This window comes from Peromyscus maniculatus, chromosome 10, assembly GCF_049852395.1.
Source record: "Peromyscus maniculatus bairdii isolate BWxNUB_F1_BW_parent chromosome 10, HU_Pman_BW_mat_3.1, whole genome shotgun sequence".
In the NCBI taxonomy this organism is placed as follows: Eukaryota; Metazoa; Chordata; class Mammalia; order Rodentia; family Cricetidae; genus Peromyscus; species Peromyscus maniculatus.
The window spans coordinates 78,325,592-78,469,770 of NC_134861.1; the positions used below are offsets into that span (position 1 = coordinate 78,325,592).

Here is a 144,179-nt window from a genome sequence, read left to right on the forward strand (position 1 = left end):
TCTGTGTCCTCATCCCAATGGTGCTCAGCTGAACTGCTGCTAGAAGCCTGAAAGCTTAACCAGCCAAATGCTTAACCAGCCAAAGCTTCTAGTTCCTGGTCCTCATGCCTTATATATCTTTCTGTCTTCTACCATCACTCCCTGGGATTAAAGGCTCACTCCCTGGGATTAAAGGCCTGAGTCACCATGCCTGGCTCTTTCCAATGTGGCCTTGAACTCACAGAGATCCCAGATGGATTTCTCTCTCTGGAATGCAAGGATTAAAGGCGTGAGTGCTACTATTTTCTGGCCTTTGTATCTAGTGCCTGTCTGTTCTCTGACCCCAGATAAATTTATTAGGGTGCACAAAGTTTTGGAGAATACAATACCACCACAGAGAATGAGGATTGGAGAACACAATATGGTTTCTACCTACAAGTACCATACTTATGAGAACTCAAGGTTTCAAATGTTCTTCATTTCAGTGTTTCCTATAGGCAATGTGGGATCTAACAATGACAGCATGATACCGGCTTCAACTCTATAACAATGTAATTCATAATGATTATTATTAACACTTTAAAATATCCCATTATACAGCTTCAGCTAGCTATACATTTTCTGTAGCTAGCTCTGGCTCATCCTTCCTAGAGATAGGATTAAAAGTACATACTACTATACATAACCAGATAAATATATTTTTCTAACAACTACTGCTTTAACATATTTAAAATAGAATGATCTTTTAATAGGAACTTGGTGACATGATCCATTCCACCTGCCTGAATTCCATTCATACAAGAAACTCAATATGGACACAGACATTGAGAAAATGTTGAGAGAAGCAAATGGTTTTGTGTCCTAAAGTCTGTGAAAATATATCATGAGAGAAATGTTAGAATGTTAGAACTGATCATCACATTTTTTATTTGTGAATAAAGCCTCACATTTTTTATTTGTAAATAAGGCCTCACAGTTTCAGATGTTATCAGTACAACTTTATGCAGTCCATCAGTTTCATATTGGGTTCAATAACATTAGCTGGAATGCATTTAGTAGAAGTGTGATAATTCTGAAAATCAGAGACCATGAGGAAGCCAAAATTTCTCTTTTCTAGCATCCTAGTCTCACAAAAATTGACTCCAAGTAACCAGTATTTCCCAATCACTTAATTACTTCACACCAGGACTTTCATCTTTAGTTTCTATCTCTTCTTAATCCTATCATAAAGAGGACGAAACTGGCCAGTTTTGTACAGTCCTCGGACATCAGGACATCAATATGGCCGAAGCAGCAGCCTGGATGTTCCATGGCCTTTAGAGGTGACATGGGCCACAGACATTGACCCAGACCCCTGGTGTTGTAGGACCATAGACCCAGACATGGCCCTTTACATCAGCATGGGCCAGGACATCTCCATGGCCTCAGGTGACTGCTAAGATATTCACATTAGGCTGTTCCTCACTACCTTCACATCTCTAGTTCCATTCAGCTTCTCTTTCTGTCAACTCTCCACCACGTTTGCTCATTCTAGTGTCCATGACCCCTCTCATGCTGTGTGGCTGCAAGTGGGGGCCTCTTTGGTGTCTCTCATCCATGAGCCACCTCTACACTGACCATAGCAGGGGCCAAGCACATCTCCTCAGTGTCTTAGTTCTTGTGCAGATGGTGCTGCATCTTGAGACCCATTGTAGGTATTCTTAAACACTGAACAAAGAGAAGTAAAACAAGTTTTCAACTTATTTAGGTTTTTTTTTTATTTCATTCACCAGAATTTAAAATTTTCCTTATAAAGTTCTCTATGTTTTAGATTTTTTAATTAGTATTTCATTTCTTAGAATGCTCATCTAAGTTGTATATCTAGTTTAAAATTATACATGCTAAGTTGATTGGCAAAAGAGAAGTTGACTTTTGTAACTTTAACCTTATCATAACTGTTTATTAATTTCAGTGCAGATACTATCTTATATCATCTTCACAATTGTAGGTGGTCCTCAATTTAGGGTTGAACACTGAACTACAGGGCAAAGCATCTATAAAAGTTCAACAATAATGTTTTTTAAATACATATTGTCGGACTTATTTCATGAAAGAAAGTGGGAATTTCATATTAAATGAGTATTTTGAAGACAAAATTCTCTTCCTTTGGTTTTTCCCCACATAATTATATGCAATGCTTAGTCATTTAGTAAAACTATGTGATTATAATCAATATTTTGTCATAGTTTTCTATCAGAAGACGTCTAAAATTAGACATATAAAATGCTTTCCAAGGAGATTAAAATAGTTTTCAATTCACTAGAAGGGCAATAAAGAAAAATACATGTCAGAATGGTAATTCAAGCAATCACCAATTGACAACTGCTCACAAAAAAATAAAGTTTCCTCCCACGGAGTCTTTAGCTGGGTATAGACAGCAACTCGCTTAAGGGCAGGCCCCCTAGAGGCCACCTAAAAACAAGCTCAATGGTATTTTTGGAGATTATTTTTGTATATCTGATAAAGCTTTGTCTGGCTGTTTTTACCTTCCTTGTCTTTTCCATATATATTATGGTTTTTAAGTTTGTGCTTTTATTGGTTTTCTCCGTGGGTACGTGTCTCTTTGTGTGTATGCTCATCTCTTGCTTCTTCTTTTACTTTTCTTCCTCTTTTCATTAATTTTGTTCTATTCTGGCTTGATGTTTGTTTGACTGTTTCTAAAGAGTGAGAAAGAAGGCATGGAACTGGGCTGTGAGGAGGTGGAGATGGTCTGAGAGGAGATAAGGAGGGGAAACCATGGTCAGAATATATTGTATATAAAAATATCTATTTTCAAAAACACCCAATAAATAAATATAAAAGTAAGAAAATGTAAAGAAAAAGTACTGAATTTTTTCCTTCCTGCACTTTTGTAAAGGGTTGTCAGACAATTAGAGTGTTTTCACATAGATTTCACTCTTCCCTTTTCCCTTATTTTACATTAATTCTTTTCCCACTGTATTTAAATCATATTTAATTATAAATTAACTTAGTATACTTTTTCATATCCATTAGTTTTTCCAGAATAACTAAACCATAATGCCCATAAGACTTAATTAAATTGTCCCCTGAATTATATATTAAATATTTGGTTACTAATTGATGGATTTTTGGAAAGTGACTGTATGATGCAGGTCTGACCTAAGACATGTGTCACAACATTGATGGATTCCTATTTGGAATATTGTAGTTGGCAGAATCCTAGGAAGTTGTTGGGTGATATTTTATTTGTGTTCTGACAAATAAAGTTAACCTGAAAGATCAGAGAAACAGAGCAACCACCATTGACCTCCTAATTTTCCAGATACTCTGACCAAAAGCACCAAGATCCTGTCTCTACCCTTGTCTCCATCTCCTGAATGGTGGGATTAAAGGCATAAGCTACCACTGCCCAGCTTCTATGGTTAACTAGTGGCTAGCTCCACCCTCTGCTCTCCAGGCAAGCTTTATTTGTCAGAACAAAAATACAGTATCACAGAACAGGAGGTACTTGAGAGCATGGAGCTGGAGATACATCTGGTTCCCAGCCTCCCAAATCCTTGATAATTCAGAGATATTTCTTGTTCTCAAGCAAATAAACCAAAGGTGCTTGTACATTCAGTTTGTAAATAATCCCAAGCATGGTAGCATTGTTTATCTCACAGTTTTTAAGCACCACCTGCAAACTGTAGCTTAAAATGAACATTCCCTGTTTTTGAGAATTGCTGTCCTTGGAAATGTTTCTGCACCTTTCTACACCAAAGCTCCTTGAAAGGAAGGCTAATTATAGGCTTTGATACACATCTGAGCAAAAATTAGCTTTACGCAGGCTTTAAAAAGCTTGATTTTTAATTATTATCATTATGAACAGATGGCATAAATAACTTTAATTGAACTTATAAAGCACCATTTGCTATAATCACTTTGAATATCTTGAAACAACCAAAGGACTTTCCTTCCTTTTTTGCTTTAACAAAAAAATATGAAGAGAAGAGATTATTATTATTAATTCAATGAATTTTTTTAATTTTAGGGTGAAAATGCTATAATTGACATAAACCAATAGCTGACTTTGACCTGCATTGAGACCAGTAAATTTAATTTGAGCTGAAACTAAATGTCATTATGCAAACAAATTCAGGAATTTTATCCATTGGTTTATGTGTTAGATACATCATTTAAATAAAGATATAAGCTTTAACTAACTGAAGGAAACCCCTATCCTGAAGACTCAGGGATGTAGGCTGATGAGAAGGTGGAGAGATTGTAATAGCTAAAAGTGACAGAAAACTCCAGAGAAGCAGGGTCTTTAAAACTCATCAGGGCTGATAACATCTGAACTCACAGACTGTGGCAGCACACTCAAGACCAATAGATCCAAGTCAGATAGGATCACAGCACTGACGGAGAGAAGAGGGAAAGAAGAGGCATGTAGTTGTGGGTATAAAGAGATGGGGAGGAGGGGAGTTCTGAGAGAAGTTTGGAGAGGAAAATCATGATTAGAATATGTTATATAAAACTGTTTATCAATAAAAGAGAATCCAGCAAACAAAACTAAATATGCCACACGTGTAGTAATTTGTGTATTAAATGATGTTGGGTGAGGTTGAGAATCACTCTACTCTGGCAATGAGGGTAGGTATGGTTGTTGATGTTTTTGTGTCTACAGCTCTAGCTACTTTTTAAAAATTATATTTGACATAAATTGTGATATGTTAAAATGGAAGAAATTGAAGAGATTCACAGCCAAACAACAGGCAGAGCTCCAGGAGTTCAGTCCAGTCGAAGAGAGAGAAGAGGGATTCTATGAGCAAGGGGCATCAAGATCATGATGGGGAAACCTACAGAGACAACCAAACCAAACTAGTAGGCGCTCATGAAATTTAGACCAACACCTGTGGAGCCTCCACGAGACTGGACTAGGCTATGGGATGTCTTTTTTTTTTTTTTCACATTCATTTTTTTTAATTTTACAATACTATTCAGTTCTACATAACTGCCACAGATTCCCTTGTTCTCCCCCTTCCTGTCCCCCTCCCCTTCCCCCCAGCCCACCCCCCCATTCCCACCACCTCCAGATCAAGGCCACCCCTGAGGACTGAGATCGACCTGATAGACTCGTCCAGGCAGGTCCAATCCCCTCCTCCCAGATTGAGCCAAGCGTCGGTGCGTAAGTCCCAGGTTTCAAACAGCTATCTCATGCAGCGAGCCCAGGACCTGGTACCACTGCCTAGATGCCTCCCAAACAGATCAAGCCAATCAACTGTCTCACTTTTTCAGAGGGCCCACAAAAGACTGCTGGCAATGGCCAAGAGACAGCTGGGGCTGACCTACTCTGGCGATGGGATGGCCAAACACCCTAATAGTTGTGCCAGAAACCCCATCCAAGTACTGAGGTATCTGGATGCAGACATCCACGGCTAGGCCCCGGGTGGAGCGCTGGGACTCTAATTAGTGAGAAAGAGAAGGGTTTATATGAGCGAGGATTGTTGAAACCAAGGTTGGATAAAGCACAGGGACAAATAGCCAAACGAATGGAAACACATGAACTATGAACCAAAGGCTGAGGGATGTCTTTATGTACATTGTGAATATGTGTTGCTCTGATTGGTTGATAAAGCTGCATTGGCCTATGACAGGGCAGGATGGAGCCAGACAGGAAGATCCAAAAGAGATAGTGAAAAGAGAAAGGAGAGGTAGGAGAGACACCAGCCACTACCAGAAGCAAGATGTAAAGGTACCGGTAAGCCACAGCCACATGACAACTTATAGATTAATAAAAATGGGTTAAGTTATAAGAGCTAGCTAGCAAGGTCATGCAATTAGTAATTAACATTAAGCCTCTGAATGATTATTTTATAAACAGCAACAGGACTACAGAGGCTAGGTGGACTGGAGAAACCTGACCACACTGGACCCTGTGCATAAGTGAGACAGTTTGTGTAGCTTGATTTGCTTAAGGGGCCCCTGGCAGTAGAATCAGGATCCATACCAGGTGCATGCAATAGCTTTTTGGAGCCCACTGACTATGGTGGGACACCTCGAACACCCTTGAGTCAGGGGGAGTTGCTTGGACCTGCCTCTACTGAATGTACCAGGCTCTGCTGACTTTCCATGGGAGGCCTTACCTTGTTGTAGGAGGGAATGAGGGGGTGGAGAGTGTCTGGAGAGGCGGGAGGAGGAAAAGGGGGATCTGTGATTGGTATTTATAAAAAATGAATAAATAAATTCTTAATTAAAAAATAATAAAAATTAATTTTTTTGGAAATTGTTATGGGATAAAGTCTTATTCTGAGCAAATATGCGTAAAAACCACTAGTTAGATTAGATGAACTATGCTGTTCTTTCTAAATGTAATTTTTTAGTATTAGAAATTGTTTTCTATTTTGTAAAACCCAACAACTTTAACTGTCAAAAATTTTAGTATATAATCCATAAAGTATCTAATTCAAAAAATGAAAAAATCCATTTGCAACAAACTTCAAACAGTACATGAAACCTACTGGTTGACTAAAGTCATACTAACCATTGCTTTAAACGGTATAAATATGGAATCTGAGGCATGTGCAATTTTATTTTCCTCTCCTGCTTAAGAATATGACTGATTGTTTTCTTTGAATGGATTAGGTGGAGTTTCCCTTTCCTGACTGCATGTTTCCAAATAACCAGCAACCACTTCCCAAATATATGATTCGGAGACTTATTATAAATTATAAATGATCAGTTGATAGCTCAGGCTTGTTACTAGCTAACTCTTACATTTAAATTAACCCACATTTCTTATCTACCCTCTGCCACATGGCTCATGGCTTGTTGCATCATTGTCTACATGTCCTGCTTCCTCTGAGTGTGAAGAACTCTGACCATCCTCATTCCAGCATTCTCTCTATCTCAGGCTGTCTCTACCAATCTCTTCCTGCCAGCTATTGGCCAATCAGCTTTTTATTAACAATAAAAGCAATACATATTTACAGTGTACATATCTTGATAAAATGAAGCAATAGTAAGTTTTGCCATGATAGAAGGGACCAACCTGTTCCAATCTCAAAGAGTATTTTTTTTTCCTTCCGGAAGACATATTAAACTCACACTTCTTTGAACATATGGAATACAACTACAGAGCAACAAATTAATGAAAAACATGATCTGTGAAAGTGCCATGGGACATAAATAACTACACATTTCTCCAACTAGTCATGATATGCTTTAAATTTTTGAATTTTTAATACTTCAAATAAAGAACACTGTTGTAAAATGCTAGAGATGAAGAGGAAATGCCTTCTTGAAACTTATAACAGAGAGATGGCTCCAGGGAAGATCCATTGTAGTAGTCAGATTCAACATACTTTTAAATATTTACTTGTGTGTTGGGCACTATATATTTGTCCCATTATGTTCCATATAGCCAAAGGAGTAAAACCATGGTGAATGGGGTAAAGTTAGTTTTGTTTGCACTGCATGCATTTAATTGGCTTTCATTAGTAACCTTAAATTCTTTGTGTTTTTGTGACCCGTACTATTTTTTTCATTATTAAAACCAAGATGTATTTATCAAGTTTTAGTATACCTTTTGAAAAAATAAATAAATTTGGATGTAGGAACACAAACTGTTAATTTTATTGCAGTCTGGGGTCTGCAGTTTCCTTCAGGGAAGTGATGTTATTTACATTGCTCTTTTGAGTGTCACACAATATTCACCTAATTTAAAGATGACATTTCTCAAGTAACAATTATAATCACCTATTAAAATGTTTAATTGTATATCAACGTAAAATCAGAAAAATACCAACCCCCCCCCCCAAAAAAAATGCCACAAAGTCCAAGGGAATAATAAAGGAGATTCCTAAGGCTTAAATACAATGTGGAAAGTTCTCAGAAGAAAGAAAAAAAGCTCTTAAGCACTGAGCCAGCTCACCAGACCAGAAATCAGATAATTCAATTACCTTATGAAATAGTGCTATGAAATATTCATGCAATATGACTATTTATTTTAGGATCAAGCTCTTGCAAATAATTCAATGCTATTTTTAATCTTTATATTGATAACTTCAGCTTTTCATCCTCTCATTTTTAAGTGTAAGATGGGCTCTCCATCATAATCTAGTATGATTTCACACTCGTGGCAGACCTCCTGGTTCAAGTTTAAGTGTGCTTTTATTCAGCATGACTCATCATGCCTAGTTTAATTCCTCCTGTTGATTACCCCAGTTCAAAATGTAAATTTAGCTAAATTCCATCATTATTTTCTTTCATTAAAAATATTGTTGCAATCAATGGTTGTATCATAATAGCTGGTCATCTTTTTCTAAACCTTTATTATTGAATTCCTGTGTTGCCTTTCTTGCTCAGATGAGAATAGCTATATTTTCTTATAATATGAATGGAATTATTGCTGATTTCCTATGCACATATGAGTTGAATTTCTTCTGATATATCTTATGCTTCTTTCGTGCCCACATAGACATCTGGATGCTCATTAAAATTGTAAAAATACCAACTGAAAGAAAAAAATCACATTGTTATATTCCTGTAATGGAAACAATGAGTTACACTTAAAAACAATAAAAATAATTAATAATAGAAAATATTTCCTGTGGTGATACCGTGTTGCCCAAAATAGTGTACACCCTAATAAACTTATCTGAGGTCAGAGAAGAGAACAGCCACAGAACAGAGGCCAGAAAATGGTGGCATGCACACCTTTAATCCTAGCATTCCAAAGGCAGAGATCCATTCGGATCTCTGTGAGTTCAAGGCCACACTGGAAACAGCCAGGCATGGTGACACATGCCTTTAATACCAGAAAGTGATGGTAGAAAGCAGAAAGATATGTAAGGCATAAAAACCAGGAAATAGGCCTGGTTAAGCTTTTAGGCTTTTGAGCAGCAGTTCAGCTGAGATTCATTCTGGATGAGGACTCAGAGGCTGCCAGTCTGAGGAAACAGGACCAGCTGAGGAATTAATTGGCAAGGTGATGTGGCTGTGGCTTGTTCTGCTTCTATGATCTTCAAGCATTCACCCTGATACCTGGCTCCAGGTTTGTTTTTATTAATAAGACCTTTTAAGATTCATGCTACAATTTTCCAAATGCTGTATCATTTCCTATTCTTAAGTTCCTTCTGCATGTTGCTTAGAATAATACATGCAATAAAATTATTTGAAAGATAAATAAACCAAAACAATCTATTAAAACTCCTTATATATTTTCTTCTCAAAAAGTTTCCAAAAGAAATCTTGTTTTCAATAAACACACACACACACACACACACACACACACACACACACACACATATATATATAAACTATTTACATACATTGTATTTATGTATCTATACTAAGTTAATGATAATTCATAACTGATAAATGCAACAATCAATGACATTGGTGTTACATATATTTGTTTAAATATAACACTAGGGTGATCCAATTTTCCTCTTTACTTTAAAATATCAAGTTTTTAAAATTTTGTAATCATCATACCCCAGCCTACCTTTAACAGATGTACATACACACAAGAGGTAGCTTTAAGTGAAGTACATACTCCGTAATATACTTCCATTGTATTTATTACCTTGAATTAAATTTCAGTTATATAGGTACAAATAGGAGATAATGTTTCAGTACTTTAATACTAAAATAATCACTACCAAAATAAAAATGTATATGTAATATAGCATGCAAATACTTCTACATTAGTAAGAGTAATTCATTCTCAGAAGTAATTTCTCCTACAGATGTTCTCATGTTGATTAATTGTCAATAAATAAAAAAAATTACCTGGAAGCGTTTGTGTCATGACTGTGAAACTAATCCAGGATCCAATCTGTTAATATAAAATCCCAAAGTTAACATACACCTGTGGTTCATCTAGATATTTAATCACTTATAGTCTTAAATAAGTTATTTGAAAGCTCAAAACATAAAAGTTATGACTACAAAGAAATTTAACATAACTTTTACCTGTGAAAGCCACAAAGGGTCACAAATAATCATGACATTCATAACATAAAAGAGCATTGTTTTAAAATCTTTGCTATACTCAAAATTCTAATATATCTCATACTATGTTATATAAATCTTAAAAAAATTCTTAAGTGTGCATATATTTATGTAAAATATTAATATACCTGTCAATATCTTTAGAAACATCTATCTGCAGATTCTGCATAATATATTTAAAGCATGTAGTTGTGGGTTCAGTATATATAGAATGCAGTTCAGTCATTTGCTTATGTAAACACCATACCTCATAGGTGTAGTTGGGACAGGAAACCAGGAAAAATAACCATGTAAAGGGGTTATAATTTGCACTTGGAAAACAGGCATTGCTCCCTTTTAAGAAAGGGAGAAAAAATGTCAATTACAATACAAGTTGCTGCAAATGATACAGTACACTTTTAAGTACTATCAAATTCAAATATCAAATGAGTACAATCATATAACACACGAAATGTCATCTATTCATAGCAATTTATTTCATAAATATCCCAAAAGAGTCATAGTTTCAAATGTTGTGACATTTTGACTCAGACGGAACAGCTCTCATTTTTTAACATTTCTACATCTATGTTGTTTTAAAATTGTGGGGTGCAAAGTATTAACAATTATTTAAAGAATTAAATGATGCATAGTAATTACTCTGTATAACATAATACCTGCAGCAGAGTTCTATTTCTATATCTATATATAAATTTGCTAATATATATATAAATATATATATATATAAACTTCTATATATATATATATAAACTTGCTAATTCCATGGATTTTTACATTCTCTCTTAGTGTCAAAAAATAATTGTTTGAGATTATAAATACCTCAAAACTCACTACTGAATTAGTGAAAATGCAAAGGAAATTGTATAAGGATGTCACTTATATGAAATGAGTCTGAAAATTTATTGAGAGTTATCTTGAATCAGTATAGTCAATATTCAGAAATACCACACAAGCTATTTTGGTGAATCAATCAAAAATGTTATTTACAGCTTCCATCATATTTAGGACACCATTACTTGATTTTCATTAATTTTCTCCCAGTAAATTTTTTTTTCAGGGAACATTTTGGCAAATAAATTTATAATGATTTCAATTTAAACTTTGAGCTGTGACACTTGTAAAAGAAAATATGAATACAAAATTACAATTTTATTCCCCATAGCAAAATTTAATTAGGTAACAAATCAACTAATCACATTTAGCTACAATTATAAAGTCATAATGGAATGTCAATGTGCTGTGTTCAAAAATATAACTGTGGTTGAAATATCAAGTTAAAATATATGAATAACGTGCAGATATCATTATTGCTCACTTTATGACAAAGATGAGCACATGTTGCTAGTTCTCTTAGAATAGCAGTTCTCAACCAGTGGGTGATGCTCCCTTAGGTAGCTGAATGATCCTTTCACAGGAGTAACCTAAGACCATCAGAAAACCCATGTTTATACATTATGATTCATAACAGTGGCAAAATTACAGTTTTGAAGTAGCAACAAAAATAATTTTATGGTTGGGGTTCACCACAAATGAGGAACTGTATTAAAGGGCCCCAGCATCATGAAAGTTGAGAATCTCTGTCTTAGAACATTTATGTAAACATGTCATGTAAGGCCCATAGAGTAGTCAAACGAAAGTTTTTTGGAAGCTAATTCAGTCAGAGAAGCTAGAGATACACATGAGATCATCTGAGACAAGCCTCTAGATAGTGAATGTTTAGCTCCTAGGCATTGAATATTAATCAAGTGTTCACAAACCCACATTTGTTTTTACTATTTGAAGATTAAATGATGATTATGTCTTATAAACAAAACATAAGTATATTGGCAATGGTGTTTAAATGTATATACAGTTGCTGTTGATTATAATATGCAAGTGTGGGTAGTACTAATTTGATACAGTCTCCATAATTGGTTTCTTAAGTTACACTTCTTATCATTTCTATTAAAAGAACAGAGGGTGTGTGTGTGTGTGTGTGTGTGTGTGTGTAATTCTAAATTTCTTTTTCTCTCACTCTCAGTCATATTTCTTGAGATGAGTTCTCTCCCTGAACTTGGAGCTTGATAGTTTGAAAAGAGTCCATGGGCAGAGAATACCAGGAATCCTCCTGTCCCAGTCTCCTCAGGACTGAGTTTACAGGCATGCATCACCACATCTGACTTTTAATGTGGGTGCCATTAACTAAAACTCATTCCTCATGCTTATTCAGTAAACACCTTACTGACTGAGCCTTCCTAGAGTCCCTGAATATTAAAATGCTTTTCATGGGAAATGGTGCACTGTGTAGACTGGTCTTAGGACTGCAAGACTTCACTTACTATTAACCCAGTCAGAAGAGTCAACTCTTTTTTTTAATTTTTTATTTTATTTTATAGTTTAATTTAATTTTACATATCAGACACAGATTCCCCTGTCCTCCCTCCCCCTGTCCCACCCCCCATTCCCATCTCCTCCAGGGCAACTCTTAACATGTCCATTGAGGTTTTCTTGATTCAAAAAAGAGACCAAGAACAAGGATATGTCTAGTTTTTTTAGTCTCAACATAGTCTTTGATTAAGATTTTAAATTCATAATTTTTCAGGACTACATTTATTGTTCATCCCAGATTTAGAATGACACAGATGATCATTGGAGACATTTATTAATATGTTTATTAAACTCTGAATTTGAGTGTCACTTTTTTCTCTGTATGAATAAAATCACCTCCTGAAAAAATATATGACAATCATCTCCTTCTCAGTATCTGCAACTCAGGAAATATACCACAAATGATTTTTCATCAGGATTTTCTAACAAATCAGATATTAGAATGGCCTTTTAATGTTGAGGAACTTTCTGAAGAGCATGCAGTAAGCACTGTATTGTATGTAGATAATGCAGAATAAATTGTTGCTGGTATAAGGAAGCAATATAAATGTGTAACTATTCACTACTGATATGCTGGTGTTCAATAGTGATGGACAGGGTACCTTGGCATATTCAAAATAAGAAAAAGAATTAAGTGGAATTTTAGTAAATACACTCAATATCATTTAAACTTAGCTAAAACTGCAAGTGATAAATTCAAATTAAAGATAAAATATAAAGGCTACTAAGGCATCCTTGTTAGCATGTGTAGCTATTTCCTTTGTATTGAAATTGTCCTTGTTAGAGAGAAGGATGTTCATAAGACTTAAGAAGTATTCAATCTCCTGAGGCCCCTCCAGAAAAATAACAGAAACAGTGAACAATTTCTGATGAGAGAAGACTCTTCAAATTTTGTAAGGATATCTAGACTTGCAGGTTTTGTGAGTTCATACATGCTGGAGTGGGCTTTTCATCGATTTGTCTGCTTTGAGTCACACATGGTCCTTTAAGAACCCCTTGTTCAGGTGCCTGCTTGTTGCTCCAATAAATTCATTGCTTTCCCAAGACAGACTTGGGTGAAATGATTTATTGGGTTTATCTGGAATAAACAAATGTCTAACATGGCTTCTAGGAAATGTCACATGAGGACATGTAAAGATTCCTTATCATATGCCATGATAAGACAGCTAAAGTCCAAACTTGGGCCAGCATTACATATGAAGAGCAAAAAGGCACTAAGACCACACAGGTCCATTGTAAACAGGGATAGCCAAGCCAAGGCAATATCTAAACATTTTCCACTATCTACATTTCCTTGAAATCCTTGAGACTGCAGAAGTAGCCCAGTCATCCTTACTACTTCAACCTCTTCTTTCTATACTGCAATCTATAGGACACTACCCTAGAAGAAATAAACAGAGTAAAATTTGTAAAAGGAAGACGTGAAGTTGGGAAAGAGATAGGAGGTGAAGTCCTGGGAGTAGTCAGAAGGTAGGAATGCAGGAAGATATGAAAAAGTTACATGGTATTCAAATATAAGAAAATTCAAAAGATAAAATTGATTTTTGAAAGATCATCCTCATCTTCCCACCTAACCTTGGTCAGTAGCAAGGATTACATCAGTTTGCAGCCTATCTGACATGTTTCTAGGTCTGCAGTGTGTGTAGATGTATTAAGTATGAAAAAAATTGGAAGCGCTGGATGAATAGAATATAACTAACCTGTGTGATTGGGATGAGCCAACACTGTATTGATGAAATGATTTCCAGCTTCACAAATCTGCAAAATATATTACAGCTTTTCAATTAACAAGAGGGAATTTTGCAACAACATTAGAAGTTTATATTGTGGGCTTATATCTAGCCACCAATGTTTAGTTACAGCTAGATAGAAATTCTAAAGATAGTCTTCACTATGTTAATAACCAGGTTCGAATGTCTGTATTAATTTGTTGGTGCTATTTGCTTTTCATCATGTTTTCTGGGTAGATTTTTTTTTTAACCATGAAGTTATTGTACATGTTGTTAAAGAAAGACTTCATAACAGTATGCACTCTCAGTTCATTAATACAAGAGCAACGCTTTTAGTGCAAGAATCACAGTTTGATACTCTGTTCCAGCTCAGTTTGTGAGCTAATTACAATACAGCACAGTATCCAGGCTGTGGCATGTTAATTCCTCATTTTTATTAGTCGGGTTTACAGTGATTTAAAACACAGCAAATGAAACAGAACCAAGAAAATGATGAGTAGTTTGGCTAGGTAAGTAGCAGATAATGTAGCTAAAGATGAAGGGTAAAAGCAAACATAAAAGATGTAACTGGTAAAGAGAGTGGCATCATCAAAGGCAAACGAGTTCGATCCACAATGTAATAGCAGTGACAGTGTCTTGAAGACCATCACTAGGTGTGATTTTACATTATTAGGATTTAAATTGTCTTGGGTAATAAAATGGTATACTCTACAAATGAAGTCAGTGTGACTATTATGGAAAATAGGTGGAAATTTTAATGGAGTTTACATTTGAATTAATTTTAAAGAAAATTTAATTATTATTTTGTGAGTTGATAAAATCCTCATTAGGTAGTTCAGCCATTTGTAACTTAATGCTAGGTTCGTCATTCAACTTAATAATATGAGAATATTAATTATTTAATAATATATTGTTACTATATTCGTTACTATATGGATGAATATGAAATAGGAAAGAAATATCATATAATACAGAAATGCTGTAGTGGAGACACTCTTTAATTGCTGCTCAGTATTATGCCTAGACTCCAAATAAATGAAAATGAGAATGACTAGAAATAACTTATTTTTATATTATATAATGAATGCTCTTTCTTATACACAAGTCATGTTAAGTAATTTCTTTATTTTCTGAAGATAATTTTATTTGTAAAAACAAAAATCCAAAATCTCTTAAGATAAGACTTGGAGGCAATGAAGAGTCAATTCTTTCAATCTTTTTAGTAATATTAATTCCATCTTTCACGTAAAACACTCACCTTTCCAGTGTAATCTCTGCAGACTTTATAGCAATCACAATATTCTGTCTTGGCATTTGAACTGCCCTCACATTTTGATTACTATTGCTTAATATGATTAATAATTAATGACCATATAAATTATATTATGTCTAATATTGAAACTGGGAAATAGGAAAGACAGCCATTGTACTAATTAAACTGAAATATAAAATCTACTAATGACTTTCAAAGGTTAACTGAGTTTTTTCAGATTCAGATGTATTTTCTTCATAAAAAAAATAAGGAAAGCAAAAATAACTGCAGTTTTATCTATTTTTACTATAGTATTCAAATTACTGGAACATTTTCTGCTATATATGATTATAGAATATTTTAAGTTTGAAATTTGTTAATTATACTGATTTGGAGGATTTAGCTCCAACTTTAGTTGTTATTGCCTATATGTTCCTTTGAAATAAATTGCTGTTTGATAGAAAAGGGCAATGCAATACTATTTCAATATTCACAAATGATTTTTATGATAACTTAGATTGATATACTCCTAAAATTATATGCTTAAAATTCCTGGTTTTTCTACATTTTTTATTTTTATTTTTTAACAGTTTTTTATTTTTATTTTTATTTTTGAAAACTGTTAGTACATATTTCAGTTTCTAGATAATCCATTAACATGCATTGTTTTAATAAAAATTTATTTTAAAAGTGATTTTTTAAATAATTGTCCAGTGACTTTTTTTACTTTTGAAAAAAGTAAATATTTCACAATAATTTTAAATAAATTTCATATAGTTTTTAATTTGCATGATATAAATTAAACCTTTTTTATTTATTTATTTTTTTATTTCAAGACAGAGTTTCTCTGTGTAGTTTTGGTGCCTGTCCTGGATCTTGCTCTGTAGACCAGGCTGGCCTCGAATTCAGAGATTCCCCTAGCTCTGCCTTCTGAATGCTGGGATTAAAGACATGCGTCACCACCATCTGGCTTAAAATTAAACCTTATTAAATTGTTTGTATAAATTTGTTTTATTTGCTTTGATTACTGCAGATAAAACTTTGTTCAAAAAATTATAAGATCCCTGAATTTTGGAACTTTTTGAATGATTTAAAATTTTCACTTTTACTTCGGTAATCTACCTCATTACCACAGTTTTTACAATATATCAACTTGTTTGTTAAATCCATGGAGTTTTCACAAATTATTTTGTGCACTCTGAAGATCACACATTGAGTTTTGAGAAAGCAGATGAGAGATAACGTGCTCTGACTGTGGAATAAGTGATGGCCCACACTTACTTGTAGACTTTTTCTTCATGGGCTTTGATATTGTGTAGCTTAAAAAGAAATACAAGTTTTATGTTCACATAATAGTTACTGATTTTAATTTAAATCAGTTGTTCTCAGTCCCTGGGCCATACTCCCTTTTGGTGTTGCATGGCAGAGACCTTGAGCATCAGATATTGACATTATGATAGATAGCAGGGTTGTACTTCCCTCCCCATCCCTTTTACTTCAGGATCAACACACACTAGGCCAAGTTTATATTCCTTTCCAAGCTACATCTTTCTTCTTACTTCTCTATTTCTGTGAGACAAGTATTACATGTATCTACTTGAAAAAAAATTGTTAAACTGCAATATGGTCTGAATATTGTTTTACCAGGTAAAGGTCAATTCTACTAGAGAACAGAAGCAAAGATCAACTTTAATGAATGTCATCATTTTTAGATTCAACAGTGCCTAAAATAACAAAAAATAAAGGTTTGCAAATAAAATTTTATGAGGAAAATTTAGCCCCTGCAATTGAGGTATATATTTATGATGGAAATATACATTACTGAATACTTATTATTTCCCTATTGATTGCTGTGTTTAATAACTGACTGCACTAAGTTCTGTTAGTTTAGTGAAAGAAAATTTACAATAATGTGAACTTAAAAAGAGTTGTAATTTCTTCACAAATGAAATACACATATAGCATTCATACTAAAATGAATTAATCTTACACTTGTTTATTCATTTATAAATGACTAAGTCATCTTTAAATTATCTCATTATGTTTGTAATATATGTATATCTTCTGGATTTACATGATATATTCAAGCCTGAACAAATCTTTAAAAGTTATATTCTGTAATATTATCTATTACCTAAATTGTATCTGAATAACAAATGTTTGCCAAATTTAAATCCATATGGCAAGCATGGATAATTATTAAGAATCCCTTAGGCCATTAATTATGGTTTTTTTTTCTGTTCCCCATAGCTATTGCTTGCAAGAGGTTCAATGAAGACTTATGTCTTATTTGCAAACTTTGACTTCCTGCTGAGTAAACTTACATTCATTGTTTTCACTTTTAAAAAAGATTATAAAATGTCTCCAATATTATCTCTGCTTAAAATCAAAGGTATTCTTTTCTGCTGGAAATCCATCTTAACACATGTCTTTAATTCTAATGATCTGAGTAATCACAAATTCATTAAACCTTTATAAATTGAAATAAAAATTAATTGACACATGCTCAAAATGTGAAATTATGGTTACCATGCTTCTCTCTACCACATTTGTAGTGGATTCTATTACTGCTGCAAATATTGCATGAATGTGCATCAGCTTTCTGGACTTTCCTAATTTTTCCCAGGATTGTATGGTAAATAGCATTGATAAGTTTATATGAAAACATGAATCACTGGCGTATGAATGAACAGAACAACAAAGCAGTCGCATGTTTCAAGTTGTTAGAATTTTGCTTGTGTCTTATTATGTATTGACTCTAAGATTGTTGCGATATAAATTTTTGGAAAATCTCTAACTTTTTTTTTTTGCATGTGCCTTTCATATGTGATGGAGGAGGGGAAATCCGGGAGTGTCTACAGCACATTGGAGAAAACAGTAAATCAACAGCAGCATGTGAAGGGAGGAGTGTGAATCACACCAAAATGAGATTGTAAACATGTTATAAACAGCAATGGAATGCAGTGCAAGGAAAGAGAAAAAACAGAGCCACAAGAGGCACACAACAAAGACAACAACAGAGCCCAAAGTTAAGTAACAATTGAAATAGATTGATGTGTGTGTGTGTGTGTGTGTGTGTGTGTGTGTGTGCCAAATACTCCCTCTGTCAAAATTTTCTGAGTAGTTCACAGTCATAAAATCATTACAAATAAAATGAAGCTAAAAAGTTATTCTGCCTCAACAGTGGATAAGAATAAAGGTAAATGTTTAATGTACTTCACCATTTTAATTAATATTAAAAATAAACAATATGTAATATTTATAGAATAGAGATATCTTACTATGTGTAAATGTAGTCACTTATAAGATGCAACCTAATATAATTTGTCACAACAGTCAAGCTAATATAAGCCTAAAAATACTTTGTTTACTGGACTGATTTATTAAAAGAAGAAAGAATTTTACATGCTCATATCACCTTGTATATAATTCAGTGAATAAGCATGTTTGCTTACATGGGAAGATGACGAAGAAAAGATGGTGAAAACAATTTAGAAAGGACCCATCCCTAGTTTAATGCTCAGTAGCACTAATTAAATCAAACAGATGTAAAATTTTTCTTTATACTGAATCAATGAATAGATTGCTTAATGAATATTTTAACATTTATGTGTTAGAATTATGAAGATGTTTGCTCTTAGAAGTTTTTTAATTCATAAATATGTAGATCCTAATTTTTTACTATTCACTATATTTCAAAAAATTCTGGTTATCTGACTGCAGAATTTTTATAGGAAGGAATATTTAACAACTAATGAGTAAATTATATAAAGTTGTTTGTTTTGTTCTACTTTATATGTATATATGCAATATATATCTATATTATGAAATAGACACTTTCTATATAGTTACACGTATTTTCTACATACAAATTCTTGTCAGTATGATGCATTTTCATATTCATATTTCATACAAAATTTAGATTATCAAGAACAAACACTCTATAATACATACCAGAAAGCTGATAGCCGATATTGTTATTTGTCTGTTTCCAAATGCTATAAAGGAAAAGCAGATGCAATGTTAGCAAGGCCTCCTATCAGATCATTATCCTGAAGACATTAATCAGACATCATTTCATCTGTAAAATATTTAAATTATTTTTGTTTACTCATGTACTTTTCTTCTTGTATTCTAATAGTATTTAGAAAATGAATGGAATAACATAAAATTAATAGGTATTACTAAGCTCTTTTAAACAGATTACCTCTTGCTTAGTTCTCATTTTCAATACCTGTATAACATGGCCCAGCAAACAGCAAAAACTTGCAATTTCATTTTTCTTACTAACAATGTAATGAAAACAATCATATTTCTTTTATCTTGTACTTCCATATATATTTTTTAATTGTATAAATTTTGAGTGTGCTTTGTAGTCGGTACTGTTGTAAATGCTTCATATTTATCATAAGAACAAGTGGAAAAGACATGGCTTTTACAATTTTCATTATATTTCAAATATATTTATTTGTAGAGGGGTGTGTACTCATCCTATTTTGTGCATGTGGAGGTCATATACATGTATTTATATGAATATATATATATATAATATATATATGTATGTATGTATACACACACATACACACCAACACACACATGCACACACACACGCACAAGCACATATATATGGTGGTTTGAAAGAAAATGGCCCTCAAAGGGAGTGGCACTAGTGCCATTATTGGGAGCTGTGGAGTTGTTGGAGGAAGTGTGTCACTGTGGAGGTGTGTTCTGAGGTCTCACGTATGTTCAAGCCACACCCAGCGTCTCAGAACACATCCTGTTGCCTGTGCAAGATGTAGAACTCTCAGCTACCTCTCCAGCACCATGTCTGCCTGAGTGCTGCCATGTCCCACCATGATGCTAGTGGACTGAACCTCTGAACTGTAAGCCAACCAATTAAATATCGTCCTTTATAAGATTTTCCATGGTCATGGTGTCTTTTCACAGCAATAGAAACCCCGAATAAGACAGAAGTTGGTACTTGGAACATGAGTATTGCTGTAACAGGCCTGATCATGTTTTCATTTGGAGGAATATGGAATTTGGTCCTTGGTTTAGCAAAGCAATGGAATGCTTTAAGCACTACTGAATGGACTGCACTAGTAGGGCCGTGGAAGACAATGGTACTGAGAATGATTTGAACTGTTGGGGACTGGCTCAAGAGGTTTCAGAAGAGAAGAATTTTAGTATGTTGCCTAAAGATCATTCTTGTGATACTTTGGTAAAGAAAGTAGCTGCCTTTTGCTATTGTCTGAAGAATCTGCCTAAAACTAAAGTGAAGTGTTTTGGATTAATTAAGTTGGCAGAGGAAATTTCAAAACAGTCTAGTATAGACTCTGTAGTGTTATTATTAGTGGTAAGTCTATTGAAGATTTATAAAGAAAAGGAGCAAGCTGAGCAGGGTAAATTACAAAGTATAAAATCTGAGGAGAAAAAAAGTCTTTGGGGTCCAGGGCGTAAAATGTAGTGGTTTAAAAGAAAATGGTCTCCAAAGGGAGTGGCACTATTAGGAAGCGTGGCTTTATTAGAGTAAATGTGGCCTTGTTAGAGAAAGTATGTCACTGTGGAGGTGTGCTTTGGGGTCTCATATATGCTCAAACTACACCTAGTGTCTCAGACCACTTCCTGTTGCCTATGCAAGACTTAGACCTGTCAGCTACTTCTCCAGCACCATGTCTGCATGCATGGTGCCATGTCTCATCATGATGGTAATGAACAGAGCCTCTGAATTGTAAGCCATCCAACTAAATGTTGTCCTTTATTAAGAGTTGTTGTGGTCACGGTGTCTCTTCACTGCAATAGAGACCCTAACTAAGACAATATACACACACACTCACACACACACACACACACACACACACACACACACACACACACACATATACCACGATATATATTTACACATTAAATAACAATAAATATGTTATACTAATATATGTGTGTGTATGTATATAATGTTTACATATACATATAGCCTAGAGTTCATTTGGTTCTACTTGTGTGCACATTTGTATAAGGCTGACCATTTGGAGACTATTAGGGGATTCATTCTTGAGGAATACTGATTCTTCCTTTCTTAGCATACATAATAACTCAGTGGTTATATTTTCCTTTTAACTTTTGCTTTTATCACTTCACTATGTCTATTTTTGATGCAATTAAAGAGTTCTTAGAGAGAGAGAGAGAGAATATCCATGTGAGCCAAATTTAGTCTTTCAAGCCTACATGGAAATTTAATGAATTATGATATGAAATAAATTGAAAATTCATATTTTTATTAATTTTTCTGTTAAGTATAAGACATTCAATTTTTATGGATTTAAAAGCTGAACACAGATCTTGATAATTTAGCATGGGGTTAGTAAAGAAGAAATTGTACGTACAAGGTGGTGTATATCTTGGGTGATTAATATAATATGCAATCCAAGAAGTGAATCCCCAATAAAATGCACATCCCTACAAATAAAACAAGACAAAATAAAAGTTATAGAAATGATACAATATACAGTACATTATTTTAACATACCCTTACATTTACATGCACACTTTAGCCTTTTAAAATGTCTTTCATTGTCTTAGTTCCTTGAAAATTTCCTACCTATATAAAGTATGTTTGCTTACTTTAACCCATCATCCTCTTAATCTCTCACCACAAGCCTTTACATACTATTTTGCATACAAGTCCCCTTCCCTTCCCATATCTACATCTGATTTTTTGTTTGTTTGTATCTTTTTGGAGAGTCACTGAGATTAATCAGGATCATCAGTGTCACAATGATGGTCTCCTCTGTGGGTACAAAACTGAAGAAAATGACTGCCTTTCCACAGACTCAATCAACAGTCATAGGAATTCATGCCTGGTACTGTATACCTGGTCCACAATTGGCATCTGAGGAAGTCTTAAGCTCTCTGGGCGAATTTAATGTACTTTTTGGCTAGATTGTCACGGAGCAATGCTGATTTTTAAAAATTTATGTTTCTATCCTCAGACAAATGCTATGCCCTTACTTAGGGAAACTTCTCTTGGGACAAATGCTACGGAATAAAAAGTCATGATTGGCTTATCTCTGAACAAGATATTTACAGTATGCCCTCTAAGTCTGAGATACTATCACTGAATTGGGGGTATTGTGAATGTAAGAACTGAAAGGTAGGAAGTCTGTGTGATGCTGTTTTCTGCTGATAATACAGGGAATGCAGGAATGTCCTCACAGATCATGGACTGCCTACAATGGGCTTAAAACACTACAGAGCCTTTCATTAGAGCACCACAGATCAGGGAGAGGCTCACAGGATCTTGTCTCTCCCACAGAACTGCTGGCTATTACAGCATATTTTTATAAAGTGTCTAAACTTAATACATGGAATACTTCTTCCCATCATAAGGAACTGTGTAAAGTTATATTTTAGTATCACTGAGTAAGCATATAATTTAGATCCATGTTTTTGGGTTTATATTAATGAATATTTGAGAAAAAGTTCAAAGATTTATATTGTATAATTATTTATTAAGAATGATTGATTTTCATCAAGATATTAATGAACTAAGAGAAATGATCTATAGCAAAGTAATAATACTAAATAAAGCAATGATCAGCCTAATTTTAGCACTATTGTATGTTGATTGATTGTAAAAGAAAGTGTCAGACTTGGTTCAAAGAGGAGGCTGTCTAAGCATCCTAAAAATCACTGTCATGAAAGGAGAATCTTGGGTAAGAACATAATAAAATTTCAGTAGAAAGATATGTTATATTTAAATTTGAATTGAAAGTGTAAAGTAAATGTTTCCTAATGTCTTGTTTTCAATGCAGTGTTTGAAAACTTTCCCATTTTCTTGATAGTTTCTTGACCTTGGACATCTATCAATTTTCACCGTTTTCACATGGCAGATTTTAGCCTCACTCTGGCAGCTATAATATCTATAAATTACTATGTGGGTTTCTTCCTTTTCAAATGTATTTAAGGAATCTGATTTAATTCTCACAATGAAGACATTTCCATGCATGATAGACCTATGCTCCTAGAAAGTCTTTCTCTGTAGATTAACTAAGATTAAGGCTCAAATGGGATGGCAGACTAGAACATAAGGGAAAGGGATGGTTGAGCTGGAACAGGGACAGAGTGGCAGAGTAACTAGGGAAATGCATGAACTGTGAACCAATAGCTGAGGAGCCCCCATGGAACTGGATCAGGCCCTCTGGATAAGAGAGACAGTTGATGAGCTTGAAGGAGGCGTCCAGGCAGTGGGACCGGGACCAGTTCTTGGTGCATGAGCTGGCTTTTTGGAATCTAGGGCCTATGCTGAGACACTTTGCTCATCCTTGGTGCAGGGAGGAGGGGACTGGACCTGCCTCAACTGAATCTACCAGGCTGGGCTGAATCCCCAAGGGATTGGAGGCTGTGGGAATGGGGGGTGGTTTGGGAGTGAAGGCTGGAGGGTAGGAGAAGGGAGGACAGGGGAATCTGTGGCTGATATGTAAAATTAAATTAATTATAAAATAAAATATTTATTTAAAAAAAGAGATATCTTGATAGAGGGTGACATCATGGGGATAGGGAAAAACCTGGTGCTGGGGAAGTTCCCAGGAATTCACAAGGATGACCTCAGCTTAGACTACTAGTAATAGTGGAGAGGGTGCCTGAGATGGGTTACCCTGGTAACCAGATTGGTGAATACCCTATCTGTCAACATGGAGCCTTCATCCAGTAATTGACAGAAGCAGATGCAGAGATCCATAGTCAAGTACCAGGCCACAGTCCAGGAGTCCAGGCGAAGAGTGGGAAGAGGGATTCTATGAGCAAGGGGCAGGGGTGGTCAAGATCACAATGGGGAAACACATAGAGAAAGCTGATCAGAGCTAGTGGGAACTCATGAACTTTAGACCAACAGCTGTAGAGCCTGCATAGATTGAACTAAGACCTCTGAATATGGGTGAAAGTCGTGTGGCCTGGTTTGTTTGTGGGGCCCCTGGCAGTGGGACCAGGATTCATCCCTGGTGCATGAGCTGGCTTTATGGAGCCCAGTTCCTATGGGAGGGACACTTCACACAGCCTTGATGTAGGACGAAGGCCTTGGACCTACCTCAACTGAATGTAGCAGGCTTTGCTGCCTTCCCATAGGAGCCTTTACCCTTTCGGAGGAGGGAATGGGGTGGGATGGGCTGGAGGTAGAGGCTGAATAGGGGGAGCAGGAGGAAGGAAGAGAGGGGGATCTGTGGTTGGTATGTAAAATGAATAAAATTTTTCTTAATAAAGAAAAAAGAAAGGCAAACACCTCTCAGAAAATGTCTGAGGTATTCTGACACAAGTAAAGAAGAGAAACCTAGTTTTAAGGAAAAGGTGATTTTCCTATAGAAGATGGTCCTGTTTTTTGATAATTGTTTTCAACTGGACAAAAGCCAGAGTTTCTGCATAGAGGGAATGTAAACTGATAAAATGCCTCTATAAGATTTGAGTGAATGTCTGAATGACAGTTCCTTAATGAGTGATTGATGTAGGGGCACCCATGCCATTATGGATGGTGACTTTCCTGTGCAGGTGGTCTTTGATGCATAACCAAGAAGGCTGCACAAAAGAAAAACATTGAGACAGTGAGCAGCACTCCTCCATGGCTTCCATGTTCCAGTTCCTGTCACCAGGGCTCCCCTCAGTGATAGGCTTATTAATACAATGTGAAATAAACTCTTTTCTCCCTGAGATGCTTTTTGTCATAGTGCCCCGCCCCCAACAGGGATTGAAAACCTAACTAATAAAATGATGCAATGTATTATTATCTATTATTTTCCAAGTTTTTATTAAATGGCATATCTTAATTCTCACCTTTATCAAGTTTTTCGTAGGACTGTGTCCTGAAGAAACTTTATGGACAAATAAAGTTTCCAGAAGGTGTCGGATGTAGTGGATGCAATGGCAGAAGCAAGCCAAGCTGGAAAATGAAGAAATTAATAAACAACTAAATTCCTTTTCAAAAGCCTCCTCACTATATTGCAGGGAACCATAGAGTTGGCTTGGCCTAGCTGCCGTGAGAAGCATGAGTCTCAGTCTTTTCAGGTTAGAGTCTGTGACCCCTGGGACACAATGTACCTTCCAGTTCCTGAGAGACCAATGCCTTCCTCTAGGCAGTGAAGCATTCAGGCCACTTTGTTTCTCTGTATGTTCCCTTAGTAGTCAAGGAAGCATAGAAGCTTGACAGGACAGTTGGTCTTAGACATTAATCTTCTGTACCCTGTATGACTTTCAGACTTCACTGTATCCTGGCAACTGCAACTGTATTGATCCTGGAAATTCCCATTATATTCTGTTTCAGACAAAGGTGTAAAAGGTCTGATTGCTCTCAATAAAATTACCACACCCTCAGTTGTGTTGTGACCCCTCCAAGGGGCTGGATTTAATTCCTTTTGGCCATATCAGGTGACCTTGGCCCCATGAATAACAGTAGGCACTTAAACCATATTATAAGACTATTTAAAGGTTAGTTATTTTTTTAAGTTTCCTGACAAGTATATATTATATGCTTAGCAAATGGCTTACCACACCCACTCCCTTCTTTTTTCTTGCCCTTCTCCACCACAGTAAATACTTGTGCCTGCAGTATTACTTCTGCTTTCATGTCTTATACATATATATCTATAATTGTATAGATACACATAGATTCTAGCAAATATTTTAATTTTTAAAGCATATTACAGTGTCTCATTTAACAAGAAATCTTATTCAATGCTAATTACCCATAGCTGTTTCCTTATTTGTCTAAACAATTTCAATTTTTATTTAATAATGAAACTAATACAAATATCAAAATTCCCTTCTGATGATACTAGAAATACTCCATAATATCAACCATAGTTTGTTTTTTTTTTCACCCATATTCCCTAGGAGGAGGAACAAAACTCATAATTCACAATGAGCTCCTAAGAAACTGGCTGGAGACTGAAGCAGATAACAAACAAGTTTAAAAATAACCAGTGCCTGTGCTGAGTGCAGCTGACATTTTGAAATATTCAAAATTACTTTTTAATTGTTTGGTTGTCCTTTAGCAATTACTGTAAGATTGAGAAGGTTGGAATGTCATTTTCTGTGCTACCATAAAGCATTCTTTATTTATTGGTTTTGTCTATCTGACACATTGCCACATTTATATCTTTATATACCTGTTTCTCTTGTAGTTTAAGACTCCTTCTTTGCCATTTTTATATAAATAATGTTTTGAAAGTAAATATCAATTGTCTTTTAGTGTGGCCAGTTTCCCTGGACAAAATTAAAATGATTTATCCTCTACTAGTGTATTTAACTATTTTATTGTAAGTAAAAGTTAAAATGTTTAAAAATTGATTGTTCTTAAAAAATCTTAAAAATTAGCATGGATCAGTGATAATATACTTTAAGCAATTGAGTGGAGTAAACATGTTAAGATATCATTTATTCTATTTAATATGACACTTGGTTTATTTATCAGAGCAAGAGATGTTTTTAAGAAATAAATATACTGGGTGTAGTAGTAGTAGTAGTAAGGATAAAAATAAAACATGAAATAATTACCATATATTGCTAAGCATAAGATTACAATACCAGGCAAAATTACAATACCCTCCTATTGACTGGTCCTTTAGTCCAATTAGAGGGCTCTTGGTAATCCTCAAGATATAAGTGCCAATAATACACCCCTGAGTATATTTTTCTAAGCTGATCATTGAAGTGGTTTGTAAGTTTTACGGCTGGATATGACTATTGATTGGTCTTCTCCCTGGGAATCTTACACCCTTCCTTGAACTACTATGATAACTGATGCTGAGGGAGTAGTTTTCCAGGTCAGTTTCACCTGGATTCCTCCAAGCTGTATGTTCAAAGTCTGTAGTGTATTCAGCAATATGTCCTGGAACTGAAGTTGTTTGAGGCATTCAAGGACGACTGTATCAACCTATATTATATTTTTAGTTTCCTCTGATTAACACTTCATCATAAACATGGTCTTAATCTTAAATGATGTCATTTTGAGATCACATGCCTTTGAATCATGCAAAATGTTTCATAAATCTCTGATAACTGTTCAAACCTGTGTAACTAAATCAAATTATTTGTGGAATGCTATGGATATCGTTCTGTATAAATAAAACACTGATTGACCAGTGGCCAGGCAGGAAGTAGGTGGGGCAAGGAGAGGAGAATTCTGGGAAGTGGAAGGCTGAGTGAGGGAGACACTGCCAGCCACCGCCATGGCAAGCAGCATGTGAATATGCCGGTAGGCCACGAGCCATGTGGCAAGGTATAGATTTATAGAAATGGGTTAGTTTAAGATATAAGAACAGTTAGCAAGAAGCCTGCCATGGTCATAGAGTTTGTAAGTAATATAAACGTCGGTGTGTTTATTTTATAAATGGACTGTCGGACTGCCAGGGCTCAGCGGGACCCGGAGAGAAGCTCTCCAGCTACAGTTGAAGCTTAACATTTTTGTGCTTTGGAAAATAATAAGTGGTACAGATGTATTTGTTACCAGGATATTATCAAACGTGTGTGTTTAAGAGTAGTAATCACTGTCAGTCAGTTCACTTGGGACTGAAATTGCTCATCTTCCAAGCTGTGCCATATACTCAATATATGCTAGAGTCCAGTCATAAAACACAAGGGTCATTACTTTCTCCTTCCAAGGTCTTCAACTCACTCTCTAAATTAAATAGCCATTCTATGTAATTTAAGGAAAATGAAGAAGTTAATATTTCAAAGCTTGCCTGACAAGCCTCTCATTACCAAGAATCAATTTCTTGTTCTCCTGTGAATGGCTACATCAGCCATTCTTCTGTTTCTACAGTGTACTAACTACTTTGTATCACAGATCGCTTTCATATGAATAGTTGTCAGATTCACTAGTTGAAATCTGACCGATTAATTACCCAAGGTGAAATAAGTATGTATGCATTGGGTTCATCTTTCAAATCATTCAAATTATTTCAATTGAGCCATTTATATGCAGTGAGCCTTATAAGCCATGCCATGTCAACAATTCACTGCATCTATTGGGGAAGTTAAATTCAGTTAAGGGAAAAAATATCAAAATGATCACAGTAACAGTTTAAAACAATACATTGTCTAAAAGCAAGTCAAACTAGCAAGATTTATGGAAGTCATTGGAATGATTACTCTGAGTGAGAAATTTTGACATCATGATAAGATAGTGGGAATGAGAATTGGAAATGACATGGTAGAACAGAACAAGTTGTGTGAAGAAGTGCAGCAGGGAATCAGGACAAGAAGTCCTCAGTATGGCTGCAGCTCAGCATCTGTGATGAGATGAAAAAGTAAGGGTCAAATTTGTTATTTTTACTAGTGTCCACAGGACCTCAATGCTCTTTCTTAATTTACTTGGGATATTTTTAATTCATGGAATTTGAAGTTTTGTTCTCTTTTTTTCCTTTTAACATATTTTAAGGTGGTATTTTGAATAACTGCACCCCCTTTTAGTATGCATGTCTTCTGAGAGGCATGGAGATAGACCTGGAGGGGGAATAAAGGATGCATTGTTTTCACAACAGGCTAACAACCACAGTTACATAGCATATTTTGATAACTGTCCTACTACTAACAAAAAGTCAATCACATCCAAGTACTACTTCATTTAGGGTTTTAACTTACTAAAAGTATCCAGTAAACTGTTTTTTCCATAGTTATGTCTTTCTTCTCTATGTAATATTGCTAATTGTTTAAGTCACTCTCCACTTCATAGTTCTACATGTATTTTCCTGTTTCTGAATTGCCTGACACACATTGTCTGTTGTTTGCTATTGCTTGCTACTCTAACTGAACTACTCTTAACAATTTGGGACTTTAAAAGTGCAAACTGTTTTGTCTTTTATCATTAGCTAAACTTCATTGTTCTACAATTAAATCTTCTTTAGTGGGGATTTCAGCCAATATTTAGTAGGATCGTACTTACTTACTGAGGAATGTTCTGGTTTTAAGAAAATATGATTTAAGATTATTCAAGTTTATTATGTTTTTAACAGACTTAATTCAATTTATTTTTTTCTCTACAAAAGCCCTCTATGGTAGTCACAGATGGTACATGGGTCCGAACAGAGGCTCTGGTGTTGGTTTTCCACAGATGGTCAGTGAATTCCCGGTAAGGAGATTTGGTGAATTTGGTCTCTTTCCAGAGATCTGTGGTCAAATAACTATAGGTCTTGGAGATAGCATCAAAAGTGGCCTTGGCTAATGTGTAGTAGTCATTGATACTGGTCATCAGCAGCAGCTTCTTGGGCACAGGAGCAGGGATGATGGCAGTGCCCCTGTGGGCAGGGACAGGCTCAGAGAAACAGTGGCTTGTCATCCTGCAAGGAATAGGGTAGGATTTTCCATTCTTGTTCCCTCAGTAGCCTCTGGGGAATGGTTAACAGGGAAAGCTTCAACAAGATAGTGGCCCCTCAGATGTCAGGAGCCACCTTCTTGGAGAACTTAGCACTAAGACCAGCAAGACCATTATAGTTCCCAATAGTGGGAAAAGCTTTGAATCTGGTCTGCTTGTCATCTGGAGTATGCTTCTGCACTGGCAATCTCTCTCTCTCTCTCTCTCTCTCTATATATATATATATATATATATATATTAAATTTAGAATTTAAAAAATTCTAATTCTTAAATATAGAAATTAATTTTTTTATATTTTCTCCAACATAATCTTTTCATTAATTATTTAGGAATTTCATACAATGCACCCCTATTACACTCCCTTCCCTTCCTCTCAGATCCAACCTCTCACCCTTGTGCTCCATCCCAGGTAAAAAATACACCATGTCCAATTTTTGTTGCCCATATACTCATTGGAGCATGGTCAAATTCCCAGCGGCCAGGCCTTTAACAATAATTGGGTCTTCCCCCACCTCTGGCCCTGTGCTGCCACCACAAACCATCAACTGTGAAGAGCTACACTTCAGCATCTTTATCAAAGTCATGTCTGGACTGTTGCTTTTTCTTTGTGGGGAGGGTTGTCACAGAAGCCTCCAGTGTCTCTCACTCTCAGTTATGAATCCACAGTCATTGATAACATTTCAAAGGCAGCTTCTTTGTCCATACCAGCCAGAGGCAACATGGATCATGAACTTCCACATGGTTTCAGATGGCAACATTGACCACAGACAATAGCATGGTTTCCAGCTCTAGCATGGACCATCAATATCACCATGGCCTCCAGCAGCAGCCCTGATCTATAGAATCTCATCTTTTAGGGATTCTTCCAGGAAAATGTCAATAATCTTGGATTCCTTAATGGACAGGGAAAACAGGTAGATCCCTTTCAGAGACTTGAATTTTCATATCCTTGACCACGCAGCCCAGCTTGGTCACAAGAATGAAATCCTTGTCTTCAGAGTTACCTCCAAGAGCCTGGCAGTCTAGACCTTGGCCCCTAAGACAGCTGCAGAATCACCCAAGGAAGGCACAGAGGCCTAAAGCTGGACTCTTGGTCCACGGAGCCCTACCACTGCACCAGTATCAGCCAAATTGCCTACTTTACCAAACTAGATTGTTCTGTGATTGAGAGAGGGTCTTTCTGCACAGCCCTGGCTATGCTGATACTCATTATACAGACCAGGTTGTCCCCAAACTCACAGAAATCATCCTTCCTCTGCCTCACTGCATGCTGGGATTAGAGGTGTGCTCTATTAGGTTTTTCAGCTTCATTATATAAAAGCTATATAAATTAGTTATAATTATAATATGAACCTTGGACTTTTTATATTGTTTTCTCTGCTAAGCTTATATAGTCCAACATTCTTTCCTGATGCTGGGGCAGCTGTGACTAAGCCATGAATAGAAGGTGAATAGTTGGTCCTTTATACTGTACTAAGTGCTGAGAACTACTGGTCCAGAAGTTAGATTAACTTTAACTCTGGTGATTTATTTGACAATGTAATTATCAAGAAGTGGTCCCATCATAATTAGGGGTGCATCTGTCACCCTTTGTGTCCCCATGTGTCACTTACTGTACCACAGGGTGACGAGGCCGCCGAGAGCTCTCCTTCACATCATATATGTATGAGCTCCTCAAGTAGAAAAGAAGGTATATTAGCAGAGGTCCCGAGAACTCGGCCAAAAAGACCTAAAAATAGAAAGTAGATTTTGGTTAAAAAAGTGGTTTTACAAATATTCTAGGAGTTACCTACATTAATAACCATTCATCAAATACATGAGCTGATGAAATATGTTATTAGATACTGACTTAAAAACAAACTAGATACTGCCAGAAATTAATTATGCTCAGAAGAATCCACTTAAGAAAATAGATAATGTAGAGATAACTTTAAACATAATTTTGAACTTTTATTGTAGTAAATTTGTAAATGAAAGCATCCATAGTTATATTAATGTAGCTACTCACACAAACATTTGCCCAGTACCAAACTTTATACATCTCAATGAATTTCTATATCATTATAATGGTCATTCTGAGGCAGTGTATTTCACTTACAGTTTCACATTTTCACTCTTCATTAGACTTTAAGGTACATATCCACCACAAACACACACAAAAAAGTGACAGATTTGAAACTAGAAAAATGATTAGCTTTGTAACCTCTGATTTTGAACTAAGTATCAGACTTTAATGGAAATAGTACAAAATCATTTTATCTGATAAGTAAATCATTTTAAATATACTTTCAATTTTGTCCCACCCATTCCATGTTCTATATGAAGTATCCCACTCACTGTAAAGAACATCAGTGAAAGTAGCTATTTTTTCCATTATTCATTCTTGTCTTTTGCCAAATATTTCCTTCATTAACTCAATTAACTTGACTACCATTAAAATAAAAAATTGGAAATGTTATACCTTATGATACTTAGCTGTAAGTGTCAACTAGACATATTCTGCAATTACTTGGGAACAGAATCTTAATGACAGATTTTCTACATTATGTTGCTCTGTGGGCATGCCTGTAGAGGATTGTCTTATTTAAATAAATTGATCTAGAAAGGCTCAGCTTACTGTGCAATACTGAATCTGAGTCAAGAGGATCATGTGTTTAAAGCCAGCCTAGGTTATAGAAAAGAATAAGTACCTTACATGAACATATACTTATATATTTGTGGAATTATGTATTATATTTAAATATATAGCTAGGTTTATATAGTGGAATATGTAATATTATTATATATTTACATTTATATTCTTGTGTTTCCTTAGTTATAATTCTGACCATTAGGAATGTATTTATCATAGGCCCAAAGAGACCAGAGATAAAAAACTGTAAAACATGTGATAATATGCTATGGGATCTTTTTCTCTGTGCTGTGAATGTGTGTTGTTCCTATTGGTTAATAAATGGACTGATTTAGCCTATGGCAAGTCAGCTAATGGGCAGGTGGAAAATCCAGGAGAGACACAAGAAAGGGAGAGACAGGCAGAGAGGAGACACCACTAGCCACCACCAGGAGAAGCAAGATATAAAAGTACTTACTGGTAAGCCACCTGCCATGTGGCAAAGTATAGATTTACAGAAATGGGTTAAAATGTAAGAGCTAGTTAGCAAGAATCTTGAGCCATTAGGCCATATAGTTTGAAAATAATACAAGCCTTTGTGAGTTTATTTGGGTCAGATGGAACACAGGAAAACTTCTGACTACAATAATATAAATTTCATATAAAAATTTATATTAAATTAGGGCCTATGATATGTCTCATTATTGAAATGCAAAGATATTATTTTGCTGAACATGCTGGCTCACATCTATAAACCAACATTTGGGAGGATGGGGCAGTAACATTGCAGTGAGTTTAAAGCCAGATGGGGTACAATATGAGAGCCTATCTCAGCAAGAAAGAGAGACAAAGAGACAGAAAGGAAGAAAGAAAGAAAGAAAGAAAGAAAGAAAGAAAGAAAGAAAGAAAGAAAGAAAGAAAGAAAGAAAGAAAGAAAGAAAGAAAGAAACAACAAGTAGAGAGAAAGAGACAGTAGGATTATTAACCATTATCAATATCCCATAACCAGTTTCAGTTATTATTTTGTAATAATGAGAAGGCTGTATTCTTTATATGAAAATTTCTTAAATATTTATTTCAAGGCCATCTGATTTAACAAAGTCAAATTTTAACAAATTCTGTATGATATATCCAATATGAAAAATGTTGTGAATAAAAGTGAAATTTGATGAAAAGCCACTATAATTTAAGCTAATAAAATTTTATCAGATATTATGTATGGAGTTCTTCAGAGTCAGAGGAAATTAAACTATGTTCTTCTTTCTGTCATCTCTTAAATAAAATTCAGGATGGGATGCTCACAGGCATGAATTCAATTTAACAGCCAATATTTTATCACAAATATTGTGCATTCTGAAACATGGCAGTTCAAAAGAGAACTAGATATGAATTATAAATCTTGAATACACTAAAGAATGACACAAACTTTTGGACAATATCTCTTTCAAAGCATTCATTTGAGTGCAAATAAAAGAAAAGATGAGAGATACTTTATTAAACTGAAAAGGTTATCAAAAATTGTTTTATGATGAAAAACAAGGACTGCATAGATATATTACTGTGGTAGCTTACTGTTCCAATGAAAAAATAAAATAGAGCCCAATAGATGCTTGTGCACAGACAAGCAAGGCAAGTGATAAGGACCCACAAAGTCTGGAAACTCCACTATAAACACTAAGGCCTTGTTTCTATTTTGAATTCATGAAGTACACTTAAGTTCTAATTTATTTATTTTATACTATGCTAATAAGCTTTTCCCTTCAATTTTCTCCACATTCCACTAATGTAATGTTTTTCTTGAAAAAAAAAAAAGAATTACTTTAACTATGCAGTGAAGGTCCTTGTGAGCCTTTTGAGTTATTTACCATTGGTATCTGTAGGAAGTTATTCTAGGGTCCCATGGTACCAAAACTCACATGTCAAGTTCCTTAAATTAAATGGAATAGTATTTGCATAAATTTGCATACATCGGTACACTGTAAATAACATCTGAGATATTTATGTTGGGTGATACAATCTATATGGTGTAGGAATCCATGGGTCTTATATATTTTGGAAAACAAAGAAAGTCAGATTTGTATGTGTCCAAGATGTATGTGTTCAGCCATAGCAAGTCTTACTATAGAGAACAAGGCTGGTGCATGATTGAATGTGCAGGTCAAGTGCCAGCAGGTATGCAAGACAACCAGAATTACAATGATTAGACCAAAATAATGTTTCAATAAGAACATAAAAACTGTAGTGATAAGTTGAGTAGCTTTTCTACACTTAATCTTTTCTCAATGAATTTAGGATGACTTGGAAATTGTCTTTAGTTTTACCATATTACGGTGTTGAGAGTTTGCATTCTTAATCTATACTTGTGTTTCACTCCTGAAAACAAATTAAATATTTCAGAAATATTGAAAATCAACAATAGAAACAAAGTGATTTTAAACAACTGCAAAACAAAGGAGAGTTGTGGATTAAGATAAATAAGTATTCTCTTAAATACTTAAAACTAATATTACATTGCTTTAGGGAATATCACTGATAATAGTATCATGTTAGACAAATATTGTTTTCCTTTATTTTTATGTGAACAATATAGACTATGTAATCTTTCAAAGGTTCAAATAATAGGGTTAACACACTTGTGCTTAAACATATCCATCAATTTGCTCAAGGACATAAAAGGAAAGAATGACAATTTAGATATTGGAAAACAGTGAGAAAAAGAATATGAAAAAATAGAAACCTAGAAGGATGATAAAGAAGCCATACATGAAGAAATAAAAAATATATCTATATCTATATAAAATTGCAAAAAACATGTTCAACTAATGCTATAAAGCAAAAACATAATATGCAGAAACATTATCAAAATTGTGATATTAAATTAAAACTCATGATGTCAAAATAAAACCAAATTTTAAGATGACCCAAAGATCAGACTGATTACTATTAACATAAAAAAGCTGATATTTTATAGAAATAATCAAGTCAGAAATGAAGATGTGAAATTTTATGGAGAAAAAAATTATATTTATTTTCTATGACATACTCTTTAATACATTTTAATAGCTTACAAATATGTATGTGTTATATGTGGGAAAATATTTCTATTGTACAATTAAGTGGATACAAAAAGGGTGTGATTAAAATGTACATCTTTAGCATTTAATAAAACTGATCCATTTAGAGCAAAAGAATATTTGAACCATGGGAGAGATTAAAAAACGTCCATGCTATTTCCAGAGCTTGGTTTGTCACTTAGATGACTTTCCTCTCAAATAAGGTATCATTTTCTAGTACAGTTATCAAAGTATTCCACTGTCCTGCTTCTTCTTGTTGTTGCTTATCCCCTTCATGCAGCTGGAAGTTTCTAATGAACTCATGGCTAATGCCTCTCACCTTGACACAATCCCTATAAACAAAATTTTCTTTTCATCGTGTTTGCTCAAAGGATATTAGGATATTTGAATCCTGGTAGATCACATCTACCAATCTGAAATATTTTTAGCTAAGTACACTGAAGTTTCATATTAAATATTACATGCTTTTTTACAAAATGCATGCATCAATAGTTTTACCTAAACATTCCTATGTTTCACAAGAATTAATATTATTTTAAATTTAATTTTAGTCTAACAATTTTTTACCCAAAGGCTCCACAATCTCAATAAACTAAAACAATTTTTAATACCAAAAACAACCCCACTGTAGAAGAACTCATTACTAAATACAGAAGGGAAATATATATTAAAATTAAGTTGGCAAGGTGACAAATATGGCAGCATTTTATTAGTAAACATAAACATGAATTTTTGTCTCAGAAATTTTTAATATATAACTGAGCATGCATATTTATTATTTTTAAAACATCTATCTGTTTATTTAATGTGTACATGTCTTTGTCTATGTGCATGTCTGTGCAATGTGGGCAGCAAGTGCCTGTGGAGGTCAGGAGGGGTCATTGGATTAAGAATCATGAGAAGTGAGGTAGGGCTGGGAATAGAAACTGAGACCTCTGCATAAGTGCTGAGCAATCTCTCCACCCCCATATTTAATAATTTTAAATTGATTATATAAAGAAAGTACTCCAAACTTTACAAATGATAAAATTCATTTTAGTGCCAGCAAAACAAAATCCATTCAAATGAAAAACATTGATACAAACACATTACAAATATAGATCATGTTGTAATTCAAAACACAAATATTCACGTTTGAAACGTATACACAAAAGATGCCTATTGAGAAAAGAAAATAAAGACAGAAAAGGCCCCATTCTCTGTAGATCATTGCAAGAATTACTTATCATGCTAGATGTTTCTTTGAACTAAAAGTCCTATAGAGTTTACTCTTGTCAGCTTTTCTATTACTTGATTGCATCAATCATGAATAGTTCAATCTCTTGAAGTGGTTTCAAGAATTTTTCCCTTCATGTCCTTTGGGTAGCCCTCCTGTTTCTATATCATTAAACACAGATGAAGTAATTTTGAGAAATATAATTCTTCTCAAAGAAGTGGGGAGGGAGAAGCCTAAAGAATGTACCCATAAGCCAAGGAAGTCTTACTTCTTTCTTGGTAATTCTCTATAAGAACCTCATCACAAAGATTATTGTATCTACACCTACTCATTCCAGTGTGAAGAATATCCTTGAAATATCTAGGCTTCTGGAAAAAGAAAAGCTAAAGCAATATCACTCAACAGACAAGGCAAAAAGAAAACACATGGACATGACATGAATTGACATGAAAGAAAACATATTTGCTTCCTCTCTTTCTACACATATCTAGAGCTTCACTAGAACTTTGGCCACTGATTTCATTACAACTCTAGTAGATTTTCTATCATTGCAAAAAAAAAAAAAAAGGCCTTAAATACAAACAAGAAGTTTATAAAACGGGGCATATATACTAAACTCCGATTGACACTTACTGTGGTCCAACTGACTTGTCGACCTAGGTCTGTAAAATAGAGTGTGATAATTGACGAAGCTGCAACACTTTGAACAGTGATGTAGTCTTTCAAAAAAGGGCCACCTAAAATAAAGCAATGAGAAATGAGTATTTAAATATAATTTTATAGCAGAGTGACAAAGAACTTCTTAATATGAAACTGGTGACTAATTAGGATTAGAATTATGCAGTCATTCTATACCAAATGTGAATGAACCATTCCATTTAAGTAATGTATGAATCAATTTTTTCAAACATAAAGTTTACAAAAAACTTTTGGTGAAAAATAGAGACTGTCCTTAGCTTTTATGAAAAGAAGGAAGGGAGATGACTCGAGAAATTTTCCATGAAAATTCAACTCAACCATCACTTTGCTCCAGCTTTCATGTGTCCTAAACAGATAATATAGGCAATGTGTGTGTGTGTGTGTGTGTGTGTGTGTGTGTGTGTGTGTGTGACTGTGAATGGGTAAATGGAGGTTGGTCTTGACTGCCATTTTTCTATATAACAATAGAAAGTGAATATGACATGGAAAACAATTTGCAATCAGCATGGTCAATACTACTGTGACAGTAATGTATAAGATCATAGAATGTTTTTTTCCAAGTTTATATTTATTATTTTTTGTCGTCCAAGTCATTTGGATAAAAATAGTATAACTTTTGTAATTATATTAAGATATTTATCATTCACAAATTTCACACAATAAGATATTTTTTAATTTTATTATTTAATTTAATTTTACATATCAGCCATGGATTCCCTTGTTCTCTCCCCTCCCATCCCCCCCCACCCCTAACAACACCTCACCCCCCATCCCCGCCTTCATGCCAGCCCACACCCCACTCCCATCTCCTCCAGGGCAAAGACTCCCCTGACTCTCCTGAGGATTGAGTTCAACCTCGTATATTCAGTCCAGGCAGGTCCAGTCCCCTCCTCCCAGGCTGAGCCAAGCGTACCTGCATAAGCCCCTGATTTCAAACAGCCAGCTCATGCACTGAGTACAGGACCCAGTCCCACTGCCTGGATGCCTCCCAAACAGATCAAGCTAATCAACTGTCTCACTTATCCAGAGGGCCGGATCCATTTGGGGGCTCCTCAGCTATTGGTTCATAGTTCATGTGTTTCCATTCATTTGGCTATTTTTCCCTGTGCTTTATCCAACCTTGGTCTCAACAATTCTCGCTCATACAAACCCTCCTCTTCTCGCCAATTGGACTCCTGGAGCTCCACCTGGGGCCTGGCCGTGGATCTTTGCATCCGGTTCCCTCAGTCATTGGATGGGATTTCTAGCATGACAATTAGGGTGTTTGGCCATCCTATCACCAAAGTAGGTCAGTTCGGGCTGTCTCTTGACCATTGCCAATAATCTATTGTGGGGGTACCTTTGTGGATTTCTGTGGGCCTCTCTAGCACTTTGCTTCTTCCTATTCTCATGTGGTCTTCATTTATCATGGTCTTTTAGTCATAGAATGTTTGTATGATAAAAATTTTGAATTCTTTTTTGTACCTTTGCAAATATGCTGAAAACTATCCTGACAGATGACTATTGGGTTCTTTAATAGGGCAATCAATTTATGCTCTGCTATTATCTTTGAAAACTTTAAATAATAAAACACTCAAATTTTTTGTTTTTTAATGTAGTCCCACCATTACAAATTTTGAAAAGAATAAACCACATACATCATAAATCATACCAATCTCTTGTGTGTGTGTGTGTGTGTGTGTGTGTGTGTGTAGAAAAGATGATATCCTTGTGCATCCTTCTTGCATGTGTGGGTTGAAGGCAGAAGTTGGCCTCAGTATCTTTCTTTCCTTTTCCATCTCTCTTCTTGATGCCTGCTTGCTCTCAAGCCCCCAGGATCCTTCTGACATTAGCACACTCAGCCAGTCCCTGGGTTACAGGCACATGCCCCCCAGTCTGTCTCTTACAGGAGTGCTGAGGATACAAATTTACATAGAAAACTCGTTCTCATTGACCCATTTTCCTAGTCCTAATCACTCATTCCACTCTCAAACTTAGGAATCTGGAGCTCCATCCTTTGCCTTCCAAGAAAATGTCTTTATGTCAAGGAGAAAAAAAATAGAAAAGTATACAGAGAGAGTGAACATGCTGAGACAAAGCACCTACCATTCCTGTAGATCACAGTTTTGTCCTATTCAGAACTCATAATTTCCTGCCCCAACAAGCTCAAAAAATTCCAGTGCACCTACCAGTACACTCTGAAGCATAGTAATACAGATAAGGATACAAGAAACATGTATTTTTTAATGTTTTAAGTGCCAAATTTATTATAATAATGGTTTTAGTACATGACCATTCTTATTTCTGTGTCATTTTAATTATGACTGTAGCTCTCCTCTATGATAACTGATAATCTCCATTCTGGCTTTGGGAAGATAGAATGGTCTCCTCGTTGCTTTAGCTAAAAGATTATCTGAAGAAAGCTTTGTGGCTCTAAGCCTGGGCCTCAAAAAATTCTTGAATGCCTCCCTGCTCATCGTTCACATGCCCACTTCCACCTTCTGAGGGAGCCTGTTTCTTCTGCTAAAGGCCAGCAGATTACTTAGCTCAGAATAGAAATGCTGCTTTCCTGTGCATGTTAGATCAATGGGTGATTGCCATTGAATGTGTGAGTCTATCCAAGCTCAGCAAACTACAACCAGTTCAGAAAAAACCACTGGAGTAAATAAATACTTGTCATTTAATACATTAAAAAATGGTTTTGTTTTACCATTATCTGTAGCATAAGGAAATTCAGATTCTGATTTTATAAGGTGATTGCTCATTAGTGCCAAATGTGTTCTAGGAGCATCTCTCTGTAGTGATTGTGGTGCTGATTGATGATAGACTCGACTCACCTTTTCTCCTCCTGTGGGAATAGCTGTTACTGCTATAGATGCATATGTAAAATGTTGAAATTCAGTAACATAATCTAACTTAACATTGTAAAACATTGATACTACAGAGAAAGTCCTGCAATTACAAAAGCTGGATGCTTTTCCAGAGGACCCAAGTTTGGTTCTAGCACCAATGATGATTAGACCAAAACCCATCTGTGATTCTAGCTCCATGGGGGTCCTATTCTCCATTTAGGCTTGTATAGATTTCTGCAGAAACATCACACATGCACACACACACACACACACACACACACACACGGAAAGAAAGAGAGGGAGAGAGACAGAGACAGAGACAGACAGACAGATATTTAAAGACTTTGTTGACTTTAGTTATTGAAAGTGCATGAAAATAAATGTCACATAGATAGGTAATTAGAAAAGTCAACTTAAAATTGAGTTAACTAGAAGAAACTTCACTTTGCACAATACACTGCTTACTTCAATGAATTAATTCACTCTCTAAAACAAACAAAACATCAATTTCTGTCCAGACATTTAGTAAGCAGTTTTATTTTACTCAAACCACTTTCAAGTCCCAACAACCCAGGAAGAGCATAGGAAAATGCCTTGACCACAAGATTTGTGCTAACCAATCCTTTAGGCCTTTGGAGTGTGACCTAAATGGATACTGATGCCTGTTGCACTCTTGACAGACTTTGTGCTAGGGATTGTTAAAATAATACAATCATTTCTTTTTATACAAAGTATAGATGCTAGAGGTCCACAGAAATAACACAATGCTTTTGCTCCTTTAAAATCAGTAAGACACAGATTTGCTTTAAAAATATGATTACGATACATGTCAGACTAAAATAACATGAATTCTAAAAATGTGACAGATCCCTATATTTTCAATATACAGGTTCCAGAGAAACGGAGAATAGTAAGGAAACAGCATATCTTTCAAACATTTAGAGAAATAGGAATTTGACTTAGATTCTAGTGATATTTGAGAATTGTGAACATGACTATTATCAAAGGAATAAGAAAATCCACTTAATTTTTAATTAATATATTTTAAGTAGTAACTCCTTAATAAGTACTTCCTATAAATGCCCTAGTAAGTTTTTAAATATGAATTTAAAACCTCTTTCAAACTCTAAATATTCATTCTAGCTACAAGTCTCCTATAAAAAGAGAGAATTAAATGTGAGGTCCAGTAGATGCAATGTCAATAATATTGGTTCTCAACTAGAACTCATTTATAGATTTATATTTTTTAATTCTGGTAATGTTGCATCTATTAGTAGATGTATTTTCTTCAGTTTTCATCATTTTTGCCTGTCTTTATCATAGTATTCTATTTATGAAATCAAAAGAGCAATTAAAACAATTTTTAAAGACAAAATGGAGATGGATTAGCGTGTTAGACTCAAGTGAGATAGTGTTTACATGCATAGAGTAAGTAATAAATGTGAGTTACTGAGCTCAGAAGACAGATTCTAAGTTAAATAAATTGATTAGTTGAAATTGGTCTTACCATATTCTAGTTGTAGGCCAACTCTGGAAGGGTACCACTTTGGACCTATACATTAAAAGAGAACATTTAATCATTAGCAAGATTAGAAATTCAGCTTTAAGATATAGAGGTTCTTATGGGAAGACAAGATCCCTATTGGAAAGGGAGTACAACATTCATTCGTATCAAACACAGACACAGTAGTTTCCATTGGCAGGGAGCTGACTAGCAGTGGTGTGGGTGGTCAGTGGATGAAATTGTGATTTGACTATGCAGTTATGCTCATGTTATGCGCATGTACCAATCCTTATGGTCCAAGACAGGCAACATATGTCATATAATTAATTCTTCAATAAAAATCTGCATATTGGTGAAAATTATGACTTTGGCTTTCATTGAAAATTCCTCTAAGTTTGGCACCAGATATTATACCATTTCTTTAGGAGCAATGTGCTTTATCAGAATAATTCCTACTGTCTTAGGCACTCCATCAGAATGATATCTACAGAAGTGAAGTGCTCCTTCAAAATGATATGTATGATTGACTTTGATTATTGTCAATGTATTAATTAAAGCACAAATATTAGTTTATATGTTCTTTTTGGACAACATATATGAATGGACAGAATAATATTTTCTTTACAAGAAATCCTGAACATTTTTATAACATATTGCAGTATCAAAAAAATTATTTCCAGAATTCAAAGATAATCACATTCAATTATCTTAAATATCTCTTGGAGAAAATGCAAACAATTCTATCCAACATCAAATAGTAAATTAATAAGTGTATTTACAAGAACATTCTACAATCATCATTTTCCCAAATAAATAAATTTTAATTATTACTAACAACAACTGAGGCAAATGTAGCTGGACTTTCTTTTCAGTCACAAGCCTCAAATAATGATATGGAGACTTAATATTAATTATGAAAAATTGGCCTTTAGCTTAGGCTTGTTTCCAACTAGCTCTTATAACATTTTGCCGCATGGCTTTTATTTCTCTTTCATTTTGTACATTCAATTTTTGTACATCCCCATTTCCATGAGGGAAAAATCCTAAGAAAGAATTTACATTCATGCATTAAGGTTATTGAGACTTATTCATAAACAAAATTTAGAGATAACAATTACAAAGATAACACATAAATACTGTGACATTTACCTCTTTTAGATAGTCTGAAGGTTAAAAGCATCATTTTATTTCAGCTTGTATATTAACTAACATGCTTACTATTTTTATATCGATTTATAGTTTTGAATCGTATGCTAGTATTGTTTATTGAAAAATACTTAAAGATAGTTTTGCTACCATGTAACCTACAGACAAAAAAATACAAAAAAAATTCAATTAAGTGCTACAGAAGATGCAACAGTTTTAATTGAGCTTGTGAGGACACTTGATATTGAACCAAAATACAAGCCATCCACTTATATTTTGAAATCCATTTATATTTGACAGATAGCAACTGACCCCTGTGGTAGTTGTATATATAAGCAGTCAGGTTCTATCAATTTAAATAACATCCTCTGAAGACATCACTTTCCATAGCAAATTATGAGGCCATCTTGGGTGGAAATGCCAAAGAAAAAATAACTGTTATAACTATTATGCCTTACATGTAGACTTTCCTTATGAACTAGATGACGTGTATTGGCCTGCAAAACAGCAGAATATATATATATATATATATATAATTATTGTTATTTATTAATATGATTTTTATTTATTAATATAATCAATATATTAAATTATAAGGAGCTTGAGATGTATAAGGGTGCTTAGCTTATTTTAACAGCTTGAAGGTATTGACAATGCAGAAGACAGACCATGGTGTCACAGTTAAATGGTTAGTGTAGGAGTGTTTAGGAGTATAAGATGACAGCGTCTTATCAGAAGCGACAATAAACTTGACTTATGCAATAACTATTGTACTCTAACCACAACTTAGAATTTTTTCTAACACTATCTAATAACACTTTGAATACAATAAATTTTGCCACGAGTAAAATATATTTTACTAAATTATTTATCATCAAAGATTCACTTGAAGTGTAAGGACATAATTTTGTCAATGTACCTACAATATCATAACATTTTTTTAAAAAAGGTAATGCATGTGGGAAATCAAAATTGAGAGACAAAGTGTAATATAAAGTGTAGATGTAACCAACCGTCTTATTAAATAAGAAACACAGAACCAATGTAAAAGAGAAAGCCAAGAGGTCAGAGCTCAGAGCTAAAATCTCACTCTTCCTTCTGTGGTGGTCCTAGCTTCCTGAAAGAGACCTATTTCCTGTGTGTATGTCTTTTCATAGTGTTTTGTTCTGCCTTTTCATTGGTTGTAAACCCAAACACGTGACTGCCTCGTCACTGTCTGTATGTACAGCCCCCCAGGTCTTAAAGGCATATGTCTCCAATGCTGACTGTATCCCTGAACACACAGAGATCTATGGGATTAAAGGTGTGTGCCACCACTGCCACACTCTTGCTATGGCTCTAATAGCTCTGACCCCCAGGCAACTTTATTTATTAACATACAATCAAAATCACATTTCAGTACAATTAGAATACCACCACAATAAAGTATCCAATTTATTTTGGAATTGTATCAGAAATAACACAGCCTAATGCAGCATATGTGCAATGACACAGAGTATTTCAGAATTCCATACCAGAAAAGGAGCAAAGGCAGGAGAATGCCAGCAGTTCTTAAGTGCAGTCTGATGGAAACATTAGAGCAAAACCGTGGATCAAAACTATAATGTGTCTTTTATACTTCATAGAGATTAAAATTAATAATATAAATGTTAAAAATAAATAAGACTAGGGTATTATTCAAACCCAATAGAAATATTTATTATGAATCTTTTCAACTCATGAAATAAACTTGACTTAATGTACAGTAACGTTCTATATTAAATCAAAATCATTGGAAACGTGATTGAAAACCCATCCTGAGCTCGACAGTTTCCAGATGTGTTTCAAATGACATCCTATTCAAAACAATCTTTCTAAGACAGCTAAGTAAACTGAGAGCATAAAGCAAGCATGTGAGCAGAACTTCAGCAGGCTAAAGGAGAGAAAACTTCCTAAACACATGCTAGAATAGACATATTGTACTCATATTAAATGAAAGTGTACATGAGCTCTGCACCTGCTTTTAGATTTCAGAATTTTCAGAAAGATAAAAATGAGACCATTCATAGAAAATGTGAAACATGTTAATTAGAGATGGTTTTGTAGACTATTTCTGAAATGGAGCATGTGTTCATCTGAAAGAGAAATGTTTACAAATTAAAGCTATGCCTAACCCACTCTTCAAAACTTTAAATAAACCTCACAGGTTTATTTAAGAGAATATTTAGTAGATCAAATGATAGAAAGTTTTTTTTTTTAACGTGGTAAGCATGTCTTTAAATTGAAATTAGTACCAATTAAGTTTTTTGATGTGTGTCATACACACATATATGTATATATATGACACACACACATATATGTGTGTGTTACATATCTTTGTGTGTTTTAATGTACTTTCTTGATTAGATCAAAATAATTGTTTTCCCTATAACAGTTGCCATTATCATGTTGTCTATTCACAGAAATAAAAACCCTAACTAAGACAGAGGGTGAGAGTGTTTGCTTTAATTTCAAAGACCCGAGTTCAGTTCCCAGCACCCATATCAAGTGGCTGACAAACACCTGTAACTTCAGCTTGAGGGAATCTAATACCACACCCTCTTCCCACATCTGTCAGTACACAGTTACACACATGCAAACACACATAGAGACACAAACACACACACACACACACACACACACACACACATACTCATATACACATAACAATAAAAATAAACTTTAAAAGAATTCAAATATGTAAAACAGACTAAAACAAGTAGGATGATGTAAGTCGATATGTGGTATCCAGACATACATAAATATATTCCTGACTGCAAAGATAGGCTACCTGTTCTGGTCCATCCCTTCTGAGAACAAATATAAAAGCTTAAAGTCATCAATACTTCAGAAATTCTCTAGACAGAGATTAAGTAAAGGATAAATGGCAAAGACAAGGTTTAGGTTAAGGACATCCGAGAAGCTTAGCCTAACAGGAAGAGCCTTAGGTAACCTCTTCACATGGGGGTGAGATTGCTGTGCTTGTAGCACATAAATATAAAGCTTTATTACTAGTCATGTTGAAGATCTGAATGAAGTCCAGTGCTTCAGCCAGAACATGAAAACAGTGTCAATTAGAAACAGACAGCTCTTACAAGAAAAAGCAAACTCTCAACCATCCTAATTCTAGTTTAATCCTTGTTTAACGAAAGTGAACTATGTTCTCAAAATTCAGCATATTTTCTTGGATACACGAACATAGACCTTAGGAGAAAAGGATGCCTTTATCCATGCTGTACAATGCCAGTAAAATAAGCATGATATTGAATGAATGTAGAAACTGTCAAAAGAAACTGTATTTTCACTGCAGTTAACTATTAGTTTTAGTTGATATACTGTCTTTTTTTGATTCTGAATTGTTTACTTTCTCAGCTTTAAAATTTTAAAGTATTGTTTCTAATATATATATAATGAATGTGTGTGTGTGTGTGTGTGTGTGTGTGTGTGTGTGTGTATTCACAAAGTGCTTCTTTAATTACTACCTTGGCATATATTTCAAGATTTTAAAACCTTTGAAAAATATGTCAACAAAACTGTGTGCTTCCTTTTACTTTTTGGATTTTGGTTCTGGGATTTCAGAACTTTATATTTCCCCAGTATATTACATACATAACTGAGTCTTCTCTATTATTTATATTTTCCTGATTGGTTTTATCTGCACATATTGTTCCAATTTATAGCTCACTACTGTGTAAAATCTTTAAATGACCTTTATCTCATCTTTGATTTTAAAAATGAATTTCTTTCTTCTCAGCAAATGAACTAAGAAACCAAAGAAAAGAATAACATCAACAAAACAATTCAAGCAAATGAAGTACATGGGTCATTCCATAAAATTTCAGAATAGCTATGTAATTTGATTATGGAAGATGATATTGATATTAGCTATTATCATTGTAAAGAATAAATAAATTTTTAACAATAGTACGCAATGTGGGAATTATTCTTCTCCATTTAACTATTAATTTTGTGACTTATTTATGAAGAACATTGGACTATTGATTGAGCTTATATTTTAAAATGTAGAACTGTTTTAATAGAAAGCAACATACTTTTACCAAGCTATCATTTTTTGTCTTAACAAATGTTCCCTCAATAACTTTCTTTGTTTTCTCGTTCTGGTACTTATGGGGGCATACAGACGTGCTTTCCTGCAGCCAAAAGCCCCATTCCAATGCAAAGTTTTATTTTCACAAAATAAACTTGCTACACAGTGACAAAAAAGCTATAAAGAGAGCACAGTGGTGAGAACGTCTTTTGTATATTGCATTAATGCAGTTACTATAGTATTTTATGAGCTAGCACCAAAAGAACAGCAATTTTGGCACTTTTTCATCGAAACTATTATAAAATGTTACCTGAAATTCCTTCTCGATGTGCTACAAACCCGGGCTTCTATGCTCATTTTGGTGAATTAATTGTTTCATTTGTTTTGAAATTATTCGTTCATTACACTCTTTGAGGAAAACTGAACACACCATGTACACATGGCAAACCACTTCCTTGCCGTCTAGTAAATACCACAGACATAATGAAATAGTCAAATCAAAATGGAATCCAGGATTCCAGGAAGATGTTCAGAGTTTTAGTAAGAGATGTGGTACAATGTTTCTGAGAAATTTGTGAGAAAGAAAATTTGCTCTACCACCAACAACTACTAAAATTATTTCATGCAAATCAGAATCAATAAAACAGGAATAATTTTGCTGACCAAGATAAAAAAAAGTAATGGTTGGTAAGTAAGATATTACAGTGCTCAAGTTAGAAAGAGGATAGCATAGCATTGCATAACCAATGTTACAAAGCAAGGTTCCTGCAGGAAAATGGGGACATGGCTTAAGTAAGAAAAAAATTAAAACCTTATAGCTGTATAAACAAAAGCTCTGAGTTATAAAGCAGTATGTCGTTAGAAAAAGAAAAAATAAAACAACTCAAAATCTCAAATGTTTTTCATTTCTATGAGGATTTCCAGAAATTGTCCTCCTATCTTTACTATAATAGATCCCTCTTTCTAAAATCTTATACTACATTAAATTTTATCTGACATCATATTTTCATAAATAAGCCTTTTCCCATCATTTCTCTTCTATTTTATATCATCATGCTAATTAAAAATCATGATCCATGTTTCTCAAGTCATCCTTTCCTAGGTTACAAGATAATTCTGTAACAGGTTGATTGACTTTGGTGCTGTAAGAAAGCAGGCTGGGCAAGCCATAAGGAGCCATAAGGAACAATTAAGCAAGTAACACTCTTCAGTGTCCTCTAAATCAGTTCTTACACCCAGGTTCTTCCCTTGATTTCCTGCTGTATCTCCCTTGGACAATAGACTATCAGCTGAAGAAATAAACCTTTCCTATCATACTCAAGTCCTTTTTTTTTTTTTTCTTTTTTTTTTTTTTACAGCACTAGAAACCCTAAATCAGACTCCTACACAGAGAACTAGCTAGCTACATAGCCTAGTTTGGGTTCAAACTCACAGACATCCATCTGCCCCTGTCTTTCAAAGACTGCAATTAAAGGATTTTGGCATCAAGCCCAGCAACAAATTTGTGTATATGGTGTTGAAGAATAAAGACAGAGCCTCCAGAATGCAGTAATTTTTACCTTTACTCTGTTTTATTTTCCTGTGTTAAACTACTTTACATGAATATGAAGATGCTTAATGTCCATTTCTCTTTACCACTGTAATATATCCAATCTCTAGAAGAAGTTATAATTATCATTTGATCCTGATTATATGTACAGTGATTACAAGTTCACACACACACACACACACACACACACACACACACACACACACACACACACAAACACTTCAATTAAGTTTTCAGGAAATCAAATGTTTAACAACAAAAATATTTTATGTGATTTTAAATGTCACTGGAAATACAATTCCTTGTCACAAACTACTCAGTCATTATGGTTCTAGTTCCAACACTTCTTTGTTTACAGAATTTCCTTTGGTGATTGTTGCTAAAGAATGTTGTCAAGAGATTAGCAGTAACTCTAATTTTTAGAAATGAATAGAAAAAAGGAAAGTGAACAGACTGCCATGCCTGAAGAGACGGTTTTATATTTGATTTTAAAGTGTTTCGGAGATTTCTTTCTCAAATTTAGGGATACAAACTTAGAAAATAGTTTGTGTCATTCTTTGACACTCATCTGAGAGATGAAATTCCCCTATATCTGCACCCAGTGTGCTATAAATATGCATTTGTCCTTTGTATAGATAAATGAAATGCAAATTAACTAGGTGATACACTTTGTCAATAGCTATGACTCTCATCCATTGGCAATGAGATGAAACCAACAGTCAAAATAACAGAAAATTTTTATACAAAGAGAAACATATTAGAGTCAACAATTTACCTATACACAGTCCTATACGTCTGTACATAATTTATATTTATATGTCAGAAGTACAGTTTATATGTATATGTAGTACGGATATACAAGTCAGTATAATTTTGCAGATGATGTTTTCTTCTAATTTTGACATAAGAATTTGAAATCTGAAATGGCTTGATTTGTTCAATGTAAGAAACTGTGCTCATAAATTAATTCAATGTATAGAGTTTTGTATCCATTAGAGCCCCACCACCCCCACGAAATTTAGTCATGGTGAGCTATGTGCATAATCTTATCACTTGAGACGTACAGTCAGGAGGATCAGGAGTTCAGTGTCACCCTCAGCTACATACATAGTTGAAAGTCCAACCTGGTATGAAGAAAACCCATCTAAACCAAACAAATACACGCGTGCGTGCACACACACACACACACACACACACACACACACACACACACACGGACGGACAGATGGATGCAAGAGCAGAAAAAAAGCAAGAACAAGCTTCTGATTGGTTAAAAGCCTAAGGTAAAAGACTGCATGCTTCTTTGCCAGTGGAACATGGTGAAAAAAACACAGTTTCAAGTTTCTTTTCATCATATCTGTTACTTTAAACCTAATGACTTTGAGGCTTGAATAAAGATATAAAACACTAATACAAACAGCTCTGAGCAAAGTGCAATTATTCTGAGAGGCATAAGAAACCAAAGGAAAGGAACTTTGAAACTGCAAAATGCCCACAAAGGAATTCAATTTCATTTTTTGTTGTTGTTGTCTTGAAATTAGCAGTTGATATTTCCTACATGAAATCGATGAGCAGCAAGCAATTTTTAATTGGGTGAGATGAAGGTTGGCTGCACCCAGCAAACATTAAGTGACACTAATAAAGCCTACAGTGTCTCTCTACGTAACCAGTAAGTCCCAGATGAGAGCTTTGCAAGTTGAAAAAGGAAACTAGCTCTCAGATCTGTGTAGGTTGGCACAGTTCACACTGCAGAGGGCCCACATGGAAACGAAGGACAGAGGAGAGGCAACTGTACTCTGTTCAAGCTTGCACAACATTCTTGGTTCTCCAGCTATGCACTTTTGTCTTGCAAAGTGAAGGATACATGGAGGTATACAGCCATGGACACTGATGTTCTCAGTCCTTTGGCTTTTCTCTTTCCTATCTAATTCTTGCAGGTAGAAGGTGACAGATGCTGAAAATTTTCTAATTACATAATCACCTGAGCAAATCCCACTAGATCAATCTCTTTCCTTGTCAATCTCTCTCTCTTTCTCTTTCTTAACACTTATATATATGTAGATACCTATATGTACCACTGGTTATATGGAAAAGCAAGACTAATCTGCATATAACCTGACCCTCTAAGCTGGCGGGCACTAGTATCAGGAAAATCCATGCAAGTCGTGGAAATATTGTCAAAGCTTGTGAAATGGTCTGATGAAGTTGATATTAATTGGAAATATTGCTAAGGTAGATAAACTTCAACTTCCATTCACTTTCTTCTTCTAAATGCAATATTGTTCTGTAAGATGAACCGTTGCACAGACTCAGAAGACAACACATTGCTACTCCACAAATTCTGGCCCCATATGAAATGACCAGTGCTCTAGCTATTTAGAGAAGAGGAGGAATTGCCTCCCATGCTGCCTGCACTCATAGCACTTCAGTGTGGATGCCCTGGGTTGGTACAGTTGAGCACATGCAGCTGATTTTCTACTTTCATTGCAGTTTCAATGGTTTTCTCCATGGAAAGGATCTTTACACATGGCTGCTTCTCAAGGGTTTTTCATATACTAAATGTCCCTGTATAACAGCACTTGCTTCTTTTAACTGATCAGTCTCCAGACAGAATAACAGCCAATTAACCACAATATCCACAAATTATTCTCCCACTATGTTCCTTTTGAGAGCTCTCTTTACTCAGCAGATTCTCATGCTTGGGAAACTTAACTGGGTTTAAATACTCTTCTGTCTACTCATTCCTGCTCAGTCTGCCTGGAGCGTATTCCTTGATTATCAGTAAGGTGCAAAATATCTTTAAAGTTCACGGCAAGAAAAGGCCTGTAGGTTCATGCATAAGTCTTGACAATCGTGGTTTGTGAAAGCCTTAGAAAGTGCATCTTGTTCAGAAAGATGTTATCTCCCTTCTTCTGTTCCTTCCAATAGAGAGGCTACACAGCAGCATTCTCCAGTGTCCTGACATAGAGCAGGAATCTGTGATTCAGATCAAGTAACTCACACTTCTGCAAATAGCACTTGACCCTATCCTCGAAGGCCACTCAGCCTTTCCTAGAGTCTATAAGCTTCAGAAAGTGTCCACATACTTATAAACTTATATAACTTTTATATGCAATTCAGGAGCATTAGAAAACAATGTCAAACTGAGTCCATAAAATTTGCTTTCTTTTGTTTTATCTACCTTCATTCTCTTGATATGTAGAAAAATAAAGTTAGAATGCTTTTGTTTGTTTGTTTGTTTCATTTCACACTTAACTGCAATAGGGATTTTTTGGATCTTTGTCACATTGCTATGCCATGAATCTGGTCATATATCTTCCCTTTAGGGTTAAAATCCTTTGGTTTAACACACATTATGGTATCATTCTGTCTATCCAAGCAGGTTTAGCACTGCCTTCCTACTTCAAAATAATTTTGCATCAGTCATCTATGAGAACACATATCTATGTTTTATTTGTAAACACTACCCTGTAATAAAACTAACCAAGGAGGTAAAATACACACACACACACACACACACACACACACACACACACACAGAGAGAGAGAGAGAGAGAGAGAGAGAGAGAGAGAGAGAGAGAGAAACAGACAGATAAGAGAGAACCATGTGTATGCAAACAATTGTGAGCAGAAAGAAATAGCCAGAGACATCATATTAACTAAATTGAAACTACACTACGTAGTCATAGTGATCAGGGTATCATGATACTGACACAAAACAGATTTATTACCAATGGAATAAAATGGAAGGCTCAGAGATGAATCCTTCTATGGTGATATTTTATTTGTGCTGAAATGTAATTTTATTTATATGTTAATAAATAAAAGTGCCTGGAGGTCACTAGTAAGCCATAGCAGAAGTCTGGCAGTGGTAGCACACGCCCTTAATCCCGATCATATGACATGCAGATCTCTGTGTGTTCAAGGACATCGCCAGCATGGAGACACGCACCTTTAATCTCAATACCAACTATAGAAGACCTGGAGGTCTGTATAAACAGGCAGTGACGAGGAAGTCATGTGATTGGGCTTACAAACAGTGAGAAGGCAGAACAGACAGAACAGAAAGTCAATAAAAAGACAGATACACAGGAAGTAGGTCTCTTTCTCAGGGGAAGGATGGCAGCCCAATGAAGGGTAAGAAAGGGTTTTTAGTATCAGCTCTTAGCTACTGCTCTGACCTCTTGGGCTTTTAACTCTGCATTTGGCTGTGTTTTTTATTTAATAAGACTGTTACATCTTCATCCTTCAGAGATGAATTCAGTTATAGAAAGCTAAGCTTTGACAAGTTTTCAAAGTATGCACTTAAAAACATAGAATCTTTTCAGGTGGTGGTGCTGGCAACAAAGTATATACATATTAAAAAGGTTGAAATTAGATCCATTCTTTCATTGTACACAAAATATCAGTTCAAACTGGACTTAATCTACAACCATAAGCAGTATAATTGCTAAAAAAGAAGAAATATTTTGAGACCTAGTTATACTCAAAAACAAGTATGAATATGATCACAATAACATATGATATGTACTCAAAAATTGGCAAAATAAAATACATGAAATAAAATCTTCTTTATGGAAAAGAAACCATCAACAGCATATGCAACAACCCATAGAATAGGCAAAAATCAAGACCTTCAGACAAAGAGGAAATATCTATATTGTTTGAAGAATTGAGACTATTAATCACCAGAGAAACAAAGCTGCCAACAAATAGACTGTTAGAAAAGAACTACAAATAATAATTCACAAAAAAATATATAATAGCACACTCATGAATGGTTTTTATACAGTATTCAGGAGGTAGAGACAGATAGATGTCTGTGAGTTAAAGGCTACTCTGATCTTTATAGTGAATTCCAGGCCAGCCAGGGTTACATAATAAGAATTTTGCTAAAAGTAAATTTAAAATAAAATGTTAAACAAAACTAGCAACCAGAAAAATGTGAAGTATAGTAAATTAAAATTACTTTGAGATTTCATCTCATTTCAGTGAGAATAGTCACTATCAGGAAAACAACACTGAAAAACAAAAGAAAATATGAGGAGAGAAAAACCCTCATATACATGTAGGGAGATTAAACTACAGCTTCTTAGGAAATTAGCAGGAAGACTTCTAAAATAATGAAAAGATAATTACCTTACTGTCCATTTCTACCAATCTGGGACATGCAGTCAAAAATAACACACCCTACTACAAAGATAAGTACATACATATATTTATCAAGCTGTTCAATTCACAATAGTATGGAAAGAAACTTAGCCTAGATGTCCATCAACAGAATGGATAATGCAAGTGTGACTCAGACATTCAATGAGATATTTTGAGCTGTAAAAAAAATAAAATCTTATAATTTGCAGGAAAATGTATGCAACTGTAAAACATGATTTTAAGCAAAGTAATTGTTTCAGTTATTTTTCTGTTGCTCTTATAAAACACCAAAACCAAAAACAACATATGGTAGAAAGAGTTTGTAATGGCTTGTTTCCAAAAGAGTAGGAATTCTTCATGGAGGGGAGGAATGAAAAGCCGAGACATCACATCCTTAACCTTAATCTTGAAACAGAGAAGTTAATTGAAAGTAAGATGAGGTAAGAACTTTGAAATTCAATCTCCATTGATATGCTTCCTCTGGTTAGGCCAAATATTCTGAAGCTCACCAAACAGTACCACCAAGGTAAGACCAAATGACCCTATGTGCTTTCATAAGGAGTCCATTTCTCCCTTAAACCATTACAGTAACAGTTGTGGGGGGAAAAACAGGTCTGTGTAACAGGCCTGTGTCAGTAGGGAGGTGAGAAAGTCCACATGGCAATACGGAATGGAGAATACTGGATGAGAAAGTTTCACTGGTGAAAAAGAGCTGGGAATGATGTGTAAGGACATGTATAACAAAACACTAGCCTTCCATGAAACATATATGAAAACCCCACATTTAGAGATAATTTAAATAGTAACAAAATCCATTACAAAACTATTAAATTTGACTTAAAGATCATAACAGTGAACACAGCAGTAGATGTTATTTATTCTATGTTATAAATTAAGTGCATAGTGAGTTACAGACAACTCAAAGGAAAAACAATGACCCCCTGTCATGTTATTTTCCAATCTAAAAAAATGACACGAACACCTAGAGATATAGTAATGGAGTTAATTGAATAATTGATCGTTTAAATGATTCAAGATATTGGGGAAACAAAATAATAGACATTTAGGTATCTATTTTCTAAATTATGTATATATAGCACAGTGCAGAGTAAAATTGACTGGAAGATGTAATAAAAGCATATTTCTGGATAATCTAGTCACATTCAGCTTTAACTAGTGAGTATCAGAAGAGATGTTTAACTCAATCTATGGAAAAGACCGGATGCCAATGTGAGATGTGACTGTGATGCCCAGAAACACAGACAATTGCTGAGCATAGATCCTGAGTCATGGAGCAGGGCTTAAGATGATTATCTCTTACAGCCCTCAGGAAAAAAATGCACCAGCTTATTTCAATTTTCTTTTTGAGTTAGAGACAAAGAAGCAAAGAAAGGTCTCTAAGACATGAGATCAAAGGGATTCTGAAGCTACATTACTCTTTTGTATGGAAATGATATAATACAAGAGCCATAGACACTAAGGCTACAAAGGATAAAATGAATAAATCTTTAAAAATATTCTCAATGATATGAAAATAAAATTCAAAATTTAGCCAGTTATAAAGGTAACGATTCTTTTTTTTTCCTACTATATTTCTTTACTGATGCATTCTACTTTCCCAGCAATAGTCATATCAACATCGACAGGATGTCTGTCTGTCACAGGCAGCTTTCTCTGAGCATGCACATTGTAATCGCCAACTGTCAGATCTCTCCATATTTCTGAGCACATCCTGTTTCCAGTCATCCAAATTTCTCAACTATAATAGTTACAGCAAATACATATATAGCACAATTAAATGCCCTAAAAACAATAAATCAATTACAATTCACAAGGTCTTATAGGAAAAATATATTTAAACAATGCTATGTCAAAAGGTTTTTTTTAATCAACATTATACATATTTACATTTTAAATGCTAATTTTATTTTAAATAAAACTACTTTCACTTTAGAATATTGGAATCATATGGAATTTGGTCACTTATTATCTTTAAAAATTGAATTTTACAGGACTAAGGAATCTGGATGCAGAGATCCACGGCTAGGCCCCAGGTGGAGCTCTGTGAGTCTAATTAGCGAGAAAGAGGAGGGTTTATATGAGTGAGAATTGTTGAAACCAAGGTTGGATAAAGCACAGGGACAAATAGCCAAACAAATGGAAACACATGAACTATGAACCAAAGGCTGAGGGGCCCCCAACTGGAGCAGGCCCTCTGAATAAGTGAGACAGTTGATTGGCTTGATCTGTTTGGGAGGAGGCATCTAGGCTGATCTGTTTGGGAGGCATCTAGGCAGTGGTACCAGGTCCTGTGCTTATTGCATGAGTTGGCTGTTTGAAACCTGGGACTTATGCAGGGACATTTGACTCAACCTGGGAGAAGGGGACTGGACCTGCCTGGACTGAGTCTACCAGGTTGACCTCAGTCCTCCGGGGAGACCTTGATCTGGAGGAGGTGGGAATAGGGGGTGGGCTGGGGGGAAGGGAAGGGGGGCAGGAAGGGGGAGAACAAGGGAATCCATGGCTGATATGTAGAACTGAATGGTATTGTAAAATAAAATAAAAGGAAAAAAATATATTTTTAAAAATTGAATTTTACATTCTTCTAGTTAGGACCAAATATCCAGAGGTATTTCTTCTGTAAAAATAGGATATTATTTTTTACGAATTTTTAAAGTTCTTACTAACTATACCTTGAATGAAATTACATCAAAGAAAATTTTGTACAGCAAAAATGTTTAAAAGTCAATGCTTTGTAGAAATAAGTGTTTAGTACCAGTTTTTTAAAATATTTTATAAGTTCTTTAATTTGGGAGAGTATCACTGTTTTCAAATTATTTCTTGAAATTTATCTACAGTGGATGAATTAGTAGGGATTGCTTTTCCTCCCATGTTTTTTCTTTTTGAGATTGTCTACTGAATTACAGAAACAAATGCAAATAAAACAGGAATTTGGGGGAGAATTACTTCTGAGTAGACTTCAATTTTAAGAGGTGTACTGCTATTACTAATGATACAGTGTTCCATTAATCTTCCTCCCTTATTCTGTGTAGATCAGGAACTTTATGGTAGCTGCTCCAGATCACAGCATAAAATCTGCTTTTTCTCCCTATTCTCAATTGGTAACTCAGAAAGAGTAATATGAATAAGAATATTTGATGGTTTTTTAATGTTCTTTTTCAGTTAATATAAAAAAGAATGCTAAAAGGAAATCAACCATTTGAATTACATTTGGTGCAGGAAAATTTTGTTCTTGAGAAAGGAATAGTGAAACATCCTTTTTTTTTAATCTAGTAAAAGAAAAATATTCTAACATTTCTTACTTTCAAATCACACGTGTTTATTTTCACATCACCCATTATCAAAATTGTTCTCATATGTAAATAAGAATCAACCTCAAAAGCAAAACTAAGTCATTCAGCATATTATGATTCTGCAATAAGAACTCGGCCCCTTATGTAGAAGAATATGTAAATATCCCAAAGTTTAGATATTAATGTATGAAGTATTCATTCAGTGACCAGCATGAAGGCTCAGCAGGTCAAGGCACTTGCAGCTTGCAGCTAAGCCTGATGGCAAGCTGAGTTCAATCCCCAGGATTCATATACTGTAAAAAGAAATCCAACTTGCAAAACTTTTCCTATGACCTCCACTGTCATACCATGTCACACATGTGCAAATACACATATACATACACAGACAGACAAAATAAATACAAAAATTTAATTTAAAAATCCATTCAGAGCAATTATATACTAGATCTGTTCTGTACATGAGCATCATAAATTGTCTAAAGATAGCCAGGCAGAGCTGGTGCACACCTAAATTCCAGCACTAGGGAGGCAGAGGCAGGCGAATCTCTGCATTGAAAGCCAGCCTAATCTACAGAGGAAGTTCCAGGACACCCAAGGCTATACAAGGAAACCCTGTCTTGAAAAAAGAAAATCAAACAAACAAACAAAAAACATCCCCCAAAAAGGTGTAATCAAGAATTTAGAGAAAGATTAGGAAATGTATTCCTAAACATTTAGCACATTAGATATATCAGAATTTTATTTCTGGAAATGGAAAGGTTTTCTTAAAATAGATTTCTGTCTACAATTAGACAGTTCATAAGCAAAAAACAAATAGCTGGATGCAGAAAAACGTTATTATTATACGGTGATGGAATGACATACACTGCTGAGAAACATAAGGCCAGCATCTGAGTATCTCTGCTTTAGAAAAGCAAATGTCTAGTTGATGAAGAGAAACACAAATGTTTCAGTGTTTTGCCTCTTAATTTTAGACAGACATCTCCACACCATAAATGTTAATGTGTATAATGTTACCATTTTTATCTTTGAGCATTCAGAAGACATACAGACTTTCAGAGTGAAAATCTAAAGCGATTGACTATATGAAAAGCATTCATGAATTACATTGACATAGTGTGTATTTCATTATCTTAGATGAGCTCACGCATGTCAGTACTCTCCCATGCACAAAGCCCTCATCGAGCCCGCCTATGTGTTTATGCACAGATGTAAGTATCAGGGCAAAAAGCAGCTTCTGTTTTCTGGGTTGCTTATGTCAAGGACAAATGACAGCATGATCTCCAGGAGCCATATACTTTGTTTCAGTAATTTGTTTGTAAAGCACGAGTCTTTATATATTGAACTTGTGTTTTTGAATACACATGGTCTAAGCATGTGAAAAGTAAGGGTGAATAATGGATGATTTTTTTCTTTTCAGAAACTGAAATATATGTGTGAGGAATGTGGATAGAGACATTTGTTGATAGTCAAATAATGTAAAGAGCATTTGCAAAGCATTGATTGCTACATGTTACTGTAAAAGTTAGGGAAAGTAAAATAACACAGATTATGAGAACAGCATTGGGCCATTTGTAGCACACACACACACACACACACACACACACACACACACACACACACACCATAAAGATGGTGCTGGAATGAAAAGGGAATGAACAGTATATAAGAATAGACAAGGAAGTGAGAAAAATACATGTATCCCTTTTAAAGTTTGGAACTGTACTTGCCACATGTGAAGCAATGAACAAAATCTTGGCAAGCAAAAGGTTCAAAATTCATAAATACCCTGTAAATTTGACATAGAATATGACAGATAATTATTCCTTATGATCCACAGTATCAAGTGACTAGTTGAATTTAATTCCTAATTAAGTAAGTAGGGATTAAGTGAAAGATTATCAATAAGCTTAAAATTGAGCATGCTAAACAGAGCTTGCCACAATATACCAAGATTGCATATAAAATGCCGAGATGCTAGCTTAGCAGAATATGTAGAGAGCAGGATAGATTTTGTTTTTAATTATTTTGAGTCATGATAAATGTTATACCTTGAAACTGGAGAACCCATAGAGACAAAAAAAGAAAATTCTCCAAAACCAGAAAGAAAGTACAAAATCTTAAAATTAGGCAGGTAGAGTTAATCAATTACCTAAACATCATCAATCACCATCAAGGAAATGCAAATCAAAAATTATACTGATGTTCATTCTCATCCTGACCAAAATTAAGTTCACCAAGAAAACAAAATGCAGCCGGGCTGTGGTGGTGCACACCTTTAATCCCAGCACTTGGGAGGCAGAGCCAGGAGGATCTTTGTGAATTCGAGGCCAGCCTGGTCTACAGAGTGAGATCCAGGAAATGTACAAAACTACACAGAGAAACTCTGTCTCAAAAAATTAAAAAAAAAAAGAAAAGTAAAAAGAAAAAAATGCTGCCATTGTATAAGAAAGAAAAAAAAAACTATGTCCTATTTATGTTCTATTTGTTGCATTATAACATGGTACAGGCACTGTGAAAATCAGTTTGAGAGAGAGAGAAAGCAACATTTACAACATCCAGCTATACCATTTATGTGTACTTCCTCCAAAGAGTCAAGAGATAACCTGTATACTCACATTTATTGTGACATTGTTCACAATAACCAGGTAATGAAATTACTCTGGGTTCCCATTGACAATAACAGCAATGAAGAAAATGTGGTATGTACACAGTGAAAATTTACTTGACAAAGATAATATGACATTTATAGAAAAACAAATGGAATTAAGGATCAGTATATTCATGAAATAAGTCAACCCCACAAACACAAATGTCCTGTGTGCTGTCTAGTATGTGCTCGTGTGTCTCATAAGGTATGTGTTTGTTTGTGGTGGGGGAGAGGAAACTAGAAGAGTACCTGTAGTCTGACTTTCTTTGGTACACCAGCTTCCAAATAATGACATGGAGACTTATTACAAATTATGAAAGTTGGCCTTTAACTTAGGCTTGTTCCCAACTAGCTCTTATAACTTAAATTAACACATTTCTATTAATCTATGTTCTGCCACATGGATATTTACCTATTTTCCATTCTATATGTCCAACTCTCTATATCTCGCTGGCATCTCTCATGCATCTCGATTCTTACCTTTGAGTTCTCTTTTTCTCCAGGAGTCCCCAATACCTGCCCTGCCTAGCTATTGGCCATTCAGCTTCTAATTAAACTAGTCAGAGTGTCACATCTTCACACAGGATAAACAAATATCCAACAAGAGACTCTATCGGATGGGAAAAGAAGGAGTGAAATAAATACTAATAGAGAAGTGATTATTGTTAAGGTACACTATATGAGTGTATAAAGGTATCATAATAAAAAGCTGTTGAACAGTAAACATGGAAATGGATTAAGTTAAATAAGAATTTTTCTAGTAAGAAACAATCTCTTGTGAGGAACAGTTTATTTATTCATTTACTTATTTATGACATTAATAATTTGAATTTTATACTTCAAAGCCTGAAGACATGATAAGAAGTTAATTTAGTATCAGAAAATAAAGTTTGTAAGCCCTAAAGCTATAGTACAAAATAAAAAAATGCTAGAATATACATTCTATCTTTAAAAGAAAGAAGCATCATTTAAATAAAGGTATTTTTATTTTTTAATAAGCCTAATAAATATTAGAAATAGGACTGTGAAGAATTAATTAACTAGCTAATAAGTCTCAAGTCTTATTATAGCTGTTAAAACTGATCACACTTTTGCCAGTGGAGTACTTCTCAAATTTTGTACAAATTGTCCTTAATTTTTAAGTCACTTTCAAATGTCTTCTCCCTTAATTGCTACACTTCCCCCTGTCTGAACTTCTGACATTTTAAAGTTTAACATTCCAATTACTGGTTTAATGCAATATGTGCTTCCTGCTAATATTGTGCTACCTCTAAATAAATGTACATAGAGTAGAAATAAGCAGGGAATACTGTGTGCATAACCGTGGTAATTACATACATAGATTATGTAATTAGATAAAAATGATTTTTTTTTCTCTAGCTTTTCACTCTTTATCTCACTGGGGCTTGGAACTTAAGAGCCACATGTTCCTGAGCATTGCAGGCAGGGTGTAAAGACATGTACCACCACATCTGATGTTTGATAAAGAATTCTGTGGTTTAAAAACTTAATACTTAAGAAATTCCATTTTTTATAAAACATTGGCACACAATGACAGAGACTTTCACTCTCAAGTCAATGATAGAAAAGTGAATCTAGGGAAGCTATGTGAACATCCCTTACTTTGCTTTTTCTTGGATCTTGGTGTAATGACCTATTCAGTCCTTTCGGCATATCCAAACTCTACATGTCTATAAGGCAAAATGTCAGAACTTGCCTTCCCAAAGCACCTTAAATGGTAAGCAGTTTTCCAATAATTATATTCTTCATTTTTATATGTTTTTCAACAGCACATGATAAGAAAATTCCTCCAAAATGTTTGTATACTTTATCTATATATTAACTAATTGTAATTCCTGGTTTTATTTTTTTGTTCCTTAAGATGTACATTGAATCTTCTATATGGGTCTTTTTCTATGAATGACATTACTACTTACATTGTCACTGAACTAGTCATATCATAAAATAGTTATCTATAAACCAATATATCAATATTTTCTATTTCTCCTAAGAGAAATAATTTATTTATTCTGTTGGTTTTTATCTTCAAATTTTATTCAATAGCTCAACATACTAACTTATGAATTCAAAATTTTTCCCAATTCACATGGCTCTCTTAAATACAAATAATGATGAAAATACATCTTAAAATGAATACAAGAAAAGAAATATAATGAGATATATTAAACCGTAAGGCATTAAATTAAACCTCAGTTTGGATTGTTCTTGAGATATAATTCAGTAGCTATGCACATGGCTTCTGAACATATGGCATGAAGATCCATTCTCAGTACTGACAAAAAGCTGTTGAATATTAAATCATCAATAACAGTATCAAGTGTGAGAATTATTATATTCAAGAATTATTAAGTTCAAAATTATTAATGATATCTGTTTCAAAACATAGCTTTCCTGTGTTTGCTCTATAGACAAACCTGTTCTCATAGACAAATTTGTATCAATTTGAAAATAAGTTGACATAAATTTTAATAGATAAATAAAACTCACATGCTTTGTGAAACTTTTGTTTGACATCATGAATAGTTGAAGTTTGAGTTACCTGAAAGAGGAAAATACAATTGTAAGAAAAAATAATAATTTCTGCTAAACAAATATTTAAGAAAACATATTAACATTAATAAATATATATAAATTTATAATTTTGGATAACTTTTAAATTCTACTTTAACAAGTATTGCAATAGTGATATGATGTTTGAAAAAAGTATTTGTATAAAGCAATAGTAGTTTAATTCCAATCAATATATTCCTCTAAAATATATTTTTAAAAATGTCATACATTCAAAATATTTGGTTTCAGTCTTCAACTGTCAAGAGAATATGTACAAGTAAAAGGGCTTATTGAGAGACAGATGCTGGAGAATGTGAATTTGAGTCACACAGAATGTACAATAGAAAATGTATAATACATAGGACTCTCATGGGACAAGTCACTTACATGATCTCATTACTGGCTTTATGCTAAAATATTTAATTCAAATTCTCAACTGAATATACTAAAAGTGCACTAAAACATATATGAGGTACTTTATAAAATGGGTTGAACATAGTTTAGATGTAATTATTGAAAATAATTCACTGCAAAAATGAATGCAATTTGTTTTTATTTATTTACATTGGAAAATTATTGAAGCTGCTAACAGTTTCTTCCTAACACATCAAACTATCATAGGATTTCTGGACTTTCTATTCATGTCAAACTTCTGAGCTCAAAATCCCTTTTATCTTTCACTCTTGCTTACAAATAGTCCTTCAAACACATCTTCATGATCACTTAATACAACTTGTTTTGTTCTACAGTATGCGCAGAAGATTGGTGAAATATATGATAATTATATGTGGACATGTTTATTCTGTTTGATTAATTTCTAAATATGGATAGTTTAAATTGTTAAATAAAATATGCATGAGAAATAATGCACAGAATAATTCTCCAATTGCTTAGCATTGTATTATATTTAAGCTACAGATAAACAATGAATATATCTATTTTACCTTATCTTCACTGCTTAATGAAACTATGATTAATATTATAGTATTATTAAGAGTTTTACATTAGTGACAGTTACCACCCTTAGCGAGGACCCAGGTAGGCTACCTGTACTCTCTTTCCACTACTCCATTCTGATCTATCTAATTATTCTTATTCTCCCCACTACCAGTTCCTCACTTCATCCTCCCAATGGAATACATCCCCTTGGTATTCAGCTGCCATTACTCCTGGTACATACACAGAGTTCCCTTAGTTCTTCATCTCCATCTTTCCTCAGCCATTCTACTCATTCCTTTGTGAGTACCCTCACAATGAGGTGACCATTAATCTAGGGTCCTCACAGTTACATTAGGTGGAGACCAATGTAAACTACCTGTGTCTTCCTTCCCTTCTTCCATTCTAGTCCCCCTAGGGTACAATAATCCTTTCTCTGCTGTCCACATCAGCCCCTTCTCAAGATCATCCTATTCCCTTGACATTCACTGACATCTGTGGTAGACCTGGTTCTACCCTTGTGGCACAAAACTGGATCCCAAACACTACTTAAGAGAACTGAGAAAAGGTACCAAGCCACATGGCTAAACATAGATAAGAATTATGAATTAAATTAAGTGTAAGAGCTAGTCAGTAATAAGCCTGAGCTAATGGCCAAGCAGATATAATTTAAAAAGAAAAAGAAAAAAAGAAACCTCAAGAATCAGCCCAGTTTCCCTAGTGGATAGCTTATAACCACCACACACACTTAACTAGTCTGGGAATGCTTGGAATATGAACTCAGAATTTCAACCAGCACTTCAGATCTGTGACCAGTTGGAATCTAAACACTAAAATTCAAAAGTGATCCCAAGACTGCAAGCTAAGCACCATTCTACTAATATAGAACCTTTCAGACTGAGGAATAGCACTCAAGGAACTGAAAACCCATAGCACACCAAAAAATAGCAAAAGATATTTAACTCTAAATACAAATATACAAGCACAAAAACACAAAAAAGAACAAACAAGATAATATGCCTTCTCCAGAAACCAGGACTTTAATATTTTCTAGAAAACTAATTTAAATGAAGCATAAGAGAAGGACTTCAAAATAGAAATCATGACTAGGGTCAATGATTTCAAAGAGGCTGTGCATAAGTACTTCAATGAAGAATTTGTAAAAAACAGAGTTGAATGAAGTGAGAAAAACAATTTAAGATATTTAAATTGTAATATAATATAATTTGATATAATTTGATTAAGAATTGAAAAACTAAAGAAAAGGCCAGTTGAAATAAAAAAAAACTCAAGGAAAAAAAAAACAAAAAAGTTCAGTGCAAGTCTTTGCAACAGATTGAATGAAGTGGGAGAGAGAATTTCAGGTCTTGAAGAGAAGGTAGAAGAAATGGGTAAGACAATTCATACACAGAGCATTGAATGCTTTTGACTGCAAAATAAATACCCCGGTAGTTTCCGTGAAGGCTTATTATCCACTTAATTTTCAGCCAGTTTTTCAGAATCTTCTGAAGGAAGACTGAATATCACATTAACTTAGTTGTTGTCATAAGTAATTCAAATATACAAATAAATAAATAAACACTCTTATATTGGAAACTCTAAAATTCTCTTCATTAATGTTTCTTATAAGAAAGCAATCAAATTAATATGTAATCAAGGTAAATAGAGTTTTTTAGCTGAACCAAAAATGTGCATCTACAATTTAGCAGATTGTAGTTGAGGCTTGGCACGTTTGTTGGTTTGCCAACATTTAAGTTGACAAAAATAAAGTTTTCACATGGAAGAAATCAAAGTTGTGACTGCTTTGACCATCTGTGGTTTGTTTCTAGAAAACTGTCCACACTATCATTGCTTGTAAAACTATATTTTTGTCATTTTTCTGGGAGCTCTTAAAATTGACCCGATACCTCAGAAATACTGTCAATAGCTCCTTTTTGAAAATAAAAACTAAATGATTAGAAAAACAATAGCCCTTTTAACACATTTGTCAGAAATTTTCAATTTTGAACCATAAATCAGCAAACCTTTGGAAAATTGTTCCCACACATATAGAAGAAAACAGAATAAAATTAAGTTGAACACAAATGATTAAATATTAAGATGAGAAAACAGTCACATGCACATGGAAAACCACATATTCAAACATTCAACGCAGGGATTGCCATCTGATGAGAAGTGTAGTGTGTCTTGGTGGTCTCAGAACAGAAAGAAGAGCACAGGCCAAAAGTAGTAAATCTAAGATTAACCCAGGAAAGTGGAACAACAACATCTGTAAATTTCTATTACAAGCTTTTAGTTTAGAAAATGTGATAAGTTGAAAATTTGCTTTAGAATATACAAGGATTTCTTTAGAAAGCATGCAATACTTTCCTACTAAGCAATATTTAGATAGTTAAAAAACACATATGCAAACTAAGTTTCATAACTTCTAGGACTTCTTCAGTATTTTATAGAGGAGCAAGGATTTTCAGTTTGAATGCTATTGACACCAAATTGTGGATATATAAAAACTCCAGTTTATTCAAGATTTGATTGTAGTGGGTAGCCATTCCAGCTTGGTTCTGGAAGTTCCAACCCCCATTGAGACTCTGGCAACTGTCACGCCTACGAGGCGGGGCGAGGGGAGGCGCCTGGGGCACCGAGAGCTAAGATGGTCTTTCAGAAATCCTGCTTCTGAAAATGGTCTGTCAGATACTCTAGGCCTGTAGCCAATTTGAATGCACCAACAATGCTGAGAAACATTAGGTGACTGTCCAGGCTGCCAGCTGTCTTGGTCTACTCTTGCAAGATTCCCGAAAGTTGCTTGCATCCATCTACCATTTCTCAGGGACCATTATGTTCCTTCTCAGGTCTTTGATGGGATTGAAGACTAGCAGTTATAGTTACAACTTAGTATATATAATATCTTAGATAGAACATATTAAGTATTAGGTTCAGGTTCTTTAGGATAGGACACCTTTGAATGATCTTTATAACATGCTGTTTACCTATGCTCTATACTTCTCTGGATTTTAGTATGTGTTTCTTGCTTGATATTGTTTGCATTGGTTGTAGTTACATCTTATCTAGGTCATTATCTCTCATTATTTCTGGACAATATTTGATAACCATTCCTTTGTATATAGTCTTGTATTAGTTTAGAACCTTCTTATTTAGACAAAAAGGGGGTGATGTAGTGGGTAGCCATTCCAGCTTGGTTCTGGAAGTTCCAACCCCCATTGAGACTCTGGCAGCTGTCACGCCTACGAGGCGGGGCGAGGGGAGGCGCCTGGGGACCCGAGAGCTGGATGGGCCAGCGCTCGCTCTGGGCGCTCTCTCGGTGCCGGAACGCTGACCGGTGCAGATTGACTGTGCAGAGCTCCGGAGAACACCGCTGGACTGCATTACACCTTCCCCAGACCCTGCGACCTACCCATTACTTAATTTGTGAGTTACGCCATTAGATAAATATCCTTTTAACTACGTGGAGTGGCCAAAATAATTTCTCCAATATTTGATTTTAAATTTCACTTATTAACTAGTAGTGGAAGAGATCCATAATGTAACAGCACTCTAGATAATGAATCCAGTCATCTAAATTCTTATCGTGGTAGAGTATATCTATTTAACTGTGGCTGGGGATGTAGACCAGCCCCTAGACTTGCTTAAAAGGCATGGAAGTCTGTGTTTGATTCCCAGCACCCCAAAAACTTGGTATAATGGGTACTCCTATAATCTTAGCACTTAAGAGGTGAAGACAAATGGTTGAAGCATTCAAGGTCAGCCTCATAAACATTGCAAGTTACATGTAACCCTGAATTCTGTAAAACTGTCTCAAGGAGGATGGGGTTGCAGGAAACTTGTAGGTTATTAAATATATTTCTTTATAAACTCAATGTAAAAATATCAAATATGTCATTCTGATAAGAAACTGAGGACTAATATATATGTCAATTTCTTTAAAATATGCTCCCTGAAAGTTTTAAACAACATTCATCTGAATAAGTATGATTATAAACAGCACCATAATAGTACCAGTAGACTATGTGAAAATTTCACTAGAAGTACATCTTAAAACAGAAAACACATTAGAAAAATAATAAAGAAATTACGATGCTTTTTATTTTTGAAATTTTCCCATGTTCAGGGTATAATTAGCATCACATTTATTAATTTTTTAATTTTTATTTTATTTTATTTTATTTTATTTTGGTTTTTTTCGAGACAGGGTTTCTCTGTGTAGCTTTGTGCCTTTCCTGGGACTTCACTTGGTATCCCAGGCTGGCCTCGAACTCACAGAGATCTGCCTGCCTCTGCCTCCCGAGTGCTGGGATTAAAGGCATGCGCCACCACCGCCCGGCTAGCATCACATTTATATTGACTTGTGTTCAAACTCTGATTAAATTAAGCTCAGATAATAGCCAGTTTTCATTTGGTGACATATAAATGACAAGGAGGTAGTAAGTCTGTGTTCAGCAATGCACAGACTTGTATAGACAAATAAAGAACTCATTAAGACAGCAATTTACTAAATGCTTGGCCAGGAGAAATTGCTAATTATGTTAGAGTATGAATTTCAAAATCAAATAATTGATAATTGCAATGTTAAATGTCTTTAAACAAGAAATAACTTTAAATATTTATTTTAGAAGCTTTGGAAGCACACAATGTGAAAAATTAAATGGCCACAATACCGAAAGACAATTAATAATTAATTCCTGCTTTACTAAAGTGAAAAGAAAATGAAAACAGAAGCACATCATCCCTTTGCTTAAAAGAAAAAATACCAGATGTACAGACCATTAAAAACGAATCTCTTGAGAAGATAGCATGTGGCATTCATAGACATCAAGCTAAAATAGATGGGTGGGATCAGGTTACTTCCTTAAATCCTAGCAGATCAACAGGGATTATTTAAAGACCTTCAGCTTGAAAATCCACCAATAAAACATGATATCCTAGTGGTGTGGAGCCTGAGAAGTTTGCAAGTGGGAAAATGTTCAGCGAGGAGGAAGGAACACCTAGTTGGCTTTCCTGGCTAAGCTCCTTTAGGGTGTTTCTATTGCATTATGGCTTCTATCAAAGCCTACAAGAGCAGCAAGGTAGGGCATTTAGAGGAAATAACTGTTACTTTAAAAATGCCATTATTGTCAAAGATACCCCCACCCCACCCCCACCCCACCCCCACCCCACCCCCACCCCACCCCCACCCCACCCCCACCCCACCCCCACCCCTGTCGATAATCCTTCCATGTGCTGCAGACATTGGACACATTAAGTGGAAGAGATTTCTATAGCTATTCTAAATTTGCTGTGTTAAAAAAGGACACTCTAGGAGTTAGGGTTGGGGTAGGGAATTAGCTCAGTGGTAGAGCATTTGACCAGCAAACAAAAGACCCTGAGTTTTATCTTCAACCTTACCCAGCCCAAAAATTAAAAAACACTGAACACTTTAGCTGAACTCACCCAGTTCCTTTTCCATACCTCTTAAAAACAAAACAAAACAACAACAAAAACTTGTGTTATGTTTACTTATGTCCAACTATTTGTATATGATTATCATTTAATAATAGGAATATCTGAAGAGTATAAAACATTTTTGTTTTGGTGTGATTTCCAAGCTAAGGTCTGAGAGAGTGGCTCACTTCTGGAAGATACTGTATATGCACTTGGATTCAGGAATTTTTTCACATATCAATATGCATTGATGTTCAGGCTTTTAAATCAGGGGTATGACGTTCACAAAGATTCCATGCACTTCCTTTCATTTACATTGATCCATCATTTGGTTGCTTTAAATAGCTAATGCATGACAAATGATATGTAAATAATTGGTATGCTTTAGCTTTTAGAGAATGTTGATAAGAATAAACATTCTGGATAATTGATAAATGTACTGTACAGAGGCTCTTTTTTAATTACTTTTTTTAAATTTTTTAAATTGATTTTACCTACCAACCACAGATCCCCCTCTCATCCCTCCTCAATATATCAATAATAATTGATATATAATAATTAAACTTATGAAGATGCTCTCTGTAGGGAATGGGTTGATGGATAAGAAAAGATATTGGTTGGTCAATAGGTTTAAAATTGAATTTAAATAGTTGTTAAGATTAACAAATTCTGGAGGTTTTCACACATGAAGCTGACTATACTCAATAATAAAGCACTAGTAGCTAAAAATAACTAAAAGAGGATTTTTAAATGTTCTCCACACAATACCCTGATCAGTATTTGTAGTAATAGATATGCTGCTTGGTCTATTTATCCACTACCATTCCACAATGCATACACCCACCTAAGCAACCCATTAACCCATAAATGTACACTAATGTTGTCTGTCAAATAAAAATAGGATGGAACTTTCAAATGGAAGTACTTTTCTCAACCAGTTTCCTACTGTTGAGTTGTCTTGTCCAGCCTGAATATAATGGGCTTTTGCCTTGTCTTATTGCTTCTCATCTTGCCACATTTGGTTGCTGTCTCCTGGAGGACTGCTCTTTTCTGAAGGAAAGTGTAAGCAGGGTGGATATGGGGAGGAGGGAAGAAGATGGGAACAGTGAGCTGTGGAAAGAGGGTAAAATGTGGTCCGGATGCATGATATGAGAGAAGAATCTGTTTTTCATTAAAAAAGTTGAAGGGATATTACATATGATTTTATTGTTTTACTGACTTAAAGCTTATGTTTTATTCATGTTTACATTTTAACTAATGCTATTTTATTTCTCATATGTAAAAACATAAACTACACAAGACCCATCCTCTGCCTCAAATAGTAAAGAAAACACATTGTTCAGTGCTTCTTATACTATAAATGGTAAATGATAATATTATTTTCTTAGGAATAAGAAATGTTGGACAATATCCAATAAAATAACCCCCTCTCAGGTGTCCTATAAGGTTCTGACAGATCTGAATTAGATAATCATGAGCTGCTAGGTGTATCATTCTATAACATAGAAAACAGAGGGAAATTGACTTACAATAAAGCAGGAAGGACTAAGTGTGAAAGAAACAGGGAGCAGATCAGGGATGCCGATAAAAGGTGGATGAAAAGAAACAACAATCTTTTAGAGGCATAAATGTGAAATTTTGAAAAAAAAAAAAAAGCCAAAATCAATGTAATGAAAAAGTCATATCCATTTTAGAGCAGAATAGCTTAAAGAACTAACATGTTGGTTATAATTTTCAAGAGGTATTTAAAGTGGTGCTAGCCACAGTTAAGAATTTTCAGAATTTCTGGATTTTATTTAAAGACACACTTTTTTTTTTTTTTTTTTTTTTTTTTTTGGAGACAGGGTTTCTCCATGTAGTTTTGGTGCCTTTCCTGGAACTCACTCTATAGACTAGGATGACCTTGAACTCACAGAGATCTGCCTGCCTCTGCCTCCCGAGTGCTGGGATTAAGGACATAAGCCACCACCACCCAGCTAAAGACACACTTTTTAAAGTGATCTAATTCTACTATCGTCTCCATTGTTCTGTAACAGTAGCTCATATATGTACCATTGTGGTGGTGTGTATGAAGTGGGGAAAGGTTAGTGCTTTATTTCTGTGAAATCTTTAGAAAGATTCTGTTGGGGAAAGAGTAAACAAAATAATAAAAGAAAAAGACCTCATTTTCTTCTGAACAAAGATCAAATAAAACAGAATGGGAGGACACAGGCATACTTACCACTTGCAGTGTTTTATGTCCTACACTGAGTATGTATGCGCCTTAACAGCAGATAAGCTTCTGACATTTTTAAAAACAGGAGACAATGATAGGAGCTAATTGTTAATAATTCACTATTTCCTAAAAATATATTTTCATGTAGTCTCTTATATTTGATGTCCCAATAATCTCTTAGGAATGACAATGTATTTTAAAATTCTTCATTTTATCAATATTAATTAGTTCTATTATTTTAGTCATTCATTAAAATACCTTAGGTAAGCAAAAATCTCTAAGTGATTCATTAAAAGCAACATAGCCTTTGCTATCAGAGTAAAATTGCCTACTGTATACTTATGCACTAATTTATAGATAAATTATATCTAACCATCTATGGGAAAAATAAGGAGAAATCCTTCATTTAATAGAATGATATGAAGCAATGTCTTTGTGTAAAAATAAATTTACACTGACTTTAATTACAGCTTGGTTTAGAAAATAGGAAATGTGTACCCTTGTGTTACACTCCTCCAATTTTAAACCATCATGTCAGAACAAGAGAGCAATAGCCAGGCTCTCAGTTTGGATAGATGTCATTTACTAAACACATATGGAATAAAACAGTGCCAAGGGTTGCTCTAAATGCAGAAGATGCTGAAGTGAAAGAAACAATAAAACCTCTGGATCTGTGGATCCAACATACTATATATAGTCAGACCAAGTAACACAATTAAAGATAAAACACTACTATGGAGTAGCCGATGTAGAAAATGAAAGGGGGTAGGGGGAATCATGTTGGCGTGCATTGAAGGTTCAGCAGACAGAAACAGCCCGTGGGAAAATGTGACAGTTCAAACCAAAAGGCAGGCCTGGCCTCGTTGCCAGGTGGAGTGTATCATCTGACACACTTTAACGGCTAGCTCTGCTGTTCGTGTTGGGAATACACTGTCAGTGATAAGGACAATGCGGGGTGAAGATGGAAGCAGGCTAGCAGCAGAAGGCGCAGGAATTTGTCAGCGCCTGGATATGCTTTGAAGGTATTGTCAAGAAGATGGATTGCGTGTGGAGCGTGAGATTAGGAGATGAGTCACGACTCCCATGAGCATCTGGAGAGTTATTTGAAGTGTAGTTTCCATTGACAAACTTGGATATCTCTATGGAAGCTAATGAGTGGAAGATCAACATAAAGTCCACTTGTGGTATTTGAAAAGTCTAATTTTCAACTAAAGATATCAAAAGTAATGTCAAGTCATAAACATACAATGAAATTTATTAGCCTCTTTTTTCTTAGTATTCATATGTACAAATATTGTCTCTCCAAGTCATGAGTATAATTAAAAAGAACTTGGTTCACATTATGTTAAAGGCACTATCTTAAGAAGTCCCATATGTTATCAGCATCAGATATATTAAATTGGGCATGCCTATAAAAATACAGATAGAAGATGATGGAGATGATGATGATGATAGGCAGCCAGATAGATGATAGCACTGATCATAAATGCCTAATGAGTCAGGTGATGGTGAATCAGCAGAGATGGAAGGAAATAGCCACTGAAATATTATAGGAATAAAATGGTTTTGTAATTCAACACGTGTCTTGAGAAGATTTCTAATTGAGTAATAACAAAACATACTAGAAGCCCCCTGTGGCAGTATAGTAGAGAGAGCTGGGACACAGCAGTCCTTGCCACTGCCTCAAAGGTGATTCAGCAAGTTCCAGTTCTGAGACGTGAGGAGGATAAAGGAGGATAAAACAGCTTGGTTCAAATCAGAGGGGTGGAGTACTGGGGGTGCCTAAATGAAAACCTGAAGAAAGGAATAAGAGAAATGGGACACTTCATATCTACCCCATAATTCCCATGAGAAAGACAATAAAGAATAAAACTAACACACAGAATTAGTCTTTATTATGATTAAAAATTCAAACTCCTGCAAGTTATGAAAACAGTAACCAAAAATGCAATTCATCCATCTCTCTTTTCTCTCGTGTACCTTCATCACTTTGGACTAGTTACCAAATTATTAAATTAAAAAAGTAATAAAACAGAAACAAAAGAAGGAACTTATCAATGCAAAGCAGAGATTTCATTTAAAATGTCAAAATCTTACAGCTTTTGGGGGGGCGTTGGGGGGTGTCAGCTTGTAGAAGGTGACTGACATAGCATATACTGTGATCTGGGTTGAATCGCCCATAAGGAAGGAAAACAAAATAAAAGAACAGTGGGACAATGGGAGAAGAAAAAGGCAGAAAATCAAATAGGGATGGTGAGGAACCCAAAGTCAACCCCTTATTGTTAGAGTTGTTTCTAAAAAAAATTTACCACTGCAGAGGCAAGTCCAAGCACTTTCACAGCTGAAGTGTGGAATTCCTAAGAGAGTGACTTTCTGATGTTTTTTTTCTTCTTCCTTCCCCCCCCCCCAATTTAATCTTTTTTTATTTATTTTATAATTTGATTTAATTTTACATATCAGCCACGGATTCTCCTGTCCTCCTTCCTCCTGCCCTCCCCCCAGCCCGTCCCCCATTCCCATCTCCTCCAGGGCAAGGACTCCCCTGGGGATTCAGCTCATTCTGGTAAATCCAGTCCAGGCAGGTCCAGTCCCCTCCTCCCAGGCTGAGCCAAGTGTCCCTGTATTAGCCCCAGGGTTCAAACAGCCAGCTCACGCCCTGAGGACAGGTCCCAGTCCCAGTGCCTGAATGCCTCCCAAACAGATTAAGCTAATCTGCTGTCTCACTTATCCAGAGGGCCTGATCCAGTTGGGGGCTCCTCAGCAATTGGTTCATAGTTCATGTGTTCCCACTAGTTTGGCTATTTGTCCCTGTGCTTTTTCCAATCTTGGTCTCAACAATTCTCCAAGACCAGTTTAATCTTATGCAAGTGAAATTTTTCTAATTTCCTTAAAGAAAATATTAGGTATGAAAGCAATAATTGTAAAGTGTTTAATTTCTTACTATTTTAGGGTATAAAACCTTAACTTACTCCCTTACATTTTGTTCACTGCTTTATTCTCTTTTCTGCATTTTTTATGCATTCAGACATTATGACACTAAAATACTACAAATGTCAGCTGTCTCTCATGAGGCTTAAAGTTTTAAGTTTTCTTATTCCTGAAAGCATTATTTCAAAAAGCAAATAAAATACATTTACATTAAACAAAAACTGATCATATGAAACTTATATATCAAATTTCCCTTTACATAAAACACAGTCATCACCTACAGAAATATAGACATGTATGATTTGCATTTAGATACAAACAGATTATTGGAATTTCCTCAGTGTTACTTGAGACCTGAATTAAAATGTAACACATCTTAGCATTTATTTTGTACCTAAAAGTAAATCATTTTTTCAACTATCAAGTTACCTATAATATTATAGTTATTAAGTTTTAAAAGATATAATGTTTTAGACAGTTATGAAGGGCAGTGGACAGTTTCTATTTAGCACCCTTATCTAGCAGTCCACTTGCAGCATGGTTAAATGGAATAATTGACTGGATGTTTTGTTTAGACAAACAACAAACATTTGTGTCTCTATGAAACAAAATACATATTTTTTTACTGAAAACATCATTCTTCTAATAAATTAAAGTTACTTTTTTTTTTAAATAAGAGAAACATATTGGTATGTGATTTATGTACTTACATCTCCAGGGTTCATACTACAATTTCCTAACCTAAGACATTGAGATTTTATCATTCTTTTTAAAACATCTGTATGCAGATGGAGAGAGATGGTGCATTAAATAAGCTATACTCTAAGAATTTGAAGACTGTGCTTTAAAAAGGTAAAAATTTTAGAAAAGTAAACAACTCAAAACAATGTACTAAAATGCCTACATTTCAGATACATGATAATTTTTTTTTAGCTTTTGTGAGTTTTACTTCCTGTTTTTTACATGCCCTGTTAAATGGCATACATTTTATTGCTATAAAAGCATGAAGAGATGATCTTTTATCCAATCTGTGTTTCCTTATGAATGTTTCACTCTGGGATTATGGACAACACAACAGGCAATGAAGCAAAAATATTAAAATTATTATCTTGAAGTACATATAAAAATGCAGCAAATTTTTCTTGTTGAGACAGTAAATAAGGCATCTTGTTACTAAAAAAACAAGCTTAGAAATTAGAAATGCATTTAGCAAAGTTCTGTCAAGTAAATGAGAAGTCAGTAGTTAGTTCTGTGCTTCATAAGAAACATTTCAAAAGATAAATAAAGCTTACCTTATCCACAATACATATCTGTTTTCTTGTGTGAGCATCCAGAATTTCAATCTCGAAGTGAGTTGTTTTGGAAAGTTTGACTGCTCGAGCTGTTTTCAGCTGGCCTGCTGAGAGCACAAGTTGTGACAGAGAGTGGAAATTTCTTGTATTGTTCTTCATTGTGGACTGTGGAAGGCCCTGGGATAATAATTCCCTCTTGCGTTCCAGGGACTTGTGCCTTTTAAACATTGTGGGAACTGTCAGGGGAGTCTGGCATGTAAGCAGGAGACACTTGCAAGAGTGCTCCCTTTGCACCAGTTAAATACTGCTGCGGTAGTCCTGAGAGGTCAAGTGGCATGCCATTCCAGCAGTCCAGTTTTATTTAGCAGGCTCGAAAACAATGACTGATCTGATTTCTATATATAACACTATTGAGAATTGCTGCAGAGACATGAATTGCCTTCTGCATTTGAATTATTTCTTGCTTTCTCCTTTTATCTCTGCTACTTCTGAGTACTCTTATCTGAAATTCCAAAGCAAAAAAGAACAAAGTGTTTTCATTATCTCTCAATTCTGGATACAGTAATCTTCAAACCTATTACATACTGGTTCACATTCGTATATATTATACTTTAGTATAGTGACACCTTATAGGGTGAATTATAACACTGCAAAATATTATAGAACACATTTTAATTGTGTCTAAAGGTAAGGTCATTGCATATGTATGAAGACATTTGTAGGAAGAAATTTACTTTGTGACAGACTTACAAACAGTAGCCAAGAATGGGAGATACTGAACTTTCATAGAGACAAAATTGTCAAAGAGCGTGCATTTTAACCATGTGACCACAACAAAGACAAACTGGGAGACATTTAAAAAATAGTCTGTAAAAATGTAAAAAAATTCTGTGTGTGTGTGTGTGTGTGTGTGTGTGTGTGTGTGTATGTACAAAATGTGATAAACTGGAAGACTCATATACGTAACAGATGCAAAGAGAAAATTCTGTGTTTACCCTGAATTGTTTGGACCAAAACAAACACACAAAATTCTACTTGGAAAAGTGATGAATTAGACACAATATATTCACCTTTATTAATAGAACTTATCACTGATAACAATCATTTTGTAAAGGTACTAAAATTACAAGAAACTGCCTAAATAGTAAGTGCGAAAATATTCATTATATATTTGGGCCAGTGAGATGATTCAGAGAGTAAAAGAACTATAACCAAGCCTAGCAACCTAATTAGAGCCCCAGAAACCACATGGTGGAAGGAGAAAGCTAAGTTTACAAATTGCCCTCTGACCTCTATATGCATTCCAATGCCTAACAAACACACACATACACACACACACACACACACACACACACACACACACACACACACACACAAATTTAAAGATTAGAAGAACCAAAGTATACTCTTCTCAAAGTTTGTATAAAAATGATTCTGAAATGTAAAATATGATATAATAATCCATCCAGCAATGTGATATCAGGAATAACAAGAGTATGTGTATAGAGGGGAAAATTATAGGGAAAGTCATAGCTTGAATTATGAAAATTATAAAATTGTATGCATTAATCTGGGATAATTGCTAAAGTTTAACATAGTAGAAAATGAAAAACAAATAAATTTTGCAGCTAATCTTTTTATTTTATATAAATGAAGTAGTTTTGAATACAAAGTGCCTCATTTTTCTTAGTTGATTTATAACATTGATAATTCAATTAACCATGATTCATTACATACTTGACACCAGCAAATTAATAAAATTTATAATCATACTGAAAACTGATAAAAAAGTGTCAATGATGAACTGGAATCTTCATTCTAATGAAACACAGTCATAATGAATTATAAATGAGTTTTCAAAAAGAACATCATTTTTTGGCCTTATCTTTCTTGTCTACTTTAACAACAACAATAAAAATCAGTTGTCTCCTCATTTACAAAAAATTTATTTGGGTTCATTATTAATTTATTTTTTATTTATGTGTATGTATGTATGCTTACTTATCTGCATGTACACTAGTGTAGGTGCCCACTGGTTTCAGAAGAGGGTTTGCATCTTCTGAAACTTGGAGTTATAGGCAAGAGTAAGTCACTTTATGTGGATGCTTAGAACCAAATGGAGGTCCTATGCAAAAGCAGGGAGTGCTCTTAACATCTCTCCAGCACTTCATTAGTTCACTTCTTAAAGCCATTGAACTGTGTAGAGCAATGGTAATATATAGAAACAATTTGAGTTATTTGTGTGTGGATGGGTTTGTGCACATGAGCCGAGTGCCACAGAGGTCAGAACAGACAGACCACAGAAGCCAGAGTTAAAGGAGTTGTGAACTGGAAAAGAAGTCTTGTCCTTGTAAGAGCAATATTTACTTTTAACTGTTGAGTCATTGCTCCCGGCCCCTAGGAGATCTTACATGATTCTTTGCCCTACACCGACACATATTTAATATATATAATTGAAGAAGCAATTTTGTTAGAATGTTGTTAGCAAATATTGATGGATTATTTTCAAGGTCATACCCTGCATTTCAAATTCTGTGATTAGAAAAATGAATATTATCTTGTCTATATTAGAATAGTAGTGTATAGAGTAGCATGTGATGTAAAGGTGGCTTGCAATCTCCCTATACATTTCTCATCACCGAGAGCACTTGAGATCTTTATATATTTTATTGTCACCAGATTGTTTATAGACATTACTTTAGGGAGCTTTCCAGTTAGAAATTCTGCAAAGAAAAATTTATAGAATTTGCATACAATACAATTTTAAACCTTCCCTAAATTTTTAAAATTCATGATTCTTTAGCATTCAATGTATTAGATTTTTATTATGGCTCTTTTCTTTTCACACTTTTCACTCCTAATTGAATAGCCCTCATCTTGTGTTCAACAACTACTGGTAGCCTCCTTTAGGCTCTCTTTTTGTATATGTCCTGTTGTTAAACCCCTACCTCCTTTTCAATACCTCTTGATCCCTTAACTGGCGTTCTATGGTTGTGTAACCTCTACTTACTGTCATATCACCTCTATGTTCTTTTCAAAGTTTCAGTTCTTTTAAGTTCATAACACTTCATGGTATGGATGAACCACATTTTATCCATTGATATTGTTGTGGGCATTCAAAGGCAGACTATGGGTGAATGAACATAAATTTGAATTAATTTGAGTAAATGCCTAAGAATGTAATTTCTGTTTTGCATAGTAGGTTTAGGTTTCATTTGATGGAGGAATAAACAACAGAAAAAAATTCTTTAGAGATTTGCAAACCTTCTGGAATATATTCCAACCTCACCAACAATGAGCACGCATATGCCCATGTCACTCCATATTCTCATTAGCAGTTTGCATTTGTCAGAATTATGAAATTCAGATTTAATATAGGGGAAATAGGCTAGCATACATTGTGTGAACACAAAAATAATTTGAATACACCTATGTTACATTATCATTTGTTAATGGGCTTGGTCTCTACTCATGTCTTGTGTGCATTTGCACTTCTTGTGAATCTTGACCACTGAGTTTTAAGACTGAAACCTCAGATGTATTTTGCATACTATTTTTAAATACATATTGTAAATCTGTATTTCCAGTTGGTAGATTATATTTTAATTATATTGACACCTTCTTTTCATCTGATGTGGAGATATGTTATGCAACCTGCAAGGCAAGCATTAACAATTAATGAATGAATGGCAAATTGTCATTTATATTTTGGATAATGTGTTTAAATTGTATGAATAAGAGTGAACACAATAAATACTGGAACTGAAAGACACTACGTGTGACCAAATAGGTCATAGTTGGGTTTTGTTGTTGTTGTTGTTGTTGTTGTGTGTGTGTGTTAGTGTTAAACCACTACGTTGCTGTTCATTCCCTTCCTTTGAAACTTCTTTTTTTTTTAATTAAGATTTATTTATTTATTATGTATACAATGTTCTGTCTGCATGAATGCCTGCAGGCCAGAAGAGGGCACCAGAGCTCATTACAGACAGTTGTTGCCACCATGTGGCTGTGAAAATTGAACTGGACCTCTAGAAGAGCATCCAGTGCTCTTAACCTCTGAGCCATCTCTCTAGGCCCCTAAGTCATAGTTTCTAACTAGTAAATAAAGCTGCAGTCATATATCCAAGCCTCAAAATTGATTGGCAATAGACTAATGAAAAAGAGTGACAAATAGGAAGTTACATAATTTTATATATTTTTATTTGTCATAAATATAAATATTAATCATTCTGAAGTAAAAGTTAAAAACTAACTTGAAGCAAAATCCTTAGTATTCTTCATCAAAAGGTCTATGACTCAATGCTCATTACATATAACTAGAAAACAGTCATTGGAAAAGAGAGATTTGTTTATGAAATTTCACATCACCTCTTTAGTATGATATTTGAAGGATTTTCACTCATTCAATAAATAGGCCGATCAACAATAGTTATGGTTGTCCACTTGATCTGCATGGAATATTTTCTTGTTATTGTATTATATTAAGTGCACAAAACTGTCAATTACTCATTACCATAGAATTCCAATTGAGAAAGAAGAGTAGTGTGATGAGATGGTAATTTGTGATGGTAGGTGGGGGTAGTGAGGAGTATGCTAGGTATCAAGTACACCAAAAACCCCTGTCCACTAAGATATGTCCCCAACACAAATACTAATTTTCTACTAATGTAGAAAGTTATTTTTTCAGGCATTATTTTAAGTGGATGATGAAAGTGTCCAAAATTAGCAAGAGGACGCTGCAAAGAAAAAGTGCTATTTCACAGGAATGTGAGTTACATTTCATTAAGTGAACCAGAGGAATAATTTGGTACTCAATGATTTATATGGATATAACTCAAAATAGGATAAACTTTTGTCTTCTTTCTCACATGATATAAGTGACCAATAACATAATATTAGTTGCGTGGTATTCTTTACAAAATAGTCATAATAAAATGAAAGATTCCCAGAATAGTACTTCAAAAATTTCAATCTTTAAAAAAAAAAAAAGGTATTACAAATTATGGAAGATTGAGTGGTGAACAAGTGGGTCTCTGCTTCTTGTGCATGCCCTTGGGACTCTTTTCCTTCTTTTGGGTTGCCTTAGCCAGTTTTGATGTTGATACTTTTTGTTTTATCTTATTATATATATTTTTATCACATTTGGTTGTTATCTATTAAATTCTTATTCTTTTCTAATTACAGATATAAGGGGAGGGGAGTTGAGGTGGATACGGGAGGAGTAGGGGAAAGAGAAACTTTAATAAGGATATATTGTATGAGTAAATATTTTCTATAAAAAGAAAATATGAAAAACAAGCCTAGCCAAAAAAATAAACATAACTATTAATATTTAACTTAATTAGGAAACAGATGAAATAGAAACTTTTATAGTAGATAATTTAAATAATTGACATAAAAGTATCCATATATTTAATATTCAAATATTGCACAAGTGTGATTGGGAACTTTTGTATTATGTAAGAGTGTAATTCATCCTCTTAGTTTGAAAAAAGCTCTCACTCTGAACCCCAGTTTCACCTATAATTCACTTTGCTGTCCAAGAGAACCTTTGCCTTCTGATCCTGCTTCTTTTAGGTTCTCATGTGCTGGGATTGCCACTATGAGCTCCCATATCTGGTATAAGAGATTACTTTTTTATGAAACAAATGATGTGTCACTTAGTGAAAGGAGGCCACAATGTCTCTGTATCTAACTTCAAGTGGCTTAGAAAAAAATAAGAATTTCTTTACAGTCAAAAATGGTAATTTTTGTATAAAATGTCCTTTGTGTTATTATTTAATAAAAACTTTAAGGCTATTAACTGTTTCAAAATAAGATATATTAAGTTTTTTCAGTGAAAAATGCCTAATAATGCTGGGCAGTGGTGGCACATGCCTTTAATCCCAGCACTCAGGAGGCATCGCCAGGCGATTCGCTGTGAGTTCAAGGCCAGCCTGGTCTACAGAGCGAGATCCAGGACAGGCACCAAAAGTACACAGAGAAACCCTGACTCAAAAAACAAACAAACAAAAAACAAAAATGCCTAATATTAAAGTCCTAAAATATAGAATAAATATATTATGCTGTAACTTTTAATGTAAAAGTTGTTCTTATTTAATACTGTAATCCACACTTCAAAATAGAAAGCTAGAGTGTGCCTCTAGGAATCAACATATACTTGTAATATTTAACCAACTATTAGTTAATCTTGATTTATAGTTAGCAAAGCAATCAGTTTCATTGTTACAACTTCAAATGAGATAATGTCATTTGTATAACATACACATAAAGAATGGTCTAAAAATTAATGATCATTTCAATATTATTAAATAGATATGTATAAATTGCCATAAGAATCTATTAAAATTACAAAAACAGTAACTGTTTTTAATGCATCTTATAGTGATATTTCTTTACTCTTCTTTTCTCTGTAAATACTAGAAAATATTCAGACTGTTTCCACAGAAATAAAATTTGATCAAAATTATCCTATTGGTTATTTTCTACATGTTCTAGTAATGTGTTTATTATAAAACTCATGACTAATTTAAATATTTTAATAAAATTATACTTCTATGCATTTTAATATTATTATAACTACACAAGTTGTTTTATGAAACAAATATTATGCCTAAAACTAAATTAAACTATTTAAGTGTGAATACTAATGAAAAGAAAATGTATATAAATGCATTATTAATGTATTTACATATACCAAATTATAGATAATGGTCTAAAAATATGAGATAGTAGATAAAATGATCTGTTGCTACAATAATTTCTCTTTATCTGCTTTTCACAGAAGGGACTGGGTTTGGAAGAGGTTCAACTTCACTGTTCTCTGCACATCTTTATCTCCAGGAACATAGTTAACTGTTTTAGGCTCTCTCTTTATTTTTCCTTCAGTATTTTTCCTGTAATCCTCTCTTTCCTTCCTATATTCTCCTACATCAATAAATGTTCCATTGTATTCAGCCACATTTTCTAGCTAGATTATATATCAACACTACTTACCTCCTTTCTAATAGAACAGCCAAGCCATAGATACTAGTGAGCTTCACACTTTACAGCTGTTTGTAGCATCATAATGTCAAATGCTCCCAGAGCTCACTCAGCACAAAGATAGCATTGTCTCTCATTTCGATATGACTTTAGTCCACACACTTCTACCCTCTCCTGCTCCTCCTCCTTATCCTACTCCCCATAGTCTCCTATTCCACTTCTTCCTCCTCTCCCTTCTTCCTCTTCTTTCCTCTCTATCTCTCCTTAACTTTTTCTTCCACTTGCCTGCTCCATCATGCTGACATAATTACATTTACAGCAACAGTCTTTCCTTTTTTGCAGAAACTGGCCTTCAGGTCACATTGCCTTTAGGGGCTGTCGTAACTGAACAGACTATAATCATTTCCAAAGACTGTGACCTTCTAAATGGTGTCCACAGATCAACAAATTCATTTTGGTGAGGTAATAGATTTGGTATACTTTTTTCTAATTTCTGATATACTTTTTTTCTAATTATAATTTATTGTTTAAATATATCATACTGAACAAAATATACTTACCATTCCAATTTTCCAATACATCTCTACAAATTGGTGCCCTTGTCCTCCTCATTACATCTTAAGACAGATCACCATATTTAACAGTAAGTATGACCAGTTTGAATTTGCATCCTCCCCACCTCTTTAGACCACAACCCTGTGGGTATAGAATGTGTCCTCTGTAGAGAATAGAAGAATCCTAGTGTTTGTGAGGTTCTTTGTGTGTGTGTATGTATATTTTGATATCTGCATGTCAGCAACTCTGAGATCAATTGGCCTGTTGTAAGTTGGTAAAACCGTTACCTATATGGCCAGTCTCAAAAGAAGTGGCAGAGATTTCCTTGGGAGTCCGAGTATTAAGGCTGATGGATGGTTGACCAGTGTGTGCATAGACTAGCAACTGCAGCTCCCACCCCCTGGGTATTTAGAGTCTGAGACTGCCAAGAAACAGAGCTTCCTACTCAGACTAGCTAACTCCTACCATGTGTTTTACCTAATAAATGGGCTGAGGTTCAGGACTATGGCGGTTCAAGAACCCTACACGCACCAGCTCATTTTAGATGTTTTTATATGTCTATTTTTTCTTTATTTGTTCCTTGTTTCTAGCCAGGGTTCTGAAACCCAGGCCAGGGGGCGGGCATGACACTCTACCCCATGAATTACTATTATTTCTTACTACTTAGTACTCCATAGTAATTGAGAAATCATTACTAATATATATTGTGTTAAAGACAAAGAAACGTAAACAGAACAGCTGTTTTCCCTGTCTATCTAAAAACAATTATAGATGGGTATGATGGCTCTCACCACACTCCTAACATTGAGAATAAGGCATGAAGACTGTTCTGCTGTTCTTAGTTCCAGGTAACCTTCTGTTACATTAAGAGAACACTGTGTCTCAAAAACAGAGAAGAGAAACAAATTAAGAGCTAATGCAATCAGCAACTATTGAATTTTTAAAAAGAAATATATTTCTAAATTTTCCTAAATGCTTTCAGCAATTATATTTATCTTAACAAAATTATGCACATTTTATTTAATGTACTCACTTTCATAGCTTCTCTTGCTTTTCACTAATCTAAATTCTAATTACACAGCAGTACTTTCCCTAAATTTCTAAGCACTGATTTTCATACCTAATTAAATGAACCTCAGTAAGTTTTAGTATTTCATATCAGTCACATTGTTGCTCATTAAATGGACAAAGCTACATGATTTATTCATCCAGTTGTTCTCATTAAAATATTGAATAGAATATGAACATGGAAATAAAATGTATATAGAGTGAAAAATATACACACTACATGATATATAAAATTGGGTGGCGAAAATCTCCCTTAGCACTAAAAATTATTGTTTATATTTAATATATTAATGACACTCTATTTTAAAAGTAAAATATCAATAATGGTGACCATTCTAGAAGAATGATATTTGTAGTTTTCTCTTGAGTTACTTTTCTTCTGAAAGTATACAATTATATTTTACTTCAGAATATCTAAATTTTCAAATATGAAGCTACTTTAATACAGCAATCGCTGGCAATTCATATTCATTATATCATACCTTCTCTGTGTGAAGAGAATTCAGGAATGACCTGGGTCATCATAGAAGTTTGTTCTTCTATTTAAAAAGTTTTGACTAAGAAACAAGAAAAACTAAGTTTGTGTTCAGATAAAATTGCTCAACAGTTGTATTCACTGGGCTTTTCTAAAGGAATATAACTAAGAGAATACACATTCTTATGAAAGAGATAATAGAATACATATACTAATTTGCAGGCATGGCATTCCCAATAGTGCTTACGTAGTCTAACAAGGGTTGTCTTGATCCTGCAGAGGCTTAAAATCAGGTAGCCACTAAATCAATGGAGAATTCACCTGTTTCAGTCTGGAGCTGAAAACATAAAGGATTCCTAGGAGTGGTTGATCTTGAGAATACAATGGAAAAGTGATGAACTTTGAGTCTACTATCAAGGTTCTATTATCCACTACTATCTGCTACTGCAGAGGGCAGTGGAAACAGTAACAGTCAGTAATGAACTGGAAGCCAAACAAGAAGTTAGGATTATTTTTTTCCTTGGAACTTTTGTTATTTTTTTTCATTAAGTTACTTCATTTATTAACTCATCTACCATCCATTATTCCACTCAGTGGAATATTCATACGCTGAAAGAATATAATAGATCAATAAGCCAGGATTGCTGAAAATAATAAAATGAATGAAAACCATACCCTAGTCACGAAACACATAAACAAGTGGCAAAGAGTAATGTGTAAACAATTGTTCATGGCACAGAAACATCTGTAATTTGTATATTTAATGCTATTTGTCATTTGTGTAGGAGAATACTTTTACACTGTGTGATGTCATGGAAAACAGAGGCCTCTTCTGAAGGAACACCCAAATTTTATATACACACCCACCCACATTGATATCAGTAAGTATAGCACATCTGGGCAACGATAAACAGATTTAGCAGGATGTGTTTATATGTATGTGTGTTTGTATATGAGAAAAATCCAAAAGAGGTCATGAATTTGGGAGAGGGAGTCAGGGGAGGAGTATGAGAGGGAGATGGAGGCCTCGATATGAGGAAAATTACAAACAAAAATGTGGATTTCTTTTATGTGGACCAGTAGTTAGAAGGTATCCTCCACTCTGAGAGAGGGTCTTCTTCCTTCAGTCAGCCATTTACATAAGTGCCTAACAGATTCACCCAGAAGTATGTCTCTTAGTTGAGGATATATCCTGTCAATGAGACAGACAATTTTCAAATTGCAATCATTCATTTAGTTGTATATTCTATTTCTCTTTGTATTTCCATTTTTAAAGCTTTTGATTTCTTTAATAATTATGTACTTTTTTAAAATCAATATGAAAATTAGAGATAAAAATGGAAATTTTAATAAATTCTACTTCACCAACTACCTTTAAGTATAGTCTTAAATTGTCTGTGCTACACATTGAAATGTATGCTTTTTGAAATCTCTTGTTTTCAGCATAACCATTCATCATGCCTGCCTGAGTTGTGTGGTAAGTAGCTTCTTTGCCGAGCCAGGTTGGGTTTCTGAGCCTACAGCTACTTTTGCTAAATATGGTGGTGTATCTGCAGCATTCCAGGTGTGAAGATAAACAGAGGCTGTCAACCTCTAGGGTAGTATGAATTTAGAGAGTGCCTCACTTCTCACGGTGGCTTCCAGCCACATCTATTACACAGTAGTGGCTGGTATTGGCAGAAGTACTGTATGGCTTTCTTTTCTAAATCAAAGTCGATGTTTAGACTCCAGCTGAGTCCTTCAGGTAAGGGGAAAGCCTGTGGAAAGGTAAAGTTTCAAGTATCTAGTACTGTCTGCTCCAGATTGATAACACTTTTCTGTGCTTTCCTGGAAACTTGTTTGTCTTTGAAGAAGATCCAGAGTCACCCTTGCTGGGCTTAAACAAAAAGTAAACAAGTTAATATAAAAGAAACATTTAATATAAACAAATATATAAATAACCTAATGTAAAAGAAAGTTTTTCTTTTTCTTCTGGGCCATATCAAGTCTCCATTCTTCCTTGGTTCCAATCTCTGTCTTAGTGAGTTCTCACAATTCTCCCCCAGTTACAAAACCTCAAAGTACAGCATTTTCCCAAATGTTGCTGCTATCATCTCATTCAATGTCTCAAGGAATCAGTAATGCTACAGAGCTCCCATACATTAGTTGTGTCTTTATGACATTTTTTATTAACCTGAGTTATCTTAGAAGTGTATTGTCTACATAAGTCCTGTGCCAGGACTAAACATGTATACTAAGGTAGATCTGCAATTTTTCATCCTGTCTTTCCAAAAAGATAATTTCTACGGGTGTGCAACCACTGCACAGATATTTGAAGATGGCAGCACTTGGTTGCTGCTGCTTTTATGTTGTAAGCAATGCAGCATCAACAGTCCATTTTTATTTTCCTCTCAGTAGTCTAACTGTCCTCCTCACCCTTCCCTTACCTTACCTCCCCAATAGACCGATTTTCCTAGTCTTCTTGTTTTCCCTTTGCCCTTTAAGTTGCTTTTCAATGTCTTTGTAATTCTGAGGAAAAAGAATTTTACATTTAATCTGAACTTTATTTTTAAAGTCATACTGTTACTCTCTGAGTTAACAGAGTATAAAAGTTATTTCCATCCAGGTACTGATGTTAGCCATTTTTACTTTCAGGTATTCACCTATAAGAATAAGATTATTAAAAAGTAATCAGTATTTCATACACCATTATAATTTAGGTGCATTTTAGAACATTTCGGTTTATTAATTTAAGTGGTCTGGCGTGCACATTCAAAAAGTATCATTGCTATTATTCCATTATATACAATGCTTTTACAATGTACAAGTAAATTTATATAAAAATATACTAGGTTTAAATTAAAAGACTGTTTTCTGTAACAACAGTTTAACAGCTTGATTTTATTTCATATGAAAATCAATTCAAAAAATGGCTTTTCAAATAGTAATACTGTTTGCAAGTTTTACACTTTTAAAATTTATCATGATCATAACATAAAGAAGCTATGTCCTTGTCCTTGTGGTGCTTGCAATATATTTAGAGAACATTGGCATTGCATATTGAGTTCAACTATAATTCAATAAATGCTTAAGAAAAGAAATTTAAAATGAGCAAAGTAGGAAATAATCATTAAGAATTGCTTTGCTAAACACTGACTGGTATGAACAGCAAAGGTTTCCTGAGAAGATATTTCCATAGACATGTATCATAAACACATCTTATGGCTATGTAGAAGAAATAAGGAAGAGGATAGTTAGCAAAAGAAAAAAAAACGGGGTGCGGGAGCAGCAAAACATGGAGAGACAGGCAGAGCAGTCCTGAAGCAGGTGCCACAACATGCTCTGAAGCCTTAGCCTCACAACAAGAAGCCAGCTCCACTAGAAAAGACATATGAGTTGATGTGAGGATAGTTTAGAATGTGGTGATATTTTATTTGTACTGAAATGTTATTTTAATTTTATGTTAATAAATAAAGTTGCCCTGGGGTCAGAGCTATTAGAGCCATAGTAAGAGCGTGGTGGTTAGAAGAGCTAGGTAGATTTCTGTGTGTTCAGGGATACAGCCAGTATTGGAGACATATGCCTTTAAGACCTGGAGGGCGGTACTTACAGGCAGTGATGAGGCAGTCATGTGGTTGGGTTTACAACCAATGAGAAGGCAGAACAGAAAGATTATTTAAACAGGGACACAGGAAGTACCTCCCTCTCTCGGGGAAGCTAGGAGCACTGCAGGAGGTAAGATTTTATCTCTGAGCTCTGACCTCTCGGCTTTTCTCTTTTACCTTGGCTCTGTGTTTCTTATTTTAATAATACGATTGGATACATCTACATCTGGCGCCCATCGTGACAAGAATCCATTAAAAACTGCTTGGGGCCGGCTCCCTAGCCGGAGCAGCCGGCTCCCTAGCCCCGGCCCAGGTCTGGGCTCAGGCTGGACTGTGAGCTGCTTGCTTAAAGCCAGTGCTACAAACAGCTCAGGCCTGCCCTGCTAAACAGGGCCCCTGGCTGTAAAGCCAAGCCTTGACTCGGCTCAAGAGGGAACAAGTGGCTGGCTTTAAGCTTTAGCCGGCTACCCCTTCGCTTTCACTTTCACTTTCACTTTCGCTTTCGCTTTTGCTTTCTCTCTTGCTTTCTCTCTGTCTCTCTGTTTCTGTCTCTCTCTCTCTCTCTCTCTCTCTCTCTCTCTCTCTCTCTCTGGATTTACACCTAGGACTCTAGGTGGCTGTTTTGAAATTCGCTCGGATTTCTACTGTTCTACGCAGATTTGGTAAGTCATAAAGGAAACTATTTAAAAGACAAATTTTTTCCACATTTAAAAAAATGGGTTTCCTGTGTACATTGGAAGAAAATTGGGTTTTGTTTGAAATTTTAGGCAGTCTGACAATGGAACAACTATATGAAAAGATTAGTATTATGGGAATTATGCAGTTAATCACCATGCTTATTCTCATTTTACTATTTAAAAAGATAGTCGATTTAAGTGCCAGGATAACAGCTTTAGAAAAACCTGTTAATTTTAACAGTGAAGTTGGTTCAAGTTTGGATCATAAGGTTACAGAAAGAAAGCCTGTTTTCACACAGTCATCCTTAATTTATCCTGTAACCGTACAGCAGATGCCTGATCAAATGGCTACACAAAATATCTGGGCTCCAATTGAACTGATGGATTTTAAAAGGTTTAAGGAGGCAATAGTATCTTATGGCATGCATTCCCCATATGTAAAGCAAATGTTAAACTCTTGGTCAACATATAATAGGATTATACCACAGGACTGGCCGGACCTTGCACAAGCTGTTCTGGAACCCAGCCAGAGAATTCAATTTCTAACGTGGTTTAAGGAGGAAGCTAGAAACGTAGAAACACAATGGAGGGATAAAGGAATACAAGTTTGTCAGGATCAGCTTATTGGAGAAGGCCAATATGCTTCAATACAAACACAATGTTTATATGATGTTCAAACTGTAATTTTATGTCGAATGGCAGCCTTGAATGCATGGGACAGAGTTGATGAACCAGGAAAAAAACCTGAGTCATTCACAAAGGTTATGCAAGGCCCAAAAGAATCTTTCACAGATTTTTTAGAAAGACTGGCTTCAGCAGTAAACAGAATGGTCTCAGGATCAGAAGCTAGTAAGGCAATAATTGAAGCTTTGGCATTTGAGAATGCGAATGCAGCATGCAAAAGAATAATCAGGCCGTTAAGGGCAAGATCTGCACCTTTGGAAGATTGGATTAGAGAAACAATTAATGTTGAGGTTGATGAGCATGATACGTGGGTAGGAGAAGTAATTTCAAAAGGTTTGAGGAGTGTTAGATGTTTTGGGTGTGGAAAGCAAGGACATTTTAAAAGGGACTGTAAACAGGTCATTCCTAGAAGCAATGTTTCTTCAAGGAACAATGGCAACAGAATTCCACTTCCTTCTGGAGTATGCAGAAGGTGTGGTAAGGGAAAACACTGGACCAACGAATGTAGATCAACAAAGGACAGACAGGGTAATCCTTTGCCTCAGTTTTCGGGAAACTCCCGGAGGGGCCTCATGCAGGCCCCCATAGCAAAACCAGTTCAAACCTTTCCTGCAGCTGTAGAGGAAATCCCTGCTCTGAGCGATTAAATAACCAAATGACTATTGGAATAAATCATGCTGGTCAGGATGATGAAAAAGAGAGAATAGAAAATTCAGGAGAAAACATAAAGAAAATTTTTTGGCAAACTTCTATTAATGAACAGAGACCAAAATTAACGATAAAAATAAATGGTGTTTTGTTGTCTGGTCTGGTAGACACAGGTGCGGACATTACCATAATTGCACCAGAATTTTGGCATCCAGCTTGGCCTCTTCAAGAGGTAAACGTTCAACTGTTAGGAATTGGGACATTATCTGGAGTGAAACAGAGTGCAAGATGGCTGGAATGTATAGGTCCAGAAGGACAGAGAGGAAAATTAAAACCATATGTCGCTAACATAGCTATGAACCTGTGGGGTCGAGACTTGTTGCAACAATGGAATACTCAGATTAAAATCCCTCCAATCTCAGAAACAAATCATAAACTAGCACATGTTTCTGAGAGAAATATTAGAAGGCATTATTTTGAGTGGTCACCAGCCATCCATATTATACAGGAACAGGGCACAACAACTGATAATCCTCCAAAAATACCAACAGCTCTACCTTTAAAATGGTTAACAGACAAGCCTGTATGGGTTCAGCAATGGCCTTTAACAACAGAAAAACTCCAGGCTTTAGAAGAGCTGGTAGAAGAACAGTTAAATGCTCAGCATATTGAACAGTCAACCAGCCCTTGGAATTCTCCTGTATTTGTTATTAAAAAGAAATCTGGTAAATGGAGAATGGTAACAGACCTTAGAGCAATTAACAAAGTAATTTAGCCGATGGGCTCTCTACAATCTGGAATTCCTTTGCCTACTCTGTTACCAAAAGGATGGCCTCTCATAGTTATTGATTTAAAAGACTGTTTCTTTTCAATACCCTTACAAGAAAAAGACAAAGAAAGATTTGCTTTCACAGTGCCTACTTATAATAATTCTCAACCGGTTAAAAGATTTCAATGGAGGGTCCTCCCACAGGGAATGTTAAATAGCCCAACTCTGTGCCAATATTTTGTACAACAGCCATTGGAAGTGATACGTAAAAAATTTCCTAAATCTATAATTTATCATTATATGGATGATATTTTACTAGCTGACTCAAATGCAGATACTTTAGAAAGAATGTTTGAAGAAGTAAAGAAAATTTTGCCTTGCTGGGGATTACAAATTGCTCCTGAAAAAATACAAAGAGGAGATTCTATTAATTATTTAGGATATAAAATAGAGCTACAAAAAATTAGACCCCAAAACGTGCAAATTCGGAGAGATAGACTACAGACTCTTAATGACTTTCAAAGATTATTTGGAGATATTTCTCATCTACGAACTATTGTTGGGGTAAAAAATGATGAACTGACTAATTTGTTCAAAACCTTAGAAGGTGACAAGGACTTAAATAGTCCAAGAGAATTATCACCTGAAGCTGAGAAAGAATTGGCCTTGGTAGAAAAGAAAGTACATGAAGGGCACGTGGATCGTATTGATCCAAAGCTGGATTGCATTTTGGTTATTTTACCTTCTAGGCATTCCCCTACTGGAATATTAATGCAGAGGGAAGATATTATATTGGAATGGATATTTTTACCAAATAAACCAAATAAAAAATTAAAAACTTATGGGGAAAAATTCTCTGACTTGATTTGGAAAGGAAAATTGAGACTTCGTCAATTAGCAGGAATAGACCCAGCAGAAATTGTCGTACCTTTAACTAAGGAGGACATTGAAAAATTATGGACAGAAAGTGAACCTTGGCAAAGAGCTTGCAGTAATTTTTTGGGAGAAATTAACAGCAAATATCCCAAAAGCAACAGAATTGATTTTATAAAGAGAGCTGATTGGATCTTGCCTCGAATTGTACGGCAAAAACCCATATCTGGAGTTCGTACATTTTATACAGATGCCAACAAACAAGGAAAGGCAGGTTACAAATCAGAAAATTTAAGTAAAGTGGTACAAAGTCCTTATAATTCAGTGCAAAAATCAGAATTGTATGCTATTCTGTTGGTATTAATGGATTTTTCAGAACCTCTCAACATAGTAACTGACTCTCAGTATGCTGAAAGAGTGGTATTACATATTGAGACTGCAGAATTTATCCCTGATGCTTCAGAATTAACTTCACTATTTATTCAATTACAAGATACAATCAGGAAAAGGAGTCATCCTTTATATATAACTCACATCCGATCTCATACTGGTGTGCCAGGCCCTTTAGCACAAGGCAATGATGAGATTGATAAATTATTGATAGGAAATGTGCTGGAGGCCTCAGACTTTCATAAAAAACATCACGTCAATAGTAAAGGTTTAAAAAAGGATTTTTCCATAACCTGGCAACAAGCCAAAGAAATAGTAAAGAAATGTCCTACTTGTTCTTTCTATAATCAAACGCCATTACCAGCAGGATGTAACCCAAAGGGTACTCAGAGAAATGAAATCTGGCAGATGGATGTGTTTCACTTTGCAGAATTTGGAAAACTGAAATATGTACACCACACTATCGATACTTATTCAGGATTTCAATGGGCAACTGCTCTGAGTTCTGAAAAAGCTGATTCTGTAATCACTCATTTGCTAGAAGTTATGGCCATTATGGGTATACCTGCACAAATCAAAACTGACAATGCTCCATCATATGTCTCTGTTAAAATGAAACAGTTTTTTGCTTATTACAATATAAAGCATATTACAGGTATACCACATAATCCTACAGGTCAAGCACTTATAGAAAGATCAAACAGAACTCTAAAGGATATGCTAAATAAACAGAAAGGAGTAACAAAAACCCCCAGAAATAGACTGCATAATGCTCTATTAACTTTGAATTTTCTGAATGCCAATGAGAAAGGAACAACAGCTGCAGAGAGACATTGGGTAATAGAAAAAACTACAGAATTAAATCAGCCTATATACTTTAAGGATGTGCTGACCTCAGAATGGAAACCAGGGTATGTATTACGTTGGGGACGAGGTTTTGCTTTTGTTTCTACAGGAGAAGATAAGCTGTGGGTACCATCAAAATTGATAAAGGTTCGATTTGAACAAGAGAAACCTCTTAATTAGAGGAGGTGATAGTTCATCAATCAGCATGAACATCCAATTTAAACTAACTTGTACCTGTAACACATGTCTTTTCATTTAATCAGATAATAACTTGCCAAAAAGGAACATCCCCAAAATTAGTCTTGGGGGAAGGTTTTTGTTTTTGTCTTTTAGGAGAATGAAGGTTAAGGAATCTGAAGGACACAAGACAAATGAGACAACTGAAGAAAAGGGACAAATCATCTATCCCAGGAAACAGAGTATATGGGAGTATATGGCATATGGGTATATATTATCTAAAAAATTTTATGTCTTCTTAAATGTTTGTTTCTGCTTTTCTCTAAAGATTTAACACTATTGGTTTTCTAATAGTCCCAGTTCAATTAAAATTTAAAGCTGATTTTGGAGTTGGAGAATGGCTCTCTCCTTCTTCAAACTCAAGCATGTTGTTAAAAGGAAAATGCAAACTCCCTGTATCATGCCAGAAAGAGCCATTTTCTGCTATGGGACAGGACAAAAGCCAAATTAATTAAGGGACTATTCTATTACTAATCTCAACTCTTTGATTCTATTCTGATTCTTTAAACTTTTCTTAAAGTATAAATTTTATATCAAAATTTACAAGATTAATATATATATACATTTTAAACTTGGTTAAGATATGAATGGTCATATAGAGTACTAACTAATTCTAGAAAAAAGGCTTCAATTAGCTGCATATATATGTCTTTGTGTTCGAGTCTCTTATCAGTTTTCTGCAGGAAATCACGGCCAGGCCTAACATCAACTGAAGTCTCCGGAAAGAAGATGGGGCCCCACAACAACAACAACAACAACAATTCCACGTGGACAATAATAATATCACTGAACTGACAAACATCATCTACAGATCAGCTTTGAACTTCAAGGTGCTCAGAGCAATTTTGAGATGACTAGCTGAGATGATCCAGTCTCAAAGACTACTTGAATAAGGACTTGAGATAAACCCTGAACTTTGGCTTTATACACAGACTGGATAATAATGAAGGATATAATTACCTTTCCTAGAATTTGACAATTAACCTAAATTTTTCTTTCAGGATAAAGATAACTTCGCCCATACCCAGCAGGAAGCAATTTTAAGAATATGACACCCACATTGCCAAAGAAGTGGTGTGGGGCGGGTGGTTTTTTGGTTCTTTTAATGGGTTTTGGGTCTGGGATAATTTTCATTATTTAGGGGGGTAGGTTACAAGTTGTCAAGGGTTAGGAAAAAGGCTAAGCAAAGGAGATTAGATTTAAGGTTCTTGTTTTAAAAAAAAAAAGAAAGAAAGAAAGAAAAGAAAAGAAAAAAGACAATTACTAATTTTAAATACTTTACATTATTACCAACTATTAGGATATAAAGAAATGAAAGTTAGTAGTTAGACATTACAATAGAAATTGTAGTCATATTAGATATGTTTTAAAAATTGAGCAGATGTATTTTAGACAGGTCATCTTCAAACCCTTCAGAGATCTACAGAATATGGCATTTAAAATGTTTTAATAACTTAGAAATTTTTCTTTTTTGAGACATGTCGGCTCCTGGCAGTACCAATCTACTTCAGAGAAAATATGGGCATTGAAGAAACTGCATATGGAGTTAATTTTCATTGTGGCAAAAGTTAGCCACTGGACAACAAAGTATCCTCAAATCAACAGGACAAAATGGACAGACAGATCACGAAACAAAGGACTACTGATTCCTGCCAAAACAAGTGTGGTTATGGCTTTATCAAAAGGCATCTTCTGAGGCCAGGACAATATGGCACCATCCCTGAAGTCGCCTTCACAATCTGGAAAAGGTACAGTACCCTTTTCTTTGAAGGCAGCTGAACAGGCAGTGGGCCGATGGCTTCTGTTGTGCAATGGAACAGCAACTGAAAGCTCACGCCTCTCAATAGTAGACTGGCATTTAATAGAGGGATGTGGAGAAGAAGAGGATGCTGAGATGAAGCCATATATACACAGCCAAGAAGAATGGACAGCTGAATTCAAAAACCATCAACAATTTCCAGAATTTAAAATCCTGAATCATGACATGACACTAGTGGAATTCAGGTGTTTCTGGTACATGGACTGCTCTCACCCAATGTGAGGTTGAACTGTTGACCTTGTGTACAACCTACTTCACAAATGAGTCTGTCAGATACGATAAGCCTATAGGCTGAAGATGATGCCCCAACACTGTGGAGAAACCTCAGGTGACTGTCCAGGCAGCTGGCTGTTTCTGTCAACTCACAAAATTTTTGGAAGCTGCTTTTGTGCACTTCTTGTTTTTATTTTTGTTAGCTAATATTATTTCCTTCTTGGGTCTCTGAGGGAGTTGAAGATTAGTTAGTTATAGTTGAAGATTAATTAGGATAGAAAGTGAATTAGATACATTTTGGACTTACTAAAATAGGATAGATAAGGGAATTATTTTCTCTGATTTGTCAAATACAAATGGACTAGACATCGTTTAGGTATTTGTTACTTGTATATATTGTATATAGTTATTGTACTTTTGTATATAGTTTTTCTTTTGTTAGTTATAACCTTTTGCCTTTTTTCTTTTTATTAAAATAGAAAAGGGGAAATGTGGTGATATTTTATTTGTACTGAAATGTTATTTTAATTTTATGTTAATAAATAAAGTTGCCCTGGGGTCAGAGCTATTAGAGCCATAGTAAGAGCGTGGTGGTTAGAAGAGCTAGGTAGATTTCTGTGTGTTCAGGGATACAGCCAGTATTGGAGACATACGCCTTTAAGACCTGGAGGGCGGTACTTACAGGCAGTGATGAGGCAGTCATGTGGTTGGGTTTACAACCAATGAGAAGGCAGAACAGAAAGATTATTTAAACAGGGACACAGGAAGTACCTCCCTCTCTCGGGGAAGCTAGGAGCACTGCAGGAGGTAAGATTTTATCTCTGAGCTCTGACCTCTCGGCTTTTCTCTTTTACCTTGGCTCTGTGTTTCTTATTTTAATAATACGATTGGTTACATCTACATTAGAAGGTGAGTGTCTTTGTCTATTTCATTTATAACATTTTGGGTACTGGGTTGAAAACAGTCTGGATTGCCAACATAAGGAGAGCATGACCAATTAGACGCTACTTCTTATAGGTCAAAAACAACAGATCTCATCCTTGTTCCACATCTAGTATCCTCCTATGAGTGAGTACATACCATATTTGTCTTTCTGAGTCTGGGTTACCTCACTCAGGATGATTTTTTCTAGATCCATCCATTTGCCTGCAAACCTCATGATGTCATTGTTTTTCTCTGCTGAGTAGTATTCCATTGTGTATATATGCCACAATTTATATATCCATTCTTCAGTTAAAGGGCATCTAGGTTGTTTCCAGGTTTTGGCTATTACAAACAATGCTGATATGAACATAGCTGAGCAAGTGCTCTTGTGGTATGACTGAGCATTTCTTGGGTATATGCCCAAGAGTGGTATAGCTGGATCTTGGGGGAGATTGATTCCCAATTTTCTAAGAAAGTGCCATATTGATTTCCAAAGTGGTTGTACAAGCTTGCATTCCCACCAGCAGTGGAGGAATGTTCCCCTAGTTCCACATCCTCTCCAGCATAAACTATCTTCAGTGTTTTTGATCTTAGCCATTCTGACAGGTGTAAGGTGATATCTCAGAGTTGTTTTGATTTGCATTTCCCTGATGATTAGGGATGTTGAGCAATTCCTTAAATGTCTTTCAGCAATTTGAGTTTCCTCTGTTGAGACCTACTCTGGTGATGAGATGGCCAAACACCCTAATAGTTGTGCCAGAAACCCCATCCAAGGACTGAGGAATCTGGATACAGACATCCATGGCTCGGCCCCGAGTGGAGCGCCGGGAGCCTAATTAGCAAGAAAGAGGAGGGTTTATATGAGTGAGAATTGTTGAAACCAAGGTTGGATAAAGCACAGGGACAAATAGCCAAACAAATGGAAACACATGAACTATGAACCAAAGGCTGAGGGGCCCCCAACTGGATCAGGCCCTCTGAATAGGTGAGAGAGTTGATTGGCTTGATCTGTTTGGGAGGCATCTAGGCAGTGGTACCAGATCCTGGGCTCATTGCATGAGTTAGCTGTTTGAAACCTGAGACTTATGCAGGGACCCTTGGCTCAATCTGGGAGGAGGGGACTGGACCTGCCTGGACTGAGTCTACCAGGTCAATCTCAGTCCTGGGGGAGACTTTGCCCTGGAGGAGGTGGGAATGGGGATTGGCTGGGGGGAAGGGGAGGGGGGACAGGAAGGGGGAGAACAAGGGAATCTGTGGCTATTATGTAGAACTGAATGGTATTGTAAAATAAAATTAAATTAAATTAAAAAAAAAAAAAACAGATCTCCCTTAGAAGGTAACTATGGTGATGAAGTAAAGTGAAGATTTCTACAAACAGAAAGTGGAATCACTGCTGGCCTGGGTACAAAGAACTAAGAGTGCAGAAAGAGTCCTCACACCCAGAAAATCATGAAACCAAAATATCATGTAAATAGTGTGGCTCTATCTCCTCAATAAAGTTCCTTAATAATGAAACATTACATCAAAGATATGTATGTTTAAATTTCTCTATCTGTAACTCCCCATGTACATTTTTCTAATGCGTGCAATTCTCAACACTGCATAACTGACTATCACATTCTAATATAATAGTATGTTTGTTTCAATTGCTAGAAGAATTATGCATAAAAGTATGTCTCAGTACTGATTTGATATCCTTATTAATTGAAATAAGTTTATATAGTAAATGTAGTTAAAATACTTAGTAAAAAATGCACATAATTTGACTTCTGACTGTTCTTTAATATAATTCACTCTTGCTTTTTATCTCTGTAATAAATTATGTATGCCTATTTGTCATTTCTTGCTTTTAGGATATTGAATCCTCATGTTCTTTAATGTTTCCTGTATATGGAATTGTCATGGAAATCTGATGAGGAATACCCTTACTGTCATATATGTTTGGCACACAGCATTTAACAGCACATGCTTTTCAAAATGGAATTTCTTGAGGACTTAACAGGGTGACTTATGAAAGTGTCAAATGATTATGAAATAAACATTTAAATTCTAAACTATCAAAAAATAACTCTCACTACAGAGCTTACCTTAGTAATTTACACTCTCTCTAATACCACAAGAATCGAGTTTATTGAGTATCTCAAGCATTATCTTGAGGAATTAATCACAAGTAAAATTTATAATATACTTTCAATTTAAATAAGTCCATTTTAAAATGTTTAATAATAATATGATTCTATCATGAGTAAATTTTTCTATTAAATTTTATAATACAGAAAATAATTAGTTTCACTAAAATGCAACCATCTATGCATGATTTGTTTTTAATTTTACTGAATTTCAAGAGGTTAGAGTTTATTCAGGCCCAATTGCTTATGTGTCTGCTTGAGCACCATCAGAAAATTTTATCTCCCACAAAGTTTAACTTTTCTTTAATTCAATTCCTAAAATAATTTCTACTCATGGTCTCTTCAGGCCTGTAGTAAATGTCATCATCCCATTAAAGGAAAATGTGTCCAGTAAACATGTTGGGGCAGAGACAGGTCATTGAGATGTATACCTAAATAAATGATGGAGTCAGAGGAAATATAGAGAAAAATGCATTTTAAGACAACTAAAAATGTGTTGTTGGGGTTCAGACTGTTACTCAGTGATAGAAAATGCATATGTCACTAGGTCTGAAATGTGGGGTGACCCAAATAATCAAACAAAGTATGCTTAGATATCTTATTTCCTCAAAATTAAATTAACTTATCATTTTAGTGATTTAATATTTGTATATAGAATTTGCATATATGACCCATATATATGTTAAGCATTATATATAACCTACACTTACAGTTTTCTGATAAATATATAATGTGTGTTTCAAGACAACACAAATAAATATTCTTGGCATAAACATTCAACTACCAAAATGTTTCTCTAGCTTTAATATATAGTGAGCAGAGTTCTTGTTTTGAACTCCTATTTTTGACACCAAATAACTTATTTTCTTAATAATTCTGCACCATAGCAATGAAACATCAAATACGTCAAAAGTAAATAGACATTATACTAAAACTTTATGAATTTCTAAAACAACTTGGCTTTTAATTGAAATCTACTATGATAGTATTTTATGTCTTTTTTATATAAGTAGTATGATTGTACTAATAAAAGATCAATTTCTTATCTTACCTATATTTTCCAACATGCAAGATATCTTGAGGGGAAGTGCCACACATCTATGAAGGGAATTAATTATATGTACCTACATGCATAGTATATGTATCAGAATTTTTTTATAATTAGTAATAATACATCTGTTCCAGGAGAAATCAAATCATAAAACAAGAAATGCATAATTCAATGACAATACATAACTATAAATCTCTTTCAGCAAAGTCACTACTGTTTTTACAGAGAATTCAGAATAGAGGATAATATCTTTCCCTCAGAAAGAGAAACCCTGTTGCACAGTCCAACAGAAATTTTTTTTCTGTTTGGGTTATTTCTGCTTATAAATTTCTGTGCCAATTTCCTCACATCTCATTCTCAGCCTCATTATCTGAACTTGAGTGACCAGAAATGCCATTAGTATGAGTTGATGCAAGACAGAATATACACTACCAGCATCATTATATTGGTTATGTGAAGTTATTTTTTAATGCCTAGAAGTATTTCATTAAATGCTATTGATTAGAAGTGAGCAACCCAATACTACAAAAGAACACACTTGAAACAAAAATAATGTCCCAAACTGCAAAGAATCTTTATCAATACTTTCCCATGTCTAGTAGAACCAGAAATGAGTCTATGTTTAGAATTAAACATTAAGTCAGTTGAATTAAAATTTTACAATTCTGAGACACAGATGAGAATGGAAATATCAAAAGAAAAAAAATGCCTCACTTATTTAACAAAGCCATAAAAAACAAAACCAAACAAACAAAACCCAAAACAAACAAAAAAATCACAGTTCTCCCTTCATTGGTGTTACTATAATCAAACACCCCAATCAAGAAGAGTCAGGGCAGGAAAAGATGAGTTTAAAGTTACCCACCATCATTTTGGGGAATTCAAAGCAGAACTCAATCGTCTACTTATTTCACATCTGCGGTCAAGAGCAGATAGCATAAATGCACCATTGTCTCTTTCTTGTTTATATAGCCAACTAACTTTCTTCACTCTTATATAGCTTAGGGTCCAGCCCAATAAATGGTGTTGCTCACATTCAAGGTGAATCTTCCTGTGCTGGCTAATCATGAAAATCCTTACAGACATACTCACAAGTCAATTTGATCAAGATAATTCAATAGAGCTCTCTTTGCATCTGTTTCTAGATTCTGTCAAGTTAAAACTAATCAGTACAATCCATCCCTTACCAACTTGTCATTGTTGTGGAATAATTTCCTTTGAGGTTAAAATATTCCATACCATAAGGAAGTTCCTTAATCAGAAAGGTAAACAATTCAAAATACTTCCAGGAAGTTCCTTAAAATGACCAGAATCCCTAGGCCCCTCCATGTCAGAGTAAGTAATGAAAGTGGACAGTTTCTCTCAGATGAAATGAAACCAAGATGCATAGAAGTCTCTCAGACCAGATCAGCTGCTTGGAAGAAGTTTAGACCAACTGAGGCACCTAAGAAGGGCATGCTCCAATCTGCTGTGCAAAATACTAAAAGTTAAGTTGTAAGGATAAGCAATAAATTATTGATTGTCATGAGATAATTGAATGCTGGTGCCATGATGGTTTCAGTTTAACTTATCCTAATTTGTTAGTATGAAATAAGTATATAGAACAGATTCAGAGATTTACATAAGCTAGTTAAAATAATTTCTGTAGGAATGCTCTTTGAACCAAGTCATGGCATTTGTCAGAGAGGAAAATAATACAACACTAGTCGCCATTTATTCATGTTAAATATTTGAAAATATATTTCCTGTGCCAAACTTGAAGATGTAGTGAATAAACTGCATTTGACACTACCAGTATCTAAAGAAATTCTTGGAGAAATATAACACGGTCAGTGTTCTCTACTGAACCACCTCTCATTCCTACCAATACATGAAATTCTCAGTTCACTTTCTCTAACTTTCTTTGCTAATTCTCTAACTCTTAGGTTTGAAATTCATTTACTTTTCAGTGTAAATACTAATAACTCGATGTTAAGATCTGTCTTTACAAATGCATATTAACTCAACTTTTCTCTGAAGTCTTGCTCTATCTTCGAGCTTTGCCCAACGGATGTTAACTTCTGAATCAAATCCCTTGAACATTTCTATTCGTTTAAAGCACTCCTTAGTATTGCAATGAATTATAAAGAGATTTTTGTCTTAATGTGATCTTGTCTTGATTCCCTAGGTGCAGCTTTCCAGTCACAGTACACATTATCTCTCCATAGACATTCTTATCTTCTGGTCCTTATAATCATTCCACTCCTTGTTTTCAGCATTTCCTGAGCCTTAGGTGCAGGAGTCAAACTGTGGTATATCATTTGGGGCAGGGCACCCTATGATCAGCTAGATGTTTTTCTTCTCATTTTGGTTAGTTGGGACTTCCTGTAATGGCCTCCTGCAGCTGCAAAAAGTAAGTTCTTTAATGTGAGATAAGAGCTACACTTCTCTGTGGGCATTAGGATAAGGAATTAGAATTCAATAGTAAATTATATTGAAAAAAGAAGTGTCAAGTAGCCTCTTCTCCACTAAGATCCATGTCCTCACTAGTCACATGTATTTGGCTAGGCTTTCAGTACCAGGCTTGAATTCTCTTCTGTCAAATAGAGTAGAGTCCAATCAGACAGTTGTTAGTCACTACCAAAGTATAAGTGCCACTATTTCATTTTTAAGTAAGTCTGGTCATTGTTATTGTTCAGAGACACCACAGTTGGGAATGATTATTGATTTCTCTACTCCATTAATTGATTGCTCATTACCTTTGGTTACTATGAATAGTGATCATAGAGAAGGCTTTCAAGTCATGCCCAACTCCAAGACTTTTGTCCAGTGTTCATTGAGTCTTTATCTATAAAGTCTTCTTTTCAACTTTGGGAGGTAATCAAGGGTTATAGCAATAGTCTATATAGTTTAGTAAAAGTATTCTTAGAGGAAGGAATAATCTTAGGCAACATTAGGGTGTTTAGAAACCCTGTAAATGTGGGACTATGAACGAAATGATTAGAATCATTTGTGCTTCACTGCGACAATAAGGAGCTGATAAGTGTGGGACTAAAAGTTGTCTATGGTTGTTAAGAGTTCTATGTCATCTGTGTTTCATTGAGAGAAGAGAAAATTATTTCTTTGGGGTCAGGACATAGAAACTGGAGAGTATAGGAGGAAGATGTAAACAGTGAGCAACTGTGGGAAAATAAAATTAATGGGCATATGTTCCACTTTATTAGAATCATGGACAGTGTAGAATTATGTAGAATGACAGATCTGGTGATTGAAGAATTAAAAGGATATAAACTGATCACTAAGTTGACCTTAACCTGGATGTTCATTTCTGGTCTTTTACTATCTATCACCCTTTGAATAGCAAGTATCCTAAATCAAACATTATATGTCAATTAAATTAATAGAAATAGAAGGGATGCTGTGTGGAATCAGGAATAAATATGCATCAAATTCTAATGCAAGATGTCTAATCAAGTCAAATAAAAAGGCAAAAAGGCGTATTCCAAAAATTAGAAGACTATTAACGGGCAATGAATGTTAAACATATTTCTCCAATGAGAGAAATTATGAAAGTAGTTTTATCTTAAAAAACAACAATAAAACAACTGTAGCCTCATACTAAGTTCTTTATTGTATGTGCAAACACTGCTAGACATTTTCATGTGATTTTAAATTTTTTTTATTATGAGCTAACAATGCTCACTCTGCTTTATTCATAAGATTTTGTCAATTGTACTAAAACAAAGGTGTTAAAACCTATTAAAAGCCCATTTCAGCGTGCTAGTTATCCTTCAAGGATAATAACCTTGTCACCTTGAAAAGTGAACAAGATTTTACTCTCAGTGGTTTTTATTAAATAACATCAGTATGAGCTAGAGCAATTTAGGAAATATCAGAACAACTAAATGTGCTTTGTCATCTCCAAATCGATAGAAAAATCCCAGCCTTCATCTGCCAAAAATTAAAATTGTGTACAGGAGCCTGAAGAGTTATGATTCATTTCATTTTCATTGATTAATAGATTTCCAATTTTTTTTTGGCCAGGAGATTGCTGCAGAATTGCAATCTACGTGGATAATTAATTGGATAGTCTTGTTATTTTCCTATCTTGTAGGAATGAATACATGACACCTAAGTTTAGGTAGGACAAATAGGTTTCTTTTATCATCTTGCTAACATTTTCTCCTGATTTCCTTTTCAATTACCATGCAAATGAAAGTAGCCTTTCTAATGCTGCCAACAGATTTTATTTCAAAAGTAAAATGTAGTTAGCACCTTCCTGGACTGTATGACGAACACTGCAGTTTTTACAACTTATCGAAAATAAAGTTCATATGGTATAATCCATAGTGCAATATAAAGATTAACAGAAAGTGCACAAAATTTTATATATGTGTGTGTGTGTGTGTGTGTGTGTGTGTGTGTGTGTGTGTGTATTTTCTTTGGGGAGATTCTAATATATGTTCTAATATAGATTGTTGCTGTTTCCTGGAGCAGAAAGCACATAACCTTTTATAATTAAGGTTACAGGAAAGGCATAGCTCAGTTCTTAAGAAATAAATTTAATCATAAATATAATGAATCTAGTTTGTTTATGATTTAAGATTACTTTCAAGTGTATAATGGTGGCAGGCTGATGTATTAATATATTTATCCATTTTTATGTGAGCCAATATTCATTGTTTAATATGAAGATGCAAAAATCCAAATGTTTCAAAATGAAAAATAAACTATATAAATCTTAAATAAACATATATTACATTTAATGTTCATTTTAAATCACTATGAATGTACAGATATAATAACCTAGACTTGTATTTTACAATTGAAAAGATTTACCATACAATCAATGTGTTTTGAAAAAGTTCGATTGTCACGTCACATTTTTGGGGTAGTGTTTCCTAGACATCTGTGAATATATATATATATATATATATATATATATATATATGTGTGTGTGTGTGTGTGTGTGTGTGTGTGTGTGTGTAATGTATGTTCAGCTTTCAAATTTAAAATGCTGTACCATTTATGTAAAACAAGTTGATCAATCCCTTGTGCTCTAAATCACTGATAGCTTTCTGTGAATTTACATGCGGTTTAATTCTAGGTTAAGCAGTAGTTAGATCACTTCTATTAGAAAAGAATGAGAGGGAAAAACACTTTTCAATTATAGATATGACTAGTTTTCTTGTTTTGTTTAGGAAGATAGGAGGAAGGATAGGAAGAAGGAAAGATTGGAACAGGGAGAGGAAACGTGGGGAGATTATTAATAGTTTATATTTCTTGGATGGAAAAAATGCTTTTAAAGTGATTGTGTTCTGTTTCAGAAGCAAGAATTGAAGTGTCTGGCCATATCCTCATTTTTTCCTGGAGGCCCTCACTTATGATATTTACTAGCCTGCATATTCTAAGATTTAGTAAATAGTACTAGCAACAAAAGTTGTTTCCTGCTAATTTCTAGAAGTCAGATGGTCCAGTGTATAGACTGCTCTCCATCAGAATCAATTGCTTTTATTCCACATCCACATAATGTTATAAGCAATAGTATTACATTAATTAAGAAAATTGCTGTTTATGTATTCTTCCTTTTGTTATTAAAAATGTTTCTAAATAAAGTACACTTCATAATAAAATATTAACAAATGGAAACTATGATTTTAAAAATTGAAAGTCATCTAAAGAATTATCTCAACCTCTAACACCTTGTTTTTGTTTATAACTTTGTGCTTGTCTAAATGAGAAGCTATACTATGCTTCTAAGACAGCAATACTTAATCTTTATTTGTTCATTAATATTTAGTGTTCTTTCAATCATCTCTATTCACATTCCTAATATTACTTGAATGAAGGAAAAGTGACATAACATTTTCTTATTATTTCTATATTTTTACGTATTCAAATGTGGAATGTAATTTAAAAATTATAAAAAATCAGATGCATGTACCAGTCTCAAAACCTTTAAGGATGAAGAGTGTTTTGCTATTGTTTAATTATAAATATTAGAAATTACTATAAATAATAGGAATTGTCAATAAAATCTATTTCAGCAATTATAAATTCACCTATTATACATTCAACTTGGCTTCACTAAAATTGAAAAACAGTAAATATAAGATACCATTATTTTATAATTATTTTACATCCTCAGCAAGGAAATAAATCTGCATGCTTCCACCCATCCATTTCTACATACTTCCTAAATACATTTGCTTATTTCTTATAACATGTAACATTAATTTAATTATGGTCATTGAACATGTCTTCTTATATTTGTACCTCTAATTGGTTCTAATTTGGGTATAAAATTTTAATTATTTGAATACAAAAAAGTATCCTCAACAATTTACATAGATAGATATTTTAAAAAACACATAAATGCTACTGCACAATCTAATCTGAGCTGAGAATTTTTATAATAGAGATGTGAATTCTATTTATTTTCAGGAATAGGAAAAATTATTATTGTTTGGTGTTGGCTGAGCAGCATATTTAATTTTCAAACATATTTACAATGATCACATATACCACTTGCAATAAAACAAATGAACATTCATTAATGACTAACCTTGTTATGAGTAGTGCTTTTTATCACCTTATACTCTAAAAACCCTTGAAAATTGAAAATTGTAATATAAATCCAAAAGTTTCAGATAATTCTAAAAGTGAGAGAAGAGGTAATGAAAACAGATAAGGAATATACTTACAAATCCCCAGAATATGTTTAATAAGGAAAATTTAAGAATTGAAAATAATTAGGTTATAAGTAAATATTATTCTATATCAATAGTTTCATGAAATATACTCTTTGAAATTAGATCAATAACAGATTGTTGCAGGGCTGGAGAGACGGACTGGGTTAGATTCCTAGGATACACACAGCAGCTTATAGCTAGCTATCTGTAAGTCCAGTCCCAGGGGGTTAGTGTCCTCTTCCTGCCTCTGAAGGCATACAGATATAACAGGAACAAACACCCACATACATCAAATGAATGGCTGACTGAATAAATAAATATAATTTTGGACATTGTATATATTTTTTGGAACACCATGAATACATTTTTGAAGGAAGTGTTTTGGTTAAAAATGTTCTATTTAAGAACATTTCTCTGTTTCAGCAAGTTATGTCTATGATGGTATGACCATGTTCTTATGGTGTTATGACCATGTTGTTATGTCCATTCTCTTAGGACCACCTTGGAAACATATCTCTGCTTCAAGGGGGCTGCGATGAGCAACTTGTTTTATTTATGCCCTGCTTCTGTAACACTATTTGCCTGCCAAAATCTCCCATTTGGAAACTCCCTATTCCTGAGTGATAAAATTCCTTATCTTCTCCAAGTCCAATGCTGATTTCTGGAACCCCACATCTAGGGAGAGACAGCCCATAAATACAAATTAAAAAAAGAAAATACTGCTCTCATTAGCTTCATGATGATGGTTTATGTCAGTGGTCTTTCTCCTCATATCTGTGGGATTAACAATATATCCTTTTAAATGATAGTACATATGATATGGTGAGAGAAAAAAATTAGTAAGAGCATGTATAGATTTTGTAACATTTTTCAAAACTTGAGTTCCTTTTTGATTATCAATATTTTTTATGTTTGAAATCTAATTAGAGATAATTATTTAAAATGTGAATTGATTATAATAGGAGTTTTTAAATAATTGTTGCCACTTCCTTTTACTCTTTTCACTTTTTTTACATTTTGGAGGTAACAGGCTTTGTTGTGTTATTTGACAAGTTTGACTCCCATCCCTCTTCTCCTTGTATGTTTGCTCCACATTCTTCTTTCGTAGTGCAAGTGTCCAATTATCTTTCCCTGCCCAATCCTGAAAGCCTCTGTTAGTCATATCACCTGCCCAATCCTGAAAGCCCCTGTTAGTCATATCACCTGGCTATTTCCTAGTATTCTGGCCTTTGGTTACATTTACTCCCACCTAGACACACATACTTACCAGTAATAAGGGAAGCTCCCCTTATCAGAGAGAGAATATGATATTCAGTTTTCTGAGCTTGGATTGCCTCACATACAAAAATGTATTTACATCAGTTTTCTTAAAAATATCTGAATTTCCTGTATTCTTTAGGCTGGATAAAATCACATTGTACATAGGTAACTGTCATTATCAGTTTTGCGATTGGTGGACGTTCAAATACATTGCATTTCCTTGTGAAAAGATCAACAATAAACATGGATTTGTAAGTATCTCTTTAGTAAGACCTGTAGTCTTTGGTGTTTCTGGGACATATGGTAGAACAAAATCTTGTGTAACATTTTAAAACAACCTTACTTCAAGTAGCATTTCCCTTCTTATCAGTAGTTATTAGAATTGAAAGTTGTAATCTTTTCAGTTGTACACTCACTTCACATTCTCATCCCACGTGCTTGGATTAAATAATGCATTTTAAACTCGGCATTGTAAAATAAAGATAAATACCAGGATAATGTGAGTTTTGAATAAAATTTCACAGACAGTAAATATATAATTTATTTTTAAAAATCCATTCAATGTTTTTTTGTAAAACTATATTTTTCATTAATATGATTAGTAAGATAATACCAATTTATATTTAAAATACTGAACCATATTGCAGAAAACTAGAGAAGGTAGTGTCTCTCTCTCTCTCTCTCTCTGTTTCCCCAGAACCAATCTCCCAGTCTCGTCCCTAGAGCTACAACAGAACGCCATTGCATCCTTCCTTACTCCCTGTCCACATCTCCTGTAGATCTCCTAGACCATCCCCTCCTAACCTGCACCCCCCCCCCATTTGTCGCGGCATTCTAGCTCCCAAATCCAGTCACTGCTAAACCACAGGAGACACACGCCCTCAAACCAGGTAGGCTTCCTGCAGACCTTCTTTCTCTGTTCCCCCAGAACTAATCTCCCAGTCTGGTCCCTAGCTGTAACAGAACACCAGCTGCATCCTTCCTTTCCCCCTGCCCATATGTCCTGTGGATCCGATAGACTACCCCTTCTAACTTCCTGTTCCGTACTTGTTGCTTTGTCCAAGACTCCAGCTCCAGCAGGCACCCCCTGCTAACACAGGGGCCGCTCCTTCCAGGTAACACCTAGGAGGAAGGCAGATACACACCTCTAATATTGATATTGAGATTCAGTCTTATCAGGGTTCAAAACTAGCTCTATACCAGGAAAATGTTTCCTCTCTGACTCTATCTCTAACAGGTCAGAAAGACCTTCTCCAGATTTCCTTCCCCCAACTCATCCCAGCATCCCAGCCTCCAAAGCCAACAGGCAACAAGCCACGAAAAGAGAGAGCACACAGCAATCACACTTTCCGAAAATCCAAAGAGTAAACAGAAATCAAAGAATAAAATACCCACCCCAAAATAGCAAATCCAGAAACCAGCACCTATACCTATATTCATCCCAAAATGAGGTGCTGAGATGCCAGTGTAAAAACACAGTAACAGCCAGGGAAATATTTCTCCACAAAAACAGAGCTATCCTACCCCATCAGGCCCTGAATATTTCAACATAGCCGAAGTACAAGAAAAAGACCTTAAAACAGCCTCAACACATATGTTAGAGGTCCCTAAAGAGGAAATGAATAAGTCCAGGTAAACACAAAGAAACAGTGTAAAAAATAAATAAAACTGTTCAAGACCTGAAAATTCAAATAGAACCAATCAATAAAGAAAACCCAAATTTAGGGAATTCTAGAAGTAAAAACATTAGAACTTCAAACAGGAACTACACCAAGCTGGGGTAGCCATTCTAATGTCTAACAAAATGGACTTTAAAACAAAATTAATCATAAAGGACAGAAAAGGCCATTTCATATTCATCAAAGGAAAACTCCACCAAGATGACATTTCAACTCTTAATTTTTATGCCTCAAACGCAAGGTCATCTATTTTGTAAAAGAAAGGTTACTAAAACTTAAATAATGCATCAACCTTCACACACTGATACTGTGAGACTTCAATACCTCACTCTCCTCAATGGACAAGTTATCCAGACAAAACCAGAATACACTAGAAATGTTGGGCCTAACAGATGTTATAAACTAAACAGACCTAACAGATAGTTACAGATCATTTCACCCAAATATAAAAGAACATATATTCTTCTCAGCACATCATGGAACTTTCTCCAAAATTGACCACCTCCTCAGATATAAAGCTAAGTCTCAACAGACAAAGAAAATACAAGTAACTCCCTGTATCCTCTCAGATTACTGTGGATTAAAGCTGGATATCAACAAAAACAGAAACAACAGAAAGCTTACAAACTCATGGAAACTGGACAACTCTCTACTGAATGAAAAAAATGGGTCAAGATAAAAATAAAGAAATGAATTGAAGACTTTCTAGAATTCAATGAAAATGAATACCCAACACATCCAAACTTATGGAACACAATGAAAGTCATGCTAAGAGGAAAGTTCTTAGCATTGAATACCTACATAACAAATTTGGAAAGATCTTATATTAGCAACATAATAACACACCTAAAAGCTCTATAACAAAAAAGTAATCATATCCAAATTAACAAAACCAGAAATGAAAAAGGGGACATAACAACAGACACCAAGGATCTCCAGACAATTATAAGGACATACTTTAAAAATCTGTACTCCAAAAAAGCTGGAAAATCTAAAGAAATGGATAATTCTCTAGATATGTACTGCCTACCAAGGTTAAATAAAGATCAGATATAGACCTAGTGAAATAGAAGCAGTCCTTAAATTTCTCCCAAGCAAAAAAAAAAAAAAAAAAAAAAAAAAAAAAAAAAAGCCCAGGACTAGATGGTTTCAGCATAGAATTCTAACAGACTTTCAAAAAAGAGTTAACACTACTACCCCTCAAATTATTCCACAAAATTGAAACAGAGGAACATTGTGCAGTTCATTTTATGAGGTCACATTTACTCTGATGCTCAAACCACATAGACTGGATAAAGAAAGATAATCATATACCAATATCCCTTATGAACATAAATGCAAAAGTATTTAATAAAATTCTTGCAAACTATATCTAAGAACACATGGAAAAAATGTCCTCTTGATAGAAGACTTCATATCAGAGATGCAGTGATGGTTCATCATAGGAAAATCAGTAATTGTAATCCATCCATCTCATTATATATACAAAGATCTTTAACAAAACCCAACACCCTTTCACGGTGAAAGTTTTGGAGGGATTAGGGATACAAGGAACATACCTAAAAACCTCATAAAGGCAATTTACAGCAGGCCTATAGCTAACATTAAATTAAAAGGAGAGAAACTCAGAGCAATTGCACTATAATCAGGGACAAGACAAGGTTGTCCACCCTCTCCATATCTACTCAATATAGTACCTGAAGTTTTAGCTAAGCAATAAGACAACTGAAGAAGATCAGGGGCCTACAAATTAGAAAGAAAGGAGTAAAAATATAGTTATTTGCAGCTAATATGATAGTATACAGAAGTGACACTACAAATTACACCAAGAAGTTCCTACAGCTAACAAGTATTTTCAGAAAAGTGCCTGGATACAAGATCAATTTTAAAAAGTCAGTAGACCTTGCATATAAAAATGACAAATGGACTTAGAAAGTAATTAGGGGAACTGCACCTTTCACAATAGCCTTAAAAAACATGAAATATCTTGGGGTCACTCTCACCAAGGAAGTGAAAGAATTGTATGATTGAAACTTCAAGTCTATGAAGAAAGAAACTGAATATAACAGAAGTTGAAAAAATATTCCCTGTGGGTCAGTAGAATAGAACTCTATAGAGTCAATAGAGTCAATGCAATCCCCATCAAAATTCCAACACAATTCTTTACAGACATTGAAAAAATATCAACTTCATATGAAAATACAAAAACTCAGGAAAGCTAAAACAATCCTGGACAATAAAAGATCTACAAGAGGTATCACCATTCCTGATTTCAAGTTGTACTACAGGGCTAAAGTAACTGCATGGTATTGTCATAAAAACAGACACACTGACCAATGGAACTGAATAAAAGACCCAGACAAAAATCTACACACCTATGAACACACACACATATATATATATATACATAAATACACACACTGGGAAAATGGCAGTATCTTCAACAAAAGTTATTAGTCAAATTAGATATCTGAATGCTGAATGTGGAAGAATGCAAATATATCTGTATCTATCACCCTCTACAAAATCTGAAGTCTAAGTGGATCAAATACCTCAACATGAAACCAGATACACTGAATTTGATAGAAGAGAAAGTGGGAACTAGCCTTGAATGCATTGGCACAAAAGAGGATTTTCTGAACAGAACACAGATAGTGAAGGCACTTAATTTAACAATTAATAAATAGGAATTCATGAAACAGAAAGAAAGGCTTTTGTAAGGCAAAGAACACTGTCAATCAGACAAAGTATCAGACCACAGAATGAAAAAAGATTTTTACCATCTGCACATTAAATATTGTACTAATATCCAAAATATATAAAGAACTCAAGAAACTAGATATTAAAACCCAAATAATCCAATTAAAATTGGAATATGGAACTAAATGGAGAATTCTCAGTAGAAGATTTTCAAATGGCTGAGAAACAAAGAATGTTCAACATCCTTAGCCATTAGGGAAATGCAATTCAAAACTACTTTGAGATTCCAGCTTACTACTTTTAGAATGGCTAAGATCAATAACACAAGACAGGTCATGCTGGAGATGATGTAGAGCAAGGGGAGCACCCCTCTATTGCTTGTGGGAGTGCAAACTTGTACAGGCACTATGGAAATCAATATAGTGGTTCCTCAGAAATTTGGAAATTAATCTACCTCAAGGCCCAGCTATACCATCCTGGGCATTATAACATCCTGGGCATTATAGCATCCTGGGCATTATTCTCAAAGGATGTTTAATCATACCACTAGGACACTTGCTCAACTATGTTCATTGTGGCTTCATTCATATTAGTCAGAAAATGGAAACAACCTACTAGGCTCTCAACAGAAGAGTGGATAATTAAAATGTGGTACATTTACAATATGAGTATTACTCAGCTTTTTAGAAAATGACACCATGAAATTTGCAGGCAAATGAATGTAACTGAAGAAAATCATTCTTTGTGAGGTAACCAGAAAGACAAATACAGCATGTATCCATTCATGAGTGGATATAAGCAGTTAAATAAATGATGAAAGAGCTACAACCTGTAGGCCCAGAGTGGTTACATAAAGAGAAAGGGTCTAGGGAGTGTGTAAGGGTCTTCATAGAAGCAGGGAATAGAGTAGACTGTATATCTGGAACAGGGCAGATGGGGATAAAAGCTGGGGAATCAGGTTGAGAGTGAGAGATAGGATAGAAGGAGAGAAAGTTGTAATGGAGTGGCATTTGGAAAGCTGGTATAGAAGCCTAGTACTCTGAATACTTCCTGGAATATAAGAAAGTGATCCAAATGAGGACTCTTAGTAATGGAGGATAGAGTCTCAACAGACCATTTCTTCCTGCCAGGTGAGGCTTCCAGTGTAAGAACTGGGTTACATTCAATGGAGTTGTTGGCCAAGGGGTCCTATGAAAATTCCAAGCAACTCAAGCTGTTGCTACTTCTAAGAGTTTCTCTCCGCAAACTGACAGTAAGCCATTGCCAAGGACAACACCCACACAACTCTGAATATGAAGAAGTCAAGTTGGTTCCTACATTGATCCCTCACCCTATACTCTAGTCTCTTTGGGCATAGGAATATACATTGCAGGCTACTGAAAGAGAAATGTAGACACCAACTCAGCCACAGATCCTTTCACCTACAATCTGTCCTTCCTGAAAAATATTCTAGGTCAATGGTTCCACAGAAAGTGGGGAAGAAGCCACCCAATATCTGATTTGACTTGGAGGACAGTCCACAGAAGGATCCTGTACCTGGCACAGCTTGTGGAACCAAGAATTAGAGACCAGAGAGACCAGAGACCTAGGGAAGAATCACACACTACTAGCCAAAAGAAAAACATTAATGAAATGATTCCTAATTATGTTTCTCTACATTCACAGATCAGTGCTTTATCCAGTCACGATCACACAGGCTTCCTCCAGCGGCAAATAGGAACAGATGCAGAGGCCCACAGTCAAGTATTATGTGGAAATAAAATCTAAATTGAAGACCTCCATCAAATCACTCCCCTCTGAGTTGAGGGAATCCTGAAAAGCAGGAAGCAATAAGATTGTAAAAGCCAGAAGGGATGGAGAACCCTAGGAGGACAAGGCCATCTTAATCTACCAAGCAAGTCTCACATGAGCACACAAGGATGGAAGCAGTAAGCAGAGCCCACTCTGGTCTGTACCTGGTCCTCTGTGAATATAGTACAGCTATTAGTTTAGTATTTTTATGGAATTCCTGGTTATGAGAACAAGTGGCTATTTGACTCTTGTGCCTGCTCTTGGGACTCTTTTTCTCCTGTTGGGTTCCCAGGTCCAACATGGATATAACAGCTTTTGCTTCATCTTCTTATATCTTATTTTGTCATGTTTGGGTGTCATCTCACAGGAGCCTATTCTTTTCTAGTGAGAGACAGAAAGAGAGTGGAAGGGAGGGGAGGCAGGGAGGAACTAGGGGGAAATAGAAAGGAAACTCTAATCAGGATATATTATATGAGAAAAAGTTCTATTTTCAGTAAAAAATGAAACCGTATAAGAGCATAATTACTTTTAAAACATTCGCTGAATTTTTATTTTTTTCTTTTTTTAAAAAATTTCATAAATGTGATCGAAGAAATAAAAAATGCATTCACAATTTCCTCCTCCAAATTTTCTCATATTCTCTATCATGTTCTCCTTTCAACTTTACATCTTTAAAAATACAAAACAAAACAAAAATCTTTGTAAGTCTAGTTAGTGCTATTCATATTTCCCTCTGTGCATGGGTTAGGAACTCCTACTGAATCTTTAGAAACCTACTAATAGTCATAGCATCAATAATAATGACACACTTTCCCCAGCAACTACCCACTGCCAATAGCTCCTCACTGCATCATGGGTCCTAGAGCTCATCTATTCCCTCTGTACTAAGATTTACTCTGGCTTCATCTTTTCTAGTTCTTTTCAGGTAAGCCAAGCTGTTATGAGTCCAGGATGGTGAGCCATCTCATGTTTAGAAGACGGCATTTCACAGCACTCCTCCCCATTCTCAGCCTCTCATACTTTGTCTTCTATTCCACAATCTCAACTGACCATTGGTAGCAGGGGGGGCGAATAATGATGTCATCTTAAGGGCTCAGGACTCCATCTCTAGTCTCTGCACTTTGGGCAGTTCTTTATCTCTCTGTTGACCAACATCAAGTGCAAAAAGAAACTTATCTGAAAAGATTTAGAGTATCCCAGGTCTATAATTTCAATATAAGTATTTAGAAATTAACCTGACAGCATGACGATTTAGCGAACTAACAGTATCAGGTGGGGAGAGAGATGAAAATGCAAAGTAGAGAGAAACTGAATTAGTGTGTTTTCTCCTGCTGTGACAACACAGAATAACCAAGACAGCTTACAGAACAAAGTATTTAATTGGGATTAAAGCTCTCGATGGTTAGAGTCCACAATGGCTGAATGAAGACATGGTGGCTGAAACAGCTGAAAGTTCACATTGCAAAGCCCAAGCAGGAGGCAGAAGTCACTTTCAATGGGCAGGTATCTTCTGAAACTTCTATCCTCCCTCAGTGACCCACTTCCTCCATTAGAATGACACTTTTCTAAAAAGGTCTAACTAGGAACTAAGTATTCAGACATAAGAGCCTATGAGAACTTTTCTCATGCAAGCTAACACAACAACATCCTTAAGAAATTCTGGAAACCAATCATAAAACAACAATTTCTGCTGAATTTACAGCTCCCAAACCTGTGTATAGAACATGATATTTCTACAAATTTTCAAGCTCATATAAGGATTTTTGTTACTCTACACGTTAGGTGTTGTATTACATTATGGGAATTTGTTTATTTGCTTATGTTGATTTTTTCTTTATTAAAAAAAGTGTAGCATATACTCATTTTAGAAAGTAATGCATTTCATGCAAGACTATTCTCTACTTTGACCATATGAACAGTCTATTACCCTCACCTGTCACTGCTCCCTTTATCTCTTTCACCACACAAATAGGATAGCAATGTTACTTCTTACAGGTCTCCCTCTCTCTTTCTCTGCCTCTCTCTCTCTCTGTCTCTCCCTCTCTTTATCTTTCTCTCTGTCACGGTCTCTGTCCCTCTGTCCCTGTCTGTGTGTGAATGTCACACACATATGGTGTTCTTATGTATGGATGAATAAAATTCTGAACCAGAAAGAGAAAAAAAATGTGGCATTTGTCTTCTTCACTTTGGCTTTTTTTAATACAATGATCTTCAGTTTTATCAATTTTTCTGCAGGGAATATATTTCATGCTTCTATATGTCGAATAGAATCCCTTTGCATATTTATTCATCTGTTGCTTGGTCGCTACAGGACTAGGTCATGCTATTCATCTCAGACCTGTCTGGAATTAACTCTTCAGTTTCAGTGCCTATCTCTGTGAGATTACAAGTTGAGGCCTCTACTCCTTGTCAGTATTAAAATATTTTAAATTTTTATATTTTAAATTAATAAAAAGTAATTAGTGGAACCCTACCTTTAGTGCTGAATGCCTGCAATTCCAGTACATGGCAAGGGAAGGCAGAGGGACAGTGAGCTCACAGCCAGTCTGAACGACACAGCAAGTACTAGAATAACTTGGGAAAGAAGACATTATCTCAAGTAACAGTTGAATATCTAGGAACCTGAGAGTTGGATATAGAGTACAAAATTTCTTGCATAGTAAATAAAGATTAAAAGTTACTGCTACAAAAACAGTTTTTAACCCAGGTTTAATTTTTCCTCATTTAAAAAAAAATTCTAGTAAAACTTACTTCTCATAAATGCCCAAATGTGGCATTTGTTTTGAATAATTTGGCAACAGTTCCAGTTGGTAAAAATACTTTACCAACATGTATAAGGCATAGTTCTAGCATTATAATCCCAGCAGTTCCACTGTGGAATTGAGTACACCAGGCTTAACTTGACAATAAATATCTGCAGCAGGATGTGCTGCAAAATGTCCCTTTAATAGTCAATAAAACTGGCAAGAGCCATTGCTCACCACCTGATAGCTACTAGGTTTTCAAATTATAGAATTCATTTGTCACACACCACTTAGCATATCTATAACTTTCCCCCAAAGAAATGCCATCTCCAAGTAGTTATTTTAATGGGTGAAGGATTAAATGCTAAAATAAGAGGCAATCGAAAGGAAAGTGAAAGACAATTATGTGCTGTCTCTTAAGAGAGAAATGAATTTCACCTGAAGGTGAAGTCTGTTTTCTCTAATGAGTTTAAGAAATACATAGAAACAGAGAAAATAAATTGCATTCAACATAACGTAGAATTAGTTTCATATGAATTTGCAGGTAAGGTCTTTGTAAGGGTTAGGAGTGTTTGTTATGCGTAACCTATATCAGTTGGCAGGACCTAAGACAAGGTTGTTGGGATTCACTGAAACGGATGAACTGGAAATGCAGAGCTCCACTGCAGCATGTCACTTTGCAAACAAATCTGCTAAATCTCTTCGCTCACCTTGCATCCTACTGACATTGTTTGGACAGTAATATTTCATACTATAGTTTAGTAATTCTTGAAATTATATGTGTTGCTTCAGAATGATGTTGTCACTGGTCATTCTCAGTGTGGCACAGAAATAAATTGTACTCCAGAACAAAAAAATTATATGAGAAAAATAAGAAAAAAGTTTTAAGTGCGAATAGCAATGTTCTTCTCTGAGTGCCAGATGGGGCTATTTTGAGGCGTCTATGGTGACAAAATTGTCGTGCATTGATAGCAAATAATTTAAATATAAATATTTTAATAGCAATGAAGACCCTGGCATGGTATTAGGATTCTTTATCATATTAAAGCAGAGAGAAGTCCACTAACCAGAGCCTGTGTTCAACTTTCAGTGGAGTTTTTTAGTATGAAACTAAAACACTGTATAGGATCTCTCATGGATTATCATGATGAAAACTTCATATATTCTATGAAATATTCCTTTTCTAATCATCACATTGCTTTTGAAATGGAAAAACTTTCACTGATATATTCTGGCCACTAACTTTTAGCAAGTGGCGTTGGCTTTGAGGTAGTGAGGCAACTGAGGGGATACCTCTCGTCTTGAGGCAGTGGGCTGTTGAGCAGAGTTAAAGAACTGTTAAAATTACATTTGGTGTTAGTGTTCAGATCCTTAGGATTATATTGGAAGCTTTCTGTGTGGAGTTAGTTCATTCTGCTATAAACAAGCAGATGCTGCAGATGGGCAATCTGCCTTCCTAATTAGTGCTTTACTTTCCCCTGCTGCCCTAGGAAAAAGCACTATAAATAAAGGACTAGCAGGATGGCACATACGCCATCACTTCCCTTTTGAACACTGGGTGCTTTGAGAACACAGAACGGAGATTTCAGCGGACTGTCCTGGCTCAACCAGGCAGGACGCAGCCTCAACCAGTTTGTAGCTGACTTTTGCCTGCTGACTCTCAGCCCTGCAGTCATTCCTCTGCAGCCAGAAGGAAGTGTTTCTTTCGGTGGCAAAGCAGAGGGACTGCTGTGACCTGTGCTAGAAGACAAGGTCGTATGGTCATGAGATGGCACAGGGATAAAGAAAAGCACCTACGGAGCAAGACTGAGTAGGGCCATAGTTTAATCACTGGAAAACATGATGGAAGATGAGAAGTAGCCACACCAAAAGCTGTCTTCTAACCTCCATATTCTGCTCACCTGCAATCCCACTCATATGATAGACAGTAAAAATTTATTTATTTATTTTTAGATGTTTTTACCTTGTCATGTGTATGTGTGTTTTGTATGCATGTATGTTTGAGTATCAGCTGCACCTCTGGTTCTCACAGTGGGCAAAAGAGGGCATCGGATTCCCTGAAACTGGAGGTACAAAAGGTGATGCTGGGAAACAAAGAAGACTCCTCTGCAGGAGAACGCTCTTAACATGGAAGCCATCACTCCAGGAGGAGTGAATCAGCTGATTTACATCCCCCTGTGCTAAGTACTCTGGAGATGCAAGAGCATGCTCAGTAAAATGCTTTCCTCAAGAGGTCATCTGTCAGTTTTGAGTATAAAGGACTGAAATGGAAACAGAGAGGAGCAACAAAGACCATAGACCGGGAGCAACCCCCAAAATAGCTATTGAGCCCACAACTGAGCAGTTGATGAATGTGGTGGTTTGAAAGAAAATGCCCCCCAGTGGGAGTGGCACTATTAAGAGGTGTGGCCTTATTGGAGTGAGTGTGGACTTGTTGGAGAAAGTGTGTCATGACTGAACCTCTATAAGTAAGCCACCACCACGAAATGTTATCCTTTATAGGAGTTGCTATGGTCATAGTGTCTCTTCACAGCAATAGAAACCCTGACTAAGACAATGAGAAAAAGTGTATATGCAGCTAGGAAACTAAGGCGGTCAGAAGCAGCAGTCCTGGCCGGGGATACCGTAGGGGTCCAGGTGCTGTGTGGACTGTGCCTGAGTGAACTTGGTAAGAGTAATGGTTGGAGGCACATCTATCATTGGTTACTGAGATTATATAATTCTAAATGCCCTCACTGGACCCGAGAGAGGGCAACAGTCCAGCAGTCCCTGAAGACAAGTTGTGTATGGTGTCTCACAGTTGACGAAATGGATGAACATACTGACAGCAGCCAAGATGGAAGGAAACAAAACAGAAATAGACAAGGAAGTCAGGAGAACCATAAAAGTGTTCAGACTTCGGGAAGAGAACACACAGTCCCTAGCTACCGGATGTCTTTCGGGGAGTTGTCAGATCTGAGAACGGAGATAAATTACCGTCGCACAGGCTGTTGCTAAGTGCCAGGCTATGTGGGGCCTGTATGAGGACTGTGACACTAGTGAAGGCTAAGAGTGATAACACTTAGGTCAGAACAACATAACACGAGTGGATAGCACTTGCTACTGCTTGCCTAACATGGCAGAGAGGCAAAGCTTCTAGAGATCAGTGCTTATGAGTGTTCCCTTTGCCAAGCCACCATCCCTGTCCATGCAGGACAATACAACCCTCTGCAACACGTGGAAGAGCTGGTTGCCATGACAATGGTCAACCGCCCTTAGCAGACACCTTCGTTGTCTGAGAATCCTTTGACAAGCTAAGACACTTGCTACTCACTCATATAAATGTGAAGGCAAGATTTTATCCCCCCCGAATGGCAATTATTGTGTCTTTCTGGAGGCCATGGAACAAGGGAATTTCTTTATTTACCTATTTAGTACTTCCAAGGGAAATGTGAACAATGGTACCCCAGAGAGATGGGAATAACTGAGAATTCTTTACGCTCCTACAGGAAATCAAGGATTTTATTTAAAGGAATATGATAGACAGAAGTAAAATTGGAAGGCAGCAACACCAAAGGAAATTGGAATCTTGCCTTCCCCATATACAAGGAGAGAATGAAGAATGAGACTTCTTTGTGCTTTGTGCTTGTTTGAGTGCTCCCGAACTCTGTCCTTATTTCTCTCTTAATTTGGCAACATTGTTATATCACTAGATTACAATTTTCATGCAAAGCTTGAATAAATGCATATTATTTTGCTTCTTTTAAAAATTGCCATTATCACAACCTAGAAGGAACATTTTCCTCCCACATACTCTAATTATCATTTAAAGACTAAAGTTTCCACTTAGAGTGAAATGATAAATGGTTATTTTTAGTTTTTGAAACCTGTTTCTATAACTACGAACTTCTCCTTTTTTTTTTCAAGTAATTTGGTATATTTCTACAGATAGACAAATTATAAATTCTTTAAAATGCTAAAAAACAAAGACAACTAATTCTCATATATATATATATATATATATATATATATATATATATATATATATATATATCTTCAGGAACGGCCTAAATTATTGGGAATTTAATGTTTGATAGTGAGATTAAACTATAATTTTATTAAATTACTCATGCATTTGTATCTTTTAGTCGATTTCTTTTAATGTATTTTCTTTTCAAATCTGGTCAACTTTGAATTCCTCCTTGCTTCTCTACATGCTCAAAGAAAGCAAACAAATGTAAACAGGCATTTGTTATTTGAGTTATTAAAGATTTTGGTTTTTTTTTTCTTTTCTTTTCTTTTCTTTTTTTTTTTTTTTTTTTTTTTTTTTTTTTGAGACAGGGTTTCTCTTTGTATCCCTGGCTCTCCTGGAACTCATTCTGTAGATCAGGCTTGCTCAAACTCAGAGATCCCCCTGCCTCTGCCTCCTGAGTGCTGGGATTAAAGGCATGCACCACCACATCCTGGCTGAGTTACTAAGGTTATTAACTCCTTAAACATCTTATAAAATCAAGGAAACAATTCTGTTCTCTTTTTTTCTTTTTCTTTCTCCTTTCCAAGACCCTCCATGCCTCCTTACCCATTCAACTTCATGTCCTTTTTCTCAGAGTAAAAACAAAACAAAAGAAAAAATCAAAACTCAGAACAAATAAATGAACAACAACAACGAAACAATATGATACAAACAAATGAAACAAAAAGCCTGTAAAAAACCATGTGGTCAATTTTCTCTCGGCCATGTATTCTTGGCCATGGGATCTGCCTTAGAGTTGGTTGATATAACACATGACACACCCTTACAGAAAGCTGATTTTGTCTTTCCAAGCAGATATCAATTATAAACACCTTCTTGGATAGGGAAGGGGCTTTGTGTCCACCTCCCTTTCTCAGTTTTGGGATGTTATAAGGTTTTTAACTTGTGCAGATCTTGTGCATGCTGCCACAGTATTTATGAGTTTATTAGTCCATTGGTATCAGTCCTGTTGTGTCTGAAAGACGATATTTCTCAAGCAAACAATTTTAAAACATATCTTCACACAAATCAAAGGCAATTTACACATTTAATATTAAAATGAAATTTCTTATGTAAAGATGCTGAAACTGGTCCTAGAAGCAAGGTAACCAGAGAAAAAATTAATTTGATGCAGTTTTATATGTGACATTTGACTACAGTATTATGTATAATTAATTTGCATATCAATCCTCATGCATTATTGGGTAAATATATGTCAATATGTTAACTTGGAATAAATGAATTAAATAATTGAATTTGGAATTATTCACAGAAAATAAATGTGTAATCACTGAATTTTTAATGTATGTAAATATGTTTGGAGTTCACATTAAGCTATAATTCATCAGGACTTAATCCAGTATGGAATACCCAGGGTCCAGGGATTCCACTACATCCAGCTTGGGATATCTGAGGGAAAAAAATCTACATACACTATGCTCTTATGTCTGTTATTTTTATTCCGCTAAGATAAAATTCCATCTATTCAGCTACAGCTTTGTCAGGACAAGAATAAATCTAGATACACCAAGCTCTTTGTCCATCGACTTTATTTCTCTTGGATGAAATTCTGTCTCCATAGCTTCAGTTCCGTCCTGAGACTCAGTTCTCCTTTGTCCTCTCTTTTACTGTTGTCTCACAGTCCTGCTAACAACTAAGCTCTTATGCTTCCCGCCTCATCTTTGTCCTCTGTTTCTTCTCCCTCCATCTCTAGTTGCTCTCAACTCCTGGCTTAAGAGTTCTGCTTTACCATCTATGTTACCTTTGTGGTCTTCTCTTCTCCCCGGGCATGCCTTTCTGTCTTCTAGAAAACACCTGTCCTTCTCCCCCTGGCCACATGGTTCGGGAATGTTGCTCTACCTTCCACCTTGATATGTAAAAACCTCTTTTGTTCTCAGTCAGTTGCTCTGGAGAGCCACTAGGCCTCAAGGCAAGGCCATGGTCTGAGCTTCATTAGCACAAGAAACAAAGCTTTGTGTCTCCAGCCAGCTTGTCTGGAGGGTGGGGGGAGTTAGTTACCTAGAAGTTCACCATGTCTGGGGAGCTGAACTGTTATCCAAATGGTCTGGGAATATTTGGTCACACAAGAATTTTACAGCAGAAGACAGCTGAAATATTTAAAGCTGGATAAAAAACAAATATTCATAATAAACGGCTTGCCTTTTGACAGACCCTTGGCCAGTCAAAGTATAGCTTTAATATACAGCTGAATCTCTATAATATATTCTTGGGCCCGCCACAATCCAGGGAGACAAAACTCTTGTAATGTTTATCTGGATATAATGCAAACTATGGCCGAAAGGTATGTTATACAATTGTGGGAAGGGGTAAAACATATACTGTCATTATCTGAGAATGGACTGTATCCTGTATTGCAGATAATTTTGAAGGAAGATGCACATGACCTGAAAATCAAAGAGAAGCAGGAACCCTTAGGCACACACTGATCCCATTTCTGTTTCTGGGTGGCTGATGTTGACAGTAAGGGTTTCTTTAAGGTGAACATTGTACTTTACTGTGCTCGGTGCCTGGCTCGGACTTTGGAAAAACTGGGGATCCTGGGTAGTATGGAGAAGCTGTATGCAGAGCAGCTATCACACAAAGGGAGTGAACAACAAAGAAATAACAAGGTTGAACCTCTGAATGGCTACTGTTTCATTCCAGCCCTTCAGACCACCAACAAGCCCCCTTTATCCAGCCTACTCCAAAGGAAACATCCAGAAATAAGAAATCTGGAAAACAAGTCACTACTATGAAGTTGGATGAGCAAGAATCCCACAAGAACCAGGATCTACATTTAAATCCTTTAGTTTAAATTATCTGCTTGTTAATCTCAAAACTCTTCAAGACTGTTTTAAGAACTAAATTAACATATGAGTACGTTTTATTTGTTATCCTACACTTTATATACATGGTACTTAAAATATTTTATTAAATATAACCATCCTAATATTTATTTGATTAAAAAGTAGCTAAGAATTGTTTGGATAAACATATAAAATAGCTATGGTTATCATTGAATACAGGGAGGAAGAAGAAAAATAACTCTTTCTGGTACAAGGAATAAATTTAAATAACGCATCCAAGAAGCTAAACAAAATGAAGAAGGTTTATTATTCATATGTTAAATGATCTGTAAAATAAACTCTAAACAGTGTTGCTCTTTATAATCATAATGCTCTCATTCATGTTCCAAAACTAATCACCTGCCATTTTTTCAAAAATAAAACATAGCATTTATAGTATTATTCATAGCCTTTTTTTCATTTTTGTAGCTTAAAACTGTCATGAGGGGAATATTTATTATTAACTTCTAATTCATTGTGTGTAAAATATCTGATAGCTTAGAAAGTCACCAAGGAAATGGTAGTTCACAAGGGCCCACATTTGTCTGTACTTGCCTTATAAAATACGTGTATCAAGCCCATTGTTCACAGTTTCCTGTGTTCTTTCTCTCTAATTTCCTGTTTAATTTTTTTATAGATAAACTAAACACAAACTGTGTTCAGATTTTTTGGGTGATTGGCTTAGAATAATGCCTGCTTCGTATGTTATTGTGGAAAATGTCTGAAGTTCTCTCCAGTGCATGGATAACTTGAAGAATAGTATCATTAGAACTTAAACACACAAGTTGAGAGCTCCAAGATTAATTACCATGGATAATCCCCCAATGCGTAACTAAAAGAGTTCTCGAAGAGGGTACAATATGAGCTCAGAAACACTTTTGGCTCTTGCTGGGTACTTGTTGGCCTCAGTTGATTCTATTTTTGTCTCTTCACCTCTTCCCTGCCTCTGCTGAACTGGCTTTGCTGTCATCACTGACCCTCAGCTCACTGCTCAGAGCTCTGGATCCATCAAGGTAAAGATATCCTCTGCTGACCTCTCCAAAAGACACATTTCCCCCATTGACTCTAATCTACAAGGGCCAATAAAGCCAGCAAACCCATTTGAATCAGTTACAGTAATTCCTATAATGTATTTCACGAATTCACAAATGTTACACAAGGGACTCAGAGATCAGGCAAATAGAATGTAGAAATTGCAACCTAGATTTTGTTAACTTTACAAGATGATATTATTAAAATCCTAAATTCAAATGTCAAAGATATATGTACCTGGTTTCAGTAGTTTATTAACAGGGTGCAATTTGAAAATCTGTGTCCATCAGATTTAAAGGCATATGTATTCATATTCAGTAAAAGTAGTTTCATATTTTAGTAAAATTTAGTTATATATTCTCATTTATTGGATATATATTTCTTAAAAAAATGAAAATATTAGAACTGTAAAACTTATATGAATAATAATTTGATATGCATTACTTATTACAAGTTTATATAAATTATTTATAAAATTGTTGACAATATTTTTTCATAGTTAATATTAAGAACTGGTGAAGGATTATCTTATTACTAATAGGTTGGTTCTTTAAAATGAACACTAATTTTCTGCCAATAATAGTAGAAATAAATTACATTAACTACTATAATAGAAAATAACAATACTCCCTTTTTTTTTCTGGTTTTTCGAACATGGTTTCTCTGTGTAACAGCTCTGGCTGTCCTAGAACTCAATTTGTAGACCAGGCTGGCCTTCAACTCCCAGAGATCTGCCTCCCTCTGCCTTCCAAGTGCTGGTATGAAAGCTATGCACCACCACAGCTTACAGATAATATTCATATAGTGATGTCTGTGTTTAAAATTGTTCTAAATTGTTCACATATATTATCATATTCTTGCCATTTAGGAAGGAACACTGAAATGCTGAGAGGGTTAAGTCAATTTTGCAAGCTCACAATCAGGTTTCAAAATAAAAGAACTCGCCGGGCGGTGGTGGCGCACGCCTTTAATCCCAGCACTCGGGAGGCAGAGCCAGGCGGATCTCTGTGAGTTCGAGGCCAGCCTGGGCTACCAAGTGAGCTCCAGGAAAGGCGCAAAGCTACACAGAGAAACCCTGTCTCGAAAAACCAAAAAAAAAAAAAAAAAAAAAAAAAAAAAAAAAAAAAAAAAAGGACTCTATATAACTCTAACAAAAAAAAAAACAAAACATTTTGTGGATATAACTTCTGTATCGAGTGCTCTATTAAATATACTAAAATTTCACATATTCAAATGACTTAAAATGTGTTGTTTAGTAGCACAGGATGTTAGAAGAGTTTAAGTTTTATGGCCAAGATTCTTATTATGTTCAGTAAGTAATTAATTTCTCAGTAATCTTTAAGCAACACAAAACCACTTTGAGTACTGGAGGGGCAGAGATACTTAGGCTGGCAGTCTCATGCTAAGACTAAAGTCTTTTACAAATTTTTTAAAGATGACAAAGTACCCCAGGAGCCAGGTATGGTATCCCACACCTTTAATCCCAGCACTCAAGAGACAAAGGCAGGCAAATCACTATGAAATCTAGGCCAGCTTGGTCTACAAAGTAAGTTCCAGGACAGCCAGGGCTACCCAGAGAAACCCCAGCTATTGCTAAAAGTGAATAATTCACAAGTTCAACTTCAAAAACTATAGAAAATTCCCAAGAGAGGAGAAATTCCACAACACTGTTTACAATGAGAAACAGAACAAAATTGCCTTTCCTTAGTGTAACCTTTATTGTAAGCACGCAGTGTTCTCAAGTGTCTGGCATCACTGTTCTCCAGAGAACAAAGCCTGCCTTCAGGTGAGCTAATGCATCCTTGTATGCACTTAATAACTTGTATGTGGCATAAGATGCATATGGCAACAGACATTTTGAGAAGTAATAAGGAGTTACTACTGCTAAAAAAGAAAAATGTAAGTAGAATAGAGGTTGAGTTCATGATAAACTGGTATACTGAGAACTTAGCATAAAATGAAGCATTTATAAGGATTATTTATATAAATATAAAGACACACATATAAATACAGATTTTTAAGAAAAACATAAACCGTAAGAAATAAATATCAGAGATATGGAAGAATTGATAGACAGATAGACAGGGAACTTAAAAGAACTTGTAAGGGTTGACTTGTGTGAATGTGGATACCATAGACATTTCACTGGGAGGACCCACAGGCTGAAGATGGTGTGACTATATGATGGTACAATCTTAATGGAAAAGTGATCATCAACAGGAATTTCCTCTTTTTGCTCACTTTTGCGACCTCTATCTCTGTTCCTATTTAGTATCCAACAGATTAAATAAAACACATGTACAATATTGAAGGCAATCTGCTTTACTCCACACATTATTTAAATGTTAATTTTGTCTTAAAATGCTTTCACAGAATCATCTAGAATAATGCTTGACAAAATAGTGGAATAGAGTAGTCTATCAAGTTAACATATAAAACCAACAGTCACACATTCCATAACTAAATATAAAAAAGTAATAATTATTGCTAAATTCAATTTTATTACAATAATTAGACATGAAGTATATATATATATAAAACACCTGTGTGTATCTTTATGTGTTCTTGCTACCAGTCTCTATTTGAACAGATATATGGAAATATTAACATATGTAAACACATCTAGAGTGTAGATATATACATATCAAATATATCTAGAGTATTCCAAGATAATGTCAGTATTTTACACATGAAATACTATTTCATGAATAAATGATATTCAGTGTCTTTATGATATTTTACCTTTTGTACTTTTTGTATGCTGAGCATTCTCAAGGTTCTATGTAGAGGAATTGTTCCTGAATAATGTAATGGAAAGTGAAAAATGAGCTAACTTCAATAATTTAGTGTCACTTTAAGGCTAATTGTCATGAATTCTCCACAAACACACTAAGCCATTCACAAGCCTCACAAAATCAATGGTTTTCTCTAAATTCGGATCACTCCACTGATGATAATTTAGAAATTACAACACTAATAAATAGTGACATAGGTGAGTGAGCAATTAGAATTAAGTAAATTACCTATACAGTACACACACACACACACACACACACACACACACACACACACATACACACACACACATGTGTGCAATTCAGTCATTGTAAAGCGCCTTTAAAATTTTTATTGTAGTTTCTTGAGCTCAGGTAGAAGTTCTAAGTATCCTTTATTTTTATCTCTTTCTTCAAATTTAATTAATATTTATTATCTTATAATTAGGCAGATATATGTGTTTTAAGTGATAAAACTCTTGTTTATAACCTAATGGGATGAATACTAATAGGATTGTCATTTCAGAATAACTCCTTTTATCAAAATTTATAGATAGTATATACTGGGGATTCTGTAGAAGTCATGTAAAATAGAAACTTTGTATACATTAGTTAATAACGAAGTAATCGTTTTCCTCATTTCCTTTTATCACTATTTCATCCAAGAGTATATGCAGGTTAACAACTTATCAAGGCCTCATTATCAAAAGACAAAACTATTTCTTGCACAAAATCAAATTTAGGTGAAATCTCATTTTCATAATAACTATTATTTATTTTCCGTATTAACACCCCAAACTGATTTAATAAATGATAAAACTTAACCACAGCTGTGTAATAGACTTCATATCAGTTACAAATTAGAAAGCATTTGCAATTAAGACATACAAGAATATATCCAGTAATTTATCTTCAAGACAGCTAAGTCTTATTGTCCGTGTAACAAAGCTTCATGTTAACAGCAGTATGGATGCCCTCAAGAACTAGTGATTCCTGGTGGCCTGGCTGGTGGTTCTGTTATAGAGAGCTGACAAAAGCTAGATTCTGATGGATGTGAAATCTGAATCAGGTTTAGTATCAGGATATTTATTTGGAAAAACTATTTAGTGAGCATCTGTGTATAAAAAGGAAAGGGTGTTAGAAAGGTTAGAAAAACAGCCTTAAGCATGTCTGAGAAGTTTGCAATAGTTCTGAATATACAAGAATGGCTAGTTGGTCTCCCTTACACACTTATCATTTTGCCAGACTCCATTAGTCATCACTAAGGCCAATTCAATAGGGACATAACCTTGAGCAAGTTAAAAGGTTTCATCAGAAATCAGTATAGCAGCTAGGCCACTATATTATAACTTGAAGGGAATGTTAGCTTGCAGATCATAGATGAAAACACAAACTAACTTTAGTACAATTATGAGCTATATTCTCAGTTTTTATAAACCAGATTAGATTTTTGTACCAGAGTCACCCGATCATATGATGTACATATTATACCATAAAATATTATAGTACATTAAATATGTACTATTTTATGATGTGCTATATCATACATGATATATTTATATATTATACTATACATATTAACATATACTTTCTATTTATCTTCCCTGTGTTTTTTTGATTCATAATAGATAGCATATATATATATATATATATATATATATATATGACTGGAGGATATAGCAAAAGAACATGTATGTGTTTTATGAGGCCATTTAATATTGTTTAATCCTTACATCACCTAAATCTTGTCAATTTTAAAATTATTCTCTTTCCTACCTGCTTTTGCAAACATCCATGTCAAAAACTGTTCTACTTAGCCTTTAAAATTCCATAAAGTAGCCGGGCGGTGGTGGCGCACGCCTTTAATCCCAGCACTCGGGAGGCAGAGCCAGGCGGATCTCTGTGAGTTCGAGGCCAGCCTGGGCTACCAAGTGAGTTCCAGGAAAGGCGCAAAGCTACACAGAGAAACCCTGTCTCGAAAAACCAAAAAAAAAAAAAAAAAAAAAAAAAAAAAAAAAATTCCATAAAGTACAACATCGGTTTGCAGTAATTAGTACAGACAGAGCTCCCCATCTGACCTCAGCAGTTGAGGACAATAGAAGGCTGTTCTGACCATTGGAGCCTGTCGGTCTGATTCACCATCATTAAAACATCATGGCTTTTCTTTTAGAAAAAAATTACACCTTCCTCTCTCTAACAGTTAAAACAGAATTCAATTAGAACAGAGAATGGGAATCTGAAGTTCAAATAAAAGGCTGTATTGTTATGAAGTTTAAAGGTGAGTTTATACAAATATCAAAAACTAATTAAGGAGAATAGGTGATATTTAACTTCTTTGAAACTTCAAAAAGAGAAAATTGATTTTTGTCTCATTGGATTAAATTACATTTTCATATTGATTGACACAAAGAGCTTCTGTTACATCTCTTCCAGACAGGGTAAATATGCCAGCTGCTATTTATTCATGAAACCCTGTCTCTCACAATTTCAGGGAATGTTATTTTAGCATTTTATTATTGAATAAATATTTTGACAGGTGATGATATTTTGGAAGATAAACAGAAAAAAATCATTCAACCACTTCTACTCTGTAATTTAGACCTAGGGAAGAAGGCATAGATGTGGTAGGATGTATCCCCAAGTCAATTTTCTCTGTGTATAGTGCAGATTGTGATCAATGAAATCAATAAAGCTTAATTAAAACTTTGGCCATTAATATTTTTGACAGTCTCCAAATGAAAGTTTTGAGCAAAGTGTTGCAGTTTTTCGGTAATCATTTTAGTTCATTTACTTCTTTGATGTTATAGAAAGAATGAGAAGACATAGGCCTAATAGAATATTAAACTATGAGAAAGTAAAGAAACATTTCCTAAGAAAATGGATGAGGTATTAATATATAAATAAAGAAAAGATCAAACCCACTGACTATGAAACACCTTAGGATCCTCCTCTCTCTAAATGAAAATTTAAGTTTAAAATAGTTTGACAGTTTCCTCTGGAAAGAGAACACAGAGTGATGGAAAGCTTGGAAGGCAGGTGAAAGACTGCGTAATAACCAACAACTAATTTTGAACACAAAATACTTTTCTGGTCAAAATTCTAACTCTTGTTGTGCTGGTGGAAATATAAGGTAAAAGCAATAAGGGGTTTCATGGGGCAGAAGAAAGAATGCATAGACATTGGTGAAATAAGCCATGTGAAGGCAGAGCATACCAATACCAAAAACAAACACACAAACCAACAAAAACAAACAAACAAAAAAACCCTCACTAAAAGCTTAGCTCTATCTTATGAGAAATTTTATTATTCTATTTTGTATAATCATGTTACTTTTTAAATTATAATTATCAACTGTTTACCTACTCATCCTAAACTTCAATATACTTAATATTCTCTAGAAGATCAGAAAATATTTTACCATTAGCATTTTTTTCTGCATTCATTTCTTAGTCATATCCATAATGATACATCTTAATGTCATCAGAATGGAATGCTCAGAATTCGGTGAATTATGCATTTACACTCACAACTCAAGACCTCTGAAACAGCTAGGGTTATCGAGATGGCCACATTGTTTTGTCTGTCATTTCTCTCAGTGCTATGCTCAAATACTATTTTACCTGCACACGTGAGTGCACAGTCTGACATCATGAGTGAAACATGTGAGGGGTTTGGATTGTGGTCCTGGTGATTAAACTAAGTTTATCTGTTTTGGAGGCAAGTGTCTTGTCTTTCCTTGCTAACTCATCTCATTAGCCCTTATTTAAATTGAGGGCTCTATCATGCCTGGGCCTGGTAAATATGGCTATGGCAGGTCTTGCCCTCCCCCTTTCCTCTCCCTTGCTAAACAGTTAGATTACATTCCTAAAGCTAGCTGCCCTTATTTGACCACTTCCTTATGCCTAACTCATTCCTGAGACAAACCTACTGTTGCATGCCAGGCAGTGGTGGCACATGCCTTTAATCCAGCAGTCGGGAGGCAGAGCCAGGCAGATCTCTGTGAGTTCGAGGCCAGCCTTGTCTGCAGAGTGAGTTCCAGGACAGGCACCAAAGGTACACACAGAAACCCTGTTTCAAAGAACGAAAGAGAGAGAGAGAGAGAGAGAGAGAGAGAGAGAGAGAGAGAGAGAGAGAGAGAGAGAGAGAGAAAGGAAGGAAGAAAAGAAAGAAAGAAAGAAAGAAAGAAAGAAAGAAAGAAAGAAAGAAAGAAAGAAAGAAAGAAAGAAAGAAAGAAAGAAAGAAAGAAAGAAAGAAAGAAAGAAAGAAAAATAAAATAAACTACTCTGGTAGAAACACCTGCTGCTAACTTTGGCTGATCCAGAGGAAGAAGACTGCCCCCTCCCCCATGTCTTTCCCCTCCTAGGTAATAAAATCTCCTTTGTGCTGGGAATGCAGTGTGAATGTGTTCTGTCCCAGCTCTGAGGCCCTTTCACAAATATTAGATTCCTTAATAGGATTCCTTGATAGTAACATGCAGATTTTATCATACTTTCTATGTTCTCTCTCATTTTCACTGGATTTGTCTTTACACATCTATCCATCTTTTGCAATGTATCTCTCTTGCCTAACATTTAGAACTATTGGTTGTCCAGGAGTGTCCTTATTCCATGAGAAAAGAGAGCTTGTTTTATTTTCTTTTTACCTCTCCTTTTTTTTCTTTTTACCGTGATATCCTAGTACTTGAAGGAGTTCAGTAAACATATTTTTTGAACAAAGGACTTTCCTTGCCATTCTTACATTTTTACATTATAAAGTTGAATATTTTCAAGATTAGAATGAGGCTTTAGTGGAGCACCAAGATGAATTTAAGGCACTACATCAAAGAGCTCAGGTAGTTATTATCCACAGAATGCTTCAGAGGAATGGAAAAATACTAATATGACTATTCATATCCATGTACGAGAAGGAAAGATGCTCAGAAACAAAAAAATGGAAATTTTAGTCATACTAATTTATTGACTTAAATGATGCCTATATACTATAAAGTGTTGCAGTTTTTCAGTAATCATTTTAGTTCCTGGATTCCTTTAAAATTATATAATATCTATTAAGTTAAATCTTTAACATTGATTACTAACACATGATATGATTCTAGTGTATACTTTCATATAGATTCAGTTAGATGAAAAGAAAAGATAAAAAGGAACAGACTGGATGGTCTAGCAGGGAGATGTTCACCAGTGGCATCTTTGTTTCCAGTGAAGCTTTATGAGGAGCTAGAGAACAGCTAATCAAGAGTTCAAATTGTAAGATAAGTAGAATTCCTTATATATTAAAAATCATTCAGCTATATATATTCTTGCCGTGGAACAATCCTTTTATACACTATTAATATGTATTACTCTCATTGGTTAATAAAAAGCTGATGGGCTTGTAGTTGAGCAGGAAGTTAGGCAGGAAAACCAAACAGAATGATGGGAAGAAGAGGAGGGTGGAGTCAAGAGATGCCAGCGAGCTACTGAGTAAGCAGGACATGTAGAAAATGAGGTAACAAACCATTGTGGCAAAGCATAATAGAAATATGGGTTAATTTAAGTGTAAGAGTTAGCTAATAACAAGCCTGAGCTATTAGCCAAGCATTTGTAAGTAATATTAAGCCTCTGAGTAAATTATCTGGAAAACGGCTGCCACGTACTTGGGAACAGATGAGCAGGAGTTAAATGTCTATTATATATTCTCTTTCACTGTTTCATTTTTCATTTTTATTTTTTCATAAAAATATCAATTAATCTATTATCAATATTTTCCAGCTGTAGTAAGGTATATGTTCTGGTAGAAATACTGAAGACACCTGGAGTATTAGATTGCCTACATACTTGAGATAGAGGAAACAGAATCACTTTTGAACACAATACATAAAGCACAGAAAACAAATATCTTAGTAAGGAAACTAACCCCCTTCCCCACTTGAAGCAATACTTTAAATTAATACGACACAAAGGGACAACCGGCAGCACACATTACTACCAACTTTTGTGAAAGTGATAGAACATTTTAACTTGAATATTATACTTTGAAAAATCGAATTTAATTCAAGAAATTTAAAAGTATTTTAATAGTATTACATCCACTGTGCCATGTGGATGTAATGGTCTTCTAATTTCAAAATAAGTACTGCAGGAGTTTAAATTCTCCCTTTTCTCATTTATAATGCTTGTCATAACACATGCCAATCATTAGTATTTGGCTGTGCTAATGGGTTGGCTGAAAAGATGGAGAGAAAATATATGGAAATATATTCCCTTTAAAGAAGTTTTTAGCTGGACATGGTGGCACACACCTTTAATCCCAGCATTCATGAGGAAGACACAGGTGGATCTCCATGAGTTTGAGGCCAGCTACAGCTAGCACTGTTATACAGAGAACCCATGTCTCAAAAAGCAAAACAAAACAAACCAAAATATAAAGAGGGGCATTACATGGTCAGATAGATAGATACCTGGTGCAAAGTAAATTAGGAATCTACAAGGGTGACCTGAGCTGACTCCTAGCAATCACAGATACATACCCTGAACTGGCCATATCTTGTAACCAGGCAAGACTTCCACTGGAGGAAGTGGGACACCAACCCAGCCACATCATCTTCAAAGCGCAGTCTTTTCTGCCTATGGGATGTGCTGGGGTAAGGGTGGCACAGAGATTGTGGCAGTGGCCAACCAACGACTGGCTGAGCCTGAGACCCATGCCATGAGATTGAGCCCACCCTTGATACTGCTTGGAGTGCTAGGACCCAAAGGCTGGATTGAACAAGGACCTAGGATAGACTCAAACATAACTGGAGGGAAACAGTGTCCATGTAATGATGACTAATGATATTCTGTTATACTCATAAATTGGTGCCTACCCCAATAGTCATCAGAGAAACTTGATCCAGCAACTTTTAGAAACAGATGCAGATCTACAGTCAAATATAAGGCTGAGCACTGGATATTCCATGGAAGAGAGGAAAGAAGGAATGTAGGAGCCAGAGGGGTCAATGACACCATAAAAAAACCCAAGTAATCAACTAACCTGGGCTCATAGGAGCTTACAGAGTCTGAATGCACAACCAGGGAGCCTTCATGGGACTGACAGACCCTCTACATATATGTGAAAGTTGTGTATCTTGGTCTTCTTGTGGGATTCCTAACAGTGAGAGCAGGGGCTGTCTCTAACTTTTTGGCTTACTTTGGGGAACCAAGTCCTCACATTGGATTGCCTTACCCAGCCTAAATACAATGGAAGGTACTTAGTCTTACTACAACTTGATGTGCCACGTTTTGTTGATATCCATGAAAGGCCTGCCCTTTTCTGAACAAAAATGGAGGAGTGGATTAGGGGAGGGGAACAGAAGGAATGTGTGTGGGGGGATAGGGAATGGGAGGAGAGGAGGGAGGGAAAATTGCAATCTGGATATAGAATGAATAAATAAATTTAGTTAAAAGAAAAACTAAGAAAAAAGGACAAAATGTTACTAAAACAGTGTGTTAGTTATATTTTTTTAAAAACATAAACTACCAACCAAGTCAAGTCAAAGTTTTCATTCACTACCTTTTGTACTTTTAAATTTCTGTTTACAAGCTGACTTAGGAACTAATAATATAAACATGCAACACTCTCATATTATCTACTAAATAGACCTTTGTAAAAATGTATCTATTAGATTTAAATTCTAAATATACATTCCAAAAAATGAGGTCAATAACAAACAATTCCATTTAATAAGTCAATGCCTTAAAATAATATAATGAAGTGCTAGTTTAAAAAAGGAAATAAAATTATGAAAGAAGTCTAGTGTAAGGAAAAATGAGCTTTATGGAAATCTGTCATTGTGAAAGAGGAATACAGTCAGAAACATGGTGTTTGTTTTTTGTTGTTTTTAATTTTAGTTTTTGTTAACCATCTGAGGAACTTGCAAGACTCTGACTTGAGGCATTCTCTCACTGAAGGCAACAGCCTAGCACACAGATTCTTTTGATTGAACCATTTGACAGGCTAGATGTCAGGTCACAGCTGAAAAGACAGCTGGTGTTAGGCATTACCCATCACTCACATGCCAAAAAAACCACTGTGAGCTCCTCTTTGAAATGCTCGAGTGCGTGCTGATCAGATCCAATATCTAACATTGTATGAGAAACTAGAACAGACTGTTTTCACGGAGCAAAGTAGCTTATGTCCATGTCTCATGAGGAATTTTCAGGTTAGGTTTTCAGAACTAAGTTTCTATAAGCAGTTTGGCAAGTCCTGACAAAGAGGTGAATAATTCAGATACTGTTTAATATGAATGACTGGAGAATATTGAGGTATCAAATTTAATTGATTTAATTAGCATGATGATTGTCAACTTCCCACCACTGTGTATATTTGTATGCAATTATATCTCTGGGAGTACTATATCTGAATCATGAAAAGATTGTCCTTGTATTAAAAGAAAGAGACAGTTTGCCATAAAATATATTTTAGTTACTAAAATACAATTTTAAAAAGAGCAAGGAGCATATATAGCAGGCATGAAGATGCAAAGACGGGGGGAGGTGATATATTTTAATGTAAAACACATATACTCCCTATATTTAATATATTTTGTCTATAGTTTTGATTAATTACTTGTGTTGACTTACTTTTTAACTATTTATTAAATAAGAGGAAAAGGAGGGAATAGTTTAAGAAAAATAGATGTATTTGAGGTTTGTTAGTTTCATGTCTCTTTAAAATAAAGATTAATGTTTTCACATTTGTGCAAATATATATATGAATATACATATATACATATGAATATACATATATGAATACACAGGAATAAAAGTAACTTAAAGCAATAAAGATGATTTACTACAATTTAATTTTTTCTAGTGATTATCTTTGGTTTTCAAGCAAAGGCAGAGGGAGAAATTATGAATTTATTTTCATTTCAGTTTACATATTGATAATTAAATAAATAACAAGCTGCCACATGTTTTCATAAATTTTCAAATCTAGGGCAAATAGAATTATTTTTAATGCATGTGTACAGAAATAACTTTAATTGTGTATGGGAATAAATGAATATAAGATAATTTATTATAGCATAACAATTTTATCCTTCTATGGGTAGCCCAAACTGAATTTGGTTATTAATTATACAGCAGAAAAAGAGGACAGAAAAAGAGGGTGAAGTTGGGAGGGTATGGAAGAGGGGGTGAACCTGGTAGTAGCTGAGAACAGAACTGAGGTTGAACATAACCAATACATATTGGATGGATGGATGACATTTTAAAAAAATTAATGAAAATAAAATTAAAAAAAAAACAAATAGTGAATTTGATTCCCATCATAATTCTCTGAACATTGATACATTAATTCTCGGTATCAGTTGTTAAATATAAGTTCTTGAAGCCAATACATTTATATCATGCAAAAGTGTTTTATAGATCTAAACATATATGGTGTATAAAATATACTATATCTATATCTATATATATCTAGATATAGATATATATCTATATCTAGATATATAATATAGATAAATGATGTGTAAAACGGTACATAGATATTAGGAAGACTGATAAGCCAGAATCCTTAAAGAAGTGATAGCATAATTTCCATTCGTACAAAGTACTAGTGCACACTAAAAGTGTAAATATTTTGAAGTATACTAACCATGAGATTGTTAAAGAAATTGACTATTTTTATAGTAAGAATCAAAAGTACTCTTGAATTCTTACTACTTACAACAGTTTTCATGGTCTTTTTTTCTTCTACAGTTTCAGGATTTGCAATTAGCTTGTATCATTTACATGCATATGGAAACAATCTTTCGCAAAGATGACAATGCTAGGGAATCAGTATTGGAGTGTTTAGAATAAATGTCAGTGTTAATTTGGTCTGAAGTGCACACAGCCTTCATTAATAACATTCTGGCAATTTTCAGTGTGATGTGATTTCCTTCAGGGAAGCTTCACATTGGAAAGGAGATTCAAAGTCTTTAGAGACATCCGTCTAAATCACTGAATTTCATTCCTGATAGTTCAAGAATTATACTATTTATTTTTCATACCCCTTCACTATCATAGAGAATCTTAAGACAACTCAAAAATCAATAACAAATGTAACTAGAAAATGAAAATACTTATCTCAAAATCATATTGTTAATTGTTTGCTTCAACTTTTACTTGTGTATTATAGCTCTTGATAATGCTATGATTACTGGTGCAGATGCCAGGTAGTTCATGGTCTACTGTCATAATCATCCTTAACTGATTCAAGGTCATGTCACTTTGAAGCCAAATAAATAAATAATGTTCTTTTAAAACATCAAAAAATTGAAGTGGATTAAAACTACAAGGAATAAACAAGCACATCTTATACATTTTAGTCATTGTTATTTGTCTATTTCAAAGAGATTACATTTATTTACTCAATCATTCTTTCAGATATGTATATGAAAACACAAAGATACACACAGACAGACACACACACAAATGCATACATGTAAACAATTAACATTTACATCCAATTGAGGAAAGCTTAAAAATGATGAAACAGGCTGGGCGGTGGTGGCGCACGCCTTTAATCCCAGCACTCGGGAGGCAGAGCCAGGCGGATCTCTGTGAGTTCGAGGCCAGCCTGGGTTACCAAGTGAGCTCCAGGAAAGGCGCAAAGCTACGCAGAGAAACCCTGTCTCGAAAAACCAAAAAAAAAAAAAAAAAAAAAAAAAAATGATGAAACATCGCCATCAAACACATAAGTATCTATTTCTCAAGATAAAAAAAAAAATTATTTACCTAAGCCGGATGATAGTGCACAGGCCTTTAATCCCAGCACTCTGGAGGCAGAGCCAGGATGTCTGTGAGTTCCAAGACAGCCTGGTCCACAGCGCAAAATCCAGGGCAGGCACCAAAACTACACAGAGAAACTCTGTTTTGAAACACACACACACACACACACACACACACACACACACACACACACACACACACACACTTACCTAATAAACCTAATAAATTTTAAAAGTTAAATTTAATATGACACTATGGTGCAACCTACCATTTTAATCAAATTTTGGCAATTTTTCTCAAAAATTTTCTTTCAAGAATCTAGTCAAGCCCGTGGATTTTGGGAACTTCCCTAGACCTTGTTCCCCCAATCCCAATGATGTCTCCCTCCATCATTGCATCTCCTTCCCTGGTCTCTCACTCTGTCCCTATTCCAGCTTGACTATCCAGTTCCCTTATGTTCTCAAGCCCCATCCTCTACCATCCAGTGCCTCCCCTCAACCCCAGGTTTCTCATGAAGCTCTCATCTCTTTTTCCTTCCCAGAACAATCCATGCATCCCTCTTAGGTTCTCCTTATTAGCTAGCTTTCTCTGGAGCTGTGAGTTGTAGTCTGGTTATCCTTTGCTTTACATCTAGTATTCATTTATGTGTGAGTACATACTATGTTTGTCCTTCTGAGTCTGAGAGGGTGCTTGAACTGGCCTACTCCTGTATCAGATTGATGAATACCCTGGCATCATAGAGCCTTCACCCAGCCACTGATGGGAGCAGATGCAGAGATCCACAGCCAGGCACCATGCCGAGCTCCAAGAGTCCAATAGAAAAAAAGAGAGGGGTGATTATATAATGAAGGGACATCAAGATCATGATGGGGAAATGTATAGAGACAGCCAAACCAAACTGGTGGGAACTCATGAACTGTGGTCTAATAGCTGTGGAGCCTCCATAGGTCTGGACTGGGCCCTCTGCATGGGCAAGACAGTTGTTTGGCTTGACCTGCTTGAGGGGTCCCCTGGCAGTGGAATCAGGATCTTTCCCTGGTGCATGTGTGGGCATTTTGGCTCCTATGGTGAGACACTTTGCACAGCCTTGGTGCAGGGGAGGGGCTTGGATCTGCTTCATCTGAATGTAGCAGGGTCTGTTGACTCCCTATGGGAGGCCTTGCCTTGGTGGTGGTGAAAATGGGAGGTGGGAAGTGGGGGAAGGCTGGGGAGCGAGAGAAGGGAGAAGAGGAGGATCTGTGGTTGGTATGTAAAATGAATGAAAAATTTCATAATAATAATGATAATAATAATAATAAAAAGGTTCTAGTCAAATAAATAAACTAAGTTTACATATTATACTTGCTTTTCACACTTTTTTGTCTCCTTTACATGTAGGTATTTACTAACAAGCCATTTTATATTTTTTGCTTTATAGATTGCCATTATTTTATTACAAAATGTTTTCCAAAAGTTCCTAGATTGTGATGCTATTATTGGAACTTGTAGAAGCTTTCAGAAATAAGGTCCGTTCAAAAGTGAGTCAGTATAATAAAGTCTGTGGAGGTTATTATGGTCCTTAGTCCCTCCGTCTTTCTCTCATTCCTTGTCATCATAAAGTGAATATTGTCCTCCACTATAATGCTCCTACCATGATGTTATGTCTAAATGCAAGAGTTTAAGTAACAATGGACAGAACCTTCTAAACCATGAGACAGATTAATTAACTTCTCTGCAAATTTTTCTAACAGACAGACTCTCATAGTGTTGAGAATAGTTTCAAATACAGAAAATGTACCTCAAAAAAGTATACTGGATATTGTTATGACTACATGAGATCACAGGATTGTTGAGCATTTGGAAACAGTATTTAGAACCAGCTTCCAAGAGATTGTAAAAGCAGGTTAGAAGAAGTTTGGGATCTAGTGAGAACATCGAACCTCGTGGATGATTCTGGTATTTATAGGAATGTAGAGAGTAAACACTGTCTTTCCAAAGTTTCCAATGAGAAGGTCTATATATTGGGTTAGACAGGAACCCAAGAGGCACTACATTAGCAGATTCTTTCTACATATTGTCCATTTCTTAATGGTTTTTGCATTAGACTAAGTTAAAAATCAGTGGAGATTATGACATATCCATGTTTACTGCTGCATTATTCATTATTGATAAGAAGTATATAACCTCATTGTCCATCACCCAAGTGATGTAAAAATGTGACACACATGAACTATGAAATAATATTCAAGTATAAAAAGTGAAATCATGACATTACTTAAAAATGACTCAAATTAGCCGGGCGTTGGTGGCGCACGCCTTTAATCCCAGCACTCGGGAGGCAGAGCCAGGCGGATCTCTGTGAGTTCGAGGCCAGCCTGGGCTACCAAGTGAGCTCCAGGAAAGGCGCAAAGCTACACAGAGAAACCCTGTCTCGAAAAACCAAAAAAAAAAAAAAAAAAAAAAAAAATGACTCAAATTAAAAATTATTAACTAGCAAAATAAGCCAAATGTCAAGTGTTTGTAACCTAATTTAAATGTGTATGTGTGTGTGTGTGTGTGTGTATAAGATATAAAACTACAAAAAGACTTTGAAAGGGGTAAAAGGATCTATGGGGATGGTCACAGCACATATGTGACAGGAAAGCACAAAGAAGCCGTCAAGGAACAAGGACAAGAAAAGCAACGACACAGTGGAAGGAAGCTGACAGGGACGCAGGATAAAGTGTTTATGAAAATGCCACGGTGAAAGCCCTCGTTCTGTGTGCCAACTATAAAAATTAGCTTTAAAAATGATGTTATGATTAATTCGACAAAAGAAACTGAAAGGTAGAAATGTATCGAATTTGTGCCACTAGGGCAGAGTCTAGATACTTTTAACTTGGACAATTTAAAAAAATATATTATTTTTGTTCTTAATTATGCATGGAAAGGGTGGTTGTAAACATGAGTGCAAGCACCCATGGAAGTCAGGAGATGGCAGAGATCCCCTGGAACTGGTGTTACAGGTAGTTGTAAGCCGCATTACATGGGTGCTAGCAATAGAATTTGCATACTCTATAAGTGCAGTACAGGCTCTTAAACACCAAGCCTTCTCAGCAGCCCTGTAGGAAGGATTTTGAGCAAAGAGCAGAGTTTATGTTGACCAGAAGAAATCCCTTAATGTTATAAAGAATGAATGGCTACTGGTTTCAGAGTAGCAGGAATCTTAAAAGGTCTTATTAATTAAAACAAACCTGAGCCAGGTATTGTGGTGAATGCTGTAAGACTAGAGAAACAGAACAAGCTACAGCTACCTCACCTCACCAGTTCCTCAGCTGATCCTGTTTCCTCAGACTGGATGCCTCTGAGTTCTCATCCAAATGGATCTCAGCTGAACTGCTGCTCAAAAGCCTAAAAGCTTAACCAGCCAACTGTGTCTAGTTCCTGGTCTTCACGCCTTATATACCTTTCTGCTATCTGCCATCACTCCCTGCATTAAAGACTCACTTTCTGGGATTAAAGGCATGAGTCACCATGCCTGGCCATTTCCAATGTGGCCTTGAACTCACAGAGATCCAGAGGGATTTCTGCCTCTGGAATGCTAGAATTAAAGGCGTGTGCTACCACTGCATATCCTCTATGTTTAATATTGTGGCTGTCCTGTTCTCTGACCCCAGATAAGTTTATTAGCATGCACAATATTTTGGGGAACACAATATCACTACAGCTAATACCATTACAAGGAAACTAAATACTTTGCATCACAATAACATGTCCTGAGGACCCGTCAAAATGTCAAAAGTTGTGTCTTTAGAGGCAGATGTGAGAAATGGTCCAGTAATTTACAGCACCCATTGCTCTCCTGGGACAAGCTGAATTAGGTTTCTAGTACCCAGGTTTCATATTTCAACTCCAAAGAATTTGACTCCCAAAATAACAAATAAGAAAAAACAAAGCCAAATAAAATGTCGTATTATCTCTATATACAGATGATATATTATACAGAAGAGAACCCAAATAGTCTATCAGAAAACTTCTGATATAGATCAACAATTTTAGCAAAGCAGCAGTCTAAAAACTAATGTTAAAAAATTCATCTTTTAATATATTAATAAAAAGAAATATTGAGAAAGAAGTCAGGGAAGCAAACCTATTCACAACAGTCAAACAAACAAACAAACAAACAAATAAAAAACCACAAATAAGCACACAAATATCAAATTAAAATCAGAAGAAGTCTAACTGCTGTTGATTGTTTTACTTTTTTGTTCTTTTGGGGGCCTGCCACCCAGTTTCCAAATAAAATACACACAGAGGCGTATTCTTAATTTTAAAACCTGGCCTTAGCTTGGCTTGTTTCTAGCTAACTTTTCTTAATTTAAATTATCCCATCTGTCTTTTGCCTCTGGGTGTTTACCTCTCTCTATTTCTGTATATCTTTTCTTTCTTTCTCACTCTGTTACAAGTTGTATAGCTGGGTGGCTGGCCACTTCACTTCTTGTTCATTGATTTTCTCTTCCCAGATTTCTCCTTCTAGTTATTCTCTCTGCCTGCCTGCTCTACTTATCCTTTCCCTTGTCTCACTATTGGCCATTCAGCTCTTTATTAGACCATCAGGTATTTTAGACAGGCACAGTAACACAGCTTCACAGAGTTAAACAAATGCAACATAAAATAATGCAATATATCTTTGCATCATCAAACAAATATTCCACAGTATAAACAAATGTAACACATATTAAAATAATATTCAACACCTAATCAAGGATATAAAAGACCTTTACATTGAAAACATTAAACCTCTCTTTCTATCAAGGAATAAAGAGAGAAAACTCATGCTTATGTGTTGTTAGGATAAATATTGTGCAAATTAATTCCCTATGAAAAGCAATACATATTCAATTCAATTGTAATGAAACTAGGCACACACTCTACAACTAAGGTCCCACATGCACATATGCTGTGTTTTAAATATGAATTTTCTTTCACAGAATCATGTACTAAATATATGATACTCACCTGATGTCATATTTTGGTAGAAACTTTTTGAGATATGATGATTAGATTGAGGACTTGACTTATACAGGCATGACTTTGGCAATTCCTCTTCCTTTCCAGGCTACAGTAAAGACAATAATTCTCTCCATACAGACTTCTGTAAGGATTATGTTCTGAATAATTTCATTATTTTGAGCTGAAAATTATATCTATTCAGCTCAAAATAATGAATATACAAACTATCTAAAGACCTTTGTTGAAAAAGTCAAGAATTTTGTGATTTCATTCAAATAAAAGTTTGCTTTTAAACTTAACATCCTAGATATTATCTTTGCTAATGAGCATTAAATATTTAGTAAGACTAAATGCAACCCAAATGATTTATACTTTCTAAAAGACAAACAAGCACTTTCTATAATCTTAAAATACATACTAAACCCTTAATCTGACAGTTTTCTTTTTGGACTCTGTAACTGGGAATGTCACTGACACTCTAAAACTTATCAGAGTAAAGAAGTGCAAGACATTTTCTCTATCAAATTAATGCTCTGTGCTACACTGGCACTGAGATGAGATGCTTCTCACTGCATTTCTGTGCTTTGTCTGCACATTTAGGAATGGATACAGTATAGAGAAATCAGTTACAAAATATCTAAAGTATCTGTTAAAGAACATTATATGGGAAAGTGTAAGAAAAAAATAACTTATAAGTTAATGTGTACTCAAAAATATGCTCATTTTTTTGTTGGCTGGCAATTGAATATTTAAAAATAATTAGATATATATCAAGACTTTAGGAAAGTAAAATGCATTGATCTTATGTCTATATTAAACTGCTGTATGATTTTTTTTCACAAAGAAAACAAGACCATTTTATTGACATGTACCTAACATATCAACATTGACTCCATAAAATTGTTTAAATATTCCTAATTTATGCATATAACATGTTTAACTTATAGGTCTGATACTTTTTAAACCATTTTCATAAACAATTAAACAATAAAAGCTTGAATAATAAAATGCTTCCTCTTCATTTTCAGCAGCATAGCATCAAAAGCTTATTTACCTAGTGTTTCATGTCTGGTTATCGGGAAATATCAGGATATCCTAAAAGACAAAACAAATAAGTAAATAAATGTGTGAAGAGACAGAGCAGAGGTCAGTATAAGAAATGTCACAGACACTGGAATTACCAGAGAGCTAAAATCAACTCTATTTAATGTGATAAGAATTGAAAAACATAAAGCAGGCTGAAATAAGGAACCTATGGGCAGCATTAATGGGGGACACACATCCTAAGGAAAAGCAGTAATGATTGAGAAAATGAAGGATTTGGAAGGCTGTGCACAGAAGAGGCAAGTGAAAACTAATATATAGGTAAAGGTTTTCTGCCCTTCCAGTGAGCTCTGTCCCACCAGCTGGCTTCACAAATAACCACAGAGAGACATAATATTAATTATAAATGCTTGACTAGTAGCTTAGGCTTGTTACTAACTAGCTCTTATGACTTAAATTAATCAATAATTCTTATCTGTGCTCTAGCACATGGTGGTACCTTTTTCAGCAGGGTATACTCATCTTGCTTCTCTCTGCATCTCCTGCAACTCCACCCCCTTCTATCCCATGCTCTCTTTCTGTCTGCAAGTCCCACCTAACCTTTTCTTGCCTAGCTATTGGCCAGTCAGCTCTTTATTAACAAGTGAGAGTAGTACATATTTTCAGGGTGCAAAAAGATGGTTCTACAGCACAAGTATCTATAGCAACTGTCAAAACCAAAACAGGTATTTCAATAAAGGAGAATAGGATACCCAAGAAGTACAGTTACAGTAAAAGATGCTATGTATGCATCATGGATGTATCAAGAAGGAAGTGAGAGAGAATGAGAGAAATATTTGAAAAACTGATATTTCCTCCAAACTCAATGTAGAATCTAAAGCACAGATCCAGGAACTGGAGAAAAAGTCAGGGGGGATAAATGACAGAAGCAAACATCTAATTACACAAAATCAAAATAAGAACAGAAGGGAAAGCCAGAGCTTTGGGGGCCTACCTATATCCCCTCCTCCCTCTCTTTCTCTCTCTTCATTTGATCATCCTATTCCTGCCCCACACATTAATCTATCTATCATTTATTCTTCTCTCATATATTACATGCAGACCCAAAGTTTTCCCTCTGTCCACTCCTCTCAGTCCTTCCCCTG

General features: G+C 35.1%; 1 protein-coding gene across 1 annotated transcript; it reads right to left on the bottom strand.

Moving 5' to 3' along the window:
- Positions 1–7,178: 7,178 nt before the first annotated feature.
- On the bottom strand, positions 7,179–75,217 carry Tecrl (trans-2,3-enoyl-CoA reductase like). Its single transcript, XM_006985852.4, has 12 exons — positions 74,870–75,217; positions 62,000–62,051; positions 41,619–41,663; positions 37,215–37,318; positions 31,294–31,409; positions 25,144–25,249; positions 21,708–21,780; positions 19,279–19,322; positions 14,043–14,100; positions 10,223–10,308; positions 9,754–9,799; positions 7,179–8,473 (listed from the first exon to the last, which is right to left on the bottom strand). The coding sequence occupies exons 1-12, from the start codon at positions 75,095–75,097 to the stop codon at positions 8,346–8,348; spliced, it is 1,086 nt and encodes a 361-aa protein (XP_006985914.1). The 5' UTR covers positions 75,098–75,217; the 3' UTR covers positions 7,179–8,345.
- Between the last annotated feature and the right edge of the window lie 68,962 nt (positions 75,218–144,179).

What these genes read in the sequence shown, in the direction of transcription:
- Tecrl (XM_006985852.4), bottom strand. Translation starts at nt 75,097, where the DNA reads ATGTTTAAAAGGCACAAGTCCCTGGAACGCAAGAGGGAATTATTATCC. An exon ending in AGATATGTATTGTGGATAAG is followed by an intron (nt 62,052 to 74,869) that starts GTAAGCTTTATT and finishes TTCCTCTTTCAG; the next exon opens with GTAACTCAAACTTCAACTAT. An exon ending in GACAAGTCAGTTGGACCACA is followed by an intron (nt 31,410 to 37,214) that starts GTAAGTGTCAAT and finishes TTCTATTTTTAG; the next exon opens with GTCTTTTTGGCCGAGTTCTC.